Genomic DNA, 144,179 nt, shown 5'->3' with positions numbered 1-144,179 from the left:
CCAATTAGCTGAGGGTCTCCACAGAACAAAGATGGTTCTAAATGGAGTATGGTTCTGATATGGAATCTGGATAAACTTCTCTTCTTCCAGACATCAAATTTTAGGTTCTCTAGGTCTTGGCCTTAGAACTTATACCAGAATTCTTTTCTACTTACTTGGGTTCTCAGATATTTGGCCTTGAATGAAACTATACCACTGGCTTCATAAAAATGGAAGCTTTTGGACAGAGCCACAGTATCAGTATAGAGACAAGGTTTCATAGACTGAGACCCCTAAAGGCATGAGGCAATTCCTTTAACACTCACATATGTATTTTCTCTCTATCAATCTATCTATCATATATCTACCAATCACCTGTCGATTTCTGATCATCATTCCATTTGTTGATTCTCTTCTGGGAGTCCTGACATCATCAAAATGCTACAGTTTGAATGCCCATTCTTCCCTTACACCTATTGGAACTCAATTGTTAGTGTGATAGAATTAAGAGGTGAGATATTTAGGTGGCACCAAGGTCATTGGGGGTGGAAACCTCATGCATGAAATAAGGCCCAGTGAAAACAACTTGAGTCTGTGGATTCATTCATTCTGTTCTGGAGATTGGGGCCATGGGGTTCTTCCTCCTTTGCCTTCCTATCACATTCGACAAGAAGACACAATTATAAAGCACTGTCCAGGCAGTAGAAGAGCCCAGTGAGCTATGGAGGATGCCAACCTCTGATAGACTTCCAGCCATCTGAGCTGTGACACGCGCCCTCTTGCTGTGTATAAAACATCATCTGTGATAGTTTTTCACAGAAGCACCATCAGGCTAAGGCAATGGTCAGGAACATCCTAAACCCCAGTGTTAGGATATTCATTTATTTATTTAATCTCATCTTAGAATACCTCATCCTCTAACACGCTTTCTGGGCTTTTAAAGCAGCATCTCTATTCCACCTCACTTTGGTCCACTCTCAACACAAATCTCATGCCTACTTTGGTTTTATGGTTTGACCTGGATCCCAAATCTGAACAATACTCATGAGCTGCGTCTCTACCGTCCTGTCTGTAAATATCATCACCTCTTCCCAATGTTGCCGTGCCATGTTGTCTCCATGCATTGTGCTTTCATTCACTTGGTGGTAGGGGGGGATCCCAGAAAAGGATACACAGTTTCTCCTTACATAGTGGACAAACCACACTATGTTGTTTATTTTCTTTCTTTAAAAATAAAAGTCATGTTTTTTAAGGCTTAAAATGACTTATTGCTTTTGCCCTGGACTAGTGAGGTGTGGGTAGGTTCTCAGTTACACAATAACCCATATCACAGAAGTGTCAGGGTGGCTTATAGCTCAAAAGTTAGTTTGAGGCTTGTTGGATCTAAAGTCCAACTTTTAATTTGCCAGCTTCTTAACTTTAGAGATATCAACTAATGGCCCAGTGGGCCTTCTTTGTCGGCAGAAGTGGTGAACAACTACCTACTTCCTGATCTTGCTATGGCATTCACATCAAAGACTCTTTGTTAAGCATTCTGTATAGTGTCGGGGTCATAGCATACTCTAGCTAAAATTTTACAAGAAAAGAAGGCAATGGGGTAGAATGAAAAGAGTTACAATCTTTTGTCTTAATACAAATATAAATTCAAGAGGGTGAGAGCTGGAATATGTTAGCATTTCCTAGCAACATTGCATACACTGTGTGAACACAGAGTGAATATCTTGGTAATGACTAAGTATTCTCCCTAATTGCAGCCCTGAGTCAGTGAGTGGTAGCAGTGGGTGAGCCAATCACAAAGAGTGTTTCTGGGTTTCTTCCTTTGTTCAGGAGAATTACCACCTCACCTGAGCATGCATAGCTTACTGGTTGGGTATTTCCTAAGGAAAGTAAAATGTGTGGTCCTCTAGTCAAAAGAGTGGCTTTAAGTGTTCTAAGACTCATCCTTAAGGATGCTTAAGGTATTTCTAGCCAATGAGAGGCAGGGTAGAGAGATAGAAGAAATTGGCTATCAGCATCAAGCAGAGTGAACGCTTTTTAAAAATAGGGTAGTTGGACTAAAAACCCAAATGTAAAAGCCCTGCTAATAATCACACTGTAAGCCCCTGTTATTAGAAAATTGTCTTTGTTAAAAAATTCTCTGCTGGTTCTCTAAGTTATTTAGCATCAGTCAGAGACCCGTCATCTTTGACAAGTGTGGTGGGGCCTCACCACAGCATAATGGCTAGCGTTCAGGATCAGGAGACATATCCCTTGTATTCACATCCCAGCTCCTCAGCTCTCTGGCTGTGTGACTGTGGGCAGAATCCACGCTTGACTTCCATCATCTGTTAAGTGGGGATAATAACGGTTGTGGCTCCACGGGACGGCTGTGAAGATTCAATGAGTTAATACAAGTGGAAGGCCCCAGAACACTGCTGGGTGCATAGCAAGTGACGTTAATAGATGTTCACTGGTATTCGTGTGATAGAAAGACAGCGAGGCACCAGAGAAAGAAATAGCAGGATGAAAAAATCCCACAGTAGATGTCACAACCAAGTGACAGAGGCAGCTGTGGTTTCTGCCGTTCTGTTTCCTGAGTTCAGTTTCTATTCGGAGAGCTGAGGCCTCGCTTGCCTCGATGTTTACAGATGCAGTGGCTCAGGTAGGGGTGCACAAGCGAGAAGACCTTAGAATAAGGATTTCTCATGGCAACATAAAAGGTAAGCAGAAAGAATTTCCTAAAAAGATTGAATCTGAGCTGAGGACAGCAAGCCCTTTAGAAATCCTAGAAACTGTGACTCTAAAACTGTCTTCAAACCATGGTCGGCGGTATCCAGTCTTCAACCTTAACATGGAGTCTCATTACTCCCTCCTCTCACTGGAGTCTTCCTTTTCCTCAGATATTCAAATTATGTATTTTGTTTAGATTTGGGGGCTTAAAATGACCTCTCTACAGAAAGCAGGCACATAAAGGGGACCAGAGGCTGGGGAGAATGTTTGGGAGGGCCGAGTAGATGCAGGTGATATAAACTGAAGAATAAAATAACAGAGAGTAAGCCTCCAACAGGGAATGGGGTAAGGTCAGTGCAGAAGAACAAGAGGGACAAATAATACCAAAGTTGCTTGATAAGGTCTCAAGGAATCAAATTATTCTATATTTACCTAAAATTATACATAATATATATAAAGAATATGCATAAGCATGTACACACATATGTTGAAGTTAAACCACTTCCCACAAGAATCATAGAGGAAATGACTCTCAAAACAACATAGATGATTAATTATCAATGTACTGACTTGTTTATTCTCTGAGGTTGAGAGTGGGCACCAATTACTGATCATACTGTATACATGACTCGGAAGTCTTTTGTGGGATCTGACCTGAAAGCCTTTTGCCTGAGGTCTAGCTTCCATGGTTTCTGAAAATACTACATATGCTGCCAAAGGAGAGAAGCAACTAAACAATCCTTCTCAGCTGAAATCTGAACCACGACAATGTCCACCGTGATAAGACATGTGGAACGGTACAGAAGGTCGCACTCACATGTTTCTGTCAATGAACAATTATGTAATTTAGTTTAAAGCCAACTTCAAAGGTACAAAGTCATTCCTGGTATTGGCTTCTCTAGACTAGTGAGGTCATGAATCTTAATAAACGATGCACTACAGTGATGCTGTTAGAGCAGAATAATTCCCTAACACATTCTAAAGCTTCTCTTTATACTCACAGAGAAGGGTAGTTCTTACCCTCATCAAAGAAGCTTCTCTTTATGGCAAATGAACCATTGCTTCGAGCCACAATCGGACACAAGGCAGCGATGAACAGATCACGGGCAGCCAATCCCTAAGCCATGAATCTACAGTGTGGTTCCTGAATTAATGTATGGTTCAGGGAACATCACAGAAGAATGCTTGGAAAGATTCTAACATCCATAATACCAGGATCTCTGCGGTGGAACAGTATCTTCTAGAAGTGGCTGCCTAAGCACACCAGGAAGACTGAGATTACCGCAGTACCAATGGACATGCTAACGTGGACAAGGGTAAAGTTCAGGGGCTTCCTCTCTCGACAAAGAACTGCAGGCAAAAGCTGAATAGTGAGAGAAGGAGAATATGCTCTTAGGGATGATGGTTGTCCAGTGCAAAGTGGTCAACCTTGAGATCATATGCACACAAACAAGAAGAGTGGGCTCCAGTTGCAAATGTAGCAGAGAACAGCATTATCTGGCATCATTGGGAGGAGGGGCCATTGGTCCAGTGAAGGCACATTTTCCCAGTGTAGGGGAACATCAAGGCACTGAGGTAGGAGAGGGTCATTGGGAGAGCGAGCACCTTCATGGAAGCAAGGGGAGGGAAGGGAGTGTGGGAGTTGGGGGAAAGGGGATAACATTTGAAATGTAAATATAGAGTGTATCTAATAAAAATGAAAAAAGTGGGCTCAGCAGAACAGGCACACACACACACATACCATGTACCCTACACATGTATGTAACAGATATAGTAAAAGAAAATGAGGCCATCCTGAGAAGGGTTTGAGGTGAATATCTGGAAGGGATTGTAGGAAAAAAAAGTGGGAGAAGTGATAAAGATTCATTTTAATTGAGACCATAAAATACATTGCTTCTCTAGGATTCAGTGTGCAGGTTTATCCTGAGTGACTCTTAATCCCCACTCGGGTCCTGACTGGATGAGACTTATCAGGGTTTCCTTACCAGCCATTTCAAAGTCCCTAGCAGACTCAAGTTACTATTCTCTATTAATTTTTGTGCTTATCCTCTTTGAGTAATTACCTTTATTTGATTATGTAGTTAATGACAGCACAGACTTTATCCCAACAATTACTCCTCTTCCGTGCATACTGTCCATCAGCTATACAGCCTGATGTTGGATGAGAAGTATCTCTCACAAGCCAAAGTTGAAAGCAAAATATGTTCCTAGCCTGAGGATGAATTGGGCTGACAAAGAGAAGGACTGACAGATTCTTGTTTTTTCTCTGCCAGTATGGACTTTGCTATCCATCCATGAGATTGTCGGCATTTATTTAAAAGGTGGATGAAGTCTATAATCCCCCAGGCGGGTGGACTGACTCCATGCATTTATATTCATCCCTTTCTGTCGTTCCATTCATATTTTAAAACACAGGACTAAAGCAAGATCAATAGAACGAAAATGAGAAAAGAAAAGTTTGGAACCAGTTTCATTTTTATATGAATTTTTAGTATTTTTGTTAATGTACTATTTCAGTTTCATGAAGAACAGGTTGGCTATTCAAGAAATGATGCCAAGAAAACTAGTTAGCCTTCGGGTGTGGGGGAGGGGCTGTAATGAAAATCCATACTTCACTGAAATCAATTTTAGCTAGAGCAATGAATTTCATATTAAAAAGTAAAAATTCCAACAACAGTTGAAGAAAATAGAAGGGAATATTTTAGAATCTTTGATAGAGGATGGCTTTTCTATGCATGATATAAAACCAGAAACTCTGAAAGAAAAAGCTGACAAGAGTTTTCTATAAAGGAAAGAAAGAAAGAAAACAAACAAACAAAAAAACCCTCTCAAATATTAAACATCTCTGTATGGGCTAATATGTCTCATAAATAAAAAAAATGGTAAAAGTTATTTACCAGACAGCCTGGAGAAGTGGCTCTGTGTGCTCTGAACACTTGCTATTCTCTCAGAGGTTCTGGGTTCAGTCCCCAGCACCCACATAATGGTTCAACTATCTATAATTTCAGTTCCAAGGCATATAACATACTCTTCTGGCCCCCATAAACACCAGGTACCATTTGCTTCACATATACACATGTGGAAAAATATTTATATATATAAAAGAAAAAAAATAATTCTTAGAAAAGAAAATCAAAATAGTATTAATGTGTTTATGAATATTTTAACTACATGTACAGCCCACATAGCCTTCAGAATTCTGTGAGTGAATACCCAGCTCTCCTAAAATTGCTCATCCTTATGGCTCACCCACTAGTCAGTTTTTCCCCTCTCATTTTCTCTTTAAAAGGACCCCCAAGCTTCCATGATAAAGGCTGAGCTGTCCCCAGAAACATGCTTAAAGCCTCCTTGAGGCAAGGCCAACAGTATGTCACTCTTTCATGGTCACTGAGGTCTGACTCATAGCCTGTTCATTCTCCTGGGAACTACTTTCCCCTCTAATTCAGAGTCTTTGTTGTAAGCAATACTGCCTTTTTAAACAGTGTTTCCTGATACTCCTCTGGAGGCAGCATTTTGCTATGGTTGAGGACTAAGCCTCCATACCAACCTTTCATGCTGTGATAGTTGGCATTTGCTTGGCCCAGGGAATAGCACTAATAGAACCTGTGGCCTTGTTGGAGTAGGCGTGTCACTATGGGCATGGGCTTTGAGAGTCATGTCCTAGTTCCCTGAAAGCCAGTCTTCTCTTAGCAACCTTCAGATGAAGACTTAGAACTCTCAGCTCCTCCTGCACCATGGCTGCCTGGATGCTGCCCTGTTCCCACTGTGACGATAATAAACTGAACCTTTGTACCTGTAAGCCAACCCCAATCAAATATTCTTATAAGAGTTGCCTTGGTCATGGTGTCTGTTCCAGCAGTAAAACTGTTACTAAGACACATAAGATGCATGCCAAAGAGTTCAACTTCATATTTAAATTGAGATGTAATTAATCATGAATAACATTGATCAATATCCCATTCTTTTATTTTCTTGGCAGACCTGTATTTGCTTTCCTTTCTACTCTAGATGACTGAGTGGATTTCATCTGCCAACAGCCTTTGAAGTTATTCTTTCTTTCATCATTCTCTATTTCAGGTGACCACCATTAAGAAAGCTTAGTAAATCAGCCCATTGCTTGTGCATCATCTTCTAATAGGCCCCTATAAAGTGTGCATGCGACAGTGTCTGAGTGTTTGTAGACAAGCTATATATTATGTAGTGTCCCATGTCTCTAGAATGTTTATTAACCAATCAAATGGGAAAACAAACACACACCTCAGCAAGACTGTTGTTTAATATGCCTTCATAGGTTCAGTTTCACCAGCCAAAGATCCTGCTGTCAGCTACCCAGCCATCTAGGTTCTATGCCCCATGTTCTCCATACTGGCATGCACTGCTGTGTGCCTGGGTTATACTTCTTAACTGATAAACCATTTACTGTGAAGCTCTTTCTCTGTCCTTGCAGATCTCTTCTTTGACTTCAACTTTCTGACTCAGAGTTGCTTCCATCTTGTTTGAATTAATATTTGTCTCCTTCTTGGACACACCATTCATATCCGTCTCTTCTTCTCTCCTGATGCAACCGAAGAAGACAAGAGTCACTATCCTCGCTGGCCTCTTGTCATTATTATTTGAGCCCCTCTGACGCATGTTCTGTTAACAAGTGCTAACAAACTTAGCTCAGAGAAAATTGTTAGAGACTTGTTGCCTACCATTCGCCTGTCTTCAGAATTTACGGGAGGATGGATTCGGGGGGACCCCGATTTCTCATTCTGTCTCTTGCCTTTCTTCTGATGGTCTCATACATGTCACAAGACTACTTTATAATACCATATCATCATCTATAATTCATTTTCCTCCAAAATTTATTTTCCTCCAAAATATGTACCTGGGCTTTAGGCTCTACCATGTCTCTCCCCATGCTCAGCTTATTCAGCCACGGTTTTTGCGACTCTTGGACACCATTTGGTTGCTTCTCATCAACCAAAGTTAGCATGGACACCTCTTAATTAAATCAATTCCATGTCCATCAGTGGAAAGGCATTCCTGCCACTGTTGTAAATTTCCTTTCTTTTTATTTTCTCCATTAAAATAACCTGAATGTGTCCTGAATCCAGATCAGCTGTCTGTATAACTTGTTCTTTTCCTTCTCTGTGTCAGTCCTTACCCAGCGCTAGACCCCTGCCCTCTCCCTTAACTCATTCTCAACTTATCAACATAATTGTCAAAAATTCTTCATTGCATTGTCCCAATTTACTCATTAATCTGATCCTGTCAGAATCCTGACCTCATCTTTTCATGAAGCAATACACTGTGAGACTGGAAATGCCCCAGTCTTACTAAATCCTCCCAATAGGTAAGCAGGAGTTTATGAAATTTGAGCAGGATGCTCTTCTTTTCACTGAACCTTCTTGGTTCTTTTGTCATTATGTTTTTCTATGGTCCCCTGCTCTTTGTCACCCTCTTGGGATTCATCATTCCCTACCTACCATATAAGCATTGGTTTACTAAGAGTTGATTTGAAGTAATTTTCTCTTCTTGATTTATACTATGTTTGGTGCCTTGTACCCATACCTGCTGATTAACTTATTCTTGATATGTGAGTGATCCAGTATTTCAATACTTTTCAAGTCTAGATCACTATATACAAGTTAAACCTCACACTCATTCTTCTAGGATAGGGGCAAAGCATCACAAGGTGAATAAAGTCAGATCAAATGAATGATTCTTAGTCATTTCCCCAAGGCAACAAACATAAATAAAGGCAGTACATACAGCAGCTGGGAACAGACATGAAGGGTCAGAGAGGGATTTCACAAATATTGTCTTTGGATGAAAATGTAGCCTTCCGCATAGAGAATTTCTTCTTCTTTAGAAGCAAAATTAAAGTCCTAGTCAAAATATTCTCTGGATGTGTGGTGTTGGAGATCCTACCCAAGGCCCTTTAAGCAATAAAAATGAGTTCTAATAGTACTTATTATGATTGCTTGAATTTGGTCAGAATTATGCACATCTGTTCCACTGGTACCTGTTCAACTGATAGGAGTTTTCTTGACTACTTCTGAAATAGGAAGGAGCTTGGACCAGGAGACATAGGTATAGGTAAGAGCCATTGAAAAGGCATATCTCCTATTGATATTTTTGAACTGTTGTCAGCTCCTAACTTTTGGAATGGGGGTGGGAAGCCTGTCTACAGGACGAAAGATACATTTGTTCTAGAACTTGATTATGTCTATGTTCAGGAAATGTTATCCTATGACTCGGGTAGGAAAATTCCATATTCTATCCTCTGCAGGAATATGGTTCCCAGAGACTCTATTGCACTGGAGAATGAGATTCTGCTATGCTCTTCCAAGGGTATTGTCAGCCGTGACCTTGAAGATGTGCTTTTAAAATCTCGCAGCAATGGACGTGGACAAAAGCAACCAAACTGGGAGCAGAGAACTGGGCAGACACAGCTCCAGGTGACTTGCCTTCAAGTTAACTTGCTTTGGATTTCCCATTTCTGTCATTTTTAGAAATGTCTATGGAGAAGTAGGGAGATTTGTTACAGCTTGGAAGCTTAGAGACTATTCTTTAGGCTTCATGCATCAGGGAACTTTCCCTTGTACTCATTGGTTTATAAGGCAAGGCGAATGTTAATGCTCGCTTACCCTCCCACACAGAGCAGAGTGTATGGTGTAGATTTATAGAGACACATACAGCCCACCTACTGGGGGTTAGTTAGTCAGCACTTACCTCTTCTTAAGCCAAACACCCCATCCATATAATTTGAGAACTAGCCAATGAGTTCTCCCAAGGAACAATAATGGAAAGACAGTCTGCTTTACTGCAGTGCTAAGGCATATCTTGAAAGCACATCCCATATTCCTATCTGAGGAGTGAAAGCTGCTCAGGGTTGCTGTGTCTCTGGAATGTCTGTGTGGTCTCACCATTAGTGGTTAATAGAATCTGAGCATGTGCATCAAGGAGATAACATTTAGAGCACCTGAGAATGTAGAAAGAGATGCATAAAATTAGGGTTCTTCTCCTGGAATAGACATAAAAATGATTGAAATTCGGTTTAAGGGGGAAAAATCTATTCCTTTTAACTGTCTTTTTTGAGGGGTGTTTATAGAAACGGGTTTTTATTCTTTGTCCAACAGTTTCTTTAACAGTGGGGGAAATGAGTGATGTCAGTGTGGTTTAATGTAATTTATAGCCCCCTACTCTGCATTGCTCTTAAGTGTCCTACAACTATAGGAACATTTCCTGGAGTCTTGGAGACCGGTCATCGCGTAGGACCAGCCTCCCCTTTAAACAGGCAGAATTAAAGCATCTTGTGTATTCCTCTCTCTGTGCATTGGGACGTATAGGTGAAAAGTGCTTTTTCAGGATAACAAGATATGACTTTAAATTAAATATTTAATTTAGGTAGAAAATGTTGAACACATTTAAGCTCTAGTTTGTTCTCTCTGCAAGGTTGGCTGACAAAAGAAAAAGGATGCATTTTTTTTTCAAAATAAATTTCCTCCTCTGGTTCTAGTGACATTTAATAAAAAGATTTTATTTTTACAAGACATTCCAAACATATCTGTAAAGGACTAAAACATTGTAAAATTTTCTTTCCAGTTCGGAAACCCAGTGTCATGATACTCTGTGGCTTTCTTTATGTTTAAAGGAACCTGTTTCCAAATCCTCACATTCAAAGTCTATGAAGAATCTCTTGTAGAACTCTATCTACTTAGGAGATCAGTGAATACTGTATACGTTTCCCTTCTTTTGACTCCAAGAAGGCGGCGGGTATGGGACCTGGTCTGGCTGTGACTGAAGAGCTCAGAACACTCACCAGAGGAGCCAACCTTCCAGGACTGGGGTCTTTAGAGAGTTCAGGCACTCTGTCAGAGGCTGCCTTGTTAAATTCAGATAAATCAACACTTGTTTCTTGAGAGGATTTTGTCATTGCATTTTATTCTGTACTGAGCTCAAGGTAATTAAAATTTTAAAATTTAATTTTCCTTTTCAAACACCATATGTGCTGTTTTGAATGTGTTTCTAAGATGGAATTTCATTTCTAAAAGTCAACCCTATTATTATTTAAATCTATTTAAATTGCATGTCTCTTGGTACTTACACTGGAGCCCCTTTTAGTAAATCCTGAATCAATGTGACATTGGCTACTTATATTTTCTCGAATTTAGAGGTAAATCTTGAGTGCATACAATAAACTTTTAAATCGTATCTGAGGATTGAAAACAAAAAAGATTTCCCACAAAATACTTTTAAAGAGCCTAAATTCTAAGTCTCTGTCTCTGTCTCTGTCTCTGTCTCTCTCTGTCTCTCTGTCTCTGTCTCTGTCTCTGTCTCTCTGTCTCTCTGTCTCTGTCTCTCTCTGTCTCTGTCTCTGTCTCTCTGTCTCTCTGTCTCTGTCTCTGTCTCTCTGTCTCTGTCTCTGTCTCTGTCTCTCTGTCTCTCTGTCTCTGTCTCTCTGTCTCTCTGTCTCTGTCTCTCTGTCTCTGTCTCTGTCTCTCTGTCTCTCTGTCTCTGTCTCTCTGTCTCTCTCTGTCTCTGTCTCTGTCTCTCTGTCTCTGTCTCTGTCTCTCTGTATCTCTGTCTCTCTCTCTCTCTCTCTCTCTCTCTCTCTGCTTCATTGCAAATCCTGCATTTTCTTCATGTCTTGACCAATTTCTCCTTCTTTCATTCCTTCTTTAACCAAACTCCAAACACACAAACTTTCTTTTCCTTTGCCTAGTTTCTCTTTTTCCCCAATTATTTTTGAAATGACATTTTAAAATGTTACTGATAATTAATCGATTGTTTTACTGTATATATTATTAAAGTCTCCAGGTAATTTGTTTCTGAGTTTTGGAATGAAAAATAAATTCATTGCCATTTCCCAAGCTCCTGCTTTTAAAGAATCATCCAGCAGGTGGCAGTAAAGCATCGTGTAAAGGTTGTGCCATGCTTATCAATTTAAAGGTTACACCCACCTGGAAGAAACAGAAAGTCTCATCAAGGTCAAGAGGCTATGACATGCACAGAAGGTATGCTTGCAAACAAATGAACAAACAAAATACCAGAGCACTTTAAAAATCTTTACATGAGGTAGGTGCGTTAAAACAACTTCTAATATTTAGGTGAATCTTTTCTTCCTAATAAAAGAAATGGATATTATACAAAAGCCAGGATTTTGTAGGAATTTATGTTTCTGTTTGTGAAAATTAATAGATGCAATCTTTGTCTCCAAAGAGTTTGCTAAGTGTTGTATGAAATATTACATAAAATCTGCATAAAACTGGAATTAAAAATGTATTTATTAGTATCCATATGGCTATGGACTTATTTCAACACAAGGGAATTGGCGTACACACTCCGACTCCTATTAGTGTTAATGGGAATTATATGTGTGAATCCCCAACTCCCAGTGCTTGGAGACAGAAATCCCTGAAAAGATTGTTAAAAATCTGTATTTGTATTACTTTTGGTTGTGGCGAAGTGCAACCGAGGTAGGTTTTTTTTTTTTTTTTTTTTTTTGTTTTTTTGTTTGGTTTTTTTTTTTCTTGTTTGTTTTGTTTTTTAACGTTTTAAACTTAGTAGAGATAACTTGCACCTGAAACAACAGGCCCGGGAGTGTTATTTATTCCAGTTGAGCGTTCAGTTTCATGTGATGATCAGTTCAGAGCCAAAAGCTAGAGAGGCTTCTTGGATTGTCGGGCCTGAGTTCTGGAATAGGGCCATCCTCAGAGAGCTACCACAGCTGTTCCCTCAGTAGCAAAGGTTGCTCTGGGTTTAGCTTCCAAGATGAGAAATCTTTTTTGAAGCAAATGCAAGCACATGGAAAAGAATAAAGCCTTTCCTCTTCCCGACCCTTTCCTCTCTTTTCACGCAGCACCACTACTGGGCATTTCTGATTGCTCTCGGGTCCTTGCTACTCACTTGGACCTGAAGATGCTAAGCTCAGGCCGGGTGGAATCAGCTTCTTCCCAGAATGCACCAGGCACAGAAGCAAAAGGTGAACGAGAGCTATACTGCAGCAAGGAGCAGGTTATGAGGGGTATTTCTGGTTTGGTCCTTAGCCAGAATATCGAAGGAAGAGTTTTAACAGCTGGGAGATTGCCTGACCTACAAACCTAGAAGATTCTTGCACAGAAAAAACAAAAAGAACCCTTTCACCCAGGGCTGCAAGGAGCCAGCCAGTGTTTCCCTCAGCTGATGGTCTCTTCTTGGCTCTGCTTCTCTGGGCTTTGCCCTCCTCCGTGAGTATTAGTAAATACGGAGAGCTGATAGAGCACATGTGGTTACCACGCATCGTCTGCCTTGCCGGGTCCCACAGGCTTTCTGGCCACAGTTAAAAGCCCATCTGCTCTTGAGGATATACTTCCAGTAGCCAGACTTCTGTTTCCTGTCACTGATTCAGACGATAGGCAATGCGTGCACAGTTCCAGGGTGGCCAGTGCTTCTGAGCTGCTTATGTAAGGGGTGGGCGTAAGGAGTCCTGCTCTCCCCATTTCTTTCATCTTAAGCCTTTTGATTCTAATGGGCTTTGAAATAAAAAAAAATCGTTTTATTTCCTCTCCTAGGTGGGTTGTATCAGCCATTTTTGAGACCGTTGGTTGCATTCGCCAAGATGCTCAATGTCTGTATCTCTTCAGCTTTATATTTCATGAGTAGGTTTGGTCATGGAAGGTATGGTCAAGGCATTGTACTCTATAAAAAATAGTTCTTTCTGGTTTTAGGAAAATGGTTTTTAAATGTCCTTTGTGTTTAAAGATCCACTCTCTTTTATTTCCTGGAAGTTTGTTATTTCTAAAGAAAAAGAAAGTATCTGTCTGCCCATCAATCATTATCTACCATCTGTCTGTCATTTATATATTTATCATCTATTGATCATCTATACGTTTATCATTTATGTATCATCTATCACTTATCATCTATCATTCATCAATCATTTATCTATTCTATCACCCATATATTTATTATCCATCATATCTTTGTATCTATCTATCTATCTATCTACCTACCATCTATTGATGTACATATGTTCTAAGTATCATCTATCAGTCATTTATCTATTTTATTATTCATATATTTATCATCTATCATCTACATCTACCTATCATCTGTCTATAATCTCTCAATCATTTATTCTATTATTCATATAATCATCAACTATCATATTTGTCTACCTATCATTTATGTATCATCTATCATCTATCTATCTATCATCTACCATCTCTATCTATCTATCTATCATCTATCTATCTATCTATCTATCCATCTATCTACCTACCTACCTATCTATCTATCTATCTATCTATATATCTATCTATCTATCTATCTATCTATTTATCTATCTATCATCATCATCATCCATCCATCTATCATCTATCTACCTACCTATCTATCTATCTATCTATCTATCTATATCTATATCTACCTACCTACCTATCCATCTTTTGTCACTTCACAGCCAAGTCCAGAGTGAAAGCTGCCACCCTGTACCATGTGTGTACTGATGATTTGCTTCACTGATAGAACAAATTGCCTGTTGACAGTAGTTGACTGCAGCTGACATTGCCTAATAAGGATGGAGGCTCTTTATTGATCACAGCCTCAAAGGACCCAAACCGAGTCCTGTCCCTTTAAATTTTATTGACCATAAAATGGAGAAGGAGGGCTTCTTCAGTTTAGACTTAGTCTGATGTTACGATTACTCTTTACTTTCTCTCTGTTCATGCTCTCTGAAAGGACATACACATTTATTCACAGAAAGACAGAACTAGTACTATTTCTTAGCAAGCCTTTTCTGTTTTGTTCAGGAACACTCACACACTTTTACAAGCCGAGGAAAATCCAAAGAGAGAAATGGATATATTTTATGTTTAAGGGGCATTCTGAGGTCCTTGCTGAAATGTTTTGATTTAATGTCATGAGTTGAGTTTAAAATAGTATTTCTATAGCAGAGGATCTTCAACCCACATCTCATTTACTCTGTTTAAATCCCTAATCTTCTAATACCAATTCAAATAGCAATCCACTTATAAGTGCCAGCTTTTGGTCACCATTCCATGGAAAGTGACAGGCAGCAGGGTCAGAAGAACTCACTAATGAGTAGGTAATGGGTGTCAAAGAAAGCCTGCATGATTCACAAATGACCACATTTATGAATTATCCAATAAACAAGTATTTTCCAATCATCAGGATACTCAGTGCCCGAAAGAGCATTGTTTTCCAAGGGCATCTGCTCTGTGAGAAGGGAGGGTACAGGGGCAGCTACAAATACTAATAAGTAAAACCTCTTCATTCTTAGTGCCACATATCTGCCAGTATCCTCATTCTTGATAATCTCCAGGACCATGAAATATACATGAGATGTACATCCTTGAGAAATATACATCCACATCTCCATTTTACCAGTAAGATAATTAAGTGTCAGAGAGGTTACATTATGTGGCTAAGGTGTCCCATAGTAATTGACAAAAGCATCATTTTAACTAGAGATCGTCAGACATCTCTGAGTTGGAGACCTTTTCCCACACCTCCCTGGCTCCTGCCCTTGGAAACACAAATGATCAAATCAGATTTCCTGCCAGAAACACTGAGCACAGACAAGTAGGTGAGACTTCACAGAGCAGACATCACTTGGGACTGAGGAATACATTTTTTTGGCACATTTCATTGGCTAATTATAAAAAGAAGTGCTGGGTGTTGCTAGGTAGTTTATATTTTATTCCATTTCAAGTTGGGAAAATACCTCGCTTCAAAGCTTTGCTTTTGTGTATAATTTTTTTCTGTGGGGTGGATCACGTTGTTGGCAATTTGGAGAAAATGTTTGTAGTTATACAGGCTGAGAATATGGTCCTTCCCCAACACATATTTTAACATACAGCAAAACACAACCACAATATAGTCCTGCTGTTTAGGGCTCGCTTCTGGGATGTATAAACTGGAGTGTGACTTTAGGAAGGAAGAGTTAATTCTCTGACTTTGGCATTTGTAAAGTCTTTATTAGAGCTTCATGCTTACAACCCACTGAAGCTACTTAAACAAGATATGTAGACCCCGAGAAAACCCAGAGGGTAGGGTGGAGAATTAACAAGTGCTTTCACCAGCTTCCTGGGAAAGAATTCTGTTCATCAAATGCTCCAGTATCCATGAGTCTCAGGAAAGATAAAGCCTCTAGAAGGATGGGTGCAGATCTCGTGTACCCACTGCAGTCCTGAGTCCTGCTGTTCACACAAAGAATTACTCAAGTCTCTACGTAGGAGAGAAAAATGATTCAGCAAATTCATGAAGAAAAAGTGGTTCCCTCTGTTGTTACTTGAGAGACCATGGATTCTGGTAGGGTTAAACGATGTGGGGATTTTCTACAGGTTAGTGGGAAAATGAAGATTTCTTGTGGTCAGATCATAGTATAAGGAGACACACCAGGAGTCTGTGCTGTGTTTATGTAGGCTGATAATACAAGAGCAATGGGCAGCTCATGGAAGTGAGACATGGAAGAGGATTAAAGTTTCTCAGGCATGAAAGGTTTGAATGTCATGTGTTAAGAAGTTTTTAGGCTTTTCTTTTCTTACACTGAAATTTACTGAGTTGTGATAGGATCACAGGTTATAAGGAGAAATATGTAACGTATATACTTATTCATCCTTAATCCTCAAAGCTTCACTGATCATTCAGTAAGATTTTCAAGTTATATATCTTGTAAACAACCTGTCTGCCTGGATCTCTATTTCCCTGCCCCAGGTTGTGCGCAGCAACTCCTAAGACATTTTTATCCTTTATTATCATTAGGTGCTGGAGAATGAACTGATCTTAATAGATCCATAGCTTCAGTTTGAAAGGTGTGTTAGAAATACAGAAAAGTGGAGATAATGAAGTCCATAAGATATCTGCAAGAGTCTAGGGGAATATCATTTAAAGGTGTAGATGTAGCAATGGTGGGGAAATGAAGGTTTGACTGGAATACAAAGGCATCATTGAAGGTAATCTAATAAGGAGTCAGTTGGACAGTGGAGTATCTTTAAAGCTATGAGGAAGGAATTCATAGTTTTTCTCTTAACAGATACCTGGAGGGTACTGTATCTTCTTGTGATTGGATGGGGCCATGTGATTAATTTTCAATAAGAAGCTGTAAGAAGAAGTGAAGCCTATTAACCCTTGCCTATGTGTTTAACCTCCTGTGCATGACTTCCTATAGGCAGCCCCCCCCCCCACGTCAATTAACATTAGATAAGGCGACTCCACTTTCAGCCTCTTCCTTCAGTACCTACAGAGAGTAGAGCCCCTACTGGTCCACAGGAAACATGAATGACACATCAACCAACCAGACAAAAGCACACTGCAGGCTTTAGGCCTATTTGCTACTACGGAAAACCTAATGTAATGTGCCAATTCAGGCAAAGAGGACCGTAGCTGCAACTTATTAGGTAAGTCATGTAGGCTGGAATGTGGACCTAGGTAATTCCCCCCCTGATTCCTCCCAACCCCCATCCTTACTTCCTTGAACATTGTCTTCTCTGTGTATGTCCTTATCTTGAACACTGGTGTAATGGTCATGCTTAATTAAGTGAAATAGAAAGAGTGGAATGTCACTCTGCTGTGTATGCGGAGGTACCTTCAGATAAAGATGGAATCTGCAGCCATAGAACCTTGGACAACCCAATATAATTCACTGTATTAATTACTTAATGTAATTTACTATTTGGGAGAAAAATTAAGGTTAGTTTAGTGAACAGAATAATGCTTCCCTACGATGTCCAAATGTAATCACACGATCTCTGTATTTGTTTAAATGGTAAAATATTTTTTAGATCAAGTTAAAAATCAAGTTAAAAATTTGAGGTAGATTTTCTTCAGTTATTTGAACATTTCCAGGAAGCAGCTGGGGAGTCTTTACAGAGGAAAGAAAAAAGGGAGAAATGTAAAGATTGAAACAATCAGAATATTGAGAATCAGAAGGAAACCTGAGGAAGCCGAACTGCTGACTTTGATGGTAGAGGACTCGGTCATGAGCCAAGGGAAGATACAGACTCCAAGTTTTTCTCTGCAGTCAGGAAAGAGAATGCCGTTATTTAATCTCCTTTTGACTGCAGACCTACAAATTAAAACAATATATTTCTCTTGCTTTAAGTACTAACTTTGGAGGTTGTTTATTGAACAACAGTATATCTTGGAGGTCTTCCTAAGCATACATGATACTGATATCATGAGACTGTCTGGAGAGAGATGTGATGTGAATGGGAATGTTCAACTATGCATGTCTTGAAGAAGAAATTTAGAGAGGCAGACACAGGCCATGACAAAGAGAGTCTCCTACAGTTCTGTGTGTGGGGAGCTGGTTTAGATACTTAGCGATCTGCTGTAAACTGGGTGCTGCTTACCCCTCTATAGATGGCATTTGTGTGGGTACTGGGAGTGAGAAGCATCAGGTTCTTATGATTTCAAGACAGGTACTTATGGAATCCTTAGTCCCTAAAATAAGTTAATGATATCTATTAGACACAGCCATCACAGATGCACTGTTTCTGATCTGGATGGTTTCAGACTATAGAAAGCAAACCCCCCAAATCCTGAAGCACCTCTGGTTGCACTGTTTAAGAGCAACTCACTGGAAGGGTAGGGGTGGTTCTCAGTGTGGAGACAAGACAGAGAGTTAGTTCTCAGAAAGTACAGAAGCCAACGCATGTCTGGAAACCCAAGCCAGATGCGCATCATCAGTATCCACTCCCTACTAGACTCTCATTCCTGTCCGTGTGTAAATTGCCTTCTCCTTCACTGGATAGACTGCTTCCATTCACTAGTGACAGGGTGGTTTGGGTTTTGGTAGTACTTTCTCACCATCCCATGAGTGCACACTTATTTCCTACCAGCCTTCGAAATGCTTCTCCAGCCTGCCACTACACCCCTGGTTTTTCATGGTGCCTTCCAGGCACACTCCTATGACAGGCTCCAATCTCAACACCCCACCCCCGATGAAAATAGTCATGTATTATCCATCACATTCAGGCACAGTGTCACAGTGTTTACACAAAAACAGAATCCTTCATCTTCATCTATAAAATCCCAAAGAAGACTGTGTTTTAAACTAATTTCATATCTAATTGAAGAAAAGGTATTTCACTCAATATCACATGATTAATCAATTTTATAGACAGATAAAAGTCATAGTTTGAATGTGGCTGTAGGGGGCTGAATTTTAATATCTCAATTTTTAATTTTTATTAACTCTTTTTGACTACTCTCTCCTTCAATACCCAACTGTAGGTTTATGTTAAGGTGATATATGATTGGACACCAGGTGGTAGGGAGGAAAAGAGGCTGAAGGAGCAGAAGAGGAGGCAGTAGACAGAGTGATGAAGGAGGAGATGAAGGCAGTTGTATATGTTTCTCTCGGTGCATTTCTAGCTTGATGAGGTTGCCATGATTATTTCTAATGGTTTGTATGAGTCTAATTCATCTCATATAGATGGGCAGTTTATATCTTTGTCCATTGGCTGTAAGCTTATTGTGTAGAGGGTTTGTGGACTGAGAATTTAACATGCAAACCTGTTTGATAAGATGATGGTTATGAGTTGTGCTTGTACCAGGAAGTGGAGAAAAGGAACATGCCAGGGTGGTTGTATGCACCCGGGACAGATGCTGCAGGAGTGGTGGAGTGAAAAACACCTGAGTTCTTAGAGGCAACATGAAGTCTCCAAGTTAGAGATCCCTGCAGTGCCAGTGAGCTCCTGGGTGCCAACACTGGCACAGAATAAAATGTTAAGCCGATTTTTAATATTTACTACAATACCCAATGAGCCCATCATAAGCCACAGTCTTCTTTTATTTTTATGTTCTTTCTGTACTCTGGTGTTTCTAAGTATATCAGCACTTAGTGATAGAGTGTGTATTCATTGGTTGCTGTCTGTAATCATCACTAACATGCAGGTACCATGGGAACTGGATCTACTGGCTTAACAATCTAGTACATAGTGACATTTCTGGCTTGGGTTAACTTAATGACTAAATTATTTGGTACTTACTGTAGATCAAACATTATTATAGATACTTATCATCCATCAAAGATTCTTTTTGTGTCTGTTTATTATATCTACATCAAGTTATTTGGAGGGAGGATGAATAAAGTAATTATGACATCATGAGAGATGTTTCAATAAGGTCTTTGATAAATTATATGAAATCCTTAGGATACTGAGTAATGAAAGAGAATACTAGCAAAACAAAGAAAAGGGAGGGGCTCCTGAATTTGAGTAGACTGAGTTCATCAGGCAAGTACAAAGTCTATGTTCAACTAGAGAACTTTTCGGTTGTGATCAAGTGAGGGAAGAGGAAGTGAGAGGAAGAAGCTGAGAGGAAAGAGACCAAAGACAAATGAGAAAGAGTTAAATGGTTATCAACAGCTTTATCATTCTAAATATGTGGGGTTGACACAGTTTGAGCATGGTGAATGAATAAATGATAATTTTAAACGTCCCAAACCTCTATTGTTTATAGTTGTGTTTCACACCATACGAGAGTGATTAACCATTTCACAATGTCTGTTTGTGAACTAGCACATAAGTATTTCTAGAAATATGGGGAACAAAAGTAGATCAAATTTGTTCAGGTTTTCCCCTCAAATTATTTTTGTCTATTTAGAAATGCATTTTAACAGTTTCATATCATTTAATAATGTTAGAACAGAACAAGTTATTTTCCCAGTGGTCAGAAGACAATTTCAGGTATGGTCTAGGATAATAAATTTTAACAAGGGACTCCTAGGCAAACGGTGGATTCTAATTACATTATCACACTCTTTTATCTCCTTTAGTCAGTGGGAAACATTCTTTTGGCACTTGTGGCCTCAGCTTTAGATTATCTTTCATTAAAGTCACTGTTCCAGGCATTGGGAACATAAAATTAATTGACCAAGACATGCCCTCAAGAAGCTCATAGTCTAGCCAAACAAAATATAAACAAATCACATTAATACGACGTGCTCCTTGACGCGATGGAGATGTACTGCTTACAATTGGAGTTTTGTTGGCTGGAGCAGTCAGCTCATTTCTACAAATCAGTGTCCCAGAGCCTGGTTCAGGGACCATCTTTACCATAGTCTCTGTGTAAGGTGCATTGCGTGTGTGTATGTGTGTGTATGTGTGTGTGTGTGTGTGTGTGTGTGTGTGTGTGTGTGTGTGTTTGTGTGTCGGTGTGGGTTCAGACATTCATTCTGTACCAAGCCTGTGGATTCCCTATCTCTGGAGACCAAGTTCAGGGAGTCTGCTCTCCTAACAAGACCCCTAAGGATTTCCACTCACCCTAGCAACTTTGAACTAATACCCTGTTTCCTTCATTCCTCCTGTGCTGCCATGGAACATGGCTGAGTACAGCACCAGCTGCAATGTGGTTTACAGCGCAGCACAGTCAGGGGAATTCAGGAAGTAGTCACCCTGCCACAAGCTGTACAGATCTGAAAACTCAGAAGTGAAAATAGAACAACACAGAATGGCCCCTAAACTCCTCTTCAGAATAAGCTACTGTCATGGCAACCTGTTTGAAAAGCCTAAATGGTACCTAGGGTCATGTGCAGCATTGATTATTTTTTGTATTGCTCACTGTGACTTAATTATTTTGAAGACATAGTTGGTGTTTGAGAAAGTCCTTCTTTGACCAGAAATATATTAAATGTACTTTTGGTTAGGGTCAAGTAGAGGTATTTATCAAAGTTAACCTGATGATCTGAGTAGAGGCAGAGAGGTTGATACTTTAGCTGATATATTTTGTGCAAGCTGCCTGGAAAGAAAGACAATCAATAGTGCTCTTAGCTGGAAAACCTCTGAACCACAAGAATGACCAGCAAGACATACCCGAAGGTGCAGTGGGGTCACTTCCATCCTGAACGGTAACCGACATGCATCTGATTGGACTCAAGGTCTGCTCAATAGGAGGGAATTCATTCCCGGTCCTATAAACCTCATCAGCTACCTGTGGTTGAAGAGGTCATAGACCATAAAGTGGAATCTATTTCTTCTATTTTTCTAAATCAATATGGCTTCCTACTGTATTATAAATACTTATTCTTACTACTACAGATAAATGTAATGCTCACAACTACATAAAAGTCTACTTTTTCTTCCAGTAGAGGCTACACTAAAGATTCATAAATGATCAAAATCTAGAGAGTTAATGACCATGAGTGCCCAACCCCAGTTGATGTGCAACCCCTATAACCTAAGTCTTGGGGAACATCCCAGAAGAGGAGTTATAAAAAATTTTAAGAGCCTGAGGACCAGGATGCTTTCTGTGAAGTAGTGTCTTCTTTTTATTTAACTTATAAAGAAAAATACTTATTTTTTTCTTATACCTTTATTTAAAAAACAAATACATGTACAGATTTTAAAGGCATTTTGTTCTAAAACTATATGAACATATTTTTGTCAGTACTTATTTTTTAAAGGTTTGATAGTATGCATCGAGATATTACTAGTTACCATAAGCATAAAGTACATGTAAAACAAAACGTAACATGAAAATAGTCAAAGTTTTCTTGGTGTGTATAGATTAAACAATAATTTTTAAATACTAAAAATTGCTACAAGGCTATCTTTTTAGCTCTTGAGTTATTAATAATTTAAGGTCTGGGTATACCCCACTCTGAGAGGGTGCTATACATTTATTGTTGGTTTTTTTTTTTTCAACACTGAGATTCCACCACACACCAGTCAGAATGGCTAAGATCAAAAACTCAGATGACAGCAGATGCTGGCGAGGATGTGGAGAAAAAACACTCCTCCACTGTTGGTGGGGTTGTAAACTGGTACAACCACTCTGGAAATCAGTCTGTTGGTTCCTCAGAAAATTTGATATATTACTACCTGAGGACGCAGTAATTCCACTTCTGGGCATATACCCCCAAAGATTCTCCAACATAAAATAAAGGCACATGCTCCACCATGTTTACAGCAGCCTTATTTATAATAGCCAGAAGCTGGGAAAAAAAACTCAGATGTCCTTCAGTAGATGAATGGATACAAAAATTTTGGTACATTTACACTACTCAGCTATTAGAAACAATGACTTTATGAAATTCCTAGGAAATGGATGCATCTAGAGAATATCATCCTGAGTGACATAACCCAGTCACAAAGAACAGACATAATATGCAGTCAATGATAATTTGATAGTAGCCCCAGAAAGATCTGAATACCCAGAAAACAACTCACAGATCATATGAAGCTCAAAAAAAGAAAGGTCAAAAATTGGAAGCCTCAGCCCTTCTTAAAAAAAAAAAAAAAAAGAAAAAGAAGAAGTAGTGTCTTCTAGACAGGAGAAGGATCGTGTAATCATGAGATCTCAATGTGTTTTACTAAACAAGACCAGAATAATGACTCTAACACTGACATGCTGATCTGGATGGAGAGTTCACAAACTCCCACTCACAGAAGAATGACTGCTGAAAGAGGAAGAATCAATGTTGTCTAGCAACATGCCCCTGCTAGGTTTTCAAGTCTGAACTGGTCATCTCTAAACACATGCTTTTATTAGCACACTGAATAGACTCAGTAGGATTTTTGTGCATGCAATCCTGTGCATGTGTGTGTGTACATATGTGTGTTGTATGTGTACAGAGTGTATGAACACATACATCTATACATATGCACTCATAGGCCACAGAAGGATGTATAGTATCCTAGTCAATCATCCTCCACCTTTTGTTTAGACATGAGCATTCACAAAACTAAAGCTATGTTGGCAGCCAGCTAGCCCCTGTTGTTCCTTGTCTCTCTGTCCACACAATGAAGGGATTTCAGGCTAATATATATGGACAAACTTGTTTTTGTTTGTCTGTGTGTGTGTGTATGTGAGTATATGTGTGTGTGCATACGTATGTGTATGTGTGCATTTGTGTGTGTGCATATATATGTGTGCATTTGTGTGTGTATGTGTATGTGTGTTTGCATATGTATGTGTGTGTATGTGTGCATTTGTGTGTGTGTGTGTGTGTGTGTGTGTGTATGTACTGTAGAATTGAATGTAGGTCCTCATGATTGTGTAGCAATCACTCTTTCCCACTGAACCACCCTGTAAGACCCTAGAAACTTTTGTTAAGTAGAGAACTTAGCTAAGGGAAGAAATAAGAATGGAGAGGCAATACCTCAGAAAATTGGACATAATACTACCTGAAGACCCAGATATTCCACTTCTGGGCATATACCCCAGAGACACTTTAATACACAACAAAGATATATGCACCACAATGTTCATAGCAGCTCTATTTTTAATAGCCAGAAGCTGGAAAGAACCCAGATGTCCTTCAGAAGATGAATGGATACAAAAATTGTGGTACATATACACAATGGAATACTACTCATCCACCAGAAACAATGACTTGACCAAATTCTTAAGAAAATGGCTGCATCTAGAAAATATCATTCTGAGTGAGATAACCCAGTCACAAAAGAACAGACATAATATGCAGTCACTGATAATGGGATGCTAATCCCAGAGGCTCGCACTGCCCCAGAAACAACTCACAGACTGTATGAAGTCCAGGAAATAAAGAAAACAAAACAAAACAAAACAAAAGAATCTTTATACAACAAGAAAACTTTGACTATTTCCATGTTACATTTTGTTTTACATGTACTTTATACTCATTGTAACTATTAAGTTTTCAATGCATACTATCAAACCTTTAAAAAAATCAAGTACTGACTAAAAATATATTCATACAGTTTTATGTAAAAATTATTTTAAAATCTGAAAAAAAAGTACTGACAAAAATGTATTGTATAATTTTATGCAAAAAATGCTTAAAATCTGTACATTTATCTTTGTTTTGTAAAATAAAGTTGTTAAAAAAAAAGAATAGAGAGGCAAAGAGAGAGGAAATTATAGTTTAAACAAAACCATGACAACAAGACCATTTGTGATTTGATCCCAAGTTCACTTTCATTGTGGTACCTGGAGAAGGATGTGGTTTCTTTTTCTTATATATCCACATTACAGTGCATTACTGAGGGAAGTCAGAGTAGGAAATCAAGCAAGGACCTAGAAGCAGAAACTGAATCAGAGAGTAGACAAATTGTATATAAGAGCTAATGGTGGGCATAAAGATGTCAAGTTATATGTAGTAATTATGTTGAACCCAAGGGTGAGAAACAGAGAGTCAGGAAAGATCAGTTAGTATAACAGACTTTATATATATATATATATATATATATATATATATATATATATATATATATATATATATATATATATATATATATAACTGAAAAGAAATTCAGTTAGTCTCAGAAAGTGAGAAACACTGGAAGGCTTAATTTTCTTTTTCTGTGGTTCTGATAAGAATCTAAGAGTTTAGTGAGACACACTTGGGTATGGAAACTTAACTATTAAGATTCCCTTAAACTTAAGACTTACTTAACATTCATTTAGTGGTTTTAATTCTCAAGATCACTGTTCCTTATAATTTGAAATAGTTATATTCTCCATTCAAATGGCAGGCTGTATCATAAGATCCCCCGATCTTTAAGTTTTGCATGCATTGCTGTTTACTCTGCACAATAATTTTTTTGGATTTTGACTTACAGCCTTGTAGCCATTATTACAGTCCAATGCTGAGAGTCAGGGAATTAACAATCCCTCAACTCTTAACTATCCATAGAACAATCTCCCCACTGATGTCCTCTGGGAATTACTGATCTGTTTTCAGTCTTTGAAAGTTTTTATTTTACAGAATGTAACATAAATTTGTAGTTTTCTTGAGAGCAGATTTATCCAGTTAACAATATGTTCTGAAGGAACACTCATGCCTTTGCCTGGCTTCATGGTACATTAATTGCAGACATAAAATATCCATCATGTGGCTGTGCTGTAGTTGTTCATCCATTCACCTACTAAGGGACATCTTGGTGATTATGAATAAAGGCTTTATAAACTTTCATGAGCAGGTCTGTGTAGACACTAATTTTCAAATCTGTTGCCTAAGTACTTAGAAACACAATGGCTGGATCATATGGTAAGTACTTAGGAACACAATGGATGGATCATATGGTAAGTACTTAGGAACACAATGGATGGATCATATGGTAAGGCTGTATTTATTTTTGTAAGAAGCTGCCATATTTTCTCAGAATGGAGACTTAGCATTTCCACCAGTATGGAGTGAGAACTGATGAGTTTCACTCTTGAAATGTTATGTTTAACTTTTATATTCAGTCCTATAATCCACTGTGAGTTAATTTTTATGTACAATGTACTGTGTGTTTTTCAGTTTTCTCTGTTGTTGTCTGTTATACACACAAGCATCCAATTGTTCAGTAACATTTGCTGAAAATGTCTCCTGTCTCTTGAATTTACCTTTTTTGCCTTTTCAAAGATTAGTTCAATATATCTATCTAGGCTGATCAATGCTTTAGCTAGTTCTGTAGTTAATGGCCATTGTTCTCACAGTACCTCTATTACTAGGTGCAAGTTCAAGGCTACCCTTTCTCAGTGCAATGTCAACTACCATTATTAAGATTTTAGAAATTAAAAATTAATGATGTGTATATGTGTGCGTTTGTGTGTATTTGTATGTGTTTGTGTGCATGTTTGTGTTTGTGTGTTTGTGTCCTTGTATGTGTGCGCATGTGTGTGTTTGTGTGTGTATTTGTGTGTTTGTGCATGTGTGTGTGTGTGTGTGTGCCTTTGTTTGTGTGTGTGTTTGTACACACTAGTGCTGGCTTATGGAGGTAGGAGGAATCCAATTTGTTTGGAGCTAGAGTTACAGGTAATTGTGAATGACCAAATATGGTCATAGAGGTGCAAACTGGGGGTGTTCTGGAAGATTGCTGCACACACTTAACTACTGAGCCATCTTTTTATCTCTGTGACCATTTGTCTTATGTGGCAACTTATATAGGCAAGAGTATATAGGTATTTAATCACATGCAAGTCTGGATGTTACCATAAGGACATTTTATAGAGAAGGTTAATATCAACAATAAAGTTACTTTGATGAAAGGTTGGCCTACATAATGTGGATTGAACTCACCCAGTCTGTTTAAGGCCTCCAGAGCCAACACTGGATTTTCCCACTGAGGAAAAAAATTGCCTGAAGACCAAAACACCAACATTGTTTGAATTTTAAGTTTGCTGGCTTCTTCTGCAGATTTAGACTTTAAATTCCTCTTTTAAGTTTAGCTTTACCAGATACCACATTGCCTTCTATATTTCTTTAAAATGAATATCATATTTATGTGTGTGATCATGCACTATGTATATATATATATATATATATATATATATAACACAGTAAGCATGTATATGCATTTTATCATATACATGCTTACTGTGTTAGTGTTCTCAAGAAACATATCATATGCTGTATCATAAAACTTATCTATATAATTAGCAGATAAAAATGCCCATACATTTAATAATGGAATAGGAAAACTATAGCTTGGAAAACAGAATACTTAACATTTTGTTTGTTAATCCTCATTAGTATTGTTATCATCATGAATATTATTATTAATAGTTATTATTTGAAACAGGCTCTCACTATATACCCTGGGTAGGCCTTGAACTTACATTCTTTTCTTCTTGCTGTACTCCCTGAGCACTGGAATCACAGGTTTTTGCCACTGTGCTGGGAATTGTTTTCAGGTTTATTATAGTGTAACTGCAAGAATTAATATCAGCTAAGGAATAGTCTATATAAAGATGGAGCCCAGGATTCTCTTGCATGGCAGTACTGGTTGTCCTGTTTCTGTAGAATTGTGAGTACCCTGAGGACTGGGAGAACGTGTGCAGAGGACTACCTACCAGGAGAGCACTCCTGATCCTTCAGTATACACAGCTTCAGTTAGGGTCATGGTCTCCTGTCCTTCTCAGAGGTTAGGCCAATGTTCTTAACCTCTACTCCCTTGGGAGATCAGAGTCAATATGACCTGGTAAAATCTTCAAACAAAAATCACATTGTTTGGTAGTTTTGTGGTCAAAAGATAGCTTCTCATCAGAGAAGTTCTACCTTCAAAAAGTTGCTGGTAAAAGTTAGACACTTGCTTAAACAAGGTGAATACTTTACTGAACATCATTTATAAGTAAAACTATACATATTTGAAATGTTCTGAAACTTATTTTAAAAATGCATGATATTTAGTAGTGTTGAAAAATACATTTGAGCTTTTTAAAGGAAGTTAAATTTTCTACTGTTCCCATCAGAAAGAGAGCCATAAATTATGTTTAAATATTTTATAGTAGAACATTATCAAACTCCCAAGTAAGTAAAGTTAAAGTTGGCCTTTTTTTCTCTTTGACATCTTAAATGTTTAGGCACCTACGTTTCCACACACATTTTCATACAACATTGATTCTCTCTCAAAATGAAGGACAGGGAAGACCTCCACACCTACTATATTATTTTAACAGAGTTGTAGAGAACACTAGTTATTCTTTTGATTTGTGAAGTGGTCAATCCTGTTCTTTCATGGTGATTGGATTATCACATGGTGTAAATGTCTCCCACTGATTTCTGCAACATAGAGTACATTTGGAATGACATTTCTTGAAAACTACTTACCTGAAATCAGAGAATCCATCTGTCATCCCTTAAGCACATTCACACCTGTAGAGTGTGAACTTACTGTCAGCATTTACGTTGAGATTCAGCATCATGAGGCAGTGAGTTCCTCTAATGAGCCTAAACCAAATGGGCAAAGCTTTTGTAGTGTTTTCTTTTCCCTTTCAAAGTGAGAGACATAAGCTCGAGCTAAGGTTGTGTGATAACCGGGGCAGTGTTCACAGTCTGTGTTATTCAGGAGGTTTCAGAAGCAAACATTCTGAACATGCGTTTTCTCACTCTTCCCTGTTCTCTCCAGTCGCCCCTGCTGGGCGTGTGGTGTGATCAGAGCCCATAGCACTCTCATCACACGTGGAAGTGCTGCATACAAATCACCCATTAGAAGAACAGGGCCTGAAGACACCACCGAATGCTGTTTCAGTATTCCGTCGATGCTTTTCCATTCTGTGTAGCTCCAGGGGAGGTGTTGCTGAAATGGGCTTTTGGTTAAAACCTCTTTGGTTCCCTCACTAATTCATAAGATTCTTTTCCTGTAAATATCGTCTCATGAGTTTTCTTTCCCCTCTTGTGTGAACTGTAATGGCAGAGGGCCCTGAGAGGTCTCTAATGCCAGGAGCAACACATGTGTTTCTAGGACAGTTGTTTCTTCTAGCCTTACTGTGTAACTTGTAGGTTCTATCTTTTGGAACATTGGCTATGGAACAAAACGGACAATCAGACAATGACATACATTAAGTCACAGTCTCTTCTTGTTGTCTCAATCAGTATATGAAATACGTTCCTGCGTGTATGAGTTTTCTTCATATTAAATATTTGCATTCTGCTTTCTTGTGTTTCTAGGCAGAAGAGTGTTTTGAAATATCATTTTATAAACAGCACCAGCTGGTCATAGCAGTGTCAGACTGTATGTGATTATATAATCTTAAAAATTTTGAAAGTGTTTACGGTGCATGCTAGCTAACTCACATTAGAATACACACACACACACACACACACACACACACACACACACACACACACACACATATATGTAATTTATATACACATATGGGTAAATAGGTAACTTGTTCTTATTTTACTAGTTTTATTATATGACTGTATTTTTATTTTTTAACTCAACTCATGTGATAGAATCTAGATTATTCCTCTTAGATATCGTGATTTTATTTTGTAAAGCAATACTGTCAAAACGAATGATTATTTTCTTATTCTTTTGTTTTCATGTGTGCGTGTGTGATGCATGAGTATGTGTATGCATTTTTCTTGTGTATGTAGGAAGACATGTGTGCAGTTGCATGCACATCTGTGTGAGACTGGGTGTGGAGGTCTAAGTTGTCTTTCTAGATTTTACTCTACTTTATTCATGGAGGCAAAGCCTGGAAGTTGAGGAGCCTGGAGCCCACCGGTAGAGTAGGTGTAATATCTGAGCCTAGAGCTCATGGATGGAGGTCAGTATTGTAGCCGGCTAACTGTGGGGATTCTGCATCTCTGTCTTCAGAGGGCAGAAGTAATGGAGAGTCAGCAACACATACCAGCATTATGAAGGTACTAAGGGTTTCCAATGCTCGTCTTCTGAGGTAGGAGTTCTTTTATCAATACACTACTCTTGAATGCCACTGTCTTTTCTTCCACACATTAACTGACTTACTTCTTACCACAACAGTATGCAGTAGGTTCTGTTGTCTGCACTTTATAGGCCACTGAAGTTGCGGGTTGTGACTTGCTAACCATTGCAGAAAGGAGATACCAACAGGACAACTTGACTGCAGTCCCAGCTCGATCCCTGGCACTGAGGACGCCTTGATGAAAGGGACATTCTAAGGCATGGGAACTGGTTGTTTATTTGTACAGTCCTTCAGGAGATTCTGAGAAATTGATCTGAGTGGGAAGATGAACTTGGGAACATTCAGTGGTACTGCAGAGGAGTATCCACTGGAAAAACAAGTTGCAAGATTGTTTTGAATAATTACTTCCCTTGGGTCACACAAGGTCTCTGTGAAAAGCCTTCTGCATTAGATTGAGTGAAAGATGAAGTTGTCATGATTGCCATGTGGGCTGAAGTGACAGGAAAAATGAGCTTCTTAGCATACTGCCTCTCTCCAGGAGCCAGGATGCACAAAACCAGGGGAAGTTTAGGGTAATTTGAGCAACATTTGCAGTGGTGGCCACACATGACTGTTCCTCACAGCAGGCTGTGGTGGTAGGGTGTCTTTTTCAGGGCTCTGTCTTACTGCCTAAAATTCCAAAGCTTAACTGACTGCAAGGATAATTAACCCTCCTGCATCCTGAAGTTTCCTTTAGATTCATTTCCAATACATTAAGAAAAAGAAAGAAAACAATCATTTTTAAGTTGATCAGCCTGGTCCTTGGATGCTGGTATATGTCAAATGACAGCCCAATAGAAAACAGAACCATATTTCTCAAGGTCAATATTGAAGAAACCTATTATTTTTTTCTCATTTTAAGTGCATAGAATTGTAATATACTTTAGAGATTTTATTATTTGCAGTGCCTCCAGGTGGGTGGTTGAAATCTGAAGCATATTATCCTGTTTCCAGAAGAGATCTGTTGTAGTTAACCTTCTCATTTTATAGACCCACAGCACTACCATAACCCTACCGTGTGGACTTTGAATATATACTAACCATCCACACCTTCATGATTCCCACTGATCTCTATCCTTGCTCAATCCAACAACCCATGATGAAAAGCAACCGTTTTTCCCTAAGGCAAAAATGTCTAAGAACTTTGTAGGTCTCAACTGCATAAAAGAACAATGACTTTTGCTTAGAGAGGGTTATGAGGTAGGTCGGTCTTAATTTATTTCAGTCTATTCTTTTAGAGTTGGTGGACCATGAGCCATTGGCCCTGCTGCAGCCTGTCTGGGGTGAGGAGGGCATTATTACATCATGGCTATGGATACTTCATGGCCACGCAGAAGCAAATTAAAAATAGAAGAGATGGAAAATACACCCCACAATTCTCTTTAGTGGTGTCTCCAATGGCCTAACTTCTTTTTACTTGAGCACACTTTAAAAGCTTTGCTACATTTTGATAATTTATATGCACCAAAAAAAAACCCTGTTAGTATTTAGCACATTCAGCTCCCCATCTGACCCTATGGCATGGGCAATGCTATTTCTGAATAATACTGGAGTCCTGCAAATGTATTTTCACACTATTTCAGACTGGATACCAGCTGTGAAGTTTATGGTCAGCCTTAATATGGAATACAATTCAGCCACTCAAAGGAAGGAATGAGCTGTGGTAATAAAAGTAAGTAGAGAGATTTGTAGTGAGAGCTCATATTAATGACTTCAGTGTGATGGTGTGAACAGGGTCAGAATACGGAAGAATGGGAAGTTCGTTTTCAACCTTTGGCTGCTATAAATAAGGCTGCTATAAACAAAGTGGTGCATGTGTCTTTGTGATATGTTGGAGTATCTTTTGACCCAGATGTCCCTCAATAGAACAATGGATACAGAAAATGTGGTACATTTACACAATAAATTATTACTATTAAAAACAATGACTTCATGAAATTCGCAGGGAAATAGATGGAACTAGAAAATATCACCCTGAGTGAGGTAACCCAGACACCAAAGAACACACATGGTATGCACTCACTGATAAGTGAATATTAGTCCAAAAGCTCGGGATACCTATAATACAACCCACAAACCGTATGGTGCTTAAGAAAAAGGAAGGCCAAAGTGTGGATGCTTCAATCCTACATAGAAGGGAAAACAAAATAATCACAGGAGGCAGAGGGAGGAAAGGACCTGGGAGTGAGAGGAGAAGAGAGGGGAAAAGGGGGCAGGATTAGGTATTTGAAGGAATAGGAGAGAAGTACAGAGGGTAAGGGAACTGGATAGAAGTATGTAGCTGTGTGGGATGGGAAACTGGGGTTAGCCACTAGAAAGTCCCAGATGCCAGGGAAGCAAGACCCAACTGATGACTTTAGCTGAAATATGCAACAAAGGGGAGAGATAACTTATAGAGACCACCCCAGCTGAGAGATGGGGACAACCCATGTATCTCAAAATGTTAACCTGGAAATGTTTCTTTCTAAAGAAAAGACATGAACAAATTGGAACAGAGACTGAAATGAAGACCTATGTAGGGATCCATCCCATCTGTAGACACCAAACCCCCACTATTGCTGATGGCAAGAAGCACTTGCTGACAGTATCCTTGATTGGCTGATCCCTGAGAGGTTCTACCAGCACCTGACAAACACAGATGCAGATGCTCACAACCAACCATTGGACTGAGCCAGGGACCCCAAATGGAAGAGCTAGGGGATTGCAACCACATAGAATGAACCATATCATCTGACCAGACCATCCAGAGCTCCCAGGGATTAAATCACCAACCAAAGACTACATGAAGGGATCCATGGCTACAGATAAACATGTAGCAGAGAATGGCCTTATCTGACATCAGTGGGAGGGGAGGCCCTTGGTTTTGTGGAGGATCAATGCCCTAGTGTAGGGGAATACTAGAACTGTGAGGTGGGAGTGAGTGAGTGGGTGGAGGAGCACCCTCATAGAAGCAACGGGGATGAGGGAGAGAGAAGATAGAATGGGGGATTTGTGGCAGGGAAACTGGAAATATCATTTAAAGTGTAAATGAATAAGATGATATATATATATATATATATATATATATATATATATATATATATATATATATACATACATATATACACAATAAAATTTTTAAAAACTTACAATCAACTAGACCCCCCACTCCCAAAATGAGTTTGCTAAAGTAAATTGCTTAGGTTATAGTGTGAGTAGGGGTGGGTTATAGAGGTGTGTGGGAAAGAATAAGAGAAAAGGAAGAAAGCACTTAGGATAGGGCTTACAATATGCAGAAGATGGTTTGAAGTTGAAATGACATTGGAATCCCATGGGAGGAAAAAGGATTTTATGCTTCTTCCACCCAGAGAAACACCAGAAAAACACCAGAGAGACACCAGAGAGTCAGAAGTTTACAGTTATGGAAGTTTACAGCCCTAGGAAAGGTGGGAACAAAGAGTGGAATGGTTCCAGCATCCTCAGTCTCCTGCCCAAACACTCTGGCTGCTTGGAGTCCAACCTCAAACAGTTAACTGAGAGTTTGGGTGGAGAAGCAGAATTTTCTGGGCTTAGGAGTCTGACACTAACTGAGGTTCACCAGTGACTTTCAGAATTGAAAACGACAGTATGACTCACCCAGGTTACTGTGAAAATTAAATATGGTGGCAGAATTTAGAAAAAAAATTATCCATGTCCCTTTGAATGTCAAAGTTTTGCTTCTATAAATGCGATTATTAGGTCATTCCTCTAAATTTTGTAATCTGATACTTATGGGCTTTAAGCTTGATCATTTGAGACTGCCTCAGCTGCAGCCTGAGTATGTGCTGTGTTGCTACTCACACTGTGTGTTCATATAACTCTAATACAGAGCAGGACATCCTTTGAGACAGAGTGAGTTCAAGTCCAGGCAGGAGTCCAAGAGATCCTGTTTCAAACAGCAGCATCAGCAACAACAACAACAACAACAACAGCCAACAATCTTGTAATGCCTATGGAAATGAAGAGGAATCAACTTGAGGCTTTGTAGAAGGTGACCTTGAATGACAGCTGCATTTTGCATGGCAGAAAACATTTCAGGTTGATGAAAACCTTGCACAAATGGGATGCTCTCTTTGGCCATTCTGAATTCATAGTTCATGGCGTCCTCAAAGGTTCCATTCTGGGTAAATTAGACAAGGATATTGATAAAGAGGTTCTAGGAACATAAACTAGTGCTAGAATATTTGTCCAGGAAGCACAAAGCCCTGGGCTCAGTCTTGAGCACTGTAAAGGACAGTTTGTAAGGAGTTTAATATGGGGTTCAGTAAGTTAGATCAAATACACAATGATTACCATAAGTGGCCAGCATTGATTGACAAGAGCGCAGAAATGGTAGTTTCATGAGGTTAGCATGTCAAGTTTGCCTGCTGTGCTTTCTTTGGAGACAACAGTGCTTTTTACTGCTATATACTTTTTATACTGCTTATAAACACACTTTGTCCTAATCATGACACAACAGTAAACTGAAACACGTATAAGGGATTATCATTTACTTCTTAGTTGTAGCATGTTTCCACAGTCAGAGGCTCATACTTTTTCTTGTGGTCTATCTTATCCTTTGAGGCCAGGGGCACACATTCTTCTGACTCTTGAGATCCTTCAAGCCTGTTTGTTTATGGGGGGAACCAGAGTTTGTATGTCAGTCTTTACTGGTGACTATACTACATGCTAGGGTTTGAGAGGTAGCACACATCACCACTGGACAAGCTCCATGTATATCCTGGAGTTCTGTCCTGGAGAATCAGGGTCTTAGTACAGCCTGAGTGAATGGCTGCATCTCTGTCCTGATTCTAATGCCTCCTCTGCACTGTTTTGGAATTGCTTGGGGAACTCTCCAATCTTACTTTCAGTGTGTGATATCTGACCCAGGGGCTGGGACAGCTGGATAATGCATTGTTCAGATTATTACAACATCAGCCCTGTGGTCAGGAGGCAGAAGGGACGTAGACTGTATTCAGAAAGACCAAAGGAGAAAAATAAAGAAATAAAAGAAATCAACTTGGCACAAATTCATTCCCTGTAGTAGATGTGTTTTCCACAAATTGTCACATGGAGAATATTCCAGGAATGAAGGAATTGGACAACCATGAAAATGTTTTCACCCTTGATGTGAATGGCAGCTTGATCTAATGATGCTAGTGTACAACTGTTTCCAGTCTTAGTTTCTGGTAGCCACATCAATAAAATGAAGTAAAATAATAAAAGATTACATATTTCGTGTCTTTGATAATAGGATTTTATTGTCTTACAGCTTTAGAAATGAGATGTCTGAAACAGAAGACCCACTGTAAAATAACATCATCAGCATGCTGACTTTCCTAGCACAGTGAGAGCTTTTTGCAACTGAATGGTCAGCCACTCTTCCTCCCGAGACGACCCTCCTGCTCCACGCCATCTACCATGGGTTCTGAAGAGGAGTGTACGGATATTTCAGAAGGGTTATTCTGTCTGCCATATGTGAACGTGTCATACCCACTGGTTGAACAGATTAGGTTTTGCTATCCCATTTCTACAGTCCCACCCTGGAATAACAGTGCCAGCCGTGGGTCACAGACTTAGCATGGGAGAGATCCAGATATTTGGTGAAAGTGTACTGTCTCACAGGCTGCAAAGCGCTTCTTGGCAGGTGAGGGTCTTTCCTGAGAGAACAACTCAGTGAGGCAGCAACAGGCCTGCTTTGTCCTGCTGACATTTCACTTTTCAGGAGAGGCCTCATCAGGCTATTCAACAGCACATGAATTAAAATAACAATGTCCAGTGGGTCAATCACGTTTCAGGAAGGCACAGGACAATGGCTCACTGCTGAATCAAATCTGCCTCTTCATTTGAGTGAGAGGCTAGGAAGAGTCATACATTTCAGCAAATAAACTTTGATAGATAGTAGGAAATAGTCTAAAAGCAGATGCACTGTGAAACCCCTAAAGTACTCAGATACTTGCTATTTGTTATAAACAATGCTTTAGTTGTGTATTTTCTGATCAGAAAAGAATAATAATTCACTTCATCAATATTTTAAATTTACAATGCCCCTTTAAATATAGTCAATTAAAAGGGCCCATTGCAACATGAATTATACTATTTATAAGATTAACAACAGTAAAGTATTCAAGTATACTTCTCTAATATGAAAAGATAATTTTCATAACTGTAAAATATCATAGACAAAAATACTTCACACTATTTTTTCACTAAAGACATAAGCAGTATTATAGTTTGACAAATTAATGTTTTACTGACTACATATCTGAAGTCTTAATCTGTGAGAAATGAAAACATTTTACACTCAAATCTAATGTTGGTGTAAGAACACACATCCCTGTTTCTGCCAGTTGTAAGGCGTTTCTTTGGTTTTAGACTAGTAAGGAAGAACATGGGTGTAGAAAATTTAGATCTGGGCTTCTAAGTTCAGACCAATTCCCAAACTGCCTGGATGTGTTTTCTGTTTTGTAATTTTATGTTGCAAATTTTCTTATCAAGTTTAGAGGAAGCCAAGTTTATTGGAATGACAATTCTTTGTCAGAAAAGGCTCCTTCAATGCTTCATACTCTGTCCCTCCAAGTCTCTTACGCTCTCCTTTCTGCAAAAGAACTCATTACTAAGGCGGTAGGGGACTCGTTTGAAAGGCAACATGAGTCACAAAGATATCAAGCCAGTGGTTTCCTTGAGGACATTCATATATTTCTTGTGTTAGAAAGAAATATTTCCTTGGGCACAGTGATATCACTCCAGAGAAACCAATTGCTTTCCAAATATCTGCAGTACTATTTCTGACATCTCTAACTATGTCATGTAGGAAACCACATGGTAGCTCTCCGGCCCATAATGTTATCTCACATTAACTATAGCTTTTATACTGTGAACAGGAAGATGAATTTGGAATTAATCACTAACAATAAAGACAGGCTCATTTTTGTCTCGCAGGTTGTCTGGTGCTTGGAGTTTCCATTTCATTACAGCTATAATTATGACGACTTCTTGTTGTTTATCTTAAACATCCAAAACAGCAGGGGACATTTTTGAACAATCTATAATATTCTTCTTGAATCTTGATGACAAAGAAAAGAGGAAATGTTGTATTATTAAGACAGTCACATAACATTATTTTCAAATCACAATAAATAACCGTATTTGATTTTCTGTTTGAATACAGGAATACACTCAAAGGAATATAAACTATATTGCTTCCATAATATTTTATTATGCAGGTCTATTAATAATGTATTTTGCAAAACATATTCATACATGAGTATCTATATGCTTGTATTTTAAAACAAAAGTTATTTTAATCATTATTGCATATTTAAAATGACATTTAGGCAATAAAAGTCACACTTGAAGGCAACAATTTTTCTCTCTGACAATATTCTACACAATATTAATTAGTTTTGACTAAGAATTTGAAACGCTTACCTTTCTTGATAAAACACATAAGAATAAGAAAATGAACATCCCTTGGAAAGCATTGCTGACCGTGAAGAGGTAGGCTGTCACAACGGATGCATGCACTACGTGGAGAACCCCAAAGATCCAGGTTGTACCCAGAAGGAAGAGGAGGGCCAGGGCTCCTCTGGCGCATGACCTGGAGTGCATTTAAAGAGTTTTGGTTAAAACTCACGCAAGTCCATATATTCCCCAGTTGCCACACATAATCTGCACGTCTCCCATTAAAGATGAGAAGAGTATTCCAGGATCAGAAAAGTCATAGATGACTTCGATGCTCCTAGCTGGTGTGTGGTTTGATGCAACAGCTTTTAGGGTAGATGTGTTCCTATATAACCTAGGTTGTCTTTCACAAATAAAGGTCTCATTATTAGAATGTGTAACTTTTGATGGAAAGACTTAATCTTAAATACTTTTAAGTGGCAACTGCAGTGTGAAGGTTTTGATTTCATATCTACTGTGACAGTTGACCGTGAAGAGCATCCTGCTTGGACTCACACTCCACTGGTGTTTATCACATCTAAACTGGGATCTGGGATACTTTTATGTCCAGTAATAATGGAATGTAAAATGTAAATCTAGAATTTTGTTATTGTTGTTGCTTTTGCAAGGCAGTAGCCTCAAGAAATAAATTCATATAAGAACACTAATATCATAATATTTAAAGGAACTATGCTATGCATACATTTATTAAGGCATTCATATTTTCAAACGACTATCAGTGATTTTAGGTAAAACAATATTAAATCTTTCTCACCAGTGGCATGGTCTTGAAAATGAAGCAACTGATGTTTTACCTTCAGTGGTAGCAATGTAGGTGTGTTAGCAATCCACCTCGGAAAATGTACCATTTTGAATACTACTGAATTCAGGGCATGTCAAAAAACTCAGACTGAAAAAAGATAATCATGAAAACACTTGCTAAATCTCAACTCTCAGTCTTCTCCAGAGGGTGTCAGACCTGCAGGATGCAGAAGTGTTCCCAAGCAACACAAGAAGTGGTTGCTTCCCACACCCCTACCTCAGAAGCTCTTTACAAAGCATTTCTCAGGTCTTACTAGATCAGCCTTAGAGAGAGAGTTAAAGGAAAGAATTATAGCAACATGTAATCTCTGAATTAGTTGAAAGATTTGCTAAACTCTGAGAAATGTCTGAAAAAGACAGTCTATAAAAATCTACTTTTGGCTTAAAACAATTATTTTTTTTCTCTCAAACGGGAGTATACTTTTAAAAGCTGGATTCACTTACTATTTAATCTGTAATATTTATAATTTTATTAAATGAATTAAATTATTTTTTTTAATACATGTTTTAAATATGGTAAAACTAATTCTTAAACAAACAGACAAACAAACTAACCACAACAGTTCTCCAAATTATCCGCTGTTGAAGTGTTTAAGGGCCTGGGGTCATTGCTGAGTTAATGAGTGGTCGCCCAGCACACGGATACACTATATTCCAGTGTAACCCCAGAGCCACAAGAAAGTGACAGAGAAGAAAGCAAAAGAAGAAAGAAAGAAAGGAAAGGAAGGAAAGAAGGAAATAGAAGAAAAAAGGAAAAAAGAAAGGAAAAAAATAAGGAAGAAAGAGATAAGGAAGAAAGAAAGGAGAGAAAAAAAGGAAGAAAGGAAATAATGAAGAGAGAAAGGAGAGACAAAAAAGGAAGAAAGGAAATAATAAAGAAAGAAAGGAGAGAAAAAAGAAAAAGGAAGAAAGGAAATAATGAAGAAAGAAAGGAGAGGGGGAAGGAAGGGAGGAAATGGGGGAAAGAAAAGAAGGGAAGGAAGGAAAGAAGGAAAGAAGAAAGAAGAAAAGAAGAAGAAAAGGAAGGAAGGGAAGAAAAGAAGAAAGGAAAGAAAGAAGAAAGGAAAGGATGAAGGAAATAAGAAAGGGAGAAAGAAAGGAAGAAAGGAAAAATAAAGAAAGGCAAAAAGAAGAAAAAGGAGAGGAAGAAAGAAATCAAGGAAAGAAAGGAAAACAGAAGAAAGGAAGGAGGAAAAACATTTTACTAAAACATTTATGTCAACTTCAGCAATACATACCTTATATTCTCATAGCAACTAACTTCTGGTTTCAGTCCAGCAGTGTGGCGGAAAACTTTGTATATAATAACTCCAAAAGCCAAGAGGTTAACCTGTGGAGATATCTTAATGTTAAAAAAAAGAGATAATTTCTATAGTAAGCTCTGATCTACCTGAATGCAATAAACAAGTAGTAAAGAAATAACAGAATTCCCAAGGACTCATGAGACACATATTTGTGAATGTGTACACGTATATGCAGACTTAGACAAAAAAATTGATTACATGGTTGATTTTGACAGTGCCAGTAGCTTTGTTAATGCACATTGTAAGCGGTTTACAATGGCTCTGAGGTGAGCAGAAAGTCCTACAGATGTTACACCTACATCTGCAGACTGGCCAGTATCATCCACTGACACTTAACACACACATTAGGATAGATTTGACTTGTGAAACTTACAAGCGTGTGAGAAAACAAAGTTTTCTTTTCTGTTTCTTTGAAAATAAGTGTGGGAGCTAATTCTCACAGCCCCATGGAAATGTATCTGGGAAGAGTTTACAGTAAATTAGTAATCAGTAAAACACCACACTCTTCACTACTAGAAAAGTCTTGAATGCCTTCTTGCATGTAATGTAGTTAATCTAGTCATTTCGTCCTGATATTATCCTAATAGTTACTTTCCTCATCTTTAACTTCAGAAGCTTTTGATGTCTCAATCAATTTAAAAAAACTTTAAGACAAAAAAATTAAGATTATGTAAATGCATTTGTTTTTCCTTTCCCTGTGGTTAAAATGTATTTTATTTTATGTTTGCCTACATGTGTGGAAATACACCACACGCTTGCACTACCTGTGAAGGCCAGAAGAGGTCAAGGATCTCAGATCTGGAATTGATAGTGAATTATTAGTTAACCATGTGGGTGCTGGAAGATGAATCGGGATCTTCTGAAAGAGCAACCTGTGATCTTAACCACTGAGCCATCTCCCCAGTCCCATTTTCCTCTGTTTTTGAAATCTTGCAAGTCAGGCATGCACTGTTCAAATGATAAATGCAATTTATCATAATATAAATGTATGAGTTACAAAGTATTAAATATTATGTGTGTGATTGATGCATATTAATCTAAAGAAAAAATTCAAGTTACATTTTTAAATGATATTACTAAATGATATGAAATGCAACATCATCATTTTAGGGTAGTTCTTACACTAATAATTTATAAGTTTGGAGTTCCTGCACACATTGGAAGAGTGTTCTAACATTAAGCTATTTCTCTTAAGTTTTGTAGACTTTCTCAAAATCCAGATAAATAATTTCTATTAAAAAGTATAAAGAAATAAGTCAGAGATTTCATAATGCCACTTACACACTGAAAGTTCTTTGAGATGAAATCTTAAAGAAATAGGGTTTTAGTCATTTTTTCTGCTTCTAACTGTTCATTGCTTCTAATTATATGATTAATTAATTCCAATTACAGTAATGCTTCCATTAAAAGTCCTTAACAATTGCATAGGCAAGATAAAGTATGTTTAAATTGACTTAGTTGACAGTTTCACCCTATTTGGATGTTCAAATAATGAACTAAAATGTCAATTTAATAATATTTAATAAATATCATTTAATAACTATAAGGGGAATGTGTGACACTTTATACCTTTAAAAATATTGTTTTGAATAAATTTAGAAGCCAATAATGGTTAATGTCAGAAATACACACCTATATGTTTTTAATTAATAAAAATGTTTCAAAGCTGGTTGATAAAAAGGATGGATACCACAATTGCTTTGAAAAACCTTCAAATCATTTAATGATGTTTTTGGAGTGAACTTTTGTTATCCACAGAGACAGAGCTATTAAGATGAGGTACATGATTAAGGATCTGTTCTAGATCCATTAATTTTACTTACACTAATAGGCTATTCAAAGTATTGGCTAAAGTTTCTTTGAGTCCTGTTCCTTGTAAACTTCATTTTTCAGAGCCCAGAAGCACAGCATATTCTGCCTGTGCCTCCCCCCCCAACCTTTAACACTGAATCAGGGAGGAGAAAAACAGACCTTTTCCTTTAGGGAAATCCATAATTGAAATAATACATTTTCTGTAAAAAGGGGAAAAGTTAAGAAGAAAAGGGTGGAGGAACACACACACAAACATTCTTCAAATGTAAGCACATAGGAAACATGTAGAAGTTAATCAAAAGTGTCACAAACACCTCACATATATTATTTTTACACAGCTATCTGGGTGTTAAATTTCAATCAGATTCCTCAAGAATCTGACCTGCCCAGTATCGGACACTAGTGAGATCTAGATATACATATATATGTGACTAAAACCGACAGGATCTTTTGTTGTCATGGATTCTAATAAGGGTAAAGAAAGTAAACAGATAGCCCTAGGATGTTTATTCATCACAAACTGACTGTAAGTCACAGATGGGACTGTGAGGAGAGGCAAGATGCTGTAGGTTAGGGTCAGACATCATCTTTTCTGAGGTTTCTAGATCTCGCTGGTTCTCCACTTCACTAGAGAACTAAGGAGAAGAAGGACAGAAAGAGGTCCTATGAAGGAAAGTCATCATGAGACGCAGGCGGCTGTGCTGGGAGCACCCTGCTGTCACTTGACCCTACAGTACAGCAACATAAACCTAGTGGTAAGGCCCACATTTATGTGTTTCTATTACTTGTATAAAATTTGCTCATAATGTTATAATTTTGTGGTGGTAACTTTTCAGTTATTAAGGAACTGAGAGCTTGGGTAAATGTTAAATCTGTTCATGCTAATCATGGTGAATAATTTCATCTTCTCATTAGCACGTGCCTAAAGTTGCAGAGCATGTAAGCCACGATGAATGTTGGTTTCACAGATGTACAAGGGCTAACCAAGCACTTACAAATGAAGATTCGCTGTTGGCTTTGTCTTAAGTTTTAGATTAGCTCTAGGCTGTCATTACAGAATGCAGCATGCCACTTTAGAAATGGCCACACCACAAATCCTAGATGGCAAACTCAGTGACACTAAGGTCTGTTGCTGTGTGTTGGAATACAGAACAGAATAAAGAAAGCTGCGAGGGAACCTGACGTCATGGACAATAAACACTGAAGAGAGTGTTGGTGGAAATCTAACTTCTCTTGCCCCACATAAGTGGTATTTATCTATACGCTGATCTATTTTTAATGCCTGTGTGTCTGTTCAATAATCCATTTCAAAAACTCTTTAAGCAGTCTTCCTACTCTTTAAAATTATTTTTCCTAAAAGGAAAATTTAATGAATGAGCACATAAGACAGCCAAGGATAACTATGAAGCACTTAGACCTTCGAATACCTCCAACCAAAGGGTTCACACCTGAGGATCACAATACAGCATCTCAATCAGTCATTTTTTTCTTTCTTGGTCTTTTCTCAATAATTGATGAAGCCATCTATATGCTGATGTCCGTTCTCACCAAAAGGGGTGTGGAAATTTCCTCCGCAGCACCTTCAGACTCGCACTTTAATTTTTCATTATATCAAACAAAATCGTGTTCATCTAGGACTGTGTCATGATTGCAACTTACATGTCCTTTCAAATAGTTTTAGTACATTTACATTACCTGGTGCCTGGCAAGCATGCTTCTGCCGTGAACAATCAGCAGGTTTCTATTCGCCCAGTGAGTGTCCATATAGAACTCTCACCCTTTCCAAGCCTCAGACCACATTCTCAATAATGAAGGGGTTCAATTTCAGAAAAAAAATATTATGTTCAATTATCTATAAACCAAATTAGAATCAAAGGCTTGCAGCCCTGTCCTCTGTTTGATTTTATGTTTATTGCTTTTCCCTATTAGAACAATTCCTGCAAAGGCTTCAGTTAAATTGTAAATCATGCATTCTTATCAGAAAAATTGGGGTATGTGGTAAGCAAAATGTCCCTCCTCCCCTAAATTTCCATACTGTAGTCAGGATCTATGAGATTAGCACATAAACACACATAAAATAACATTTGAGGTAGAATCAAGGTTAAAGATTCTTTGATGAAATGAGTGTGAATAATGCTGTGAGACCCAGTCAAATCATGATTGTAGATTAGGTTTAGCAGAAGAGGAAGCAGGAAAGCTGAAACCTAAGGAAAAATATGGAGGCGGATATGCTGGCTTTGAACACAAACTGACTTGTGTGAGGGTCTCTGTGAAGCCTCTACAAGCAGAGTCTGTTTGAAGTATTCCTTCAAACTGCCACAAAATGTCTGGGGCTTAATTCTTGAAATCGCATGGAACTGAGTTTGGTCAACTCCATAGGAAGAACAACAGTATCAATTAACTGGATTCTTCAGAACTCCCAGGGACTAAACCACTAACCAAGAAGCACATATGGGATAGTCCATGGCTCCAGATACATGTGTAGTAGTGGATTGCTTCATCTGGCATCTGTGGGAGGGGAGTTGTTTGGTCCCGTGGAAGTTTGATGCCCTAGAGAAGGGGCATACTAGAGTAGTCAGGCAGGAATGGATGGGAGGGGAAGCACTCTCATAGAGGCAAAGAAAAGGGGAATGAGGTGGGAGGGTTCATAAAGGCGAGACTGGGAAGGGGAATAACATTTAAAATGTAAACAAATAAAATTTTTAATTAAAAAAAAGAACATGAAGACCATGAAAACAGCTTTTCTTTGGAACATCTGGTTAGGGCTGATCCTTTGAATCCGTGACAGAAAGATTCTGAGAACAGAAGCAGCTATCAATGTTCTATACTTCTGTGTGCCTGTGGGACAGGTTTGCATTTTGTAAGGTGACAAATTTGATCATTTTAATAGCACCAGTGAAAACGAAGACAAAGAAGTGTGGAAATATTATGCAAATAGGATATTCTTGCTCCACTCAAAAAGCCAGCTGTTTATAAATAGGAATATTTGTCTCCACTAACTGTGTTTGTGTGTTGTGTATATGTAATAGGTATATATATATATATATATATATATATATATATATATATATATATCACATATTATATATATTGTATATGTACAGTTGACATTGAGGATCATTGATTATGTCTAAGTAAAAGTTGACAGTGATGCAATATACAATTATTTATTTTCACCTCCTGTTTATTATTGATGTTCTATGTATTTAATGAATATCCAATTACATAAAGTTTTGTATATTTTTGTGTAAGTGTAATCTATACAATATTGGGACAAACATTAGTTAGTTAATATTAAGCTGGTTTGACAGGGTTTATTTTATATGTTGACCTTGATTTTACAAGTTGTCAGATTCACACCCTAATTCCTGCATCATTAAGGACAGGATACCTTAGAGGAAAGCAAGGCTATTACCCTCTCTATACAGACCAGTTTCTAACAGTGTAAAAAGAGTCAAAGTATTAGGGCATACATTTTTGTAATTGATTGTAGAAGCTCAATATGTGTTTGTGCCAAGCCTGCCTACATACTCCAAAATTAGGAAGTAGTAAAAGGATACAAAGGATTGGGTGTAGGAAAGGAAGCACATAGCTTTTGGCAGCATGGAAATGTCTCATGGTACATAGGAATGCTGTGCAAGGAATTGGACTGGTAAATTCCTTTGTTAAAAAGTCATTATTAGGGGCTGGACTTGTGATTCAGTTGGTAGAGTACTTGCCTATCACACACACATATACACACAACCATGGGATTCATAGCCAGTACCATAAAAACTGAATGATATGTACGCTTGAAATATCAACACACGAGAAGGGGAGCCAGGAGGATCAGACATTGATGTCATCCTAAGCTACACAGTGAGGATTGAGATACACAAGATCTTGTCTCTAAATAAAGTAAAGGATAGAAATAAAATCTAAGGAATAAAAGTTTAGGGAAAGTTCACAGTTTATGACATCACACTATGCACTGCCTCTTTCTTAGCATAGCGAAGTTAACTGAATAACCTTTCTCCCACATAGGCCTAAAGAAAACAATGTGTTCCATCTGGTTTAACACTTGACTCAAAATAGCTACCTCAAGAATATCTACAGAGTTAAAGATATTTCCGAGCTGAGATTCCAGTACTGGCCCAGAAGAATGTAGACCACAGGGAAAAGGAACACAGTGTATAATTACATGATGAAATCAACTGTTGAGTTTCAAATGCATTAAAGCATATGAATCAGTTTGAAAACATGATAGGTACATTCCAGAAAGTTCTAAGTATCACAAGAGAATATCACTAACATACTACCCTGGAATGGTTACACTAATATCTTGAGATTTACATGTTAGCAGACATCAGTGTTTTCCCACCAGACATTGCCTTCTGAGAGATACAGTTGGATGAATAGTTGATGTGGGATAATGTATCATTTTAGTAGTATTTACAAATAGCTGCAATGTTGAGATTCAAGAACTATAAAAAAATTATCATTTAAACACTGATATGCATTGGGTGAATATTATTCATATTTTATGTGATAAATGCTGCCCATGACTTCTTAATTATTCTTCTAATATAATTATAGAATTGCAACATATGTTGTTACTAAATTTAGAACACCAGAATTACAAAATGATTAAATGATTTACCTGAGATAATGGCTACGAAAGATCAAAGACAAAAATCATTCATAATAGGTTACAGAGTTTATGCTATCAAATATTTTATAAAACTATCAAACTGCAGTTGAAAACCAGCAAAGAGACACTAAAGTGATATTAAGACTTAAAGACTTTAATTATGCAGGCATTTGTTATAGAACTGGCAACCAGTCAGCTCATTAGTAGTTTATGCTCATTCAAGTAGTCAAAATCCATGATGGAGCCTTGCTCATTGGGACTAGGATTCAACTTGCTGAAGGCACGTCTCATCTCAGTTTTCCAGAGGTCAAAGAATGTGATACTGGTCAACAAGAAGGCCCTCACCCATCATAATCTGACTTTTTTTTTGCTTGTTCCACTGGTATTCTTCAAAATGTGTGGAGAAATTTTAATCTAGCAACATGGGAATACTCTGCCAAGGGATCATATCCAAATATCTATGTCTGTGTGTTCTGGCTGGAATAAATTCATGTCCTTAGTATACAACGTTAAGGTAAAATTAGTTTGTAGAAGGAAGCAGCCAAGTTTGAAATGAGCGTTTAATTGAGAGGCAAAGTGATAAAGTAGAGAGAGATTTGACAGAATCAGAGATACGATGCACACAGGTCTCATGAGAATGAACAGCAAGTGTAGTGCAGTGGAATTGAGTTTGTTCATCAATTCCTGTGGATCAGTGAAGGTTAGCCGAGGTGGTTGAAGCCAGAAAATAAGGAGCCAGAAAATTAGAACAGATTTCCAGAGTAAGTTTGAGGCCAAGCAAAGCAATTCAGTGAGAAGCTGAGAGAAGCCAGATTGAATCAGTTGGCTTGGAGAAGAGTTCGAGCTGAGTTGAACCAGCCGGTGAGATTTCAGAAAGAACTAGTAAGGGTGAGCTTATTCAACAGTAAGCCTCCAAGATGACATTCCATTAGGTGAGTAAATGTTACTTTTATAAAAAATGTGGTATGAAAAAAATTTAAACATAGACTTTTAACAATGCAGCTAATATTTCCCAGGGATGATTAAGCTTTTTGCACTCATAAGAGTATCTCTGGTGCACTGACCTTTCTGGGTCATATGACATCTCACATGTCACATGGGAACTGTGCTGAAGAGGTCTGTTCCTCAAAGTACCTCTGCTGCCTTTCTCTATGTGGAAGCACATTATAAAGTATGGACCTGGTTGCCCAGGCCACATTATCAGGATTTAACAAGTGACCTCAATGCTACAAGCAGGTGAGCTTCAGTGTCTCCAAGGGCGTTGTGATTATCCTTAACACCAGCAGCAAATACACATAGAAGAAAATATCGAAGGAACATTTTCATGCCTCTAAAGTAAGCTATTGCTGCAGGAGTCTACACAAGCCAACAAATGTGATCTCCATAAATATCTCATCATATTTGATACAATAAAATTATCATTATGAAGAGAGTATCTGAGATACATTTAGATGTATTTGAGATTACACAATATTTAGTTCAATATATGCTTTCTCTTTTGTTAAATACATGACTGGAGGTCTCTTTACATGTGTTCTATTAATTAGTTACTTAAAAAGTCTGGGAGAAAAGTTTTCACAAGCTAGCAAGTTAACTTAATAAACAAAAGAAAATCTAGTGGCAAATTTAAGTGTATTCTTTCTATAAATTTAAGTTATTGCAATAAATTCAGTAGATGTCATTTCAACTGCAAAAAGCATAACTGAAGGCGCAAATGCGTATCAGAACAGTCCTCTGCAGTGAGATCTGCCACACAAACACCTGATCATGGAAATTACATACATGTCTTTGAGGTTGGAGGTCAGGAACATTCTAAACAGAGCAGAAATTGGGGTGCACTTCAAAGGCTTGCCTAGATATGTATAAATTTGGTCCAATTCCCAGAATGAAATCATAGTATAAACAGACTTACTTATCTACAAAATGTAATCACTGTTCTTAAAGTTAAATAAAAATTTTAACTTCAGATAATGAAATTCAAATATCTTGATGTAATGTATATTGAATGCATGGGATGATTCTTTTTCATGTTTAATTCTTTAATTTCTTCAAGAATGTTTTATAATAGACATACTCTACATAATACAAGGCAATGTGCGTATTCCAGTAAATGTTCAGGATTTTCAACATGTGAAGGCATGCACACTAATGTGGACACTTTATTGATGACTCAACTTCCAGGTAGAACATGGGGCCCCTAAAGCAGCACTGGACGCCCAATGCCAGGCCTGATATTAACAAGACATCTTTTGAGCTGTCTTTGTTTTGCCTTCTTAATAGCCAGTTATGTGAACATGAGTAATATTAATGTTTATCTTAATGCTATATTCACAGATTCATGCTCATTTGTGAGTATTCAACAAACAGTCAATCAGCAACTGCTCTTGGTCCAAGATCCATGATCTATAAAAGCAAACTACTTTTATTTTTTTCTTCATGGGTTCTCAAGGTCAGAAATAATGACTCATATCTCATAGACCCAATATTCACTTGCTACATGAATTAAAAAATAAATTTCTATAGTCAGTGACCTTAATCGCCTATATCTAGAAGCCATCAATTGACCACACATTGACTGGACAAATGTATAAAATGAAAGCGACCATGATTTTTCTCACATCTTGATGATATTGTTACAAAAGTTTCTCATTAACATTAACTTATTCAAAGATTAAAAGTAACAGTAGAAACAGAATCTTAAATCATCAAAATGTAATGATTCTGAACTGTAGCCAGTAGAAAAGTCCCTGAAGCCCATTCTCTGGAACTGATCCCTAAACATCAGAGTAAAAGAAAATGGAAAGAGGTGCATTGTAAGTTATAAGTACACAATCACCGTGTGGGAAGGAGGGAGAGAGAGGAAGGAAGGATGTGCGGTGTGGGAGAAGGCAGCAAGTACTTGAAGGACTTTATGGATAGACTAGGGCATCTTTACTTCGACACCTAGCAGGAGCATTGCATATGGTGCGTGCTCCTTAAAATGAGGAGCAAGGGTAGGGCACACTGAATGCTTTTGTAATACAGTTGTCAGGATCGCTCCTCATAAGAATATTTCTCCCTCCCGACCCTCCTGATTCCCTGTGTTAATTAAGGCCTCTCCTTCCTTCACTATTCCTAAAACTTTATTCTAACAATGACCATCTCTGGCAGTAAGAGAATTACTTATCATTCATATTTTATCATGTTTCCTTTAGGAATATTTTATACCTGAAGGTTTTCTGTGTTTGAAAAGGTATTTTATCTATTTAAATCAGAATTAAAGAAAAAGGACAGAGAAGGGAATGAATAATTTGTAAACTGGAAGATAAAGCGAACCCTGTGACTATCAGTGTACGTTTTTATAGCTTAAAAATATACCCCATAGTTAGTCACAGACCATGGGAAATACTGAAATGGGAACAAAGGTGAGCAAGAAAACCTGTGTGCAAAGAGCAGTTACGGCAATTGTTCATGTTGCGGTTTCAGAAGTGATAAGCTGTCCTTGCACACCTGCCAGAGAAAGTGTGACAGGGGGCCGAGCAGGAGCACTTCACACAAACCTTTCCTGGCTCTTGACTATTCGTGAAACTCTACAGACTTTGCATAATTAAATTCAAAGACAATATTCAAATTCAACATCTTTGCCAAGTAAAAGTTTAGAAAGAATTTTGTCAGTTTTAAGGATGTGTATGAACTGTGTGCTTAAGAGAATTCTCTCCTGAAGACTCATGATGTCAGATCCCCTGCATATGAAGTTACAAGTACTTGGTTGCTATCTGCCTTGCGTGTTAGATACCAAGACCAGGGTCTGTAGAAGAGCAGCATCTACTCTTAACCACTGAACTATTTCTCTAGCATTGCAACCCTGGAAAAATAGGTTTTAATCTAAACGGTAAAATAGAAGTGAGGTAAGGTTGGTCTGTAAATTATTTTGCTCTTCTTTACCTTTTAGAGGATATTCATGGTCTTCTAATGCCATTTGCAATAGCTGTGTCCAGAAGTTGGGATCACTATCCTTATCTATGTGCTGAGAGGCAGACACAGAAAGGACTCACTGGGTTCCCCCTTTATCACTCACATTGCCTTTGAGGCCTCTGTCACTGCCTGGCCAATAACACACCCTATAGCATGTCTCAGTAAAAACCTACCACAGATAGGCTCGCTGGCCAGAGCCAATAACCTTTCTTAAGAAGAAAAGAAATAAATTAAACCTGATAGGCCTAGTGAAAGCTTCCCGGTTTTGTGCTTATCCTCTTTCCTTATCTTTCTCTATGGGAAATGAGTACATTTCCCGTAACAATAAACAAGCACCGCTCACCGATCTTCTCTACAGTGTGACCTGAGTGGATCCTACATGTTGGACTTAATCAACAACATAGTGCAGGGAAATCCACAACGTTCTCTTCTCACAGACCTTAAAGTCACCCAAAACAGATGAATACTGACCAGATATTCATAAGAACTTACACATACTACATATGAGGCAAGAATCCTATAAGAACAAAATGTAGACTTCCATTTTAGAAAGCACTATTAAATATTCATTATAGACCAATGAGTTAGACAAGACTTCCTTCGAGCAATGTTTAAACTGAAGTATACAAGATGAGTAGGACTTACCTAGGAGCAAGACCAGAGGGGAATCAAGATGAAATAATCAAGATGAAATAGTTTCATGTGCCCTGTGTGTGTGTGTGTGTGTGTGTGTGTGTGTGTGTGTGTGTACACATCATTCAGTGTGGTTAAACACAGAGAGCTGAACAGGTAGGTTAGGCATCATCATTGGCCTAGGCTGTTGAGCAGAGTTCTGTTATTCAGATTATCGGTCAGTGAACATCTCATTAAAAGAGATCTGTTGTAGTTTACCCCCAGGTTCTGCAATATCTTCTGGGAAACCCAGTGCAAATCACATATTCAGAGTACATTATTATGCACACGGTTAAACATGTATGGTAGGACATGAGCAATACCCCACTTCTACATCCTGACCTTAACATGGCAGCTACAGCCTCACTGAATCTCCCTAGACGTGGAGGCCGAGTAGCAGAGGCCCACCATGGTCATTATGGACTTTACTTCAAGCAATTTTTCTTTGTTTTGTATAAAAATTCCTAACTTAAAAATAATTTCGGACCAGTGTTATTTTATAGACTTCCTACACAGTAACAACATTTTGAAGTATTTCTATAAGCTTCTATGACTCTCAAAAGTCTCCATGGTTTGAAGATAAATAAACTAACAGGACCAGTCTTAGAATAAATCATGTGCAAGGTTATTGACTTGATCCCAAGGACAGTGGGAAGACTAGAAAGATGACAACACAGTAAGGCTAACAGAAGGCATCACTTAGTTACAGGCGATTTGGCCAAGTGCCCTGAGTTACTCTCAGAGCATGATCAGAATATGCACTTGCCTCATGATTAAATTAAACAATTTTTAAAAAATCATCATGAACAATTTTTTGAGGGTTTTATGAGTTAGATTAAAGATAATATAAATGATTTGCTTCATTGTAATCATTCCACTTACAGAAATTTATCTGCTTCTTAAATTATAAATAGTACAATCCCCTCTAGGCATGTCTAAACAGATAAATCTAGATTATGATACCAGAGTGCAAAAATCTTATGAGATCTGATCTTCAACCAAATGCTGTTCCTGTGTTTATTTTTGTGTAATGCAGAAATTTCTGTGAATAACAACTGAGACATATTAAAAGGTTTTGTGAAGATTAAAAGATAATGCAAATATACAGCATGTACGAAGTTTTGTGACTGTGTAGATTTTCCCGTGGCAGGGCCACAACATAGACCCATGCGGCAGAGGAATGCTCACAGGGGAGCATTTACAATCAGCATATTTTTAGACACTTTTTAAAAATTGGGCTTGAGAGGCTGGGGGTATTTTGTTTTCATCTCTCATTTATACGAGTTTACTCAAATCTTATGAAATTCTCTAGTGAGTCCCAATAGGTTATCATTAAAGGTATTTGCAGTAACAATTCCTATGTATGAGAACATATTGATACCTAGCAAGGTTCTATTTATTTATATTGCTCCCACCCCCCAGAAAACAGTCCCTCTACTTCACATCTCTTTAAAACAATTTAGCTATATATTGTACAAGAAGTTCAGAAGAATATGAAATGAGAAATAATATTGTAGGCACTTAACTATTTATTAATATTTAGTGTAGAGAAAGGCTGGAATATTACAATGCTTAAACCTTAGATGTCACTTGGAGAAGGAGTAAAAAGCCTTCTGACACCAAATTAAAATTTTCAATGAAAACAGCTATCCAGTTTTCTTAAGATTAAGATTCCTAACCAGAGGCATTTCCTAGGATAGCATTAAGGTGGTTATCCAATGCGCAGTGCCTACGATTATTCCTCATGTCCGTGCCTTTTGTACAAGAGTAAAACTAACCTTAATAGTAAAACTAACCTAGACTAGAGGCAGTTCCAAGTGAAGGGGACTAGGGCCATGGCCTTCAGGGGACAGATGACTAGACATATTGGAAGTTAGTGTAGCTACTGGAATCTAGGGAGCAGGAGCTGAAGATGACGAGGATTTCCCACACTGCCCTGAACCGTGTTACAACAAAGGCTTTGCCCAGTGTCATCAAAGCCATGTTACAGTAAAGAGTGGAATCTACCTGTATGAGGAGACACTCTGTGTCACCTTAATTTAAATGGCATGGCTTTCCTGCTTTTTCGCTTCTTCATTTCCTTCTCTCTCCTCTCCTCCTTTCTCTTCCCCTTAACTCTCCCCCCATTCTTTCCCTTCTTTGCCCCCCATTCCCCTCTCCTCCTCTCCCTGCACTCCCCTCTCCTTCCCTTCACTCCCCCTCTCAGCTCCATTCTTTTTCTCTAAGGAGCTGCTGAGATTTACAACTTGCTTGCTCCCCTGTTTTTCTTTTAACCTCTAATTAAACTGTCCATGAGCTTTTATTTTGTATCCATTTTTGAACCTTTGAGCAAAAAGACTAACAGCCCCATGCAGGCACCCCAGTTTCCATAGTATCATTTGATTAGCACAAAGATACTCCCTAAGACTTTCAGTAACACTTGGCTCAGTGTAATTGTTTCTTTTGCCTTTATTTTGTCTGAGAGCATCATTTTGACTTTATGATAGCTAATAATAACACATGTTGGCATAAATATTAGAAAAAGGCTCTCTCATATAATGTTGGTGTAACAAAAAGAATTCACATAATTTTTATGGGATAATTATGTAAATTTTCAAGTCTGTACATACTTGCATTTTTACTTCCAAGATGTGTTTCTTAAGACTCGATGGATACGTAGCCACTGTGCAACTTGGATTCTTTATGCAGCACTTTTTTAATAAAAAAAATTCTGGGAACAAATATGTATCCTCAGGGAGGCTTTTAACTGCACACCCATAATATGCAAGGATATGAATGGTAAAAGTGTATGTTCTAACAAGGAAAGATAGATAAGATATATTGTAGGCTGTAGGGAAGTCAAGGGTTATTTTTGTGAGTTTGTAACTGAGTATACACTTACACCATAATAATGAACTTTTAGAATACAAATAAATATGAAAGAAGTAAAATGTTTTGGCATAAAAATTAAACATACACATATATGGACGCATGTATATATGTATATATATGTGTGCATATATATGGATATATTCATATGTATGTATATATGGTATTTTTAGTATAAAACTATCATTACAAAGGCAACTCAGGATGAAAACTCTCCTGTCTAGAGACTATCAGTGAAGGGGTCACGACACCTGAAAGGAAGTGCCCAGATGCCCATATCCATGGTCTGCTTAAGTGTGGACTGTGAACCCAAGTTCTGTCACAGGAGCCATAGGTTACAAGGAGTGTAAATATAGGATAGAACTATACACTTGTCATAGTCATATTTCTTTTACTCTTCTTGGACAATTGTGAAAGTGAAAATGCAATGACATCACAGAACATGAGTACACACATGTATAGATGATCACAGGGCCTACCTTATATGATTTATATGAATGATTTATTTTCAATAGTTTTAACTCATATTTCTTTAAAGGGAGACTAAACATAGAAAGAGCAACCAGAGGGGACAGCTACTCCACCCGAGTGCCACACTGGCTGAGGGAACGTCAGCCTGCAAGAGTGGTAACAGTTCCCTGGTTTATTACAACTGATTTGATTTAAATCCTAATGAAAGATCATAGTTTTAATCAGAGTTGGAGATCTCCTTTGGGACCTTCCCTAAGGGACCAGGAATCCCTGTGGACACCTTGAAAGACTCAGGAGAAAGACCTGTGAACGTCAGGGCACAGAGGGCTCCAGGAGAACCTTTTGAAATAGTTATGCAGAGCTCTTTGGTGCTCACAAATGCTGTAGCAGCAAGTGTGGGGCCTGCAGGGGTCTGTACTAGGTCCTTCGCATATATGTTATGGTTGTTAGCTTGGTGTTCTTGTGGGGTCCCTAACAGAGGGACCAGGTATGTCTCTGACTACTTTTACCTAGTCTTAGGACTCTTTTCCTTTTGTTTGTCTTTTTCAGGTTCAATATAAGGGCTTTTAACTTATCTTATTTTATGGTGTTTTGTTACATTTGGTCGCTGTCCTTTGGAAGCCTGCTCTTTTCTGAAGGGAAAGTGGTGGGAGTGGATCCCAGGGAGAAGGGAGGTGGGGGAACCTGTGCAGAGTGGACCTAGGGGAAACTGTAGTCCGAAGTATTGTATGTGAGAAGAATCTATTTTCAATTAAAAAGATTCCTTATGTGAACACAGCTTAATTAGTATTTGTGGACTTAGCTTAATCCTATTGTTCGATAACTGAACATATATCTATGGGAACATTCAAGTTCTATTTAAAAGTTATCTAGGTTTTCATGAATTCATTTTTATATTTGTTTGCTCGAATCTAGCAGCTTGTATAGGTTTTGTTAAAGGAACTCAACATTAAAGATTTAAAACACTGAAAAAAAAATGGAAACCATCTGCAGCTTGAAGCTCAGTTTTGCAAAGACTTAGATTTCTCTTTCCCATCCAGCTCCTTTTCAAAAGTATAGTCAACCCTATCATGCATTCACTGTCCTTAAATGTTTAAATGCTGTGATTCACAGACAGAATCGATGCGGTCACCACTTTCTCATTTCTGGACTCAAGAGATTTTTAATATTAATAAGTTCATATCTGAGGAAGGGCTTGTATATTGTTGATGGGGAATATGTTGCTGTTGAGATATTTTAGCAGTTAACTCTTATCAGGGGAGACAGAATGTTTGAGGAAGTGTACCCTAGAAGATCAAAAGCAATAGAGCTGAAATAACTCAGTTATTACACATTTATGTTGTGTCTCTAAGATATTCTATGTTCTGATGTGAAGCCCAATATACCCCAAGCATGCAAGGGGATGGTGACTAAAAAGTTTCCAGAGCATCCTTATATTTCAGACAAGGCTTGTACATTATATTCCAGGTCATAAATCAATCACCACTAAACTATCCATTTAAATTTGTGTCTTAGTTCATATTTTGTCTTTTCTATAAAAACTTAGTATTTAAATTTATTAAATTTCTATTTTATTTGATCAGTGTTAGTTAACTATTTAGGCAGAGTGTACTATGAACCACACATTATGTAATAACAGGCATATACATTGTATTTTGCCATAATTAAATGCTGTGACATATTCACTAACATGTTCAAAGTTAGGATCAGCACAAGCACACATGCACACATGTGCTGGATTTGATGGCACATATTCTAGTGCATATGATTTGGGGCTTTGGAAATCCTGTTTCAACATTTGTTTTCTTCTTTGACTTTTTAGCACAGAAGGTAAGACTAAGAGAGCCATAAGATTTTCTTCAAAATCAATTGGGATTTTCCGTTTTTAACTGCCAAAGAATGGTTGCTCTATAATGTATGCTATTTACAATTGCAGAGTTGATTTCTTCTGATACTCAGCTCCTCATTTATCTTTCAGGAGTCTAGGGCACAGCAGGATCAAACATCACATGACCTTTCTTCTTGCCTCATGCATTACTATGGTTTTATTATTAAATCAATTAAGATTCCAGATTGATTACTAAAGACTCATTAGACACTATGATTCTGGGATTGCCCAAAATTATACAAAGGAAGTTATCACATGCAATGGTAGAGTCAAAAAGTACAAGAGAGGATAAAATACAAATTTTAGGTGAGTACATTCAAGAAATAGAATAGTTTCAAGTTTTGGAAAGGCCCCCAAAACTCTCTGAACTAAATAATAATTTAATTTCTGAAAGCAGAACTTTACAGAAAATTCCAAGATCATCAAGGAAAAAGACTCCATCTTGATTGGGGGTTGTTAAGAGACCATGGTGGCCTACTGATCTTTTCAAGCAAGCATCCAGACCTCTGGAGAGGTATATGTTAAGGGAAGGCTGAAAGCAAGAAGAGAAGTGAGTTCCCAAAACTTCATCATTACTTGTGGTCATGGCCAGTCTAGGCAAAGAGCACTGTCAACACCAAGGCTGTGATGGCTGGCGACAAACTCATTTCGCTAACATTATTCCAAAATGAGATATAATATTAGGAAAAAGAGATCAGGTGTTAGAGAAGAATCCAGAAAAAAACAAAAGTCACTCTTTGATAAAGACAAGAAATAGCTTCAAGTCCTACTTATAGATCTATAGATTATGCCAATCACTGATCACTTTTAGACATCATTTTTAAATGCTCTCATTGCATAATAAAACTGTAGGGTATCTGAAAATGCTGAGCATTAAAGTCCTACCATGTATGTCAAAGAAGTGTATACTTAGTAATTTGAAATATTTATTATTAGTACTAGAAATTTAGTAGGGGATAGAAGAGGTATGATTGGAGTAGAGAACTAGATAATTTCATTTAGTTTATAACCAGTTAGTTTAGTTTGTTAGGTAGTAAAAAGAATGAGAGTCTAGAGCAGGGTGATACCAATGTGAAACTTACTTCTTGACCTCATAAGAGTAAGTCCATAAAGTGCCTGGTCTTCAGTGCTGCCTGTTCCACTGCTTTTTCCTTATTTTCAAAGGATTCCTCCAAGATGAAAGGGCTGCTTGACATCAACTCAAGTTCACAGTTAAATTCTTCCTAGCCCGTTTCACACAAATGCAGAATCTGCTCTTTTCCTCCCTATAAGCAGTGTTCTCCATCCTGGTCAGGGATTGTTAAGAGATCATGGTGGCCTAATGACCTCTCTTTATCTCCACCAGTGTCACTATTTATCCCTCTGCTGTTTGTTTTATCTACAGGTCAATCAATCACTGTTACAGTATCTCAGTGTGCATAGTGTGTCAATCAGTGTTATAGTGTCTCAGTGTGCATGGTGTGTCAGTCACTGTTACAGTATTCCAGTGTGCATGGTATGTCAATCAGTGTTATAGTATATCAGTGTGCATAGCTTGTCAATAAGGGTTACAGTATCTCAGTGTATATAGTGTGTCAATAAGGGTTACAGTGTCTCAGTGTACATAGTGTGTCAATCAGGGTTACAGTGTCTCAGTGTACATAGTGTGTCAATCACTGTTACAGTATTCCAGTGTGCATGGTTTGTCAATCAGTGTTATATCAGTGTGCATAGTGTGTCAATAAGGGTTACAGTATCTCAGTGTGCATAGTGTGTCAATCACTGTTACAGTATTCCAGTGTGCATGGTTTGTCAATCAGTGTTATATCAGTGTGCATAGTGTGTCAATCAGGGTTACAGTGTCTCAGTGTGCATAGTGTGTCAATCACTGTTACAGTATTTCAGTGCCCATGGTGTGTCAATCAGTGTTACAGTATCTCAGTGTGCATAGCTTGTCAATCAGCGTTACAGTGTCTCAGTGTGCATGGTGTGTCAATCAGTGTTACAGTGTCTCAGTGTGCATAGTGTGTCAATCAGGGTTACAGTGTCTCAGTGTGCATAGTGTGTCAATCACTGTTATAGTATCTCATAACACAGGATGTGATCATCACTCTCCTACTATTTGCAATTTAATTATGTCCTTCCACATGTTTTCTGACTAGTGTATTCCCAGGGGTTTTTCTAATCAACAGGTGTTTTCTGTCCTCCAATGGCAAATGATAAAATTTGAATATGTGAACTCAATATAGAAGGAAATCGCTATTCAGTGTGTTCACATGGTTTATCTACCTGTAGAGGAGTGTGGAGATAGTGTGATTGGGTCTTGGATTTTGGTTAGTTCTTGTCCAGGTCCACTGACTCATGATTGGGGACAGAAGGGTCTGGTCACCTACTGGCAGGAGAAAACCACAGCATCACTGCCATTTTGTCTTTTAATTCCTTAATTACTCATTATTTTTGGTTTTTATGGTGGCATTGATGTAAATACTATGCATAGGTAAATAAAGTTCTCCATTCCTACACTGATCGCTCCTCTCATTAGGGAATAGCAAGCACATTTGTGTCCAACCCTTCCTCTTAGTTGTTGCAGCATCATTTGACCCGGGGAACCTGCAACCCCTTCCTCTTGCTTCATCTTTCCCCTAGCCTTTTCTTTCTCTCAGTTTTCTTTCTATTTTTCATTTGTTCCATTACTTCCTTCCTTCCTTTGTTCCTTTCTTCTCTTTCCCTTTTTATATTTGATAGTGGCAAGATGAATGTTTTCAGTTGATGTCAGGTTATGCCACTGCACCATCAAGATATTTAAGTGTGGCCATAGAGTCAGGATGACTAGAATTAACTAAGTCACTTTGAAATTGCAATTAATAGTGTGTGGTATATTATAAACCATGATAATTAGAATGTTCTGAGTTTTAGAAAAACCTGAGATGTGTCACTCATTTCTTAAGCAATCAGACCATCTGGTCAACCTAGGAAAGGTTAGCATACTAGAATATCACAGAAGATGGACTGATTTGCTCAATCCAAACTAGAAAATTGTGATAGAGTTCACTTACATTTCTGGAAATTTTCAGCAATCAGTATTAGATAGCTCACCCAGAGTCTGAAGTATCTATTTTCATCTATAAGCAACTTCACAACATGATTTCAGAGAAAATTTCTACCCCATCTTGCTTTAGAGAATCATGGCCTACTTCCTAAAAACAGGAAGTTGTTTTCAGCATAATTCCTAGATTTCAATGTTTCATCTAAGTATTAAGAATTATTCAATTGTTTTTTGATAACATATTAGTAGAACAGAATATATTAAATATCTTTATATGAAATACTCATTAAAACTCCCAGAAAAGATACATGAATTGGACACACCACTTGGTATATATTATGGCATGGACTATAATATTGGTGCTATGAATTAATTAAATTATATCAAGTAATTATGGTAAATATCTAGTTAATGGTTTAAAAATATTTGCTGGATTAACTCTGAGAATTATGAACAATTCTTTGTGGTCATTAGTAAGCATAATTTCCACACCACTAGCAAATAATTCTTTAGAACTCTCTGCTTTGCATACAAAGTCATGTCTATTAAGGAATTCCATCCCAACTATAAAAGACGCAAGAAAAAAAGAGAGAGAAAAAAAAAAGAGTCGAGTTTGAGACCAAATCATATGGGAGAAAGTTGTCCACAATATTCTGAGATTTTGTTCTGACAATTCTTTCCTTTCTTGCACCTCCCCCTTGTTCATTGACAGACTATTATGTTCAGAATGGTTACTGAAAAGTTTCAGCACTCAGAAATGCTTGTGAGACATATAAAAATGTCTTTATTCAGACTGGAACATATAATACCTGCCAAATTTTTAGGTTTGAAACCACTTTCAATAGGAATTAAAAGGCCTCCTTCCTTGTTGAAATAGGACTATCAATAGACAACTTGTCTGCTTGGGAGAAATAGCAGGTTCTTGTCTCTGATGTTGCAATTTAGTTTAAAATCACTTTGTGATGACAGGGTACATAAAGATGACAAAACTCCAAAGATGACAGTCTAATTTTCAAAGATGACCGATCATCGATAAAAGATTAAATAACGTAAACATTTGAAATGCCAGATTATCAGGTGGTGGGCACACTTGCAGCATTTCAGGATGCAGAGACACTACTGATAAGACAGACTGATCCTTCTGACATTCCTTCTGTATGCTATGCAGAAATCAACCTTCCCCAAGAGATGTGAATGAGTGGTTATTGTTTCTCACTTACAACTTATGTATTTTTCTCCATTCTAATGCAGTATATTAAATGGTACCAAACGACAGGCACAGAGTGGTCAAACTCAGTTTCTACAAAGTCCCATGACTGATTTGGAAATGTTCTTCTTGAGCATAGCCAGTCCTTAAGTTTTAATAGCAATTTTATATACGTACCAGAATGATTAGACACGCTGGTCCTATGAAGCTCCAAATAAAGTTGTTTTCAGTGCTAAGCCAACATCTGAAAAGTGAGTGAGAGATAAAAGTCAGTGAATACACTGTATGGACTAGAGCAAAATGACATTTTCAAAGACACACAGAGCATTCGGTACTGTCTTTTAAATACTCACAATGTCTGTTTGACTTACACTTTGGTGGTACCATAATATCTGTATCCTAAAGATGCCGAAAATCCAACAACTACAGCTGGGCTGAGATAGCCAAAAATATAAAAGTTCTTGTGTAAAAACCCCTTGTTGTAGATGAGTCCAACAACGAGGAGGTATAGGTGAATGCCTTCAATGCACATCCAGGCAAAGGCAGCCAAGAAGAAGTAATGGAGCAAGCCAGCGATGATAGAGCAGACCAACTAGAACACGAATGGGAGAAGACACCATAAGCAACATTCTCCTTATAATCACCATATCATTTCTCAACGTTCTTCATGAAGGATGGCACTTTATATCACGACTGCGCACTAAAATATTCATGTCCAATCAGCCTTGTGTTAAAGATTCTCTACTTGAGGCTGGTTTAAAAGAACTGCACTTGATCAGTGGGAAGTGCCAACCAATCTTGTGACAGAATTAACCTTATTGACTTATCTTGAGATTTGTTGTCTTAATGAATTAATGTTCTGGGATAAATGGGGGGTTCTTCATACAAATTGTCTGTTTCTCGGTGGTAGTATAGTGGTTTAAACGGACTTCTCTCTGGATAGCATTGTCCTTTCCATTTCAAAGTTCAAAGAATAAATTATCCCTAAACCATATAAAACAAAGTGAACATTTTAAGGGGCAAAACTGAAAATGTACAAAAAGTAGTATGATTACCAAAATATAGATTGCAGAATTTCTTCTGGTTGTAAGGTTACTATGTAAATTTGAAATGTGTTTTTGTTAAATATTTTTCATGAGCATTTGTTTAGTACTTAGAACTGGAATTATATTTAAATTTGCTTTTTATTTAAAAAAAACTTTATGTGTATGTTTTTTTGTCTACTTGACTGTAGGCATACCATATGCATGGGGGTATCCTTGTAAGTCAAAAGATAGTGTCAGATTCCTAGAGAGTGGACTTAATGGGTGGCTGTGAGCCACCAAATGTGGTTGTTGAGAACTGAACTCTGGTCTTTGGCAAGAGCAGCAAGTGTTCTTTAGCACTGAGCCATCTCTTCATCCCCTAGAATTATGTTTACATAAACTAATAGGAAAATATCCATGCCCTGAGTAGTAAAATTAATAGTGTGTATTATTGGAAGGGCCATACACCATACATACTATATCCCTTTTTAAAACAATGTAGATAATGGAGAAGTTGCTAGCTTCTTAAGAACTTTAGCTCTTGCAGAGTACCAGGTATGTTACCTAGCTTCCATGGAGGCTCACAATCATAGTTCCAAGGTATCCAATGGCCTCTTTTGAACTCTTCCAGCAGTAGGTAGTACACATGCACATCCATGCAGGTAAAACACTCATACTCATAACATAAATAAACCTAAGATATTAAAACAGTATAATTCAAGAATAAGGAGATTAGATGTTAAAATGCAATGGAGACTAGTGGCTAAAAGTGGAGAAAAGAACAATTTCTGAAATTTGAAATTCAGAAGTCACTTATGAAGAAATTGGCACTGAATTGGAGCTTAAAATGGGTTGATTTCACAGGAAAGAGTTGACCCAATACAGTTTTATATATGAGCTGTAAAACAAAAACATACAGGGAAAGAGGAGATACACACATGTTCATCTGAAGGCAGAAGGTGTCAAGAATTGAGAGGTGTCATGAATTCTGTCACAAAGCCTAGAATAATTTGTATTTAAAAAAAGGTGTTTTATGTCACCTAATTCAGAAGGGAATGTAATGACTGGTTACTAGCTTTAATCTTTGAAACATTTTCATGGGGGACTGAAGTACATAGTCTTTTTACTGGTTTTTGTCCCAAGAGCACATTTTTTCAGCCAGTGCATGGCAGGTGTTTAGAATTCTCGTTGCTGTTGTTACATGTGAACTTCAATATTATTCATACCCTTATCAAGGCTACGGCCAGTAGTTGGCTTACAGATATACTGGTTGCCTAGAGACCAGGGAGGACTCTTTTGATTAATAAAGAACCCTTTCAAAGGATGCTATGGAACCTATGATGAACTTCTTAGAAGCACACTATTCTTTCCTTTATAGAGAGTTGGAATGTGTTGGCTGCCTCTTTCCCTCTGCAACTGCAATTTTCTCTCATAAGAATGTCCGTGTGTGTGTGTGTGTGTGTGTGTGTGTGTGTGTGTGTGTGCGTGTGTGTGAAAATGTTTAACCCCACCTACATGAGTTTTCTGTAGATATAGATTAGTAAAATATGAAACTCTCTGATGAGGTCCCAGGTCACCTCACGGGTTTTTGTGCTTAATCTCTGTGGTGCTTTGCTTGGACAATGGGAAGTGATACTATTATGAGATGTGGCATTATTGGAGGTGGTGTGACCTTGTTAGAGGATGCTCATGCTCTGCCCAGTGTTAACCAAATCCTCCTCCTGGGTGGCTCTGGAAGACACCCTGGCTGTCTTTGGATCAAGATGTAGAACTCTCATCTCCTTCAGTTCCACGTGGATGCTGCCATGCTTCCTGCCATGATGATAGGGGACTGAAGCACTGAAACGTTCAGCCAGACCCAATGAAGAATTGTCCTTTTTAAAAGTCACTTCCTCTACTATTAAAATTTTGTTTTAGATTAAAAACAAAAAGTTGCCTTGGTCATGGTATTTCTTCACAGCCATGAAACTATAACTAAGACTCTCTCAATCCTTAAATAAACTTTATTTCCACCTCTCTTTAGTCCTTGCTTATTGCTTATGCAAATACAGGTATTTCTTTGATTCAAAAAATTTTGGTTTTTTCCAATAATTTATATAATGAAAGATTATTTTTTGTTCAGTTTGTTGAGTGTGATTTAGATGTGTTAGCATTATCAAATATAGAGAACATAACTTAAACAATCACCTCGCTTATCTGCTACACTGAGACCTTTATTATGGTTCACGTGACATGTCCAGTTAGAGAACACAAAAGAAAAGGATAAAGTACAGTGCGGATCAGGCTTTCTACCTTATTTGTATTTATGTTGATGCCAATAAGAAAAACCAGTTCTGCCAGAAAGAGGCTGCAGCAGAGGTTCTTGTGGATTGTGGTCCTGGTGCTTTGAATTTCACTGAAGAACCAGAAGGTGAAAATGCATATGGCGAGGCAGATTAGGGAGATGATTATTCCCAGCTGAGTGATCCTCGTCAGGATATTGTAATCTTTAATTCCCTAAAGGCAAGCAGTGACAGAGTCCTTAAGAGGAAGACTTCACGACTTATCAAAGTAACTACAGCCCTGCATGAACTTCTCAGGGAATCATTAATCAAAGCGTTCATAAAACGTAAAAATAAAAATGTACATTTAGATGAGAAAAACCTGTACTTAGTATCCAGAGAAATCAGATATAAATCATGTAGCAGGTTAACAGTACTATAATTAGTAATTTTTTTCTCTAAGCATAGTATATATTAGTACATGCCTGAATAATGTTATCACCATCGGTTGCATGATATTGAAAAGGTAATTCATCATTGTAATGGGAAAATGGTTAATTAAAAAGGATTTATCAGTTGTAAGTCCAAAGCTTATGTCTATGAGGTGATTCATCTAAAACACATTAAACAAAGGTAAAGGAAAAACAGGACATGAGGGGGGCCAAAATAGTGTAGTTGAGACTAAAATGGAAATAAGTTGTTTATTTTCACATAAAGAATATAAACTTCCCTCCTTAACACAGTGGGAAAAACAGTCTTTATAATTTATACTATTTCAATCAAATTTATTATGACACTTAATAAATTTTATCAATGTAAGTATTAATGGAATTAGCTTAGTGACCTGATGAAGAAAAGTAGCATAGTAACCTGAAGAAGATTATAACACAGAGATACAAAGAAGAAATTATATCTCATCATCATCATCATCATAATAATAAACTTTGAGGAAATAGTACTGAAGCAAAACATGGATTATAAAGATATTTACCATTTTTTATATTAGAAAATCTTTGGAGTTTTATGTTCTTAAAGATACATTGGGTAAAAATGTGCCAAATTTTATTAGGCCCCAAAGTGAACCCATTATAAAGACAATGATCTGCAGATGCTACAAGAGTAAAATGTGTGAATAGCTATGGGGATATAATACAAAACTCAGAGCAACAAAAGGTCTTATGTCTTTCATTCAACCTAATGGAAGTCATGGGTTAAGTAAGTTCTTGATAGGAAAGAATCTAAAAGAATAAAAGAAAAGAATTAGAGAACAAATCAAACCTAAGACCACAGGATTTTCAATTACATTAAACATACAGTTGACCCATTAGGGAAAAACAAAAGGATCATTCTTTTCCATGAAAAGAATGGGTAAGGACAGTTGAGGACAATAAAGGAAGGCTGAGGCTTTGTGAACACAATCACACACTTGGCTTACAATGGAGGTACTAGGTGACATCAAAATCGCAAAGTGAGTCAGGTGACTACAGCGGCAGGAGGTGTGGGTGTCATTTGAGTGTGTCAGCTCACAGCCCTCAGAAGACCAGCTGCCGTTGTTCATGGTGTCAGCTGAGTAGTTCCAAAAGGCACACTGTGTCCGGTGCTTATCTGAGAGCTGAAAAATAGACACCCTACTCTTGAGACAAAGAGGAAACCACCAGAAGAACTGCGTTGCTTGTCTTTTGTTCAACTTGATATTTGTTAGATATTCTTTGTATTTACATTCCAAATGTTATCCCCTTTCCAGCCACTCCACTCTCCCCTCCCCCTCCACTTGTTTCCATGAAGGTGCTCCATCTCCCAACCACCCTTTCAACCTCAGCACCTTGGCATTCCCCTACACTGGGAAAAAGCTGCTTGTATTTAAACTGCACCAGTGGGAATAGCATGAGGCAGAACAGGAACACAGAATGAATGCTGACAAATGGTCACACTCGTTCTTTTATAGCAGACCTGAAATTCAGATTGCAATGATGCTACCTTTTTTCTAATTTTGTTGAGTTGTGATAATTTTTATTAAGTGTCATTATGTGTATTTGAAACAAAAAGAGCATCACCAACATTCATCATCTGTCTTTATTCAGCAAATGCTTATTTTTCTATTAATCATTTGTCAGTTATATAAAAAATACAGTACTGACTAAAATAATGTGTATTTATTGCTATCTTACATCTGCTTGTAAATAAAAAAATTATAAGATGAGAAAAGCAAATGAGAAAAAAGAAAATGAAATGGAAAGTAGCCCAAAGAGGCTCTTTCTAGAAGATAATGTCTGGCCATGTGAGTATGTGAGTATAGTACATTGATTTGTGTGAGTATGAGTGTGTGTGAGTGTGTGTAAGTGTGAGAGTCAGTGTGTGAGTGTGAGAGTCAGTAAGTGAGTGTGAGAGCTTTTGTGTGATTGTGTATGTGAGAGAGTGAGTGTGAGATTGTGTGAGTGTGTGAGAGTGTGTGAGTGTATGTGAGAGTGAGTGTATGTGTGTGAATGTGTGTGAGCTTGTGTGAGTATATGAGTGTGTGTGTGTGTGTGTGTGTGTGTGTGCTCGCACACGTATGTGGAGATGAGAGGGCAACTGTAAGGAGTCAGTTTTGCCCTCTGTGGTGAGCATGTAGTTCTGAAGGATTCCTTCAGGTTGTCAGGCTCCTAGAACCACTTCAGAAGCTCTTAAAAGGCAACTTTATATCCTTAAAGATATGACCATAGAAACTGGCAAAATTAGTAATGTAATAAAAATAAAAGTAGAACATAGTTGAATTCTACAACATTTCACACATGTCTCATTAGTATTGACAAGAGACTTTGAGCAGAACTAGAAATGCCAAGTGTTTTATAGAAAACTACTTGAGCATTGTGGTTGCAGTACAAGCTTAGAATAGAAAGAGTTGGCTTAAATTCCCAACACTGGGAGGGAGGAAGGATAAAAACTATATTACCTTTTCAGTGTAATTTCCATTCTTCTTATTCTCCAAAACTCACCTATAATTAAAGTAATAGCACCAAAGTATATTCTAGTTTGCTGAATGCACAGCAATTTAAAATAATCCTAGAAAACAACTTACCTTTACATGATTTAGTGTAAATGTAATTTTTTCAAGTTCATATAATGAGGGTGGGTTTGAACTAATTGAAGCAGAAATCACTGAAGAAATGACCCTTTCTGTTTCTTCAGAATCATCATTTTGCGTGTCCAGTAGGGAGTTGTCAGATGAGGAAAGCAGGGGGCCAATGCTCTTATAGCACAAGAATGCAACCACAGCATTGCCTGTCAATCAAATAAATGCAGTCAGTGGACTCATATAAATGTAAGTATGTTAAACCTCTTCAACACAAAAACTCCGTAGACAAACATTATACTCTATGGAAATCATAGAAGTTCAAATTGGAATGTGAGGCCAAATATCCCATGTGTGCATTAGTGTACAATAGTCGTTTCTTACTCTTTGACCTCTGTCAACTATAACAGCATCATATTCTCACAAACTGTGGTTGGAGAAAAAGTATTCCTATACACACTGACAGCCTGGTCAGAACAGAGAGCAGAGTCTGAGACACGTTCTCCCCTACAGAGGTAGCTCAGTGGGTTTAAGCCATGTGTCCCTGTGCAAACAAATGGCTTGGGATTAAGAAGACTGAGAATTGATTCAGTTGAGTCACACTACCGAGATCAGCCTTTGAATCTCTGCAGTGTTTCCTCCCAATGTTGAAAGCACTGAGTTCTGTAGAGTCAGAGGAGCTGTGTTTGATCTTAGCATCACACAAAAGTGGTACCAGAATGCAGCCCAATGCTGCAGAATCACAAACCCAGATATTGATAGCATGTTCAGAAAACTCTGTGTTCACATAACTGGGCCCCTCCACACCACACACTCCTTCCATATGATCATGTGATAATTTCTAAAGTATATCCATCACTATTCATTTTTATGGTTACAGGATCTTATTTAACATAAATACCTCATGAACCTTTCTTTGATCTACCAGCTCAGAAGATACCCATCTTTGAAACAAATAGATACCAATCTATGTGATGACTGAACTTGTGAGTCAACACGTAGGAAAGAGGGAACCAAACTCAAGTAATGCTTTTATCAGAGACCCAAGAACATGTCTCTGAGGCAATTTATTGATTGATAATTAATGTAGGAGAGAGCAATCCAATGTGGTTGGTGCTACTACTGACCTGGTGTCTGGGAGATGTGAGGAAGGTAGCTACACATAAGCCTGGGAAGGAGCCAGTCAGAGGCAGTCGCCAAGCCTCTTTTTGGAAAGGTGCATGGTGTAATACAGACAGCTCTCTTTATGACAAGGACTGAGGAGCTGGGTGCCCACATGTTAAGACCTGTAGGGATGTTTCTGCATAATCTCCTGGCCTTTTCTTAGGAGATGCTTGGTTCACTTTTGCTTTGTATTGGCATTCTTGCCTTTGCTATTGATAGTTTTTTTATTTTCACTTTGTCTGTGACAGACATTTCTTCAGAATCAGAAAAAGGAAGCTTTATTCTTATTTGTTTCTGAGAATCCTGGGAACAAACAGATCACTACACCTTTGTTTGTTAATAATTGTGATGCAGTTGAGTCAACACAAGGCCTGGTCTCTCTGCATCAACTAAAGTCTGGATATTCTCTCTCATTGGGAACGTAGTTATGACAACAATTTGCCCACCAACCTCTTCCATAGGAACAGTCAGAGGTGAGCCAAGCAAGGCTGAGGAATTGTCTCAAGTTGCCTTTGTGTTTAGATCTAAGGGCATTAGAAGAATTAGACCTCCTGATTAGGGTATGCTGAGATACTAGATGCCAATAATGAAATCACAAGTTCCCAGGTATGCAGTCTATCACCTTTCTATACTCTAATGGCTATTGTTAAAAACCATAGTCACTTGGCTACGTACAAATGTGCTGTTAGATATTTACTTACTGAAGCATTATAGATTATGGGTATCAGAAGACTGCAGGGACCGAGGAGGAGAAGGAAGGAAAAAGCACAGTGTGTATGCACATTATTGCTAAATGTAGGAAGTATTCCATACATTCACCTTTGGGTTCTGAATCCTGCCTGGGGTGGACTCTGGCAAATAAGCAGAATTCCTACTACCAGGTTCTTCCTTGACATGTCTTCATGATGGATTGTGAGTATAAGTCCAATAAATTCTTTCCTCCCCCCAATGGCAGTGTCATAGAATCCTAAGGAGAACGGTGTGGTGTATTTGAGCTAGTGACATCAAAACTCTTAGGAATAACCATGATGCCAATGTTTCTGTCCAATGACAAGGGCTTGAAGGAAAAAAAAAATCAAAACTTTAGAAACATGAAGTTTACATTGAAGGATAGCTACTTCTTAGGTGTCATCGTAAGACATGGTCCAAACTGAAATAAAAAGTTGGTAAGAGGTGACTTGAAATTGTTCTTTGAATCGCTGCAGTCTGAAATGGCAATATTTTAAACCATTAAATTTGTGATTTGGGGCAAAGGTATGCCATAGAAATCTCCAGCCCCTGCGACTGTATTTCCTTGATGAATCTCCTTTGAGCATCTCTTCCCTACCCCAGCTAGATTTCTGAACCTTTTTACTTCAGACAGTTTTTTGCTAATTTTAGGACTAATTGATCTTGTGGAATGTTTCCCACTCAGTTGTGCTTTGGGTGCTGATGGGGATATCTTGAAGGTTACAGAGCTTTTAAAAGATAGCACTGGTCTTGAAGAAGTGGGTCACCAGGCCTGAAGCTCTGAAGTTCCAGCCTGCTTTCCTGGGTCCTTGGGATGTGTGTCCACTCACTTCCCTTTGCCATGAACTCCTCCATTCGTTCCCCACAATGATTGCTGACTTTGATGGGCCCTTTAAAACTGTGAGCCAAGAAAATCTTTCCTCTTTTAATATCTCCTGCCAGATACTCTGTAACTAACACAACAAAACTGTACTTTCTACTAAAAATAAGGCTCACTCACCAAGAAAATGGGTTGCAGATGCAGACTCATTTGAAGAGAATACATTATTTCCTACTGAATTCCATCTGGTCTCATTTCTGGTTAATGATGCTTATGCTGTTTTGTCCTGTACTCTTTCTGTATTTTTTTAGCATTAGCATATCATTTTCTAAGAACAAAAAACTGCCTTTCATTCAATTTCTAGAAAAAAATGTGTAGGTATTTATTTTAAGCAAATTACTGTGTTAAAGTTCCAGAGTCATTTTAATATATATATGTATATGTATATGTATATATTTGTAATATATATGTATAATATAAATATTTCTTGCAATATATGTACATATATTTGTAACACAGACACAAACATTTGTTGGTAGTGATAGATTTATTTGTTTTGCTTCTTTGTTTTTGTCAGTTGGAGTTCCACCAATCATTTCCTTCCCTAGTGATGTAACTCTATTTGACATTCTAGATTGCTGAAAAGGCACCAAAGTGGAACAAGATTTTCCTGCATGTTACATTTCAGGGGTAAGTTGTCCAGAATGGACTATACAATGAGCTCCTTTAAGAATCGTGTTCCCAAATGGCTTTACTGATCCTCCCCTTTGGAGAATGCTAAAGGTTCTTTTAAGCAGGATGTTCTCTAGTGGTCTGTTTGGCCTCTGACTATTATGCTAATCTCACAAGTATTCAAAAGAAAGTATGTAGAATTCCTTAACAGACATCTATTATATTTTTATTGTAAAGCTACAGTTCAGAGTACTGAACTTGACTTGTTACCCCTACCTGTCCCTATCACATGTCTAAATTTAGCTTACAAAATTACGTGAAAACCCATTGATGTCACTTATTCCCTCTGCATTCCTGCCGGCGGTTTGGTGTGCCTTTTCTAATGAATTTCACAAGTGAAATTACATGATGCAGACATCCCTGGGAGGTGTGATCAGTTTGTAAATTTGCTTTCTTTTATGATTCAACCTTAAGGAGAAGCCATTGTCTCCCGCTGCCTGATTGAGATCTGATATTATCCCCCTTATCGTCCATTTATGTGTGCCATCATTAAACACAACAAAGCTCCTATACAGTCAGCCAATATCTCTCTGAGATTTTAATTCTGTGACAACAATTTCATCATTTGTCACCAAAATATGTAGTTTCAAAGTGTTTTTCATGACTTCTAAACACTATTCAAATTGTCTTTGAAATTTCAACTGTTTAACCGGTTTCATGGATATATTCATAAATATTATTCGTATGCTTCCTTGATTGTAGTGTGGTTTAGAAGCACAACAGCTGAGGGAACAGTGGCAATGCATCATGGGTATTCTTCATTCCTTTATAACTATGTGTTTCTCACTTTGATCAGAAAAATAAATAACAGTGAGGATAATGATTAGAGAAAAAAAATCCCCAAGCAATGGAAAACAAAATGAACCAAAACAAAACAGAGAAAATATGATGAGGCAAGCATGCAGAAGGGTCATTAAAAATAAAGTCTGTCTGTTCACAATACGGTTTTTATGTGTATTTGCTGTAAGGTTTTCATTTATATTTATGATTGCCACACATTCTGAGGAAAGGTTTCAATTCACGTTTGCCCTCAGTAATATATCTTTACCTACACAAGAAGAACGACAACAGAAGTTACTCTATGTCAGGGAGAATTGTGCTGTCCATGATGCTCCAAGAGGAGATGAATGGTAATATAAATGAAAATAGTAACCACTTGCTTAACCCACTGGGGTGACAAGTAAAAGCTTGTTGAGCTGATTCCTTTATTAACTTCTTCCTTCCTAGTTTTGTTCTGAACTATTTGCTGATAAACATGGAGAGAGCTTCATTAACCTTGTACCTTATTTCCATTATCTGCCAAATGAGATTGTTAAGTCAGATAATCACTAAATTGCTTGCTACCAGCATTCTCTGTCTTAATTTTTTAAAAAGCTGCATGACTTAGAGTCTATTGTAAAAAAAAAAAAAAAAAAAAAAAAGCCAAGGAATGATGGATCCAAAGAAAAGTCTAAACATACCACTATCTACATTCACGAATTTGGTTTCACAATGAAAAAAATTAGGATATCATTGGTTAAAATTCACCTCAGGTAGAGCTGTCAGAATGAAATATCAAGTATAAACTGAATATATATATATATATATATATATATATATATATATATATATATATATATGTATGTATGTATATGAACTTAAACATTTCTATAGGAAATCACTCATATATCTGTGACATAGCCAAGTGCATATTAAGTACTTATTAGAAATCCACAGCTATGCATAAGAAGTTCGAGTCCTACCAGTTGAGTCATATGCAGATTTTCTCTTGGGGAATATTTTCACATAGCCTCCATCCACATTCATATGGGGATGAGAGTGCTTCATGTGAACTGAATCCAAAACGAAAACCCTGAGAGCTGAAATAAGAAAGATTCTACAATTAGTTTAACCAATATAAGTTTTAAATTTAGAGACAATTGCACTGGTTACAGTTTCTTTCCAGTTTGGGGCAGTATAGAGCATACTCTCCCAAAGCATAGAACATTTCTTTTCTTTTGACTATTACATTCATTTTCTAATTTTTACTGAGCTAAAAAAAAAAAAAATGAAATACTCGACATGTGCAACAACACCCACCCTCAGTGCCCACAGCAGTGAGGGCTACACTGTCTTATAGGTCTGCCTAACCTTCAGCCTATTGGCTGAATTTGTCCAGAAAAGCTATGAGTATGGCATCACACAAAACAGTAAACTTGGTTAAAACCTTCAGGCTTTTTTTGTTTGTTCGTTTTCTGAGACCATTTTTGCAAGTGAATTGTTTGTTTTTCATTTCGAACTTAGTAGATGACAATGCCGTGCCTCAATGTCAAAGGGTTGGCAATTCTTGCTACATGATCTGTAATGTAAACATAACTTACTGTTGAAAGATTAAAAAATTAGATTTTTGAGTAATAATTCACTTTGGGGGCACATTAGCAGGTGCTTTATGCAGAACCATAGAAGTGTAGTGTGCCTACATATTAACCTCATCATTTTCATTATTAATTTTGGTAAGTGCTGAATGACAATGAGATGATCAATCATTCTGTGAATACAACTGTCTAGCAGGGTATCGCCCAGACAGGCAATACAGACACACACAATGATTTCTTAGTAGAACACTTCGCTTCTTCAAACCCTTCATGACTGTCCTCAATGTTAACCCTAAGTTTAGTATCTTTTTTTTAGTAAACTACACAGAATAAAATTCTACTTTATTATTATAATGGCCTCATGTTAACACAAGGCAAAGCATTTCCAAAGAGAAATTTAAATATACAATATCCATAATTTCTGATGTAAGTTTTGTAGGTTAAGGTGAGGGCAACACTGAGTGAGCATGAGAAGGGAGCGATGGCTTCTGCTAATTTTCAAGATAATCAGTTTATGAATGGAAAATGGAAGGCAATAAAGGTAGGGGGAATATCAAATTTTCTATTAGCATGGTTCTTTATTTATATGGCACTGGTAATATGAATCAACACTCATTTTTGCATTGACTAAACTTGTGTGCAGTGTAACATTTCAAGAATGGCTCCTTATTGTCTGGCCTGGTACATGCTGTTGCTTTGAAACAGACCCTTTACTTCCATGCCTTACCCAAGTCAGTCGAATTCATGTCAAACTGAGTATTCTTCTGGATGTTCTGAGAGATCTGTAAGGTGGTGAGCTCAGCAGTGTGCATCAGCTTTGTGAGATGAAGTCTTCTATGATTTGTGGGTAACTGGTCCCACATTTTATGTGTATTCTTTTCAACCAAATTATTGACGGTTTTTCCAAATTCCTATTTAAGGAAAAATGTATCATTAAAATAGTATTTTTCACACTGAACAGAAATACAGAAAACAATTTAAGGATCAGCTCCACTGTGGATTACATATCAACATACTCACTGTAAGAGTTGAGTTGAAATGGGCATCCTTGGAGGAAGTGTTCATGTAGCCTAGTAGTGAGGATGACTCAGTTAATATCTCTATGTATGTGACTATATCCAGCAGAGAGAGCTCAGCCTCAGATCTTCTGTAGATTTCTTGGAGTAAAGTTGTCTGTTCTTTCATGGGTCCAATCTGAGACAAGAATAAGTACAGACATGGTGTATCAGATTTCTGTTGGAGAGTTTTACACATAAGATTTAAGGGGTTGGGAATTAGTCCAGTGAGGAAAACATTTGCTTATGACCTCCTTATATCCAGACTCTGTGTAAAAGTATTTTAGGTGGCAGCCTGCCTGTAATCCCAGGGCTGTGCAGGTGGAGACCCAATCCCTGGGGAAGCTGTCTAGCTAGGAAGGATAGAGGGAGAGAAAGGGAAAGGGGAAGAGGGAGAGTGCCTGCGTCAGTAACTAAGGTGAAAAGCAATTGAAGAAGTCACCTAGCATCAGTGTCTGGTCTTCACATGCATATGTCAGTCACATATGTGGACACACACATTCCTGTATATGCATCAGACACAAGATCACATGTGTTAAAACCAAGAATGAGACATATCCAATTTGCTCAGAGGTTGCTCATCTTGCCTTATGTGAACACTGTATTTATTATCAGCTTAAACTGAAATCAAGCCATGTACCAATGAAAATGGAATTTATTTAGAAATAATTCCCAAGTAATTGGGAAAGCAGTGAGTATACTTCGGGAACAAAAGGAGCTTACTTGAAGAGATATCGAAAAAATAATCTTGAAAATAACTTCCTTTTTTCCAGGATATATCCTAGCCAATAAACCCATCTCAATATTTAAATTGATTAGTTCTTGTAAGTATTGATATCAAAGGTAAAAACTGTGCTTTAATAACCCGAATTCAATTGTGGTCCACCACAGCATTCCTTAGGTTGGGAGAAAATGGATGTTCTCTCCTCATAGTATGACCCACCGTCTCAGTCGCATAACAACAAGTTTATGAATGTCCTACTTTATTTGCTCTTTGAAGTGTTCACTTTGAAGTACAAAATCTAGTTGCATTAAACTAAGACTCTTTGGAATGTGGGACTGGATCTGAGCCCACGTGTGTTTTTACCATTTTATTCAACAACTTCCTTTCATGTTGAAAATAATTTTCCAATACACCCAATAATGAAAAAAAACAGCATAAATTAAACAGGATAAAGTCTTCTACACTGCCTTGGAAGTTTCAAATTAAATGTGTCTGTGATATAAATCGTACATGGCTGTGTGCAAACAGATTTAATTCTACCTGAGGTTCAACTGCTGATGTTTCCCCAGTAGAGCTTTGGTGGCACTTCTGAGATCAAAATGTCAAAATAAAATATATTTCAACCTAAAGTGTCTTCTTACCCTTTTTAAAGTTTTATTAATGTTAGCAGCAATGCAGGCACGCTCTAAGTGGCAATTTGAATTCACGTTTTCTGTAGAAAAAGAAACCACATTCCACAGTGAGTCTACAAACCATTTTTTCCTAAGTTGATCATGTTGACTTGAATGATTTTGCTCATTTAAACATTAAAAGTGCATTCTTTAACATTGGAGAATCCATTTGGGTTCCAGAATATATAATGTATCACAGAAAATGGAAGCGAGTTGTTTAAGGAAGAAAGAATGAATGTGAGCTACATTAAACATGGTGCTTCCATTTCTACAAAGCGAAACAATATACTTTCTTAATGTATTTTTTTAACCCTAGTCAGTCCTAGCATCGATGTTGGGGCTGTAGCTCTTTGATATCTCACAAACGTGCCATAAATATTTTACACAGCTTATGATTGAAGGCTATGCATTACCTTGGCAGTAAGAGCCATCATTAGGTGTGAACTGCGTCTTCCCCGTGGAGGTCTGATAACCTTCCCTGCAGAAGCAGCTAAATCCTCCGAGCAGGTTTTCACACACAGCGTGATCGCCGCACACCGAGGACTCGCCGCACTCGTCTATGTCTGCAAATGTGGCACAAGCAACTGCTGGCGTTAGTGTTCTCTTCCTTGTGTGCGTCCTCACAAAAATGTCACACTCGGTTAGTGATTTCACACCAAGAAATAAGGTACAAGAGAGCAGGGGAAATCCCATTCATTGGGAGAAGAGAGAAAACTGTAATTTGGCCAGTCCATTTTGACAGAGTATTGAAAATGTTATTCATGGGCCAGACTCTCAAATTGTTTTCTAAGTAGCGTGATTCATCAACAACGTCAGTAAATCTATTCCCATCATCTAAGAGGTAACAGTTAGTTCTAATTTAATAAATCCTCATTTTTCAAAGTGCACTTAAAATTATTTGCCTGCTGGTCTTAGGATAAACTGATGATAAGTCAGTTTAAAGAAATCTAGAGAATAAAGATGGACCCGCTTTCTCTTTGAAGCTTCATTTCTGGGTGTGATTTAACTGAAAACCAAGGTCCAGTACATTATGCGATTCAACTCCTCTTAAGATTTATTACGATTGATTACTTTTGTTCATATTACATTTGGACTATGATTTTAATGTGCGACCATCATGGTTGAGTATGGATGAAGTAATAAATTGCACAGAATTAAGTCAGAAATTCTCAGTAGCTATGTATTGACACTGTAATAAAGGTGCTGGGCTTTTAGACTCACATCATTTATATTCCTAATTTAAAATTTTATACACTGCAGTGAAATGTGCCTTAAAGTTATAAATACAATATAAATATGCTGCCAGATTGGGAAATGATTCCAAGGAACTGAATGTCCAGATCATTACCTTAAATTAATAGAAAGGTGTGTGTGTGTGTGTGTGTGTGTGTGTGTGTGTGTGTGTTGAGCCCAGTTCTGGCATCTTAGAGACACTTTCTATTAGATTAATAAATGAACCTGTAATTTTAATTTACAATTTGATTTTTAAAATAGTAAATGGCATGGCACCATTTACCAGTATGAAAAGGAAGGGAGCTATTAAAGTCAAATTTGAAATGTCACAAGGCTGTTGTCTTAAATTCAGCTGTTCCCAAGTTTTCATTTAAAAAATACAGCAGAGGCACAGGGAAACGTGCAACTCAAAGTACAGAAAAGGAAGTCAGTTCAAAGATTTGCACTCTGTTCTTGAAGATCTTTATACCAGTTGGAAAGCTGGTAGTACTAGACTATAAACAACATTACCAGAGTGTAAGTGTGAGGCTAGAAAATCCCTCTACTGATGATTTCTCCATATCTATGGTGTGCATGATCAAGGAACTCAAGTGCCCTTCTTTTAAAGACGCACTCTCCCCATCTACTTTTATTTGTGTGCTCAGAAACGACCATCCTACCAGACTAGTGCTATACCTACTAATAATGAAGAATGCTACAGAGTATATTGACTCTTGGATGGACAGAACCACCAATCCTGCATTCCAATCTCCATATAAGATAGGAAGAAGGAGGCGAGAGTGAAGATAAATTAACCAAGTGGGGAATGTGGGGTTCAAGCCAGTGTCTCACAATGATGGTCTGGCATTCACTATGCAGCTCTGGAATTCATGGCTGTCTTCCATCCAGAGTCTTCAAGTTCAGTGACTATGGGCTGCATCCCTCCTCTCAGTCATGGTTTAGAAGCATGTGTTGCATTCAAATACAAAAGAAGCCCAAATAAGGCTGTGTGCTGACCCATTAAACATCATGAATGGTACAAATTTTCTTCCGGGTGGGCATTTAATACATTCTCTATCCACACTTTGTCCTGCTAGAGGTGTCTGTTTTTTAAGAAACTGATTTCCTTAAATGGGCAGCATTATCATGAACTTTATCTAAACCCAACCTGTAAGCAATAGGAGAACATTTCTCTGTAGCCTCCCCTCTTTCCATCCTGCGGCACATCAGCTTTTAAACACACTTGGGGATTCTGCCTTATGACCCCAGTTTCTTACTATGTCTCCACCATACTGGCTTGACTTTCTTTCTGTTTTAAAATATATTTATTCTCAGAAAAATTTATAGATTTATACTTTGATCATATCCATTCTACCCCATTTTTTACCAAGTTTCTCCTTCATTTTTCTCTCTCCCTCCCCCTTGTCACTCTCTCCTCTCTTTCTCCCTCTACCCTTTGTTTGTTTGTTTTTTTTTTTTTTTGTTTACATGCTTTAGCCTACAGGTTCAATTGATGCTGTAACACCTGTATAGGCATGGGCCATCCCACTGAGACTTGAGGAACCTACCAGGGGTCATATTCCTATGGAAAAGTCACCCCACCTCCTACAGCTATCAAACACCAATAATTCCTCAGACATGGTCCTCAGACAGGCCTGGAGACCTTCTGTGATAGTAGAAATTGAAACTTACTTAATTCTGCAGTGACCTTCTCTAGGAAGCCATAGGGGCTGTGAGTTTGTATACGCACCATATATGCCATGTCCAGAGGACAGTATACAGCACCGCAGCCTATTGCAGATGATGTCATACATGCTCAGAGCACATCCTGAATCCTCATCCTCCCATCTGGCCCCACTCTTCCCTGACACATCTCCTTTCACTATCAATTCTGTTGCTTTGTTCTTGATTTTCTTTTGTAACCTTTTCCTTTTTTAACCTTGGCTTGTTTGTCATTGGGAGGAACGTGTCTCTTTGATACTCCACAAATGTCATAAATATTTTATACAGCTTAAGATTGAAGGCTATGCATTACCTTGGCAGTAAGAGCCATCATTAGGTGTGAACTGCGTCTTCCCCGTGGAGGTCTGATAACCTTCCCTGCAGAAGCAGCTAAATCCTCCGAGCAGGTTTTCACACACAGCATGATCGCCGCACACCGAGGACTCGCTGCACTCGTCTATGTCTGCAAATGTGGCACAAGCAACTGCTGGCGTTAGTGTTCACTTCCTTGTGTGCGTCCTCATAACAATGTCACAGGTGCTTTGTGATCCCATGTCAACAAATACAGCAAAATGCTCACTGAGGGACAACGACCAGTCATGTGACCACTGAAGACAATGGCTTGCCTTCCCTCAGTGGCTTAGCCTTCAACAGCCAGCAGCTTCCTAAGGGAAGGAAGGGAACCGGGCTGCTGTGAGTTCATGGGCGCCATGGCTGCTGGAGTCCTTGCTCTCCTGGATGGCCTCACACTGCTGTTCTCTCAGATGGCTGCCATCCCATCACCATTGACCAAATAGGGCATTTCAGCCCCTGAGTATCTACAATGGCAACGTGATGCTCTAATAACAGCAAGAAAAGCTGTACCGGTGCGCTGGGTTACTAGCATCCATGACTAAGCTTATGCAATGTTTTCCTATTTAGCATTGGTATTTATGACATAATGATCCTCTGAAACTAATACTTCTTATACTTTAATCTGATTTCTATATGTATTTTTTTGCACTTTAATAAAAGGTGGAAGTGAGGCTATTCAGCATTGCTCGGATGCATATGTTAAGGACGGGTTACTTGGTGAGAGCTCATTCCTGCAAAAGACTGATTATCTCCTCGAAGTAGCCATTGGCCACATGTGGCTTTTTATTAAGGGGTGGAACTTTGCATATTTTTCCTCATCTACCTTGTTGTGTCAATTGAGGATGTCATACCATACTGTTCTGGCAACCATACTGTTGAGATATTGTGGGTGTAGTTTCTTTGCAATGTGCAGAGAACATTCACTAGCAGCAGGCATCCTGTTCTTATGGCTCTTTTAAACACATAACATACATATAAATGCAATTACATATATATTATTATTGTTGCACACTTGTGACCAGAAATTAACTAAAACTAAATTTGGGTGGGTGGGGACTTAAGACACAGGGGCCGAAACAGGGGTCAGGTGATGCTGATACAATGCTTACACACCGAGTTCCCAAAATACACAAACATAAGGAAGTATAATGGAGTTGAATATGATAAACTTACATTGCATACATTCTGAAAAAATGTCATAATGAGGTCTTGTTATTGTTTGTTATTGGTATATCTTAGCAAGAATTACTGAATTTGATATGGCTGCTCTGTGCTTTCAAGGGGAGCAGGCTCGGGATAACGCAGTAATGGTAGGTGCAGTGAGAATGTCTGAGCAGTTAGAAGAATTACTGTCCTCAGGACCTCACACTGTGTCTGTCTTCCACTTAAGATGGTTTAGAAATGTCCCATCTCAGAATGGAGCAGCCACAGATAAAATACATACAGTTTCCATTTTGCAGCAAGGTCCGAACTAACTTTTCCTGCAGTCTCTTATGAGGCCCAAATTGTGTGGCTGCCTGGCTACCTCGATGTTTGGGTGTTACCACTGCTCAGGGGAGGCAGAGCTCGGTCTGTGATAGGGTGATGTTCTCTGTGAAACCAAGACAGATAAATCTGAGGACTCTGGTTCTTTGGGGCTCTGATCTGGTTGCATTAACCAAGGTGTTGCAGCTCTCTGAAGGGGAAGCCCCTGAAGAGCAGGTGGCTCCGTTCTCTTCTGCTACCTGCAGTGCCAGTGCCAGACACAAGAGTGGCTGGAGCCTCTGGACAAGTAGCCAGCAGGAAGGGCACAAGGTGGGCCTGCTGGGTGGATCCAAGGTCTAGTAATGAATGCTTCGGGAGAGAAAACATTTCCTTTTGCATTACAGCTCAATAAAACAGCATCTGTCAGATAGATGACTCTTGGTGAAATAACTCATGAACTTCATTAGACGTAGATAAGGACCTTATAAACATTTGGGAGTACGGTGGGGTCCAGGGGCTCAGTCTGAGATGTTACAGATGCTCTATTTGCATGGATAAGACTGCCTGTGCAAAGCTGGGCATAACGTGGACCACAAATATATATATATATATATATATATATATATATATATATATATATATATATATATATATAGATAGATAGATAGATCTAGCCAGGGAGCTGGCCTCACCCACACCTGGCATTCTCAATTTTGAAGATTCCCTGGGATTTGAGCCTGCACAAACTTACCAGTACTGTCTGGCGGCCGGTCCACTTGCCCCACATGAAATGGCTTAAACCTAATACATCTGTATGGTTTCTGCTTTTCTAGGATTACAAGTATGGCGGCTATACATATGCCCTAACCCTCTTACACTGTGCCCGCAACACAGTGCACACACAGTGTACACAGTGCACACATAGTGCAGAAGAGTTGTGTATCACAACAATGAGGGAATGCATGTGCAGGTAGTAGTGACTCCAAAGCTATAACTGCTACCTGATTGTACAACTAGAAAACCAAATCAGTAATTCTGTTCCTGTTTGCTGAACTCTTAATTGCAGGAGCCTTGAGTGTATGTTTGCTCAAAGATGCAGAGGAATAAGTCTGTAGAATGTCATGACTTTGCAATTGTCAAAGCTGTCTAAGCCATTAAGAATGCTGACCTCCATTCTAATGAAAGCTAAAGTTCAGCAATGTCTGGCTAAGATTGACTGCAAAGTCTTAATAACTGGCCTTATTTCACTGTTACTAGAAGGTCTTGACTTTGTACTAAAAATTCAATATTACTCAAAAGAAGCCACAACCTTTACAATCTCAAGTTATTTACTAGTTATAATTTAAAAGGACATGCTGTTTTCCATATCTATGATCATAAGTAGTTGACAATAATTGTTAAGGATGTAGTTTTATGTCTACAGAATGTAGAAGGCAAAAAATGTTTGATTGCTGAAAATTATTCACAGAGATGAGATTCAATTTTAGTATCTTCAACTCCAAGAAAACAAAAACCCTTACAGTTACATGGAAAATTCAAGTTAAGTAGAAAATAAAAATACACGAGTAGCAAGCAAAGCTCCAAGAAGAGGGTGAAGAAAGAAGGACTAATCTGTACCCTTCAGCCTTTAGTCGCTTTGACTTCTGGGTGCTTGTCTTCCGACCTCACCAGGCTGGTTTTCACTAGTCTGCTGCTGAGCACCTGGCATCCTGTTTGTTATGACTCTGGGGGATGAATGGTATGCGTAGTGCCCTCCCCCACACCTGCCTGCAACAATTCCTTTATGTGTGGGGAACTGCACTTAAATGCTAAATACTGCACTAAAGTTAAAGAAATTTTTCTTGAATCACATCTTTCTTTGAATAGGAAACTTCATTTTCTTTTAATTGATATCTAATGACTAAAATTGCTACATATGTCACATTTAAGATTTAACTGAATTGCCCATCAGAAGCATTATATTGCAAGGTGATAAGAATATTAAGAGGGGATAGATTTATGGCTCTGTATGAACTCCCTGAGGATTATCAAAGGGAACAATAAAAATTACTGTGGAACCAGAGAAAACGGATGGAGTTTCACAATAGCTTCTCAGACAAGTATAATCCTTATGGACAACAAAACTGGTGAGAAATAACATTTTTCCAGAGAATGAGTTTTTCACTGAATAATCCATCATTTGAAACAGGTACAAAATAGGGCTCAGGACTGAGGATTGGGTTTTGATACAGTTATTGTGTTTACAAACTACTTAAAAGAGCTACAGGGGAGTTAGCTGAGGCTTAGGGCCATTCTCTAATAATCTCAGGGGAAATGAGGATTGGAGGAAAGAGTTTTAAATTACAATGATTACTCCTCTTACATGTTGAAGGTCATCCTACTTGTGTGTATGTGTGTGTGTGTGTGTGTGTGTTCTCTGTTGTCTGTGAAGCACAGCTTCATTTAAATTGAATAAATATTAACAATAAACCTGGTCTGATGAGACAGTAGAAGTCTTCTGGGGACTGGAGGATTTAGGAAACTGGGAATACAATTAAAATTGTCTTTAATTACAGTCTTAGCTGTTAGGCTCCCTCAATCACTGGGATAGCTCTACCAATGTTGGCTGAGGTACATAGTGAGGCACTCCTTACAGTAAAATGTATGTGTGGGATTCTAAGAAGACTGGCAACTAGAACACAGGATTGAGACATGTAGTTGGCCTTTGAGAGGAATAGCATTGTCGTATAGCCTTCATATTCTGACAGAGCTTTATCCAACACATAGTAGGACAGGAGAAGATTCAAATGCTCCACCCAATTAAGTTCAGGTGGGAGACTTACTCTTTGGGTCTAAGATTGTGACTGCACTTCTCTCTCTGTGGGAAATTCCTGCATGTAGAAGAGCCTTTCACTGTGCCTGGGTATAACAACCTAAACCTTTGCTGGCTTACATTTATCTAATTATTATATATTAACATGCAAACATATACATTTTCAGAAAGCAGAAATACATACCTCTCTGTACCCACATAATAGAATCAAGACATGCCCACACATGCACACACACAGATACAAACAGACATACACACACACACACATGCCTACATCCAACAGAAGTTAAACCACTTCATGAAAATTGACCGAGAGCATCCCATGAATTACATGCAAAGTGCCTAAATTGGGTTAAAGAAAAATATTTCTCGCACATTGGGTTTGAGTCAATCATTTGGTTACTGAAATATTTATAGGGTCTTCCAGGTCCCAAATGTGAATGTCTATATTGGGAAATCAGTAAAAATTAATCAAAAAGTCAGGATCTGTGCCCTCCTGTCAGAGTTCACATTCTGAAGGTAACTTCCCACACAAGCAGATAATTGAGTTTTTATTAAAATAAAAGTTTTCATTTATATCTCTAAATTTGAATCCTGTCACTGAATATTTGGGAAGTTTATATTAAACTATAACATAAATTGTGTTTTTAGATCAGTTATTGGTGATGTAGAAAATGATGAGGCCGGAATCCCATGTGGGTTACTGCTACAGAACTAATATGCAGAGGTGCACAGGCAGAGGGTTGGCTGGATCTGACGACCCTGATCTACGCACTTGAGCCATGTTTTACTGCATAAATGAATGGTTTCTAAAATATATTAACATATCAATGTGTTATTTAATTTCAACATGTCTTTATTAATATTGCATAACACATTAATACAAAAAATGATACTGTTCTTTAAGCACAATTTTAGACACTTGACCTCATAACTTTCTTATCAGGAACTAGGAACTTAAACATATTTGGTATGTCTGAGTCTCACGAACTGGATGTATAATATAGACAAACTCCCTGAAGTTTCTACTCAAATCTTGTTCAGTAAAACACTATTTATCTAAAAATAACCTCTAGATGTTGGATAGGTTAATTAATTTTGGAAGTAATATATGAATAAAAATTTTGTAAGTACCCTGAAACACTGTAGCATCTAGGTTTATAATAATTAACTCTCAAAGACAATCTTTCTTTAGACAGGTAGACTATAGGAAAACAAAAGCTGTTTCTTGAGCTCGTAGTTGACTTAGTGGTTAAGGTGTGTACTGTCTTGATCTCAGTTCTGTCCCTAGAACTCACGTTAGACTGCTCATGGCCATTTGTTTCCCTGGCTCCAGCGTGATCTGCCACCCTCCTCTGGTATCCATGGATACCTGCACTCACATGGCATATGTCCACACACAGGTAAACATACATACACATAATACATACATCTGCATATATAAAAATATATAATGACATGAATGCATAACTAAAACCTTTTTCTTTTGGTCTCTCTCATTATCTCACAGGTACTGCAGTGATTTATCTCTACATTAATTTATTACACACACACACACACACACACACACACACACACACACATATTATATATATTCCTTAAAATCTTATTTAATACAACTAAACTGGAGAAGATTTTAGAATTCAAAAAGAATATAGCTTTTTGGCAATTTTTGGTATTCAAAGATCATTATGCTTAATCTATACTCACCAAAAATACTGTTTCTATGTTACATTCTGTCCTACATGTACTTTATGCTTATGGTAACTAGTGGGATTTCGATGCATGCTATCAAACCTCTAAAAGAATTAAGTACTGACAAAAAATATTCATATATTGTTATGCCAAAATGCCTTTAAAAATCTGTATATGTATTCCTCTTTTTTAAAATAAAGTTGTAAGAGAGGGAAAAAAGAAAGAAATGACATAGGCCAAAAAAAAAAAAATACAAAAACAAAACAAAACTATTGACCAGGAGAAATACCTAGCATTCTATGAGTGATACACATTAGCTCATCTGTAACATGATACATTGAGTATGTCAATCTCAAAGGTACATATGGACTCCAAGAAAGGTATTCATGGTTGTTGGAAAATATGTGTTAAATACCCACATTACAAGAGTGCTAGCTGTCTGAGGTCTTTGATGAACAGTGACACTGGTAATGTATAATTCAGACAAAGAATACGGCTTCCTTAGGTTAAAATTCTGGATATCAGGATGTGTTGTTTGCAGAGGCTTCAAAGAGAAAGTAATCTGAACCAGATATCACACTGTAATTGTGGGTTTGGATAAAGAAAAGTCATCGTGACAATATACTCAACCAAGAAAGAGTTTTCATAAATATCTGGTACCAAAAATCTAAGGAAAATTATATTATCAGATATAAAGTATGAGAACATGGCATCAAGACTAAGCAATCAGAACTAGGTCAAAGATGGCCTTCAACAGATCCTGTGGAGTGGAACATTATGAATTGGAATATGCAAGCAGTTTGTGAAATATAGGAATCCTTAGTGAAGGTCCATGTAGAACCTGTTCATATCTGCTCGAGGATGATGCCAAAGCAGAGTAAAGGAAGAGGCACATTACCCTCCAGAAATACTTCAAACCTGAAGTCAATGCCCCTCCCACGAGAAAGAAGTGGGCGGGGTCAAAGCAGAGCAAATATAAATTGAACATTGTGTGTGATGACGTGCAGGGAATGCAGACTTTTACTTTGTTATTTGTGGTGATGTAACATTTAAGATATCAGTGTTCTAGAGATTGACTGTACACACTTCAGTTGGCTGTAGAGGAAAGAGCAGAAATGACTTTCCTGTTTCATGAACTCGCAGAAATGTAGGAGAAGTAAAGAGTCGTTCTTTTTATAAGCCAAGAGAGCAGATTTACAATGGAAAGATTGGGGTGCTCTGAGGAACTAAGGCTGTTCAGATAGACAGGGAGGTTGTCAATTGGATAGTAACCACACAGCTCTAATTTACAGAGGGAGAGCTGCATGAAGCCATTCTTGTGTCCTCTGAGTCTGTCAGATTCCAGAAGAGGGGCCACTACAGTTACCTTTGTACTTATCTCTGCATGGACTCTCTTCCTCTCCATCTAACTCCTCAGGTCCAGCGGATGCAGCTGTGGGCATGTATTGTTGGTCATTATAATTTGTTGGTGCACTACATTTCTGCTGTGATTGGTTGGTCAGCCATTTATTTGTCAATGGGATATATTGATTGTTGTATCAGCATGATTTACACCAATAATTCAAAGCTGAAATCTATCACATGTTTCAGGTACTGTTTCTTGACTGGGACATTTTTAATTATTCAGTTGTCATGACAAGAAGATGTTTGCAGCCATCTCCTTGGCTTACTAGGAAAGTCCGCCCGGAATGGTCAAAATGAGGCCAGCACAGAGGGAGAATCAGGCGGACATAGGCTTTATGTCTGACTTCAAAGACAGTGGTTTTGCATTGTTGAGAAATAATAATAAATAAAACATAATAATATTTCTAAATAAGGCACTAATAATAAGCATCAAAATCTCTAAGTCCAAGGGTTCCAGGAACCTTACTGGTGGCACATTTGGGGATAAAAACCACAAGACTACAGTGGTTCCACTGGTAATAAAACTGAATTTTACTGCTTTTATATGTCATAGATACTCTGAAATACTAAGTTTTATTTTGTATTCTGTTTTGTAACGTAATCACCAAAGATAAGGGAAAAGACTTTAAATCGAGGTACTATTGACTGGGCTCAAAATTCATTATAACAAGTTGAATGCGAGCTTTAGGACCCATCTTACCTCTGGTCGTGACTGCTAGTATTCCTCTGTAAGTTGGAACACTAAAAGGACTACAACCATTACGTGATTCTGCATGAAACAGGCCCCGTGTGGCAAGGCTGTGGCAATACAAAAGGCATTAATTATCTGTCCCCTTTATCTTCCTGCATCTGCTCCCATCACCTCCCTAGCCCCAGTGGAACTGGGAAATTCCTTACAACTTAGAAAACTTGGAACATGGAAACTTGAGAACTTAGAACTTAGTGAAACTATTATCACTTAGAGACCTCAATTTTGTACATTACCTGAACTGTATTCTTTTGGTGACCATCAAGCTAAACATATAGGTGAAGAGGTAAGAGTGAAGAACATGTCAGCCGGGGGGGGGGGTTGGGGTGGAAGGAACTTCACTGAAAACAGAAGACCAACTGGTTAATGAAGAGTTGAATCACCTGTACATACTATAACTGATGTCCTTACTGTGTGAACATTACAGATGATGTCCTTACTGTGTGAACATTACAGATGATGTCCTTACTGTGTGTACATTACAGCTGATGTCCTTACTGTGTGAACATTACAGCTGATGTCCTTACTGTGTGAACATTACAGCTGATGTCCTTTACTGTGAGAACATTACAGATGATGTCCTTACTGTGAACATTACAGATGATGTCCTTTCTGTGTACATTACAGCTGATGTCCTTACTGTGTGAACATTACAGCTGATGTCCTTACTGTGTGAACATTACAGCTGATGTCCTTACTGTGTGTACATTACAGCTGATGTCCTTACTGTGTGAACATTACAGCTGATGTCCTTACTGTGTGAACATTACAGCTGATGTCCTTACTGTGTGAACATTACAGCTGATGTCCTTACTGTGTACATTACAGATGATGTCCTTTCTGTGTACATTACAGATGATGTCCTTACTGTGTGAACATTACAGCTGATATCCTTACTGTGTGTACATTACAGCTGATGTCCTTACTGTGTGAACATTACAGCTGATGTCCTTACTGTGTGAACATTACAGCTGATGTCCTTACTGTGTGAACATTACAGCTGATGTCCTTACTGTGTGAACATTACAGCTGATGTCCTTTCTGTGTACATTACAGATGATGTCTTTACTGTGTGAACATTACAGCTGATGTCCTTACTGTGTGAACATTACAGCTGATGTCCTTACTGTGTGAACATTACAGCTGATGTCCTTTCTGTGAACATTACAGATGATGTCCTTACTGTGTGTACATTACAGCTGATGTCAAGATCCTGATTTATGCAAGGCAGGGTATGGAAAGGAACAATGCAAACATATTCTTCCTCCCACCTTGGGATGTCTTTGACCTCTCACTATTTCAGGGAAGAAAATAATTCAATACAATGCATATATAATTCAATCATCCAGGCATCACAGTTGCAACTGCAAGATAATTGTTTGACAAAACACATAGAACCATAATCCAATGCCGAAGATGATGCTCTCCTCCTCCTCATTGTTGACATGAAGCATTAGTATAGGCTACCATCTCCTTGGGCATGGGTTTCCATAACTCTACTTTACTAAAGAGAAAGTCAAAAGCACCCAGTGGGGGAAAAAAGTTCCAACTTGGAAAGTAAACAAAGCAGATTTATATGAGAATAAAATGTGCTAGGTGTTTGTGTTTTTGAGTTTCTTTAATGGAAATGTGATTTTTAAACTGTTCAAAGCAGCAAGTATTATTCCAAGACTTTTTTGAAAAGAAAAATATGACTTTGACGATCGATCTGCTTTTGAATGGGATGCAGAAGCCGGAGGTGGGGGTTGGAGACAAATCAGGCATGCACAAAACCTCCTCTGAGGCTGTTTTTGCAATTACTTTTTTTTTTTTAAGGAAAATGTAGCACTTAAGAAAATACTCCCATTTTCTGCTACTATCGTTTTTGGTCTTCTCTTTGTCAGTACTATTAATGCACACATATTATAAAAACAAGCGCACTGAATACAAGTAGAGGAGGGAAATGGAAGGAAAAACAGTTCTATTTTTCTACACACTAGAAACCATTTCTCTTGCTCATTGGATGTGAGGATGGAACAAAATCCTGACACATTTCTTTCAGACTATCAATCAATGATTCTGAAATGTTTTCATTCCCTCGTCCCCATCAGCTATGATAGTAAAGATGAGTAATATTCTCATAATCTTCCTGAGACGCAAATGATGGTTATGAAGTCGCTTCTGTGAAACTCATTTTATTGACTTTTGTTTCTAATCATTGAAGTGATACATATGCAATGGGGGAATCCACTCATAGATAGAAAGGTCTTACAGGCTCTCAATGTGAAAACCTTGATGGTTTACAACGGACTGCTGCAGAGGATCTTCAGAGTCTGCCGTTTGCAGAGAGTAGAGTAGAATGTGTAAGTTACTGAGATAAAATGATTCTGTATTATTCCCTGGTCATCTAAAATCATTTCATCTTGCTGAAAGACATGTATTGAGATACAGGGTGCACACAGTAGATCATATATGTAGTTGGTGAGGAAGCATTAAAGAAGGCTATGTAAGGGAATTCAAATCATTTCAGAGACAGACCTTCACATGAAGGCTGGACAATATGGTAGGAATCATAGGTAACAAACCCTACACATGAATCTCACAGGGATAATGCCCAGGTGATTATAAACATAAAATCCAACCATATCGCCTCATCTGAAGGGTGTCTGCTTCTGCTGATAACTTTGCTGAACTCCTGGAAGTCCAGTAGGTACTCTATATGCTGTTCTTTGTTTTGTATTTATGCTACAATGAGAAAGCTCAACCTAAACATTAGATGTAGTGAAATTCTAATCAAAATAAAAGTACTCATAGTAATAAAAGAAGGCAGCTACAACGACACTCTGCAGCATAAGCTATAGAGATATTGTCTCTGTCAGAATATCTTATTATACAACAGTTCTTGGCAACTTCACAATAAAAATACTTTATGAACATATGTGATTACTTTCTCTTCCTAAGCCTGTAAATTTTCTCCTTCCCACTTAAAGAATGTGCTCTCTAGCTTCTCCTTGAATATCGAACCTTGCTTTTTTGTGTTTTAGAACCCAATATGAGATAAAATAAGTGACTCTTCAACACAAGATCTAAGATGCCCTTCTCTCATTGATGAGATTGCTAGGGGATGAGGAATGATGGGTAGACCAGGTCCATTGCACGGAAATGCTGTTTTCAGAGATGATGCCCATCTGAAGGGAGACGATGAGACAGTTCATCAAATGACTCAGACTCCAGCTCAGTTTGAACCTTGCGAGTTACACATCTGTCAAGTTTTCCACTTATAGTCCCCGTGCCATTGTTAACCACTGTTAACTGTAATCACAGAGAGAGACACTGCTTCCCAAGGGAAGATAGGACTTCTCACGGTGCTAATTAGCATGCTAATAAAGTCCATATGGAGAGGGGTGTGTACTGTATACTCTGGACACAATAGGATCTGTGGACTCCTTTTATTTTGGTCACTCTGTGTGTGCCTGTGTGTGTGTGTGTGTGTGTGTGTGTGTGTGTGTGTGTGTGTGTCTGTGTGTGTGTGTATGTGTGTGTGCGCGTGCGAGCACGCACACATATTCTGCAAAACAGCATATCTCATCCTAAAATCCAAGTCTGTTTTTTAACTCTTACGAATGCATAATTTTTGAATAAAGCATTTCAAAGATTGTTTGCTGACTTTAGATATAGTTTATTAGGTGAAATATTCTGACAGCTAAAGATGAACCTACCTCCTATTGCTTATTAATAGATATTTGATTGATTGATTGATTGATTGAAGGGATCAGTCACATCCTTCTTTAATGACACTCAGCATCATACTTTTTTTCTACAGACTATTTCATCTAAATGTGATTGTGGCATTTTTTTTTTTTTTGAAGAATCATCTTGTATCACGATTTTCCTGAAACCATGACCTTGCTTTTAGAAGACTTGGAATTTTAGTTAAATTCATGATTTAAGTATTGTGAATTATGTTATCATTTGACATTATCATTCAGCCACCAGATAAAGTAAAATGCTCAGTTTCCTAATAATTATAAGACTTTGCTATAAGACATATGATAAGTGTATAAAATATCATGGTTTGTGAACAGTACTTAGAGCCTTGACCACTTAATAAAATTATCAAATTACTCTCTGCCTTAGACCATGAAGACAGCAGGGCAAACTGGGTATTAGACAAGGTATAGAGAAACCAGACATATTATCTTTGCTGCCTTAGATAATGTTTCATATTATTTTACAGTCCCATAATGACTAACTGCTCATACATACTACTTCAATCTCAGCAAACTTTACACGTGCAAATTCACTTCTATACCCAATGTTTTCTAGAACTGAGTATGGCAAGTTGTAGTATATTATATTCCTCTTCAAATATGGCAGCCAGTGTGCTTTTTTCTTCTACTCCTGATGTGCCATGGTTTTGCCAGCTTTCTCTGTGTCTGCTCTGGTGATCTCTCTATTTCTCTCCCATCCTTTATTCTCCAAACAAACTGGAAGATTTTTGTTCCTTTAGCTACTTCCCACAGACACATGAGCACCCTTGGATTGATAGTGCGATGTCATTCATAGATTTTGTTTTTTACGTATACATAAGTAGAAGTATATCTATCTGTTCAGAGAAAATAATGCAGGAATTAGAGTTCAATGATATTTTTTCTGTGTTTGGAGTTGAATATTAGATTAACTTATGCCTGAAATAAATTTCACCGAACAATGATCTTCATGTTCATGAAATGAAGTAATAACAACAGTAAAGCTATATTTAAATTCTGTGGCTCTATACAATTAATAAAATACTAAAGCCTGAGTAGTATGAAAAGCCAGGGAAGTGTAGAAAATTTAGATGGAATCTAGTTTAAGATAAAAATCCTTTTTGTTTCCCTGTTGCAAGTTGACAAATGTTTTACAAATTCATTCAAGTGGAAAGACCATAAAGTATCTTTTTGTCTGAAATGGGAGCATGGCAGCCACATCAGAAAAACACAGCAATCCCTAGCATGATGAGGAAACCATGGTGTTGACTTTTCTTTCTTGGATATCTGAGTATTTCAGGTGCCTATCATCAACAAACTCTTCTACGTCAGTTTATTTAGAACTATCTGTCCATCAAATGTCTCCACACAGGCAGACAGAGGCTGGGCTGTTCAGCAAGAGCCCACCCTTCATTTCCCCTTTCTCTCTAACAGGATTTATTGGCTTTGTCACCTCACACTAACTTCCCCGAACCTTGGAAGAAGCTGAAGAGAAATACTGAGCTGTACGCATTGTCAAGCTAGGCTACAACCGACATTGTCTTTCTCTGTCTTTGGATTCTCTATGCACAAAGAGAGGTAGCTCATCGGAGTTGTCCATTTTAAAGCTGCCCTGGGAATATGTCAACGAGTTTTGCATCTTGAATTTCATATTTGCATGTCAGCAAGGTGAAGTGTAACGTTCATTTGTATTTCAGGACAAGTGTGCTTTATCCTTAAAGCGTGCAGCAAAACATTCCTTTATTCTTTGTGTCTGCCGGGTCTCAAAGTTTTGGTCCTATGGCAGTTTTATGTCATTTTTCAGAGAATTAAACAGAAATAAATATTTACATAAAACAAACTCCAAGAAGAAACTAAAGCATATAAAGAAGCCCTGCTTTGCTTTCAAGACGATGCGCATTTCTTCCACTTTAGAAGACTTCACTGATTTCAAAATTGTTACTTTTCAGGCAAGGCTTTAGTAATTCATAGCTATTTAAATAGAAAACCGTACCGAGTGTGGACAAATTTCAGGTTTCCAGGCCTGAAAATAATTGCCTCAGGGGTCAGATGGAAATTGTTTTCCTCTAATAGTTTTGCAGCCCGAAACACTGGCGAGGGAGACCCAGCTGCATGGAGATGATTCAACTAATACCTCAGACCCTGGCAAAAGACACGAGGCCTTATTTTCTGGACCAGTGATCTGACCCAACATGGGGTGGTAAAACCGATCCGATACCTTGAGATATGAATGCTTAAGTGCAAAGGGGACTGACTCGGAAACACCATACAAGTCGGAAAGGATGGCGGGGGATCTGAGTGATTATGATAGAACCGTAAAGTGCGCGTTTCCTCTCACAGCTAGGTGCTTCTCCACCTCAAAGCGTGGCGATGCTGCATGTTTTAATGTGCAGCAACAGCATTTTATGACAATCCGCTGAAGTCGTAAAGGTATCTTACTCTCACCCCACATGTTAGTTTGGATCAAAGTGCAAAGCAGGAAAGGCTGCACGGTGAATGAAGCCGTTCCCCATTTATAATGGCAAAGCGCGGGCACCGGGAACAGCCCGTGGCTCTGCGTTCTTCCTAGCTGCTTAAGATGTTTTTATGTTTATTTTTCCCTTAGTGCCACTATTAGAGATGTCATTTCAAAACCTAATAAAATCCTTCTACTTAAGCTCTTCCTCCTACAGCTCTTCATCCATCAAGGCAAAACTGTGCTCTGTCATGAAGTAATTGCAAGTTGGCAAGCTGAAAGGGGCAACCTCATGTCCCCGGCCCCTTATCTTTATGCAGGACAAGGATGACAGCCGATTTATTAGTTGAGATACTGTTAAACTCATCAAGTACAATAGTGTCTTCCCCTTTGTTATGTCTCCTATTAGGAATTCAAGGTCCTTCCTTTGAAATGCTTGTTAAGAGATGGTTGCAAGAGCTGTTAGTTATGCACGATGATCCTTTGGGTACTGACTTCCTGCAAATGAGCATTTCTGGGGTTGTGAGTAATGCGACCACAGTAGGGACCATAGAAGAGAAAAGCTATGTGGTCAGAAAATAGTTTGCTGACTGTTCCGATGTCTTTGAGTTGAGAACAACCTCAGTTCTTGTTTATTTACAACCTGCTGTTTTTTTTTCTGTATTTCCTGCCAAGTCACTCAGCTCTATGTTGTGTCTGTTTGTTTGTTTATTTATTTATTAAACCCCTAAAAAGTTAATTCGGTATCTTTAAGTTTCTGAAGAGTTACTTTTAACACTAAGTAAGGTAGAGACAAGTGGGCCTAAAAACCCATAAAACAGTGAAATTAAATATGTCTAGCATTTTAGTATCTAAACACTCATGAGGCAGAGACAGGCAGATCCCTGTTAGTCTAAAGAGACCCTGGTCGACATACCGAGAACCGGGCAAACTAGGGTTACATAGCAAGACCCTTTTTAGAACAAAGAAAAACAAAATAAGGTAAAATAACAATTGAGTGCTAGAAATGAGAAATTAAATCATAAAACAGAAACCCACATGATGCCTATGATTATCAAATCCAAATTTCTAGATTGATACATATGTTTATTTTTATTGATGTTTTGAATGCAAAGACAAAAATGTTATAGCTTGACATTTTGTTAAAGAAAACTGTCCTCAAGTGTGATCCTATCAAACCCTAGTTGAGATAATAATATTTTACAATGATCACAGAAATTTGGCTAGCCATTCAATGGTGCCTCTGCTCGGACAAGAAGTGTTTGGGGCACTGCCTCATTGTGCAGGCTGATGTATCTTAGGCAAACCTTATAGGCTAAAGGAAAAGTCAATATCAAAGACCAACTTGTTAACAGTTGAGTTGATCTGGTGTACCCAGGAAGAGTAAATGGCTGCTGATTACATCACACATAAGCAAGTTGGTAGCTAGTAACACAGATGCTTACAGAAAGCAAGTGTGACTAGAGTCTTTTTTAAAAATAAAATTTCCGGCCACCAGGAACAGCAGAGATCCAGGGACGAAGGCCTGGTGAGACTGCACTGCAAGTAGCCAGGGCGCAGAAAGGTCTGGGCTGGGTGCGTGGAAAGAAAGCCCCTGACACCTCCGATTGGTTCAAAGGAGCAGGAACTCTGCCATAGGGACTCAGTTTCCACCCGAAAGACTCTGGCATGCAGATGAAATGCTCAGGTCATTTGCCACCAGGAACAGCTGAGATCCAGGGATGCAGGCCTGGTGAGACTGCACTGCCAGTAGCTGGGGCACAGAGAGAGCTAAGCCTGGCATGCAGAAAGCACACCCCACACCTCCACTGGATGGGGAGCAGGAACTCTGCCATAGGGACTCAGTTTCCACCCGGAAGGCCCTTGTGTAAGGACCAAACACTCAAGCCATTTTGCACCTAAAACAGTGGAGATCCCAGGACATAGGCCAGGTACACCGGAGAGACAGGAACCAATCACTGACAATAAGACCATGTATAATCACAGATGACAAGAAGGCAAGAGGAAAGCAAAAGAACTTACCCAAAAGAAACCAAGACAACCTGGCAAAATCAGAACCCAGCTCTCCCATCACAGCAAACAGCTGAATGCTAAACACTGGAGAAAAAGAAGACTCAGACCTGAAATCATACCTCAAGATGATGATAGAGATCTTTAAAAAAGAACGAGAGGGAAAGCTTAAAGAAATAGAAGTGTTTAAAGAGGAAACACGAAAAACACTCAAAGAAATCAAAGAATTAGAGGAAAACAGAACCAAAGAGATGAAGAAATTAAAGAAGGAATTTAAAATGGTAATGGAAACAATAAAGAAAACACACACACACAAAAAAAAAACAACCCTGGAGGTAGAAAACCTAAAAAAGAAATCAGTAGTCACAGATGCAAGCATCTCCAACAGACTACAAAAGATGAAAGAGAGAATGTCAGGGGCTTAAGACAACATGGAAAAAATAGACAAAACAGTCAGAGAAGATGCAAAAGCCAAAAAGCTCCTAACCCAAAATGTCCAGGAGATCCAGGACACAATGAGAAGACCAAAACTAAGGATAATAGGAATAGAAGAGGGCGAAGAATATCAACTAAGAGGCACAGTAAATATCTTCAACAAAATCGTAGAAGAAAACTTCCCTACTCTTAAGAATGAGATGACCATGAGCATAAAAAAAGCCTACAGAACTCCAAATACAGTGGTCCAGAAAAAAAATTCCTCCTGACACATAATAGTCAAAATGCCAAGTGCCCAAAGCAAAGAAAGAATACTAAAAACAGTAAGGGAAAAAGGTCATGAAACTTATAAAGGCAGACCAATCAGAATCACACCCAACATCTCAACAGAGACGATGAAAGCTAGAAGAGCCTGGACAGACATCATGCAGACACTAAGAGAACACAAGTGTCAGCCCAAGCTGCTATAACCAGCAAAACTATCAATCACCATAGATGGAGAGACCAAGATATTCCAATATAAAACAAAAATTTACATAATATCTGACCACAAACACAGCACTACAATGAATTATAAGTGGAAAAACCCAATTAAGGGAGGGAAACTACATCCTAGTAAAAACAAAAAAACACCTAAGCAAGAAAATGAAAAGAAGAAAGACACACAGGCACAATTCTACCTCTAAAAGCAAAAATAGCAGAAAACAGCAACCACTATTCCTTAATATTTGTTAACATGAACGGACTCGATTCCTCAATAAAAAGATATAGGCTATCAGACTGGATACATGAACAGAATCCCGCTTTTTGCTGCATACAGGAAACTCATCTCAGAGACAAACACAGATAATATCTCAGAGTAAAAGGTTGGGAAAAAAACCTTCCAAGCAAACGTCCCCAAGAAACAAGCTGGAGTAGCCATTCTAAGATTGAATAAAGTAGATTTTCAACCAAAAGGTATCAAAAAGATAAGGAAGGACACTTTTTACTCCTTACAGGGCAAATTGGTCAGGTGGAACTCTCGATCCTTAACATATATGCTCCAAACACAAGAGCACCCATATTCATAAAAGAAGCCCTACTAAAGCACAAAAAATATATTGCACCCCACACAATAATAGTGGGAGACCTCGACTCTCCACTCTCATCAATGGACAGACCATGGAAACAGAAACTGAACAAGGACACAGTAAAACTAGCAGAGGTTATGAGACAATTGGAATTAATAGACATCTAGAGAACATTTCATCCTAAATCAAAAGAATATATCTTCTCAGTACCTCATGGCACCTTCTCCAAAATCAACCATATAATTGGTTACCAAAAAAGCCTCAATATATATAAGAAGATTGAAATACTCCCATGCATCTTATCAGATCACAGTGGTCTAAGGCTGGTCTTTAATAACAACAAGAACAGCAAAATGCCCATATACACATGGAAACTAAACAATGCTCTATTAAATGATAACATGGTCAAAGAAGAAATAAAGAAAGAAAATAAGGATTTTCTAGAATTTAATGAAAATGAAAACACAACATACCCATACCTATGGGATGCAATGAAAGCAGTACTGAGAGGAAAACTCATAGCTCTGAGTGCTTCCAAAAAGAAACTGGAGAGAGCATACAATAGCAACTTGACAGCACAGTTGAAAGCTCTAGAACAAAAGGAAGCAGATACAACCAAGAGAAGTAGAAATCAAGAAATAATCAAACTCAGAGCAGAAATTGACCAAATATGAAAAAAAGAACCATTCAAACAATCAACTAAACCAAGAGCTGGTTCTTGAGAAAATTAATGAGATTGATAAACCTTTAGCCAGAGTAACTAGAGGGCAAAGAGAGAGTATCCAAATTAACAAAATCAGAAAGGAAAGTGGGGACATAACAACTGAAACTGAGGAAATTCAAGAAATCATCAGATCCTATTACAAAAGCCTATACTCAGCAAAACTGGAAAATATGGGGAAAATGGATGTTATCCTAGAAAGATAACAAATACTGAAGTTAAACCAGGACCAGGTAAACCATCTAAGTAATCCCATAACACCTAAAGAAATAGAAGCAGTCATCAAAGCCTCCCAACCAAAAAAACCCAGGTCCAGATGGGTTCAGTGCAGAATTCTATCAGATATTTATTGATTAACTAATATCAATGCTCTCCAAACTATTCCACAAAATAGAGTCAGATGGAACACTACCTAACTCATTTTTCAAAGTCACAATAACCCTTGTTCCTAAACCACATCAAGACCATACAAGGAGAGAAAACTTCAGACCAATCTCACTTATGAATATTGAAGTAAAAATACTCAACAAAATACTTTCAAACCAAATAAAAGAACACATCAAAATATTCATTCAACATGATCAAAGAGTCTTCATCTCTAGGATGCAGGGATAGGTTAATATATAGAAATCCACCAACATAATCCACCATATAAACTAAATAAATAAATAAATAAATAAATAAATAAATAAATAAATAAAACCACATGGTCATCTCACTAGATGCTGAGAAAGCATTTGACAAAATTCAACACCCCTTCATGTTAAAATTCTTGGAAAGAACAGGAATCCAAGGCTCATAAATAAACATAATAAAAGCAATATAGAGCAAACCAATATCCAATATCAAACTTAATGGTGAGAAACTTGAAGCAATCCCACTAAAATCAGGAACTAGAAAAAGCTGCCTGTTTTCCCCCTACCTATTCAACATAGTACCACTGGAAGTCCTGGCCGGAGCAATTATACAGAAAAAGGAAATCAAAGGGAAACAAATTGGAAAGGAAGAAGTAAAAACGTCACTGTTTGCAGATGACATGATAGTGTATGTAAGTGACCCCAAAAATTCCACCAGAGAACTTCTACAGCTGATAAACAAGTTCAGCAAAGTGGCTGGATATAAAATTAACTCAAACAAATCAGTAGCCTTCCTCTACTCAAAGGACAAACATGTGGAGAAAGAAATTAGGGAAAAGATACCCTTCACAATAGTAACAATCAATATGAAATAACTTGGTGTGACTCTAACTAAGCAAGTGAAAAACATGTATGTCAAGAACTTCAAATCTCTGAAGAAGGAAATTGAGGAAGATCTCAGAAAATGGAAAGATCTCCTATGCTCATGTATTGGAAGGACCAACATTATAAAAATGGCCATCTTACCAAAAGCAATCTACAGATTCAATGCAATCCCCATCAAAATTCCAACCCAATTCTTCATAGAGTTGGAAAGAGCAATGTGCAATTACATCTGGAATAAAAAAAGACCTAGAATAGTGAAATCTCTTCTCAACGGGACTAGAAAACATCTGCAGGAATCACCATCCCTGACCTCAAGCAATATTACAAGGCAATTGTGTTAAAAACTGCATGGTACTGTTACAGAGAGAGGCAAGTGGATCAATGGAATAGATTAGAAGATCTAATAGAGGTCTAATATCCAATATATACAAAAAAATCAAGAGGTTAGACTCCAGAGTATCAACTCATTTTTAAAAGATAGAAAGAGTGGCTAGAGAAGACTTAGTAAAGTAAAAACTTCACTATCTCAAAGCAAGGGCAAAGATAAATCCTTATTAATAAATAGTTGAATGAAATTAAAAAGACACAAATTGGGCATTAAAATTGAGGTGTTTTGTTTTGGTTTTGGTTTTTCTTTGGTTGTTGTTGTTTTGTTTGTTTTTTAAATTCTGAGCTAGAAATCAAAATTTAGAAGCTTTTCCAATGTTTTGAAACTGGCTTCTAAGGGGGAAGGGATGGCTAAATCAGGAGGGAAACAGAAATAAATCAGAGGAAGTGACATTTCAGAAAAAAAAATGCAAATGCTGAAACCTAAGGGTACCCACCTGTCTGGCTTCCCTTAAAAAAACACAGAAATATGTGCTCTGCCACTGAGTTCTGTCTGATGTCCCTAGCTGAGAGGCTTGCACCTGGCAAGAGCTGGGTCCGCTGGCAACCGAAGTCGTCAACCAAACTTCCCACGTTTTCCTGCTCCCTGGGATAGACAACAAGAGCAGATGGGGTATCGCTGCGGCATAAAAAACCATTTGCTGGGATCCAGACACAGATGCATGCTGGCCATGAAGATGTGTGGAAAGTTTTATAATTTGAGAAATTAATCATAAAATAGAACCATTGCTGAATCAGGAAGTGGAATTGCAAAGGCAGAGGAGAGCTTCAGTACTGAGCAGACTCCATTTATGAAACCAAATAGTCAACACTATTTTTCACATTGCCAAACAATAAAATTTTTTTTCCGACCTGTTCTTTTTTATGTTTGATAAATGCATATCAACATACTAGTAGTGAATATATACTATAATTAAATCTTAGAATCTCACTATAGGAATAATATCAACTGTCTTTTGTTCTCTCTCTTTTAATTAATCTTTCATGCTTTTGGATTTTATCCTTTTTCACCTACTTGTAATTTTCATTTGTGCTAACTATATAACAGAATGCTAATGAATCAGAAGATTAATTAATTAGACTCTTAGAACTACCTCAAAACTTGTAACTCTTAGTTTTACTTCTGCAGAGAAGAATTCTCTTAAATGTGAAGATTCATACAGACATCAAGTCAAGTCCTAATGCTCCATTGTGGTGCTATGGGACTGATAACACAGCTCACATCAACTGGGTCTGGATTTGATATCTCATGTGAGTTAAAAATGATTGTGAAGTTTCTCCTACCATGACTCCGCAGTTTGTCTGGTCTATAGTCTATTGGCACAGCCCCTGCGGTATTCCCAGGACTATCTGAGGATGCTTGCTATATCCTACCTGGGGACGCTCCCTACATCCTATCTGAGGATGCTCCCTACATCCTATCTGAGGACGCTCCCTACATCCTATCTGAGGATGCTCCCTACATCCTATCTGAGGATGCTGGCTACATCTCAGTTCTTCAGATGATCCTATTGGAGACACTTTTCTCCACTTTGCAGATGAAGAAATTCTGGAGATGTTGTGAAGCATTACATTTGCTCCTGATGTATCATTTATCAACCAGAAATACACACATGTATGTTGTTCAATTATTTGATCATGTTTTTGTGTTGCCAGAAATATCAAAACAAAATATTATTATTTTCCTGTTGCAGGGTATTTTTATTCTCAAGGTGTATATATGGAGGAAATCTAACCAAACATTTCAGAGAGTCAACGGGGTTCGGATTTGGACACTTTCTCTGAGAGTCTAGTGTTCCGTCCTGAGATACTCAAGTTCTGCTTATTGTGATTACATCTGTGATATGTAAAATGGGACAATATCACTGAAGAGGTTTCTTTTTCTATTTAAACAACAGTTTGGCCTAGAACTTGAGTGCACAATTGGTATCAGCTCTTCAGCTTCCTAAGTGAGAGGAGGGGACTGATTGGATAACCTTCAATGCTCAAGGTCCCAGGGTGCTGCAAGCTTCAGATGTTTAGGAAGCTTTATTTTTTTAATTTTTTTAATTGAACAACTTTATTTTAAAAAACAGAGATAAATGTACAGAATTTAAAAGCATTTTTGCATAAAAGTATATGAATATATTTTTGTCAGTACTTGATTTTTTTCAAGGTTTGATAGTATGCACTAAGATTTTACTAGGTGCATGTAAAACAATATGTAACCTGGGAATAGTCAAAGTTTTCTTGGTGTACAAAGATTAAGCATAATGATTTATCTTTTTTTGGCCTTTGTTTTTCTTGAACTTCTGTAAGTTGTTTCTGGGGTGTTCAGAGCTTTCTGGGGTTAGTATTACATTATCAGTGACTGCATATTATGTCTGTTCTTTTGTGACTGGGTTACCTCACTCAGGACGATATTAACTAGATGCATCCATTTTCTTAAGAATTTCATAAAGTCATTGTTTCTGATAGCTGAGTAGTACTCCATTGTGTAAATATACCACAATTATTGTATCCATTCATCTACTGAAGGACATCTGGGTTATTTCCAGTTTCTGGCTATTATAAAAAGGCCTGCTATGAACATTGTGGTGCATGTGTCTTTGTTGTATGTTGGAGTGTTTCTGGGGTATATGCACAGAAGTAGAATAACTGGGTCTTCAGGTAGTACTATGTACAATTTTTGGAGGAACCGCCAGACTGATTTCCAGAGTGGTTGTACCAGTTTACAACCCCACCAACAGTGGAAAAGTGTTCGTTTTTCTCTGCATCCTCACCAGCATCTGATATCATCTGAGTTTTTGATCTTACCCATTCTGACTGGTGTGAAATGGAATCTCAGGGTTATTTTGATTTACATTTCCCTGATGACAAAGGATGTCGAGCACATCCTTAGGTGTTTCTCAGCCATTCAATATTCCTCAGTTGAGAACTTTTTCTTTAGCTCTGTACCCCATTTTTAACAGGATTGTTTGACTCTCTGGTGTCTAACTTCTTGAGTTCTTTTTATACCTTGGATATTAGACCCTTATCTGATGTGGGGTTGGTAAAGATCTTTTCCCACTTGGTTGGCTGTTGTTTTGTTTTCTTGACAGTGTCTTTAGCCTTACAGAAACTTTGCAATCTCCTTAAGTCCCAATTGTTGATATTTGACCCTAGAGCATGAGCCATTGGTGTTCTGTTTAGAAAATTTTCTACTGGGCCTATATGTTCTAAGGTTTCGCCTATTTTCTCTTCTAATAGTTTCAGTGTACCTAGTTTAATGTGGAGATCTTTGATCCACTTGCACTTGAGCTTTGTACAAGGAGATAAGAAAGGGTCTATTTTCATTCTTCTGCATGCTGCGTGCCAGTTGGACCACCACCATTTATTGAAGAGGCTGTCCTTTTTCTATTAAATGTTTACAGCTACTTTGTCAAAAATCAAGTGACCATATATGTGAAGACCCATTACTTGATCTTCTAATCTATTCCATTGATCCACCTGCCTATTTCTGTACCAGTACCATGCAGTTTTTAACACAATTGCCTTGTAATATTGCTTGAGGTCAGGGATGGTGATTTCCACAGATGTTTTTTTGTTATTGAGGATGGATTTTGCTATTTTCGTTCTTTTGTTATTCCAGATGTAATTGCACATTGCTTTTTCTAACTCTATGAAGAATTGGGTTGGAATTTTGATAGGGATTGCATTGAATCTGTAGATTGCTTTTGGTAAGATGGCCATTTTTATAATGTTGTTCCTTCCAATCCATGAGCATAGGAGATCTTTCCATTTTCTGAGATCTTCCTCAATTTCCTTCTTCAGAGATTTGAAGTTCTTAACATACATGTCCTTCACTTGCTTCATTAGAGTCACACCAAGTTATTTCATATTGATTGTGACTATTGTGAAAGGTATCTTTTCCCTAATTTCTTTCTCCACATGTTTGTCCTTTGAGTAGAGGAAGGCTACTGCTTTGTTTGAGTTAATTTTATATCTAGCCACTTTGCTGAACTTGTTTATCAGCTGTAGAAGTTCTCTAGTGGAATTTTTGGGGTCACTTTCATACACTATCATGTCATCTGCCAACAACGATACTTTTACTTCCTCCTTTCCAATTTGTATCCCTTTGATTTCCTTTTTCTGTATAACTGCTCCGGCCAGGACTTCCAGTACTATGTTGGGGGAGAGTGGGCAGCCTTGTGTAGTCCCTGATTTTAGTCGGAATGCTTCAAACAACCCTATTAAAAAGTGAGGTACAGAGCTAAACAAAAAGTTCTTATTTGAGGAATATTGAGTGGCTGAGAAGCACCTAATGAAGTGCTGTACATCCTTAGTCATCAGGGAAATGGAAATTAAAACAACACTGAGATTCCACCTCACATCAGTCAGAATGGGCAAGATCAAAGATTCAGATGATAGCAGATGCTGGGGAGGATGCAGAGAAAGAGGAACACTTCTCTACTGTTGGTGGGGTTGTAAACTGGTACAACCACTCTGGAAATCAGTCTGGTGGTTCCTCAGAAAATTGGACATAGTACTACCTGAAGACCCAGTTATTCTACTTCTGGGCATATACCCTAGAGAAGCTACAATACACAATAAAGACACATGTACTACAATGTTCATAGCAGACATTTTTATAATAGCCAGAAGCTTGAAAGAACCCAGATGTCCTTCAGTAGATGAATGGATACAAAAATTGTGGTACATTTACATAATGGAGTACTACTCAGGTATCAGAAACAATGACTTTATGAAATTCTTAAGAAAATGGATGCATCTAGTGAATATCATCCTGAGTGAGATATCCCAGTCATAAAAGAACAGACATGATATGCAGTTACTGATAATTGGATACTAATCCCAGAAAGCTCTGAACACCCAAGAAACAACTTACAGACTATATGAAGTTTAAGAAAAACAAAGGCCAAAAAAAAAAAAAAAAGAAAGAAAAATCATTATGTGTAATCTTTATACACCAAGAAAACTTTGACTATTTCCAGGTTACATCTTGTTTTTCATGTACTTTATGCTTATTGTTATTAGTAAGATTTTAATGCATACTATCAAACCTTTAAAAAAATCAAGTACTGACAAAAATGTATTCATATACTGTTATGCATAAAGGCTTTTAAAATCTGTACATTTATCTTTTTTAAAAATTAAAGTTGTTCAATTAAAAAATGAGTTGATTTTAATTTCAAAGGGCATGTGCAGTATCCTCTAAACTACATGAGTACTATAATGTATGTAAGCTTATATATTACTTATACAGATATGTATACAAACATCAATTATGCTTACATATGTTCACATATATAAAACAGAGAATTACCTTTAATCTGAAAAACTGTTCTTTTCCATACATAAATCAAAATATTATTTTGAAAATGGCTATCTTAGCAAAAGCAATTCACAGATTCAATCCAATGCCATTCAAAATTCCAACACAAGTATTTGTGTAACTTAGAATAATTATCAGCTTCATATGGAATAACAAACAAACAAGCACACTCCCTAGGATATCTAAAACAATCCTGTACAATAAGGACCTTATGGAGACATCACCAACCCTGACTTCAGCCTGTACTACAGAATGATAGTAGTAAAACCTCTATGGTATTGGTATAGAAATGAATGGGTTGATCAGTGGTATTAAATTAAAGTCCCAGATATAACCTACAAATCTTTGGACACTTGATATTTGACAAAGAAGCCAAAACCATACACTTGAAAAGGGAGAGCATCATCAACAAATAATGCTTGTCTAACTGGATATCTGCATGTAGAACAATGCAAATAAATCCATATTTATCATACTGCACAATACTCAAGTCCAAGTGCATCAAGGACCTCAACATAACTGGATATACTAAATCTAATATAGGACAAAATGTGTGATTGCCTTGAACTCATGGGTACACTAGACTACTTCCTGAACACCAAAGACCTATGCACTTAGATCAACAATTGGTAAATGGGTACTTAGGAAACTTAAAATTTTCTGTACGTCAAAGTGTATCATCACTTGGCCAGAATGACAGGCTACAGATTGGGAAGATATCTTCACCAACCCTACATCTAACTGAGTGCTAATTCAAAAACCTATAAAGAACTTAAGATGTTGAAAATCCAACAATTTCAAATAACTCAATCAAAAAACAGGATAGTCAGCTAAACAGAGAATTTTCAACAGAGGAATTTGAAATGGCCAAGAAACACTTAAAGAAATGTTCAACATCCTTATTCATCAGAGAAATGTAAATCAAAACAACTCTATGTTTCCACCGTACACCCATCAGAATGACTAAGATCAAAGACTCAAGTGACAGCACATGCTGGTAAGGATGTAGAGCAAGCGGAACACTCCTTCATTGCCAGTGGGAGTGCAAACTTGTACAGCCACTCAGGAAATCAATTTGGGAGTTTCTCATAAAAGTGGGAATAGTGTTACCTCAAGACACAGCTATACCACTCTTGGGCATATACCAAAAAGGCGATCTGGCCTCCTACAAGGACATTTGCTCAAGTATGTTTATAGCAGCTTCCTTCATAATAGCCAGAAACTGAAAACAACCCAGATGTCCCTCAGCTTAATAATGGATACAGAAAACGTGGTTCATTTACACAATGAATACTCAGCTATTTAAAACAAGAACATCATGAGTGCAGGCAAATGGATGGAGCTAGGAAGCATCAATCTAAGTGGGGTAACTCAGATTCAAAACTACATGCAAGGTATATTCTCACTTATGAGCAGACATTAGCCATAAAATATAGGATAAACACATTATAATGCAGACCCAAACAAGCCGAATAGCCAGGATAGCCAAATGGATGAAGGTTGAATCCTTTTCAGAGGGGGAAATAAAACAGATATTTTAGGTGGACCAAGGGAGGGACCTGGCTGGGAGTGGGAATGTGGGAGGGGAAAAGGGCAGAAAGGATATGATATAAGGAGAGCAGGAGAGAGAAAAAATGGAAATCGGCCCAGGATCAGGGAAGACTCTGGGATGTTTTTGGAGGGAACTCCAGTGATCCTAGACTCCTAGCAGTGGGAAATCTGGATCCTGAAGTGACCACTTTCTGTAACCAGGCAGGAGTTCCAGAAGGGGGATAAAGACAGTGAAAACAAACCTTAGACCCAAAACATGCCCTGCATTTAAAATTCGCAGGAATGGTGACAGAACAGAGATGGGGGAATGGCCAATCAATAACTGGCCAAAATTGAGACCCATCCCATGAGCAGGAATCAATCTCTGATACTATTAATGATGCTCTGCTATGCTTGCAGCAGAACCTTAGCATAACTGTCCTCTGAGAAGCTTCATCCAGCAGCCGATGGGAACAGATGCAAACACCCACAGCCAAACATTAGATGGAGTTTGGAGTCTTGTTCAATACTTAGGGGCAGAATTTTTTTTAAAAAGCTGAATTTGACAGGAACTCCACAGGAAGTCAACTAACCTCGACATTTAGGGACTCCCATAGACTGAACCACGAACCAAAGGGTGAGCATAGGCTGTACCTAGGCCTCTTGTATACATGCAGCAGATGTACAGTTTGGTATTCACATGGGTCCCCCAACAACTGGAATGGGGACTGTCCCTTAATAAGTTGCCTGCCTCTGGTCCATCTGCCTAACTGGGACCCTTTTCTGGCTTCAGAGGGAGAGAATGTGCCTAGTCCTAGAGTGACTTGATGTCTACAGAATGAATGTCAGAAAATAATTATGTAAGAATGCCTGGGTCAGATTTTGTGTATTTGATATTGATGCAGGCTAGAGTTAGAAATCCTCAGAGCTGCTTTGAGATTTGAGAAAGACATTTCACAGCACCTCATTGAATAATGAATGCATGTTAATTACACTTAGTAAAAACATATAGTACAAAGAGATGCCTTGATAATATATCCCTTAATATGGGAACACACGTTGGCTTCAGGACTAGCCAGATAATGGTGTTGGTATTAGGAGGATAAATAAAACAAACAAGAATCCAGACATAAATCCACACACAAAAGTGTTTGCTGGACATATAGTTTGGAGGTTATGTGTTCAGTCTAAACTGGCAATACCAATTCCTAGCTGTAATCACCCATATACACAAGCACATAGTTTGGTATTAACTATCAGGTGGACTTAATACAAAAAGTCCTTTTCAGCAGGGGAAGTTCTCACCCCACCATCTGTGTTACCAGCATTCCCATGTAGACTGGCAGACGTGAAAAAAAACCTCATTAAGCAATGAAGTCTTTTCTAAGTTAAAATTTAAAATGTCAGTATAGTATACTAAGCTCTGCAGATCTGAGGAATACCAGGAAACTGTCCAGCCTTCTGGAATTGAACATGTAGTAGAACATTGTATTCACAATACTAATTTTATTTAAAAAACTTGTTGACTAGAACATGGGTGGAACTTTGAAAATGCAAGTATGTGTCTTGACCCAGCACACAAGAGAGGAAGAATTACAATATACAGATAAAAACACAACATTCTACATGTGAATCTATCACTTGTGCCATTATCCACGTTATTATTGGCTATTTACATTTCAATTATTTTCTTCATAACGATGCTCTTCAATGTACATAGTACATACTTTCCTTTGAGGATCACTCACAAAACCTCAACATGGTGTAGTTCAGGATGGTGCATTTTTATTATTACACACAACATTTACTTATGAGTCGTTTATAGGAAATGCTTCATTTCTTTACAGGATTACAGGTTATGGATGATGGGGAAAGGTTTTACCATGCATTACTCATGTTCACACATGATGAGAAGCCATGCTATTTACAAAAGCCTCTAGAAGGTGAGGTTTCTCTGTGAGGACATTTTTTGCTGCTCATTGCAACACATAAAGCTACTTACACTAAGACTCTTGCCCTAAATGTTACCTGAGTTGCATTGTATACTTCCATTCTTCTACATGTGTAACCACTATTCAAGCTCTGAGATCAAACGTTCAGTATTTTAAGCACTAATATGAATTAGCTGCTATGAAATGTTAACTCCACAGGATGGGGCAGACTGAAAAATACCCTCCTACCTTTTATGTGGTCATGAGTTTTAATATGTCCACTAGCCTTGTGTTTTGATTATTGTATATTAATTTATTATACAACCAATGCACATGGAGTAAATTTACACCTTTTTTTTCAATTACAAAGCACAGTAAGAACTTCTGATTATAGAGTAGATGGGGAGAGTAGAATCATGAACAGTAAAGCTCTTGTGTTCAGTACATGATGTTTGGTTTCACTGCAAAGCCTTAGTTAAAAGTTTGAGACAGGATCTCATGTAGTTCAGCCTTGCCTTGAAGTACTAGACAGCAGGCAGTGACCTTGAACTTCGGACTCTCTTGCTCCTATGTCCCAAGTGTGTGCTATCACATTGGGCTTAAACTGCACTAAGGATGGGAGCCAGGGTTTGATTGGTAGGGGCTAGCCTCTACCAATTATGCTGCTCCCCAATTCACATGCATAACTTTAATTCTAAAAAAAAAAAAAAAAAAAACCAAGAAAAACAAAAACAAGAGTGAGAAATGACTAGGAAAAGCATATAACAGAAAATAAAAGTCTACTTGATATCTTGATTTTCTTTAGTTTCATTAAAGTGCAACCTAAGCATAATTAAAATATCTGATCTGTATTATGAATTAGGCTTTATGAATTGTTAATGCAGAATAGAGTTGAAATACAAGTTAGATGATTGACATTATTATACTTATTCTTTCCTGCTCTTTGTACAACAATAGAACATTTTATCATTTTTAGTTTATGTTCAACATATGATGCAATTATTGTATGGCGTTACTATGGGCACCCATTTCTGCAGTCTTTAAAACTGGCCTCACTGCACCTCATTCTCATTTCATGTGCGGTTGTGTTCCACCCTTAAAATCTTTAAATGATGTGTCAGTAAATTGAGACATGAATAATTTTTCATTGATATATTTAAGCATTATTTGTTTCCTGGTTCATTATAGAATTATAAACTTAAATTTGATCTCGCTCACCAAATTAGGTTTATTTTTTGAGACAGGATCTCATGTAGCTCAGGTTTGCCTTGAAGCACCTAAACAGCAGACAATGGCCTTGAACTTCAGACTCTCTTGCTTTTAGGTCCCAAGTGTGTGCCATCACAGTGAGTCAAACTGTACTAAGCACAATTGGTTTGATGAGTGGTAGACAAGCCCTCTACCAAGTGGTTGTGTCTCCAGGAAATTTATATTCCCTATATTTTCAAGAAACCACCTTGAAATTCCAATTTTTATTAGTTGCAGGACAATCTTTGTTTTGTTTTTTATTAAGGATAGGTCAGCAATTTACACTTATATGGCATTAAATTTAATCTGCAATTTGGAAGACCTGGCAATGCAAGTGAATGAGTTCATTGATAGTCCTGTAATTGCTGTTCAATCAAAGTAAAGAAGAAATGCTGCTCTAAATAATTAATATTAGTTATTTGAGATGTTACACAGTGTATTTTGGCCATATTTGCCCCTTCTGCAGCAAGTCACCCATCGATCCTCTACTCCCCTCCCAACCCAACTTGTGTCTTTCCTTCAAAAGCAAAACAAAGCAAAAAAAAAGTGAGCAACCTTCTGAGTCCAATTTGATATATATATATATATATATATATATATATATATATATATATATATATATGAATGTATATGTGTATATATATATGGAAAATTATATATATGGAAATTATATATATGGAAAATTATATATATAGGTTTGTGGGAATCTACTGTGCATAGTTGCCCCATCACGGTCTCCACCCTTAAAGGAAACTGACATATCCAGCAGCTCTTCAGCTAGGGATGGGACATCCTGCCAATCTTCTTTCCCCAATAATGACAGGAAAGCACATCAGAAAGTGACTTAAACATAAAAAAAATTCCCTAACCATCTATGGGTTGGATCAGCAGAGCACCTAGACCATCGAGTTTTTCTCCTTTCTTTTTGATCATCGGAAACTGGTATTTTCCTCATGCACTAACTATATATGTATCCCTGATTATAAGATGTTTTATAATGAGTTTTAATTTTGTATTATAACAACATAAGAAAAAAACCTTAGGAGAAAGTTAAAAACTAGGCAATAAATTAAAGCTTCAAAGACTTTTATGGCAATGGTGATCTCACTGGCCCTTTGAGCTTGAACTGAAACACCTGCCAAAAGCTAAGACATCAAATGGCAGTATACCCAGGCACAGCAGGGCCAGGAAAAGAACTATCACATGGTAGGAAAGATAAGATTATTTGGCATGACCCGGACTATGTGTGAGTAAGTGTAGAAAAAATGTTTAAGATTTTATAAACCAGTAACTGTGGTACAGAAACTTTAAGCTTATAAACAGCAGAAAGTATAAGTGTGGGTAACATGCCCCTCAGGAAAACACAAATCAATACTTCTACTGTATAGAAATAACTTTGTTCTAGGTATCACAAAATCCCCAAATAGAAAGTCTACCATCAATCTTTTATTATCAAAGTGAATTTAAGAGCCCCCCAAAACCATTTGTAAGGAAGGGTAGAAACAGAAATTAGTAAATTTAGAGACCTTTACAAATTTACTTCTGGAATATATAATATGTGTAAACATTAATAAAATAAGAGACGAGTATTAAAATATGTGAAAGAGCTTCTGTTAAGAAACACAAGGAGTTTAAAAAATCAAGTAGTGGTTGAGTGAAAATACCTAATAAATAATAAATTTAGTTTAAATTAAAATTAATGAAGTGGTTTCCTGATTAGAGATAGCTGTAAAAATTTTTGAAGTGAGAGACATGGAATAAAGTGATAGTGATGTAAAACTTGAAGAAGAAGAAGAAGAAGAAGAAGAAGAAGAAGAAGAAGAAGAAGAAGAAGAAGAAGAAGAAGAAGAAGAAGAAGAAGAAGAAGAAGAAGAAGAGGAGGAGGAGGAAGAGGAAAGAGGAGGAGGAAGAAGAAGAAGAAAAGGGCAGAAGAAAAAGAAGAACAAGAAGAAGAAGAAGGAGAAGAAGAGGAGGAGGAGGAGAAGGAGGAGGAAGAAGAAGAAGAAAAGGGCAGAAGAAAAAGAAGAACAAGAAGAAGAAGAAGGAGAAGAAGAGGAGGAGGAGGAGGAAGAAGAGGAGGAGGAGGAGGAAGAAGAGGAGGAGGAGGAGGAAAGAGGAGGAGGAGGAAGAAGAAGAAAATGGCAGAAGAAAAAAAAAAAGAAGAAGAAGAAGAAGAAGAAGAAGAAGAAGAAGAAGAGGAAGAGGAAGAGGAAGAGGAAGTGGAGGAGGAAGAGGAAGAGGAGGAGGAGAAGGAGAAAGATCAGGAGGAGGAAGAGGAGGAAGAAGAAGAAGAAGGAGGAGGAGGAGGAGGAGGAGGAGGAGGAGGAGAGGAGGGGAGAGGAGGAGGAAGAAGAAGAGGAACAAGGAGGAGGAGAAGAAGAAAGAGGAGGAAGAAGGAGGAGGAGGAGGAGGAGGGAGGAAGAAGAAGGAGGAGGGGAGGAGGAGGAGAGGAGGAGAAGGAGGAGGAGGAGGAGGAGGAGGAGGAGGAGGAGGAGGAAGTAAGGAACACTTGCTTGTAATTCCAGTCTGACTGAACAAGGATTACTTTTAGGAAGCAATGATGGATAACTGAAAGATTGATTGTCCCTCTCCTATAATCTTTCCACCACAGAGTTGAAAGAAGAATTGCCAGGAGTTTGAGGACATCCTGGGCAACAGAGGGGGACTTTCTCTTATGTACCTGAAAAACACAGATTTGATAACAAAGATGTTGAAGTTCAGGGAACACTATTTTTTACTGAATTAAAAGAAACCTCACATGGAATTGACATAGAGAAAATGCAATTCAACCTTCAGATGATGCTTTGAGCAGCTATAGAGACATGATAGTGGGAGACATATGGCTTAAGCATTAGCACCTATGATGTAATGTGCACTTTGCATCCAAAGATTCAGGAACTATGTTTGTGAGCTCAGGATATGTTCTAAGGAACAAGAAAAAGTAGAGCTCCAGATTACAAACACAGGCAGTTCTTGGTGAAATTTAAGGCAAACGTATACTGAGCTCTGACAGAATCAAAGGTGAATATTAAGCGATGTGAGCAGAAATGTGTGACTCTTCAGAAAATATTGACATAATGAACAATCATTCCTTCTTTACCAGTTGATCAATAGTAATGTCTGAAATGACAAGGAGGAATGAGTTTCTCTGCCCCCTTTAGGTACTGGGATTAACAGCATGCACCACCGAAATTATGGAGCTATTCTATGTATTTTGTTTAATGTCATTTTAAAATTATCTTTTATTATGGATAAAAATAAAAATCTTAAATCATAATTCTTTTCAAATTAGCTTCCCCTTTCTTCTAGTCAAATGGGAAGGTTTGAGTGATAATCCAAATGTTATAGTAGTGCCTGTCATCCATTTCTATCATCTATCTATCTGTCTGTCTGTTCATCTGTCTGCCATCCACCCATCCATCTTCCATCCATCATACATATATCCATCCATTCATTCGTCTGTATGTCTGTCTATCATCTATATTTCTATTAGTCTGTCTGTCTACCTACCTATCTATCATCCACATTACCTAGAATATCTTTTTAAAGGTTTTCATTCATGGGGATGCAATTTGGTTGATTTTATTGTAATTTTTGAAAGGGAGCTTAGAGATTGGAGATTCTTGTGATAGTTGGCAACTTCACTTTATAAGAAGCATGCATTTTTCCTGATAAATGTGTGTTGCTTTTATAGATACAACACTTTTCTAAAACAAAGTATAAACAACAACATACGACCCATTCTCAAATTCATTAATCTACTAGCATTGTTACAGTTTTCCTTTAGTTGTAGCTGCACAGTGAGAAAAATTTTTCCCTTCAACAGAATTTATAATTAGTTCTGAAAGTCCATTAATATCTAGGTTCTAATCTATATTAATTTCCTTATTACTTTATTTTTGGTAACGACTGTAAAAAATTAAGGAAATATAGTGACAAAACCAACACACACTAAAACTGACATAACCATATACAAACAAAAACACGTGCCTTGAAACAGTAACCATGTGACACTGATTATAAATTTTGCCCCACTACTGATCTAGGTTCACAACTCAGCTGTAATCAAGGCTAAATTTAGAGCTAAAATTGGAGAAAATGTTTACATAAAACTGAATTCTCCAGAGATCGAAGAAAAGGTTAAGCAAAATATGAACATCGTGATTCACATTTCTTACTCAGCAAAACTATGAGTAATTGTCTCTGCCCTTTGGGTAACACGATCTGCAGTCAAGTCACCAGTTTAAAAATCAGTATGCATGCAATTCTTTTCTCCAATTCAGTCTTTTCAAACTTTGGATATTAATAATATTTTGCACCTAATAAAAAATTGAAACCCAATGCAAACTCTGTTGCTGCTCAAATTCAAATATTTTCCAAGTTGTTGAGTAATCAAAATGAAGAGCATGTGGTGTGCTATCTGAGGAGACTGAGAACAATCCAATTCAGAGCTCTCACAGATGGAAACAACACCAGCTAAGAGTCTAAAATTGAATCTGACCATCCCGGAGGTGTTTGTAGGAGTAAGATGTGTCAAAGACACTTTAATATTAACATGCATGCCATGGAACAAAAATATACAATGATATTATGCAAAGTGATGTTAGTTAGTGCTGTTTACAAATTTCAGTGTTTTAGGATGCCTTAACAATTAAGAACATTAATTAGGAGGAATTGTGATTTTAATATGTAAATCCCTGTTTGGCAGGGGAACATAATAATTACCATTGAATACAATTCGACACAGGATTCATTTATCCAAACTATCCCAGCCTCAGAGAGAATGTTGTGTTGTCTCCTCTTAGCCTTCTGAGGTCATGTCATTCTGAGCTGTCCTCACTAGTTCTCCAGGTATATGTCCATTTGCACTACAGTGGATCAGCTTCCACCCTTGCTGTTCACAATGCAAACCTTTCTGTCAAATCACTTTTTTTCATACTCAGAATATCCCCTCTCTTCTGAGGACCTTGGGACCTTTTCATTTATAACTCTTTACTGTGTGTTTCCTGTCTTCTTCCAGAACGATCTGGATTAAACTCTTATTGATGAAGGGTTGACATTGTAGCTAATGCCTATAATAATGTTCGGAGGCTGTTGCAGGGGGACCTTGTTTCATGTGAAAATACAAACCAACAAACAAACAACCACAACCCAATAATGACTATAATTGTTTCTTTCTGAACAATGATAATCAGGTAGACATGTACATAATCAGCCAACATCAACACTTAGGCAGTTTCCAAACAATTTCCTTTAGAAACTAATGTGGGTTATCAAAATGTAAAAAAAAAAAAAAAAAAATTATGCAGAGATCTCATTTGCATATGGATGACACAAGAGGGGCAGTGACAGAGTAACTGACTGATTTTATAAATATAACAAAAATGTAATCATCGAAGACAAGCATCCTAAAAGTTATTTCTTTAATTAAAGCATTTATATAATGACCATTTTCCCTTTACTATCTACAAATACATGACTCATGAATCCAATGCACATCTCAACTCTCAGCTTAAACATTTTTTCTTGTGAACATCTCCTGCTCAGATACAAATGTTCACTAATGTATACTACTCTTCACTATTCCTTGTTGTTCTAGCTCAGCGACAGGGGAGGGCACATAGCGTGTTTCTTGATTTATATTTAACTTAGCATGTGCTGCATGCTATTGAGTGAGTTAATGAATGAGTGAGTTAATGAATGAGTAATTACCCATTCCAGTTCCAATCTGGTTCAAAAACTGTGCTTTGTTATTGTAAAAAGTATAATTTAATGAACTACAGAAGGACTTTTAGATTTATGTTAGAGAGTTATTTATCATGTTTCTGTTAGGAATATTTTATGTAAAAAATCACAGTTACTGTTGCTATAATTTAAGAATATTGACAATTTAGACTAAAGTGTAACTAATATATTATGGTTATAGCTAAAACATTAAGACCAATGGTATTTCAAGCACAATAGCTTTCTTGACAAAAGTAGAAAATGAAAGTAATGAAACGAAAATGTTGTCACATGAAAACTTTAGATGTTTTATTTCAGGACATTTTAGAAAGTTAAATTGATGATCAGCATCTTGACAAGAATGCCCTAATTCTGAAGAGACAGACTGAAACCAGTGATGGGAAGATTCGGCCAAGAAGTTGGTGACATATATTGTCAATATTTATTTATTTTATTTATATTTATTTAATATGCGTGTTTCCTATGTCTATGTATATGCACACGCACACACACACACACACACACACACACACACACACACACACACACACAGAGTGAGCAGAAGACCTCCTTTTCCCTCACCTCTTCACCATATTCCCTCCAATAATTTATTTTATGCAAAGACTTCACCACAGAGACAGGAAGATCACCAGTTGAGAGTATGAGCCATACTATACAGTGATACCCTATGTTAAATAAGACAGGTAACAAATTAAATATTCCATCTTAAAATATACTTTGCAGTTAATTTTATATCCAGCCACTTTGCTGAAGTAGTATTCCTTTATACAGATAATAAATAGCTGAGAAAAAAAATAGGGAAAAAATCCATCCTCCACAATAGCCACAAATGATATAAAATATCTTGGAGTAACCCTAACCAAACAAGTAAAACATCTGTATGACAAGAACTTCAAGTCCCTGAAGAAAGAAATCGAGTAGGAAGACCTCAGAAGATGGAAAGACCTTCCATGCTCATGGAGGAACAATATAGTTAAGATGATCATATTACTAAAAGTAATTTGCAGATTCAATGCAATCCCCATCAAAATCCCACACAATTCTTTACAGACATAGAAGGAGCAAATCTCAACTTTAAAAGAAATAACAAAAAAATGATAACCAAAACAATTCTGAACAGTAAAAGAACTTCTGGGGAATCACCATCCCTGACCTCAAGTTACACTACAGAGCAATAGTGATAAAAACTGCATGGTATTGGCATAGAGACAGACTGGAAGATCAGTAGAATAGAATTGAAGATCCAGAAATAAACCCACACAGCTATGCATACCTCATCTTTGAGAAAGACTCCAAAATCATATAGCAGAAAAAAGATAGCATTAACAAACAGTACTGGTCTGCCTGGTGGTCTGCATGTACAAGAATGCAAATTGATCCGTATTTATCACCTTGCACAAAGCTCAAGACCAAGTGGATCAAGAACCTCAACATAAGAACAGACACAGTGAATCTAATTGAACAGAAAGTGTGAACGAACTTTGAACACTTTGGCACAGGGGAAAATTTCCTGAACAGAACATCAATGGTTCAGGCTCTAAGATTAACAACTGATAACTAGGACCGCATGGTACTGAAAGGCTGTAGGGCAAAGGATGCTGTCAATAGGAAAGACCTTCCTTAACCTCACATCTGATAGAGAGCTAATATACAGACTATATAAAGAACTCAAGACTCCAAGAAACTAAATAACCTAATCAGAAATTGGTACAGAACTAAACAAAATTCTCAACAGAGGAATCTCCAATGGCAAACAAGCACTTAAAGAAACATTGGGCATCTTTAGTCATCAGGGGAATGCAAGTTGAAAAGGATCACCCTCTAAGAGGAGAAAGGGGGGGAGGATGGTATGGATAACTCTGGGAGTGGGGACCAGGAGGGGGCAGCATTTGGGGTGTATATATATATATATATATATATATATATATATATATATATATATATATAAATATATATATATATATATATATATATATATTTATACCTTCTAATAAGAACAAAAGATAATTTCCAGTTCCAATCTATTATATTCGACTTCTGAGTTTTCATTGGAAAGCTTGCTATGTTCTTAGATAACCCTTCCTTAGTACAAACTTCTTAAAACTGTTGGCTTTCACTAGAGGCCAGTTTTTCTGAGCTCTAGGCTTTGAGGGGTCGCACAGACAGTGCCTATCACAGCTCAGTTCTGCTCCAGTTTCTTCACGGCAGCCGAATCTAGATGCATAGGAAGTGTGCGAGAGAAAGGAATCCCCAGTCCTCTTCTGGGGACACTTTCCTAATGGCTACAGAGCTCCCACTAGGCCTAACACCCCCATCACTGACACTCTGAGGACCAATCCAGCCCTCAGTCACCACAGACCCTCAGGTAACACAAAAATCATAAAAGCAAGGAGTTACATTAGGTTCAAATGCCCTGGCTCAATATTTGGTCACCTTGAGTTGCTGTAAGTTAAACTTTAGCTCAGAACGAAGGGTCTTGTCATGTTTCCACTCAGACCTATCTGTCTCTGGATGAGAAATCACACGCACTGGCTTGCGAAAAGTCCAGACAGACTAATTGAAGCCACGACTCTGTCACGTCCCAGTCCTTTAAAACACAGGAGCCTTGAAGAGTGTGGTCTCATTACAGCGTCTAATGCATCTGTGTAGTTTCCTCGGCATCTAGAAATCTGACAGCAGATTTGATAAGTTATCTGGGAAGCAAAATTATGTCTCTTATTTAATTCCTCCTCTACAGGAAATAATTTAACCTCTCATTCTCAGATAATCAACATCATACACATGCACAGGCACCTTTGTACATGCTAATGATATTTGTGGGAGCATGTCCTGAGGAGTTGCTAAACTTCTGAAGCGATACATTTGAGAGGTTTTATATCCTGGTAGATCATCTCTCTGTTCATCATTTGTTTGTTTGCATTTAAACGTTTTTATATTTTTTTAGGTTTGTGTGTGTGTGTGTGTGTGTGTGTTTATGGGCACACATGTATACCTTATATGCATAGATGTCAGAGGGCCATTTGTGGTAGTCAATTGTCTGCCTTGTGGATCCTGCATCTCGAACTCAGGCTGCTATGCTTGCTGGCAAGCACCCGCATGGAGCTTCTAGTAAGCCCTTTTTCTATATTCTTTTAAGGATTTGCTTTATTTCTATGTTCCTGTGAGGGGTAGGGGGAAGTATGTACTTATGTAGACTTTGAATCCCCTAAAGTTGAGTTTTCGAGCGGTTGAAAGCTGTTAAGGTGTGGGTCCTGGGAACCACACTTGAATCTTCTGTAAAAGGAACAGAAGCTCTAACCACTGAGAAATCTGTCCAACTGCACCCCTTCTCCCTTCATGCATTTTTAACTGTCTAACTTCAATGAGAGTCTTTTGGGGAGTAAATACAAATATAAGAATGTAAACTTATTCATTTCAATCAATAAAACAGGTATAGCTAATTTTAATAAATATTCATGCAAACAAAATATTTCCTGAGAATTCACACTTATTTTTTAAGGTTTATTTTTATTTTTGGTATGTGTGTTTGTTGTTGGTATATACATACTAGTTGAGGTGCCTATGGAAGCCACAGGGGCAAAACCTGTGAAGCTCAAGTTAGAGTTAACAGTAGTAAGCCTCCAAAGAGGTGCTGGGAAGGGACTTGAGTCCTCCGAAAGAGCAATATGTGTTCTGAGGTACTAAACCATCTCTGCAGCCACAAATGCACACAGTTTTAACATGTGTCTTTGTGTAGTTAGATCTCCTGTATGCACGATGCCTTTGATGCTTCTGAATAGTTTTTTCCTGATTTTTAACTGAAATCAACCTCTCTCTCTCTCTCTCTCTCTCTCTCTCTCTCTCTCTCTCTCTCTCTCTCTCTCTCTCTCTCTCTCTCTTCCCCCTATTCACCTACTCATCTACACACACAAACATATATTTATGCATATAATATAGTACAACATTTACTATAACAGATGATTGATTGACATATGCCACTGCTATGATTTAGGAGAAATTAGTTCCTGGATATTTCTTTGCAAATCAGTTTCTACTTCAAATGCAGAAACTCCCATTGTGCTAATCAGGCCAGGTACACAGAGGAAATGTCTTTAGAGAAATGGAACTAATAGTCATATTCTTTTTCATATTTTGTCCTTGGGCATAAAAACTGTAAATTGTAACTTGAGAATAGACAGATGTCCTTTACAAATGCCTAGATGTAAACATGCATGTTGTTCTTTGGGGGTGGCAGGAAAATGCCTCCTCGCTGTGAGATATGTTAACGTTGAGAGCGTGTGGCCCAGTAACCCTCCTCTGCTTTCCTCAGTGGATGAAGACAGAGAAGGTGCTCAGAAACACTGTTGACAGTATGTGACTGGCAAACATTCATGACTGACAGTCTGGGTTTATTGTGATCTTTCCGTGGGACCACTTCAATTAAGTGCTTAATTTGTATTATCTTCTTTAATCTTCAAAAGTGGCTTTGATATCAACAAAACAGTGTATATCCAGTAGATTTAGTCACTGAAAAATTAGGATGAGGATTGGATCCCGCAGGCAGCTTCCACAGAGGCTCTGCTCCTCACAGGGCACTGATACAGTGCCCCCTCTCTACAGACTACAGGGGCGGTTCATAAGGCCTCAATCAATTTGGACTGCAATCCTCAGCCCAGTTATGTGGTTCGAACTACGCACTGCTATTAGAAACTCCCTCCCTGTCTTCTATTTCTCCCCTTTCTCTCCATCAGTTTCCTTCTCCTTTTTCATTTATTATTAGTGTATTTGTGTGTGTGTGTGAGTGTGTGTGTTTGTGTGTTGGTGTGTGCATGTGTGTGTGTGTATGTATGAGTCCCTGTGTGTGTATGTGTGTGTGTGTGTGTGTGTATACATGGGAGCATGCCATAGTGGGCAAGAACTCATGGAGTTTTTTTCCCTCACTGACCTGGGCTCACAAGTAGTCAGGCTTGTAAAGTAAGCACAGCTACTGGTTGAACTGTCTTGGTAATCCTTCTCCACCCCCACCTTTGACAAAGAGTCTCTCACTGTAGTTCAGGTTGCTTTAGAACCTATGAGGTATTCCAGCCTTGTTGTAAACTCACAGCAACGCTCCTGCCTCAGCCTCCTGATTTCTGAGCTCACAAGTATGATACACCATGCCCACGGTGTGTAAAGACTCCTTAAATTCAGACTCACTCTGTGTTTGTTTGTCAGGCAGCCATCTGAGTTTTTTTCCGAAAGGATAAGCTGAAGGGATTGTTGACTATAAAACAAGAATTAATGCATCTACTGAAAAATTTTCAGACATACTCGTGTCCTAATGAACTGAAATTCAAAGTCCAAAACACACTTTACAGATCATTCTCCTCCACATGGCATCCATTACAAAGCTGCTGCGATGAACATAACATTAGTTGTACAAACATCTCTGCCTAATCAAGCAGATGCTCACCATCCACCACAGCGTGGAAAGCAGAGATGTGCCTGACAGTCTCCCTTTAGTATTCTCAGTGGGTTTCAGTGTTTATAAAGGTCCAGAAATAATCTCAGAATTTCTCCTCCATATGGTGCCACAGAATTGGCATAAGATTCTTTCTGACAGAAAGCATATATGGCTCTCTCATTTCAGAAAGTGGAAAGTTTGCCACAAAGCCAAAACTATCAAGCAACTGTTAGCACCACCTTTGTTTCTGTTTAATCTTATCAAACTAATTTTCATCCTGTGTCAATTTTAATGTAATAAGAACATATAAAAGACTGTGTATCTCTCCACAATTTTGGTCTACTTGTTAAGCATGAATTGGTTGAAATTTTGGTGTTTTCTTTAAGATGCAGGACATGTCCTTGTCTTGCAGAGGGACAGAAACATGAAGTCACCCTGTGGACATGCTCCACATTTTGGTATTTATTACATAAACAAAAGAGAGAAAGGGGTAATACACATGGACAGTTATTGAACAGATATCTTGCTCAGTTATTTATGCCCTCAAAATCTCAGCGACCTCAGGGAAAGGTGTCGATTTCACCAATAAACCTTTTATTTATTTATTTTTTTGAAATGATTTTGCCATGTGTACACTAAACCAAAGTCAAAACCTGTCAAGCAGCTAGTACTTAAACGCAACACAGGCAACTACATACTTAGTCCATACACTTCATCATTTGAAACATGCAACTGCATTTATTCATCCATCATAAAAATTGTATTATGAAAGTGAATGGCTAATTCAACACTGATGTCATTTTTATTATGTGCAAATACAGTCACCAGCAAATAATTCTATATATTTTAATCAAGAGACTTTTAAGATATTAGAAGATATTAGCCAGGCATGATAGCATGTGTCTTTAATTCCAGGACCTAAGATGCTAAAGTAAAAGAACTCTGTGTTTTAGATTATCTTGGAATACATTATGAGTTCTAAATTAGCTTGAGTTTCAGCATAAACCTGCCCACAAAACAGAGAAGCAAGCTAATAAGCAAGAAAAAAGCAAAATATATTAAAACTGAAATATTAGAAGACAGAAAATAGCATAGCCTTTGATAATGTCATCTTAAATTTAAAAATCAATTTTCAAAATTACTTGAGAACTGAATGGGATGCTGTATAAGACTCAGGTGTTAGGGAGGAGGCAGTGTTAGTCTGCGCAGTCCACAGATGCTAACGTGCTTCCTTATATGGTAAGGAAGAGATTTCACTTGGGAGCTCAATGTGAAGCAATAAAATGGTTCCAAGTACATTTGGTCCCTTTAACCTGGTCGAGACATATTGCCAGATACTTCAGTTAATGTTCACCAGGGTCACAAAATCCATTTCTTATCAGCCAAAAACACTCATGCAGTAAATTTTATTTTCAAACTCAATCTCTAAATTGAATCTGTGTACCTAAAAACTACAGCGTGTAGCCCAGTCATTGGTTTTTTTCCCCCATGATAACATCTTCAGAAATGGCACACGGCTTTGTATGCTATATTTAACTACAATGGTGTCTAGATTCTCATCCTTCCAGAGAAAGTCACCATCTCCTCTCATAGCAAATAAATATCTCCTTTGCTAATTCCTCCTTAGTCTAAGACAAAGTTTAAACTCTTCTGACATACCGGGTCGCCATAATGGTAATATATTTTGGAACTTTAACACAACTGCAAAGTGGATCTATGAATCTGTAAACATATTCACATTTTTGGTGGTATAAATCATGTATCTGAACTAAGAGTGTAGAAAAAAATCTTGTTAATATGGAAAATAGCATTACCATGCAGTAAATCCCAGAAGAAGAGACTTTGCAGGAGTTGAACTTGTCTGACCAATGTCATTCCAGATAATCACATTTTAAATGAAAATTAAATTATCTGATTGGAATATATAATACTTTCATGTTTTACATCCAGGTGCTGGAGCTTTCTCCCTAATTCCAGTTGTTAGCAACTTTCTCCCTCTCCTTCCTTCCCTCTCCCCATCTCTCTTTTCCTCCCTTTCTCCTATTCTCATTTTCATTATAATTATAGCTAAAATGAAATTGTGCTTTCAGATAAATTCTCCTACCCATGGCCAGTGGGAAGAATCCAAATTGTTAAACAAGTCAAAGCTTTGTACCAGTCTTACTTAAAGATTTAATTTTCAGAAAAAATATGATTTCCAATTCATTTTTAAGAGCAGCTAAAATGTTAGAGAAATTTATATTGATGGTGTATTATTTGTGATGTACAGTGTATATACAGCTTCTGTCATGAAGCTGACTAGAAAATAATTAAATTCAAATGTAAAGTTAGAGCAATGATTGGATGTTTTATTTTAAAAAGGAACACAAAATCATGTCACATGAAATTAATCATGAAATTAATTTATGAGATATTTAGCATTTTTGAACTCATTCCCTTCCATTGATGACATCGATGCCACAATAAAGGAACAGAGTCATTCTTAAAGATCGGGGTGCTTATGAAATAGTAATACACAACTAAAAATATTTTTGTGAATGGAGATAGAACTTTTGTATTTTATATTTTATGAGTGTCAAACATCATGTAAATCATTTGAAGTTGTAGAGAGAAAGAATGTCTTGTTTTTCATATTTGTGATCTTTTATTTCAGTCAAACATAACTAGATAATAAAATAGAATATTTTAGTAACTAACTGTAATAAAATGAAGTCCTTCACAGTGTATATTTTAAGGTAAAATGGTAAAACATAATCCTCAATGGTTTCTTAGAAATAAACAACACTCCATGCTAAGTTCTACCTATAAAGGACTGATTATGGAAAAGAGAGGAGTGTGGTTTTTATAAAAGTTCTTTTAATAAAGAAAAAAATCATAAAGCTACATACAAATTAGAAACAAAAGGTTCATTTTCCTAAATGCCAATAATTTGATGCTTCTTAGAACAGAAAAAGTCAGATTCATAGCATAAAATCAAGCCAAAAAAAATAAAATAAATAAATAAAACAAACAAACAAACAAAAAACAAAAGAAAACCCACCAATTTTGATTTTGGTAATTCTTTTTTTTGTTTTGTTTTGTCTTTAGATTGTTTTATGAAAACAACAGAAGGGGTGTTATATAGCTTTGTTGTTTTTGAATTGGGGCATGGGGGTTAGAGAGGATGATCTCCTTTTCTTCCCATAGATTAGGAAATTTCCTCTCATTTAAAAATGAGCTACAGAACTGAGTATGTGGCTTAATGGAAGAGTGTTTGCTGAGCTTATGAGAGGTCCAGGGTTCTATCCCCAGTTCCAATAAATAAAATAAGGATTATGGTCAAATTCCATACAACTGTAATTTGTCTTGATTGTTGATGGAACCCAGGATGGCTGAATTCATGACCTTGCTGCCTCTACCTCCTAAAGACAGAGACCAGAGCATTATTTCTCAAAAAAATTCAGGAGGTTCTGGCAGGGTCTGAGTGCCAAGACTGTCACTGCCCTTGTTAGCACTGACTGGTTATTAAGCTATGAATAAGTTACCAATGCAAAAAATCTAAAATTCAGGCTGAGATTGGTAAAGAGCTTTTCCTAGTCTGTTGGTTGTTGTTTTGTCCTTTTCATGGTCTTCTTTGCCTTATAGAAACTTTGCAATTTCATGAAGTCTCATTTGTCGATGAATATTGATCTAAGAGGATAGCCTTTGGTGCTTTGTTCAGGAGAATTTCCCCTGTGCCAATGTTTTCTAAGCTCTTCTCCACTTTCTGTTCTAATAGTTTCAGTGTACCTGGTTTTATGTAGAGGTCTTTGATCCACTTGCACTTGCGCTTTGTACAGGAGATAAGAAAGGATCGATTTGCATTCTTCTGCATGCTGACTGCCAGTTGAACTAGTACCAAAAGACTGTCCTTTCTCCATTGAATGTCTTTAGCTCATTTGTCAAAAACCATAGGTGTGTGGATTTATTTCCGGGTCTTAGATTCTATTCCATTGATCTACCTGCCTACTCTGTACCAATACCATGCAGTTTTATTATTATTATTATTATTATTATTACAATTGATCTGTAATACAGCTTCTGCTAAGGAATAATAATTTTCCCTGAAGTTTTTTTATTGTTGAGAATAGTTATTGCTACCCTGGGTTTTTTATTATGCCAAATGAATTTGCAAATTGCTCTTTCTAACTTTATAAAGAATTGAGTTGGGGATTGCATTGAATTTGTAGATTGCTTTAGGCAAGATGGCCATTTTTACAGTGTTGATCCTTCCAATTCATGAGCATGGGAGATCTTTCTATCTACTTAATTCTTCTTCAATTTTCTTCTTCAGAGATTTGAAGTTCTTGTCATACAGATCCTTCACTTGCTTGGTTAGGGTCATACCAAGGTATTTTATATTCTTTGTGACTATTGTGAAGGGTGTCGATTCTCTAATTTCTTTCTCAGCCTGTTTATCCTTTGAATAGAGGAAGGCTACTTATTTGTTTGAGATAATTTTATATTCAGCCACTTTGCTGAAGTTGTTTATCAGCTGTAGAATTTCTTTGGTGAAATTTTTTGGGGTCACTTAAGTATACTATCATATAATCTGCAAATAGCAATATTTTGACTTCTTCCTTTCCAATTTGTATCCCTTTGACCTCTTTTTGCTGTCTGATTCCTCTGGCTTATACTTGCAGTACTGTATTGAATAGGTAGCAAGAGAGTGGGCAGTCCCTAATTTTAGTGGGATTGTTTCAAGTTTTCACCACTTATTTTGACGTTGTCTACTGGTTTGCTGTATATTGCTTTTACTATATTTAAGTACGGGCCTTGAATTCCTGATTTTCCCAAGACGTTTAACATGAAAGAGTGTTGAAGTTTGTTAAATGCTTTCTTAGCATCTACAGAGATGATCATGTGGTGTTTTCTTTGAGTTTGTTTATATAGTGGATTATGTTGATAGATTCCCGTATATTGAACCATCATTGCATCCCTGGAATGAAGCCTACTTGATCATGATGAGTGATCATTTTTGATGTGTTCTTGGATTCGGTTTGCAAGAATTTTATTGAGTATTTTTGCATTAATGTTTATGAGGAAAATTGGTCTGAAGTTCTCTTTCTTTTTGAAGGTTTTTGTGTGGTTTAGGAATGAGCATAATTGTGACTTTGAAGAATGAGTTTGGTAGTCTTCCCTCTGTTTTTATTTTGTGTAATAGTTTGGAGAGTATGGTATTAGGTCTTCTATGAAGTTCTGATAGATTTCTGCACTGAACCCATCTATCTGGTCCTGGGCTTTTTTGGTTGGCAGGCTTTTGATGACTGCTTCTATTTACTTGGAGGTTATGAGGCTGTTTAGATGGTTTATCCAATCCTGATTTAACTTTCCTACTGGATATCTGTCTAAGAATATGTCCATTTCCTCTAGATTTTTTAATTTTGTTGAATATAGGCCTTTGTAATAGGATCTGATGACTTCTTGAATTTCTGTTGTTATGTCTCCCCTTTCAATTTTGATTTTGTTAATTTGAATACTCTCTCTATGTCCTCTCGTTAGTCTGGCTAAGAGTTTATCAATGTTATTGATTTTTTCAAAGAACCAGCTCCTTTGTTGATTCTTGTATAGTTCTTTTTATTTTTATTTGGTTGATTTCGGCTGAGTTGGATTATTTCCTGTAGTCTACTTTTCTTATGTATATCTGCTTCTTTTTAATCTAGAGCTTTCAGTTCTGTGTCAAACTATTAGTGTATGCTCTCTCCAGTTTCTTTTTGGAGGCACTCAGAGCTATGTGTTTTCCTCTTAGCGCTGGTTTCATTGTGTCCCATAAGTTTGGGTATGTTGTGCCTTCATTTTCATTAAATTCTAAAAAGTCTTAGATTTCTTTCTATATTTCTTCCTTGACCAAGCTATTGTTGAATAGAGCAATGTTCAGCTTCCATGTGTATATGATCTTTTTGGTTTCATTACAGAGCTAACGAAAGAATTCTCAACTGAGGAATATTGAATGGCTGAGAAGCACCTAAAGAAATGTTCAACATCCCTAGTCATCAGGGAAATGCAAATCAAAACAACCCTGAGATCCCACCTCATACCAGTTAGAATGGCTAAGATCAAAAATTCAGGTGACATGAGATGCTGGAGTAGATGTGGAAAAAGAGGAAAACTCCTCCACTGTTGGTGGGGTTGTAAGCTAATACAACCACTCTGGAAATCAGTCTGGTGCTTCCTCAGAAAATTGAACATAGTACACTATTGCTGGTACCAAGTAGTGCTTTCTGTCAGGAATCTGATATGGATGCCTCCTCAAAGCTTCTGCCAGAGCCATACTGATACAAAGAAGGATGCTTGAAGCTAACCATTGGACTGAACATGGGGACACCAATGAAGAAGCTAGAGAAAGGACCAAAGGAGCTGAGAGTATCTGTACCTCCATGGGAAGAACAAAATTATCAACTCACCAATCCCACCACAGCTCCCAGGAACTAAAACACCAACCAGTGAGTTGTTATGAAGAGACCCATGGCTCCAGGTGCATATGTTGCAGAGGATTTCATTCTCTAGCACTGATGAAAGGAGAGAACTTTGGTCTAGCAAAGGAACATTTTGTAGACCAAAGTGTAGGAGAATGCTGAGGTAGGAGAGGAAGGTTGGGAGAGGAAGCACCTTCACAGAAGCAATGGCAGGGGGAGGGGAGAAGGGGATTGGTGGAGAGGAGATAACACCTGAATTGTAAAAACAGGAAACATCTAATAAAAAGGGGGTAAAAACATAAAAATATAATTCAGGCTTGATGATTGATAACAGGAAAACAAAAGGCACATGAAAAAAAATCAATGTGAAATTTCATAGTACCTAAGTTCAGTTTTATAGAATTTTCAGTTGAATATGATGGGTATCTTTCATTTCCAGTCAAATATTTATATTGGGATTGTTTATCAGAGATTCTCTGTTTATATAAATATTAGATAGTGAATAAAATTTAACCAAAGCTTAGTGCTGGATAGAAGAAGACATTCTACATATCTATGTATGTAGTTGTGTGTGTTAGTGTGTGTGTGTGTGTGTGTGTGTGTGAGAGAGAGAGAGAGAGAGAGAGAGAGAGAGAGAGAGAGGGAGACAGAGACAGAGACAGAGAGATACAGAGTAATAGAGAAACACAGAGAGAGACAGAGACCAGGGCAGACACAGTGATGAGTCAGAGAAAGATTTGACAGGATGAGTCAGAGATGGTATGCTCACCTCTCACAAGGACAGCACAAGAAAGAGAGGATGCTTTGAGTAGTGAAGGGAGAGAGAGGTGTGTGGCAGTTTTACTGGGAAAGTTTTACAAAGAGAGTTGACAGGCAGAACAAACTAGACACAGGTCAAGGCAGAATAAGCCAGAGAATGAGAAGGAGACACATTAGAACATATTACTCCAGTTAGTATGAGGCCAAGCTAAATAGTTCAGTGCGAAGCCAGGAGAAGCTGGATTGAATAAGTTTCCTTTGAATATTAGATTGTACAGAAGCTAGAAGCTTCCTGTCCTAGGCTTAGGGATAGTTAGAGCAGAAAGAAACTCTCAGTGCTCATCTCAGGCTGTACATTTGCTTGTGTAGAGCTGTCATGCTGCAAAAGCACTGTTCACAGATGAAGCATATTATAGATTGACAAGATACTGTGGGAGTTTCCAAGGCTACAAAGGGGATTGAGAAATGATCACTAAGGGTTTTGGTCACTATTGAAATTCATACAGACCTTTTAATGTACTTCAAAACAGTATCTATCTACAGCAGAATGAAATCACTATGACATGAAAGAATACAATTCATAATAAATAGGATATTTTAGTCTTACAAAGAAATTGACTTATAAGTTGGGCCTTAGGTGATGCATATTGGTTTATATATCCGCAAAGCAAAATAACTCCGTTTCTACCTTGAATCATCCATATCAGATTCTACCTTCTAAATGATAATTCTATCTCATTCACTGTGCCTGATACAAAGATCTGTAGTGAAGCAACACTTACTGTCCTTCATATACACACATTACTCAAAGAGCAAACTCACCTTTGCATGTAATCATAATGCAACTTGCCTAAGTAGGTAGACAAATTTTAAAAAATGCTTTGTTGACTTATTTTTATCATTCAGTGGTTACAGTGTACTACTTTCCTCAATTAAATTTATTATATTTAGTACCTTGGTTTTATTACTGTAACTTTAATATATACAGGTAGAATTTCTGAAGGCTGATGTAGAATTTTACTTTCTAGGAAGAAGAAAGAAAAGAATCTTCAGCTGCATTCCAACCCTAGCTGATTTACAGCACCTGTTTGTTAACATTAAGAGAGACAGACTGGGGTCACATCCAGCTCAGCAGGGAGCAGCATCTTGATGAGCCAGGGTCATGACAGAGGAGTAGAGGGGGCAAGAAGATGAGAATGGCTCTCTCATTGGCCATGCCAGCTCCTAAGATAAGCTACAAACAACACTCACATTATTGTGACCACAAAAGTTGCAAGTGATTTAAAAAATTGAATTCAGAGAAATGGAGCCACTGATTTTTTCCCAACAATATGATATTACCCAATACCACATATGACATTTGTTTATATCTTGATGGCTTTATAATATAAATATCATAGACTACTCATATAATGAAGGTTAGAAGACAGTAACTGCCCTGTCTAATCTTGAGCTAAAGAAAGAAGGGATTTGAGAAAGTTATATAACATTTAAGAAGAGAAATTGGGATATTACAGAAAGAGGTTATACTGAACTGATATAAATATGTTGGTCATTGTTGCTTGATATATCCTTCACTAATGTGTGCATGAATTTTATATTTCTGTCTTTTCAATTTTGTGTGCTGCCTATTCTTATAAGACAAGCAACCCAGATTTTAATTTGATTTTAATCTTCTGATATTTTATTGTTATCATTGACACTATGGGGTATTGTACACATGGAAGTCAGAGGGGTAGAGTTTGTTCTTTCTTTCTACCATGGTTTCTATAAAGCTCAGGTTGTTGGTCATTTGTAACACTAAAATTTCACCAGCTGACTGCCTTGCCACCCTTGCTACTAAACAGGGGCAAGAAGAAAATCTAGGTGCAAGAAAGCGAGAGACACGGCACATTTAGGACTAACCTCTGTAGGCATGTGTTTTGTATATGACCCAGGCTTTGATAGTTTGGCCCACATTCCATTTTTTTATAGTTCAGATGAGAATTTGTTATGTTTTTCTTGAGCATATTTGTATTTGACATTTTCCTTGGAAACTGTTTCTCTCCACTTAACTTTCTATGTTCAGGTTCTCTATGAATTCCTCTTTATAGCCATACTGTTGTCTTCTCTTCAGAGGCTGGTTGTGCCTCAGTGATACTTATGAGTCCAGTTAGAGAGCAAGGTGAGGTTGTCACATTTAACTTGGCTCAGGCTTTTTCTATGAACCATGATAGACTGTTTAATATAAGAAAATTCGGAGTTTTCTGTGTAAATGCTTGGGAAAATGGGATTTTTCCACATTATTCCAGTATCGCAGGTGTTGGAAAGACACAGTTTGGGATCAATTCACTGACAAGGGCTCCTTCCTAAAAGACGGTCTCTCGGTGAGCACTACCATGGCTTTTTCTGTGTGAAGCAACTGTAAAGGACAGTCTCCAGTGTACATGTTCTCTTGAAAATAGTGTATCGACAAGTCACCTAATGTTTTAATGCATTTATTCAAAAGTACAGAGTACTCTCATCACAAGGGTAGTTTATACATAAGACCAGATGAAACACCCAGACTCGTGGGATTGAGCAACTACTAGATTCTTAGATTTCTTATTCGGAGATGACCATTGTTGAGTTAGCTGAACTGAAAATTGTAAGTCATTCCCCCAAATTTCCTTAATCTATAGAGACATAAGTTCTGTGACTCAAGAAAACCCCAACTAATACATCAATCTTAGATATGTACCCAGAGGATTCTTCATCCTATCACAAATACTTGCTTTCATGCTTATTGACTTTCTATTCATAATAGACAGGTATTAAAACAAGCTAGATATTCCTCAGTGTAAGAATGAATAAAGGAAATATGTTTCATTTATGAAGTAGAGCAGTGCTCTACCATCAAAAATGAACTCACCATTTTTTCAGGAAAATGAAGGGAACCCAAAAAAAAATCTTCCTGAGTGAGGTAACTCAGATTCAGGAAGAAAAATATAGTATATATTTGCTTATATGTAGGTATTAGATATTAAGTTAATGATAATTCATTAGTAATAATTAAGTAAATCATAATTTATAGCACCAAAGAATTATGTATAGAGTAATTGAATATGTAAGGGACAGATGAATCTCATTAGGAAAGGGAGATGGGACCAATAGTTATGGATGTATGGGAGGTGGTGAGTGGGATGGGCAGATGGGAGGGTGATGTATGGCAGGGAGAGAAGAGAGGTGGATGAAGGAGAAAACACAAGAAAATGCAAAAAATTTCAGGCCATTTGGGGGATGCTATGGAAATGTAATACAGAGTAGAAACTTCCTAAAATATATACATATACAAAAGCTATCTAACTGCAATCACCAAATAAGAGAAACAGACCCAACTAGCCATTCTCACCACTAAATGATACTTCTAGTTCTGAGACTGTGTTACAACTAGTTGAGTTATTTGCCAAAGGATACCCCAAAATCTAGACTGTTGTCAAGACAATAGGTTGCCCTGAACAAACTGTAAGGCCCCATTGCTGAAGACAACACCTCCACAACTCACTGAACATGGAGAAATTGAACTGATGCCCACATACAGCCTTCAGCCCTATACACGAGCAACTTTGGTATTCTGCAGGTCATCAACAAGAAATGTAAACAAGAAGACTGCCACAAACCATTTGATCAACAGTGATGCCCCATCTACAACATATGCTAGGGCAATGGTGGCACAAATCTTATGACCAATCTGTCTGATTTGACTTACTTCATGAGAAACAACCAACAAACAATACTGCTTATATGGCCCAAAATTTGAGATTAGGTAGCCCAGGGTCTATCCAGACACCTAGGAGCCTCCATCAAAGTCTGTTCAGGGTTCAGGGAACCACAAAGAAAAGGAAGCAGAAACAATGTAAGAGCCAGAGGAAAAAAAGACCTCAAGGAAACAAGACCTTACAAATCAATATGATGGAATTACACATGAACTTACAGAGACTGGGGCAGTATGCACGCGGCCTGCACAGGTCTATACTGCTGTGCCATGAAATGTTTGTGAAGCCCAAAAGACCACCAAGGAGTTGAATCTGAAGAAATTGCATTAGAGTCTCTTAAATCAAGCTGGTGCTTAGGCTCCCTGCAAACCCTGATACAGCAGGAAGGTGGAGCCCTGAACCTAGTTTCAGTCAAGCATTTACAGAGGCAAGAAAGTCATCTCGCCTGGTACACATCTGATTGGAGACTGTTATGGCCTTTGACATAATTGGCTGGTGCTGAGAGGCAAAGCATAAACTAAACTTCTGCTTTTATCTTGATTGGTGGTTGTTAGGCACAGGTAGGCTGAAACTCGGGAGTGCAGATTTGTAAGGGGTGGAATATCATGGAGACCAGTGCTAGACACAGGTCTTGTCGGGGCGGGTAACCTAGTGTTAGGTAGCAGCTTGTTAGTTTACTTGAGTTCAAACTTAGGTCAGGTTTTCTAAGATGGATTCTGAACCTGAAAGATTTGATCTTTCAATGCCAGATTTTACACACACACACACACACACACACACACACACACACACGCATGTATGTATGTATGTATATGAATGAATCTCTGTTTCTTGTCCCTTCAATTTGGGCCTTTTTTTCTGCTTGTTTGTTTTGTCCAATTCTGATGTATTAGTTTTTGTTTTATCTTATATAATATTAATATAAGATTCAATCGCAGATTCTAAAAGCCATGTATGTGTATGTACGCACAGACATGGTGAATATAAATGATACAGAGGACAGTTACAATCATAATCAAAATGTACAGACTGGGTTTAGGGGGGAAAGCTGGAGGCAGTAAGGTGCTCACCGTGATAGCACAAAGATCTGAGTCCAGTCAACAGAACACAGTGATTGGTGCTGCAGTAAGGTGCTCACCGTGATAGCACAAAGATCTGAGTCCAGTCAACAGAACACACTGATTGGTGCCAGGGCCTCTCTGTCCTACTTAGCAAGTTTCAAGCCAGCAAAAGAGTCTGTTTCTAGAAAGTAAAAGAAATTCACCCACGGGGTGCATGGCATATGAGAAATGAGCCTTGGCTTCTACAAGTGTGCACACACATGCACCCACGGAAGTATGTGAGCACAATTACCCATCATGCAAACATTGCTCTCCCCGGTTATCAGGCATATTAAATTATAACCCTTAAGTAGCTTGCTTGTTTTCTAATGAGAGAAAGATTGGACCTGAACGGGAGGGGAGATGGGGAGGGACTGGGAGGAGTAGATAGAGGGGGGCATATGCGAGTGAGAAAAAATACTGTTTCAATAAAAGAGGGGGAAAGAGTAGGACTGTTTGCCTGTGTGTGTCCCACCTGTGTGAGGTGGCTGGAGGAGGGTTCAGTGGTCAGCGCCATTTGTTGCTCTTGCAAAGGACATGGGTTCAGTTCCCAGGAGTCGCTTGATAATCCAGAGCCTGCGGTTGCAGTTCCAGTGGCTCAGACTCAGGCGCATGCTCCATGGACATGTGTACACACAACATGTGTCCACACGAGGGGCTAGGCCGTCACACACAGAAAGAAATGCATCCTTTTAAAAAAGAAAGAAGGAAAGGCCAGCAGAGTAGGAGAGCCAAACACTGGGGAGATGGGAGGATAAGAGAAAAGACTCTCTGCTGAGGATTAAAGTTTCGACGCCCCACTCAAGCATTCAACACAAAAGACAAAAGGTTTCAAGGTGCACTGAATGAGTGGTTGATAGTGTCCGCAGAAAACCTGGGTGCCTAATAAAACTACACCGATTGGAAGCCCTAAGGTTTAAAAAAGAAAACTCAGAAGCTGTGCTGCTTTGAAGTGACCTGTGTCAGGCGGTGGCCTAATCTCTGTACACACATGGGCCACCATTACACATCCAGGCAACTTCAAGGGTGTTTGGGAACTGTGGTCAGTTGCATTTCCTGATGGCTAAGGGTGTTACATTTTCTTAAGTTTGGTGAGTTTTTTTTTTTTTTTTTTTTTTTTTTGTCTTTTCTTTCTTAAAACTCCCTATTCAATTTTAGCCCTTTAGTTTCGTTTAGTTTTGCTGATTAACTTTCCCAGTCTTTTTAATATGTTCTCAACCCCCGCCGCACTGCTGTTTGACCACGTAGATGATGAAGATGTCTCCTGTGTGTTGATCGCCATATTGCTGTGCAGACGGTTTCCAGTTTCCTGGGATCCTTTTGCCCTTTCTTCCCAGTTCTTGGGTGTATTTCCTGTGTCCCCGGAGTCCTTCACAAAACCCTTGCTCGTGCTTATATCTTAAATCCTAATCTATACTTTTATTTCCTGGTTTTAATGCTTCACCCTTACACAAGAATTCATTTGGAATTTATTTTGGGGGGCAAAATCAGAGACAGAGACTTTGTGTTAGGTATGCCCAGCCCGTGTGTTTATCCAGAGAGCTAAATATGAAATCACAGAGCTATGATGCAAAGATGTGCAGCGTATTCCTATTACACAGTAACTTCTCTAAAGGTTCGAAACTTTAGCTATATTTGTAAAATATAGTTTAGGCAGTATGGTTAGGCTTTTGACTGGTACCTGCTAAGATGCACACATGCACATTTTGCGTTCTGCACCTACTTAATGTCTACCTACCCGCTCATGTTGACGAACATCTTTCTTATTCTGCTAAGCCAGTTGATCTCATTACTTTTACTTCATTTCAGCTGGAATTATGCCCGAATCCGGGCATGAAAACTCCTTCCACCGTCTGTATCACAGATCATTTATCCTTAAACATCCCCCGTAACATTGTCTGTGTCCTTTGGCTGCTGTCATTCTGCCCCGTCCCTTGTGAAAGCATTCTTTCAGGACTGGTCTATCTTTGTGCTCGTTAGACAATGGTGAGAACGGCTTTTGACTCTCTCATGTGAGTTTTACCTTCTTGATTTGTAGGCACGCCGGCACAAGTGTCAGAGCTAGTGACCAGTCTGGGAGAATGTCGGAGGAGAACTTGCAGAGTCGGTGTGTTCTCCTCTTCCACCTCACGGGTCCTGGGAATGGGACTCGAGTCACTGAGCTGATGAAGCCTTCTAGCTGGCCATGAACACTGTTTTATAAAGTGTGTTGTCCTTTTTCAGATAGAGGCAGGACTTCATTGTTTTTCTCGGGTTGATTCATGCTAGACATGTTCCAAGCTATGAAAAGATGTTTACACATGTGCACAAACTGTCCACATTGCATCCTTCCTGACACTTCCTGTCCCCACCTGGGACAATTGTTTGTCTCACTTTCCGCTCAAACCCCAAACATTGCTCTACTTAATGCAGGTTCCAGCCAGGAGGGAGCCAATCTCTCACATCCATTCTCACACCTACGCCAGCCCTGTGCCGTACCAACTGTTCTTCTCACATATACAGAGGACCCATTGTGCACCTCAGCTTTCCCCCTTTACTTCCTCTTCCCACTCTCTTCCTTACTTCAAGGGTAAATATTCTCTTCTTTACTATACCTGTAATGGTTGTGCATCAAAGTGAAACCAAAAGTCTGCTGGAATGCATAATTAATAACACTATAGGCAGCAAAACAAAGAAATCTTGTTTTAGAATAAAATGACTCAACAATCTGTGAGCCTTTTATTATACACCAAAATTTACATCCATACTTCTTCCTTTCTTAAAGACGAACTCAAATATCTGGACACACAAATGTTCAAATAAACTAGTGACCATTCTCATACTCTGCCTGTTAAAGTTCAAATCATGCCTATTTTTTGTTCAAATCAGTACTTTATAGATGTGTCTCTAAAGCCTGCCCTACCCTAATCATATCTACTGGCTAAGACTATGTTAGCATTTGTCATGATTAGAAATTCACAGTCAGAGGGTTTGAGTGCTGACACTACCAGCTATTCTTAGGGAATAATGGGTTCATGTTTCTATGGCACTGGTTTTCTCATGTGGGAAATAATATGGCATGGATCTAAATCAATGCTAGCATGCCCAGTTACAGGGGAATGCAGAGATCAAGAACACTCCTGCCTCTTTCTTTACAAAATTAGACCTTGAAACTGAAAGTTTGTCTATGTGGTGCAGAAGTCCATTACCTATGATATGTTGTACAAATATGTAGATTTTACAACAGCACTTGGCAGGTTGTTGCACATTTGCTTACTCTACCCTATAGGTTAATCTTCCTAACATGAAAAATGTCTTGTGTAACTCAGTCACATTAAGACTTTGTAATGTCTCCTTTTTGCTGATAGAATCATGCCCATTTCATCAACATTCTGCCTGGCCCTACAGGCATCAGATACTTGGCACATTTGCAAAACTTTAGATATGTTCAACCAATAGGTCTCGTTTACTGCTTTTTATAGCTTAATTTATTCCAAAGAGAAAGAGATTTGCATTATGGAAATTGCTCAGGCTCTTTACTGGCCAGTGTTGCACATTTGCCGCTTTCTCATTGCTACTTCAGACATCTTGGTCAATTGAATTTGTTTCCATTCTCAGCTTTAACATCAGCTCCACTGTGGATTCACTTGTATTCTGGCTCTTTCTAGCACCACTTCCCACACATTAATGCAGACCTTTAACTGACCCATCACGTACCTCGCATGACAGACACAGTTTCTTGTTAACACCTCCAGCCCATGGCAATGGAGCATTCCTAGCCAACTACTCATGACTAAGAAAGCCACAGAACCTGGAAGAGACCCTACTACTGCTACTTTCTTATGTAAGAAAAATTTCTCACTGCATTCTGATATTAAAATACATATCAGTGATATATATGTAATAATTAAAGAAGATACTATAGTTGTCAAATAGGAAAACTGAGTGAAACAAATTTTTACACCACTTCTTGGTTACATCCCCCGATTTGTGCTTCAGAGATAAATGGGACCATCTGCAGGGGAAGCCTTGTACTGACTCCTGCTTTGGAATCAATGTGCATTGCTTATTATCAATGTCAGTAATGACCGTTACAAGCATATTGATGATGAAGGTGATAAATGGATTGATGCGTTCAGTAACAAGGTGATTTGGTAAGATTAGTTCATTACTGCCAGATCTTATTTGCTTGGAACCATGAAAGCTGTGTTCTATGTGACTTGTTTGAAACCAATTCTAGTACAATTAGCAAAACTACGTCATCACCAAGCCATGTGTCTGGTACTTTAAAAAGAATTTAAATTCTTTATTGATCATAATCATGTGATCACTATAATACTGGGGAAAAAAACTTGTTTTGAAATCATTTGGCCTCTTTATAGCTGATCCCACATATTTCTTACTGACTCAATGCCAACCATGCAAAGATACATAGAAAAATGTAAGATATCTATTTAGAGATAAAAAGTCAACAAAAAGATGTTCAGAGTCAATCTATAATCTGTACTTTTCAGTAATTGAAGATGTAATGTTTTAAGTTTAATTTAAGATAACTGGTTAGCACACCTACTGAAAAATGTTGAGAAGAAAATCAGTCTGTAGCAGTTTGAGAAGACATTAAGAACTCAGATAATGACTCCTAAATCAAGCGAATACAGAACCATCTTTAAGTGGGAAGGGTATTTAGTTTAAACCATTTTTAGAAAGACAAATAATTCCCATTACAAATTGTGCTGAGCGTGAGAAGAAATTTCAAGTCTCAGGACCTTCAACATTTAAGTATTTTTAATTTTTGTAGGCAGTGTGTACAGACTCTATACTGTGTATCGGATTATCTATTTTTCAAAGAAATTATAGAAGTTATGATTATCAGCTAGTTGATTGTCAAAGGCCCAAACCAAAAATTTATTGATGTTAATGATGAAAATCATGACAGTAAAAGTATGTAAATCACAGAAAGGCAGTGGTGTTTGTAAATGCTACAGGACAATTTGCAATGATTAGTGGGAAAGCATGCTGACATATTGGAAGCAATATTTTGAAGGTCATTCAGCTATCAGCTTGCTTTAATGCTATTCATTAAACATACACTAAAAACTATGATTATTTATGGAAAGTGTTTTGTAGTACTTGTAGAATAGTATATTACAAATTCTGGCTGCAAGAACAGGCACGGCTGATCTAATGCACCATTAAGCAAACTCCATCTTTGCCGTACATTTTTTAAGCATTAAACTAATTATGATGAGGTTTAGATTTTTACTATATATGGCATATTTAATCTTTTTAAGAGCCTATCAAATTTAATCACGAGATGCAACTTGTTTATGCTGTAAGCAACAACATGCAATATTAACAAAGCACAATATCCTAGCTTAATTAGAAAAAGTCCATGTGATCTTAAATACATTTAAGTGTGTAACACCACATAGCTCTAATGTGAACTTAGTATTTAATTATATTTGAAACTAATTTATATGACTTGGAACATTTTCCTGTATTCTCCGTCTCTCTGAACAAAATGTTTCACTAATGACCTACTTAAAAGTAGCTTCTGTTGGGGATGATGGGGAACAAGAAAGAGGAAGTGAGTCTTAGTGGTAGGAAGAAACACTGGCCAACATGAGCACAGGCTAGACCTCACCTCAGTTGGATTGTCAGGTAGAGTTATCCTGTGCTGTCAGTTCCTTAAACTGTACCTTACAAAGATCACTGGCCTCTACCATGATGTGGGCAGGATTAACTCATAGAGAAAAAGCTATTTTTAAATTCCCTTGTCTCCTCCTTCCTTCCCTCCACGCTGCTATTTCTCAGCATTTCTGTCTCATTTCTCTCCTTTTCTTTCCTCTCTATCCCTGTCTCTCCTTTTGTCTTTCCTGCTGAAAGGCTCTGTTTTGACTTGGCTGCCAGAAAATCTGCAATCTTTCTTTTTTTCTCTCTTTCTACAAAGCATTCCATTACAAGTGTGAACCATACAACTCTATATCCTACCTGTACCATTAAATTGAAATTAGGTAGTTAACTAGAGACAGAGAGTAGGAGGTAGTGTGATGTGTTGCCTAGAACCCTGCGCCATTTTTAAATATTTACTACTATAGTTAATGACAAGAGAAAACACCTAAGAAGCCAAGAGAGACTGGCCTTCAGGCTTGGACTTTGGCTTAGTTCCAGAATAATCTTTAACTTTCAAAACAAAACAAAACAAAATAAGACAAAGTAATCATTAATACTGAAAATACATCTGCCATGAGAAGTTCGTTCTTAGTGACTAGTTAAGCAACCTACTTTTGATTCACTGGAACCTAAGCGTGTAGGAGAAGCAAGTTCTTTTCTGGACAGCAGAAAGCAGTCACCTCAGAACTGAGTCTCATAAGCAGATCAAAAGAGACCAAGACTTCTTACCTTCACAAATCGTGACGCCGTTCCCAGAGTACCCAGGGCTGCAGAAGCAGGCTTCCACACCGTTGTGCACTTCACACTTGGCATTAGGGAGACATGGTGTCTTGCTGCAGTTTTGCGTGTAGGAGCAGTTCAGCAAAGTGGAGAGACCCACTAAAGGAAATCAAGACATAGAACTTGTCAGAAACAGAAGGCATCAGCCCCACCCTCATGCTATAGACCGATACCCCACAGATGCTCTTATTTCCTGGCATCTGAACAGATGCATTATAAAGGTTTCCCAGCCACTCACCTAGCTAAATCACAACAGAAACATGACTAAACCTACAGACCAAGGAACATACCCTATACATTTTATTAAAACTAAAACACGATGTAGAATCCAGATTTATAATAAAAACCATGAGCTCCTCACATCCTGGAAACTGCATCTCTCTTTGCTATGGAGAAGCAGCTACCTGTGAAGGTGTGCTACCCTGCAGAGCAGCTTCCTTCTCTGGCTCTGGGAGTCTCTTTTCTCTCCAGGATCAAGATAAATTAAATATGTGGGTCTCTTCAAAGCAAAGTTGTTTGCTCTTAAGATGTCCCTTGCCTCGTGTAGGAAAAGAAATGCACATCCCTTGCAGTCCCCCACTGTTTTGGCAATCATTCTGTTCTTTTCACAACAACAAAGAAAAGAACGTTGGAGAAATTAAACAGTTCAACACACTGTGGTAAGATTGATCTCAGCCACGGAGCACCTGACTAACATGACAAACAAAACTATATTTTGGGGACTGTTGGGAAATGATAAGCAATGTCATAGCGTTCTGTCTTGTTCCGGGCCCACTTAAGAGTAAGCTTGGTAGGGACCAGGGATGAATCACAAAGCTATTGTTCAGAAAACAGTTATCTTAGATAAATTGTCCTTATCTGCTACCAAGAGATTCTTACGAAGTCAATTTAAAATCCCAGCCCTACATAAAACTATATGTACTTCCTAAACCTGAATTAATTTGCCTTCAAAGAAGTGATATATTTTCTTTCCCTGAGTATCACAAAAACCAGGTTTTTAAATGAACCCAAAGTCCAGGCGGGCAGTAGCCTTAAAAATGTCAGGGACAATTCTCTCAAGCATTTGCGGCTTAGATTCTTGGGGCTAGTCACAAGAAAGGTCAAAGCTGAGACTTCGGGGACTTTCTGGATTTCTCCAGGAAGTAAAAAAAAGAAGTAAGAGTCCTGGGTCGTGGGTTGCAAAGTCCAGAGTGGAAAGGCCAAGCAGAAAAACATCCTGTGGAAGCCTGAGTCTGTTTTCCTTGGAGACCTCCCCAGGCACACTTGACTCTTGAACCCCAGCAACAAGTCGCCTCCCGGGGTTCCCTGCAGGTGGGCGCTGTGCAGCCTCCCAGCCCAGCCCAACTCACCTAGAAGCGGGAGGAGTCTCATTGGAAACCGCAGATCAGGCAGCGGAGCTCCCAAGGCTAGACTGAGGGTCTGTCCTGGAGCTGTGTAGGCTCCGCAGGGTCCCGCTCAGTCCCCAGTGACGCACAGCTTCCTCCTGTCACTTTCCGGCCTCTTTTGTGTGAATGTGTGTACAGCCCAGACTGCAGGCCACGTCCGGCCACCAGGCCCCTTCACCCAAACAGCCTGGGCTCCAGTCTAAGCCTGTGGTTACAAACTCCCAGTCTGATTACGGATGGAACCCTTTGGCTTCATAATTGCCCCAGGAGCAGCCACTAGTGTCCTCAAAGCCAGCGCTCTCAGATTTCACGGTCCCACTGGGAGCTCCTTTCTAGCAGAGAGCTCTTCTCAGAGGCCCCCCACTGCCTATCTTTTCCCTGGTTTCTGTCCTGAAAGGAAAAGGAGCAGAGATTGACAACAGGGGCCCAGGGTCTCTGCTGCATTTTGTGGGCTCAGCTCAGTTTTAACCCGTTGGGAGATTCAAGGACCGCCCCGGGAGAAAAACTGTGGTTAAAGAGAGAGAAAAGTAAAGAAACGTGTTAAGTGTGAAGTTCAGCTTCCCGACAGAAAACTGCAGAGGCACAACGTGTTCTTTTCTTGTTTCCAACTTAATGATAAATTCCGTTTCACCTCTGCACCTTTACCCATCCGGAGCCTGTACATCATATCCAAGTTCCTTCTACTTGTTGATGCGTGAATCTACTGTGCAAATGACTATTTTTCAGGCTGGAGAATCAAAATGGCAGAAGATCCTTAGAGCCAGAGGTGGCCCCTGACGATTCACATGGACAGTGACAGACTAGAGACCTGCCCAGGTTCAGACCAGACATCGACACAAAGTACTAACCAAGAAGTTACTTGCAATTTATTCCTCTGGGAAAGGGAAGTCAGTTTTATCCGAACAATTATCACAAAGTATATCAGCCACAAGGCAGGGCAGACCCCATGCCTAAGAGTTGCCAACACAAAAACCACCACCTATTATATTGTGGGCTTTTTGGTTTGCTTTGCTTTGGTAATTTTATTTTATTTTATTTTATTTGTCTTATTGGTTTGTTTGTTCTTTTGTTTTGGCTTTCATTTATTTGGGTGAGAAAGAGAGGAGAAAGTTGAGTGGGTAGGAAGATAGGGAAGATGTGTGAGGAGTTGGGGGAGGAAAACATACTCAAAAATTCAAATAAATGAATGAACAAATAACTAAATGGCAATTACTCAAGTAGAAAAAAATAATTCTATCTTAAAATTTTAAAGTATCTTGCAGGCAAATTAATCTATAAAAGTGGAAGGTAGCCACCCATTGGTCTGAAATTGGAACAGGCTGGGGGAATGAACCTTATTCACGTGCAAAGGGGAGTCTGGAGTGAACTCGGTGTCATGACTGAGCCGGTGATGGTGTGAGTGCACGGGAGTGTAAACATTTATCACACTCAGTGCTCACTCGTGGTGCGCCCCATGTGTGCAATCTAAGGAAACTGCTTGAAGGTGCCATAAAGAAATAACTGAAGTTCATTCGGTCAGCCTCTGCCATTTTATATTATGAAGTAGGCACAACCGTGCTGACACATCCAGTGTCAACTAAAGACGGCTGAGAATCCACATCTCATGCAGAGCATCTTCCCATGGTGAGCATCTGTGTCCCTCCAGTCCATGGCACCTACAGTGATGCGGGGGAAGCTTACGGGTGGGGGGCCTGCTCCTTGCCCCTCACAGTGCTCCTGAGACCCTTCTGGCTCAATGCGCGGTTAGCAAAACAAATAAATGTGTAAATAAATAATGCCCCTGAGAGTGACCCCAGGACCTGTGAGGAAAATGGAAGCCAGAATGCCATGTGACTTCCCCACAGTCCCACAGCTGGCCCTGAAGCTGCCCTGGAAGACAGATCAGGATATTTTGTTCTAGGCCCGGGTTGTGGGTGGGTGGTCCTGACATAGTGTTTGATGATACCTTCCTTTGTAGACTGTGTCAGAGAATGCTAGTCCGGAAGTTGGAAATGGTTAATATTTAAATGCTTGAATTCCATGAAAAAGTGTTTAATAATTTTTAAAACATCATTTCTTTCTTTTTTCTTTTTTTTTTTTAAGCATTGGATAGTAATGTAGTGGAGAATTCCAGGACCATGTGAACGAGGAAGCCTAAAGAGCTTCAAAGGAGAGAGGCTGTCTCCACACAGTTGAAGAAACAGCCAGTAATTGCTTAGGCAAGCCCTGCATGCTGATACTCAGACACATGAACATGCAGATTCCTGAAAGAGCTGGATGAGGCCAGAAATTTCCACTGATTTGGTTTGGCTGTGAGGGGATGTCATGGTTTGGTCAGAATGCTCTGCTGATGGAGGGCATGGAGGTTTCAGAAGGTGAGATGCTTCTACTAACTCAGCAAAGTGAGGATGAGGGCTCACTTAGAAGGAACAAAAAGAAATGGGCCTGACTTCACAACTGAATCAGTCTATGTGGTGTGTGTTTCTCAGGCCAAGAGAAACCAAGTTTCAGTGTACATATACAGTATCTAACTTCAAAGGGCTTAAATATAGAAACTCATTATTTTCAGACAAAAGTTATACACTGAGACACAATACCTATTTTAAGAAGTCATTAACCTAAAATAATTTACTCCACCTTTCTGCCACACATGTTAAAACTTTAGCTTGCCCCAAAGATAACAAAAGATAATAAAATCTTTGAAAATGTTATTATTACAAAAAATAACAAAAGCAAATTAAACTTGAATATTGTAGAAAACGTGTTTTCTCTCTGTGTGTTCTTATTAATCCAGAAGCTAATTTATACTTCAAAATGATTTTATACAAAGAACAGAGTGTTTAATGAAGCTTGTACTTTTATGATTGCCCATTGTAAGATCAAAATCATTTTAAAATGCTTTGTTTGAGGAAGTCTGTCTTGCGGAAACGGATAGACATGAGTTCACCATATAACTCTAAATCTATTGCCTGTACAGTATTTCAGAAAGACACTGAAAAATCTGAGACTTTTTTCAATAAAAATATTGTGTCATTGAAGGAAAACATATTCTAAAAGCAGCAATTATAAAGGAATTACGTGTGTGTGTGTGTGTGTGTGTGTGTGTGTGTGAATGAATGAATTCCAGAGGAGTGTTCCTGATGCAAAAAAAAAAAAAAAAAAAAAAAAAGGTACCTGATCCTTCAGTGGCTGGAGTTACAGGCAGAGTGAACTGCCTTTGCTAGGTTCTGCAAACTGAACCTCTGTCCTCCACTAGAGCAGTATGAGCTCTCCATTCTTACGTTTAAGTTCTGAAGACAGCAACCACCTAAGACTTTACTTTGCTTAAAATATAGCATGTGGAAAGAATCCAGTTATATGCTTCCTGTCTGACTGTGCTTTTGTGCATTGGTTTATTCTATGACAAAATGTGAGGTCTTGGTACTTTATGTTAGTTCTCTTTGGAAGAGCCAAAACTAAAAGGAGAGTTTGGAGATGTTCTTAGGAAGGGCAGACTTCAGATTGGTAGGTTTTTGCAATGGAAGTCTAGGCTTAGCTGTTGAATTCATACCGAGTAGACTCTGGAAAAATTGCTGATACTTAGTTGGTCCCATTACATGGAAGCAGCAACAGGCACCTGCCAGACGACTGTGTGTAACAATGTGGTCCACACTGTGTACCAACATCCCAGCTTGTAACATTTAACACAACTAGATACAGGATGTTAGTTCACAGTGGGTATGAAGACATTCTCCAGAGCCATGTTTTCTGTTCCCACAAAAGCCAGGCTAGGAATACTATACCCATTCCTCATGACTTGGTTAGACTTTTTTCTTATTGTAAATCTTGCAATTGGATTAATCTCCACCTCATGATCATTGCTCTAAACATTAGTTATTCTCCACCAGTTGAGTTTGCTAAAGGTAGTGAATTTTTGTCTCCAAAGTATACATTGAAGCAATTGCTTATCACTTTACATCATGTGTTTCTTTAGCATGCTCCCTAGAATATAAGTTTCTGTGGGGAGTTTTCCAACATTGTTCAATTATGATTTTGAGGTTATTCTGGGATATGGGCACTGACTCAGATATAAAGCAAGACAATGTACAAATGCAACATCCACAATCTGCCCTTAGCACATTTGCCATAGAAAAGCAAAGAAAGAGGGAAGTGAATTATATGTAAAGATTCATTCTATACAGTATAATATACATGAAAACCTTCAGCAGTTTTGGTAGTATCTGAGCACATAGCATATGACTACTCTCAAGAGTAGAGAGGTCTGAGAAGATGAGACTGACTTGTCTGCCTAAGATTATTCTTAACCCAGGTTCTTGCAATACAAAGGTCAGTGGCATAGTTCTGCAGTCATTTCTTTTATACACGAAATCACCGTGGTTGTTTTTAAACCATGGCTGATTGATAGATGCTGTGGCACTTGGGAGGCTGAAGCAAAAAGGTTGCCTGGAGTTCTAGGCTTGCCCTGCTTGCATAGTGAGTTCCAGGCTAGCCTGGCGAGGTGCTGTTGTAGAACAGCAGCAGAGACAACAGAAACGGTGGCTTTCACTGACTGCCTCAATTAAGCAGAAGCATTTCTACAGTAATGCATAGTAAAACTTGTTCACAATGCTGTTTTGTTTTGGGGAATTAGAAATCTTGCCTCGGGTGTCTTCAGTGTTCCAGATGCATTTTCTGTCTCTGCAATTAACTGTAGCATCATCAACAGCAAAAAACAAAACAAACAAATAAACAAGCAAAAAAAAAAAAAAAAAAAAAAACCACAGCTAAACTAAGTTATGTGAAAGGGAATTCATAGTTCCCAAGCGGGATGCAGAGCTTTCCTGTGTCTCCCATTTAATTCAAGAACAGAGACTCAGAAGATACCGCAATGTCCAGAACTAGGCACTGCACATAAATGTCAAAACCCACGTCTTATAGGCTGTAATATATAGAATCTTTGTAAATCTATTATATCAAGTACAGGACTCGGATGACATCTCAGCTAATAAACCTCTCCTTGTTCACCGGTGGAAATAAGACTTCAGACTGCGGCACCCGCGTAAACGCAGAGCAGGAATGGGCCCAGGGATAACACAGCACTGGATGAGGAAACGGTGTTTCTGGGGGGGGGGGCTGGTAGACTGACTAGTGAGGTGTGGGTGTAAAGACCCTGCCTCAGTGTGTAAGGTGAAGTGCATACAAGGTAGACTCCCAACTACAAACTGCTATCCACACTTACTAGCA

At 38.0% G+C, this 144,179-nt stretch overlaps 1 protein-coding gene across 1 annotated transcript; it reads right to left on the bottom strand.

The window, feature by feature from the left end:
- Nucleotides 1–35,053: 35,053 nt before the first annotated feature.
- On the bottom strand, nucleotides 35,054–139,045 carry ADGRL4 (adhesion G protein-coupled receptor L4). Its single transcript, XM_080915109.1, has 16 exons — nucleotides 138,942–139,045; nucleotides 137,542–137,691; nucleotides 77,733–77,882; nucleotides 74,899–75,048; nucleotides 74,456–74,526; nucleotides 73,056–73,229; nucleotides 72,763–72,946; nucleotides 71,424–71,540; nucleotides 66,243–66,445; nucleotides 64,620–64,796; nucleotides 63,216–63,419; nucleotides 60,270–60,490; nucleotides 60,076–60,142; nucleotides 39,306–39,397; nucleotides 37,234–37,402; nucleotides 35,054–36,868 (listed from the first exon to the last, which is right to left on the bottom strand). Exons 1-16 carry the CDS (start codon nucleotides 138,961–138,963, stop codon nucleotides 36,806–36,808), a joined length of 2,214 nt encoding a protein of 737 aa, XP_080771235.1. The 5' UTR covers nucleotides 138,964–139,045; the 3' UTR covers nucleotides 35,054–36,805.
- Between the last annotated feature and the right edge of the window lie 5,134 nt (nucleotides 139,046–144,179).

Source organism: Micromys minutus, assembly GCF_963924665.1.
Source record: "Micromys minutus genome assembly, chromosome: 4".
Lineage (NCBI taxonomy): Eukaryota > Metazoa > Chordata > Mammalia > Rodentia > Muridae > Micromys > Micromys minutus.
The sequence above is the reverse complement of the archived record's forward strand: the minus strand, read 5'-3'. Positions and strand labels throughout refer to the sequence as shown.

Bases quoted from the DNA above. Each gene is read 5' to 3' on its own strand.
- ADGRL4 (XM_080915109.1), bottom strand. From the start codon at position 138,963: ATGAGACTCCTCCCGCTTCTAG. The intron at 77,883-137,541 runs GTAAGAAGTCTT...CCACATTTGCAG, and splicing joins CGGCGTCACGATTTGTGAAG to ACATAGACGAGTGCAGCGAG. The intron at 64,797-66,242 runs GTAAGTTGTTTT...TCTATTTTTCAG, and splicing joins TTACACTAAATCATGTAAAG to CTCTCAGATAAGCACCGGAC.